The sequence below is a fragment of the Triturus cristatus genome, chromosome 8 (genome assembly GCF_964204655.1).
Source record: "Triturus cristatus chromosome 8, aTriCri1.1, whole genome shotgun sequence".
NCBI classification, from domain to species: Eukaryota; Metazoa; Chordata; class Amphibia; order Caudata; family Salamandridae; genus Triturus; species Triturus cristatus.
The window spans coordinates 92,959,362-93,103,540 of NC_140591.1; positions in this window are offsets into that span (position 1 = coordinate 92,959,362).

Sequence of the window (144,179 nt, forward strand, 5' to 3'; positions counted from 1 at the left end):
CAGTGCCTTCTTTGCATAGTCCAGGAAGTCCACCCAATTCTGTGTGCCCAGTTTGTGACTACCCCTGAACTTCTGTCTGTACTTTTCGGGTGTTAGTCCAAACTTTCTTATGAGCGCCAGTTTCATGGTGGGGTAGTGGGTCTGCTCATCCTCCTCGAGGGCCAATAAAGCATCCCTACCAGCTGGAGGCATGTACTTGTACAATCCCCCTCCCCAGTACTTCTCTGGAACCCCATGGGCTCTTAACGAGACCTCATAGGCCGCTAGCCACTTAGCGATATCGTCACCCGCCCCATAGCTAGCTACTAAGTCCTTTGGCAGGTAGGGTTTGGGTTCCCTGGTGATTTCTTGGTCTTTGCTGCCACCATTAGGAACAGTTTGTGCCCCGATTCTTAGGATCTGAAGATCTATCTCTTTCAGCCTAAATTCATGAGCCATCCTCTGTTCCTCCTGCTCCTTCTCATGAGCCATTCTCTGTTCCTCCTTCTCCTTCTCCAGCCTGGCTAAGTCCCATGTGAGCTGTCTTTTCTCCCTCCGGTCTGTTAACTCCACTTCAGACAAGCCACCACTAGAGGCACGGCTGCCCCCCCTGGAAAGTGTCCTGGGCCCCGCTGACAGGTTCCCCACCTCAGGTTGGTACAAACCAGCTCCCTCACTGTCTGGCTCTCTATCCCTGTCCTCTTCCTCAGCCTTGCTTTCCCTTCGTGCCTCCCCCCAAGCCCTTAAGCTGGTTTGGAGTGCACCCTTCTTCGCTCCTGGGGGACAATACACCCCCTCCCGCTGACAAAATTCCCTGAGTTGGGCCACAGTGTACGTTTCTAAATTTTCTAGTACAAACTCCATCTTGCCCACTCAGGTCAGAGGACAGTTATTTGCAGTAACAATGCAGGGGGGTACCTTTTATAATACCTCCTCCCACCACCAGAGTAAATTTTGAAAAAAACAAAAACCCACAATTAGGAAGGCCGCTTTGAGAAAACTCCCGGTGTAGGCCTATGGACTACCCACAGTTATTGTTGAGTATACGTAGGCACAGCTCTATCCCACCACTGAACACCAATTAGTTTGGAAATACCCACTCCCACACCGGAGGGGTGGTGGTGGACTTCCCGAACACACTGTGGTAGCTTGGCTCGAGTGGTCAGGAAACAGGCACCGTGCTAAGCATACGTTATACCCATACAATAACCATGCGTGCATCCGTTCCAAAAACGACTCTACACCGTAAAAATTATGAAAATATCTTTCTTTATCTTCTTTTTCTCTTAGTTGCTGATTAGAAAAATAATTACACAATCACAATATACAAACTTTTTAAATAGTGCAGGTCAACTAAATACTGGCTTAATGATTCAATAAATAGGGGTGATCATAAATATTAAAGACATAAATATAAGTGCAGTTAATACAGGCAATTAAATATTCTGAGGCAATAAATACTGTAAACCAATACATATTGTGCATCAATAAATACTGTGGACCAATAAATACAGTGAAGCAATAAATAGGTTAAATACAATAAATACAGTGCCCCCAATAAATAATTAAAAGCTGACAGTGACACTCATATAATCAGATCACATTTGGGATTACTATGGGCTGAATTGGCCCAGGCACAACTTGTGGTGAGGTAGATGGCTTGAGGGTGTCTACTCCCTGGCTTGGACAAGGCTGAGGCCTAAACTGAGGTAGATCAAGGGGGGATTCTAGAGATCTGGCTTTCCCACTCTACACAACCCCACTGAATTAGTCTCAGCTCACCCCTGGCACAGTCAGGCTGGTTCCAGCACCTCCCTAGCCCTCAGAGTAGTCTCTCAGGTCTCCACAGGGCCTTAGGCGCCCTCTACTCCACTTACTGCCCTTTTTCTGATGCTCCGACGCCGCTGGAGTCGGGTCGACGCCGTGAGGCGGTTCCGGTTCGATGTCGGCGGCCTCGGCGCAATGTCAGTTCTTAACGACGCCGGTAGGCGGTTCCGGTTCGATGTCGGCGGCCTCGGCTCGATCTCGACCTCCGATTCGATGACGTCGGGCAGTCTTGACTCGATGTCGACTTCGGGCGGCTCCGGTCCGATGGCGACCTCGGCTTCGATGACGTCGGCCGGCCTTGCCTCGATGTCGACTTCCGGCGGCTCCGGAGTGCGATCTCCACTCCCGACCTCCGGTGCTCCTCTCCTCAGGTTCCCGGCGACTCCGGAGTGCGACCTCCACTCCCGACCTCCGGCACGCTTCTCCTCAGGTTCCGGCGACTCCGGAGTGCGATCTCCACTCCCGACCTCCGGCACGCTTCACCTCGGTCTCCGACGACTCCGGAGGGCGGACTTCACTCCTCCGATGACGCCGCTCACTCGACCTCGGGTGACTTCCTCCTCGACCTCTGGTACTCTCTACGACCTCTGACGGCGCCCTCTCTCGACCTCTGGCGGCTCCGGGTACGACGTCTGCTTTTCCAGTCAGCGCCGCTTCTCCACCTCGGGCTCCAGGTCTCAGGCTACTCGACGTCGGACTCCTGGGAAACCAGTATTCAGGTCAGGATCTTGCTGTTCTTTGGTTCTAAGGCCTGTTCCTGCTGTCCAGGTCCTTAGGATGGTTTTTCTTGCTTCTTCCCACACAGGGCTCCAGGCTGGGCTCAGTCAGTAGGGACTAGTATCAAGGGTGGGTTTATGGACCCCACTCCAGGCACAAGTTTCCACCCCTGCTGCTTCACTCCTTCCTCCTTCTGGTTTCTGCTGCTCTCCCTTCACCAGTCAGGTGCCAACTGCCAGCTCCAACTGCCAACTCTCTGTCTTAGCTTCCCAACATTCTAAACCGCCTCCAACTGTCACAGAGTTCTGGAATGTTCTGGAAGGTGCTAGTAGGTTCCAGTGGATGCTGGTGATGTCACAGGTGGCCACCATTTTGTGCTCCAGGCCCTCAGACAGAAGTTTCAGGGGTAGATAAAATGGCTCCCTGAATCTGCATCAACACTAAAAAGTCTGGTGGTTCCCAAAAAGGAAAAATACCAACAGGGTTTGAGGCAAAAGTGGGACAAAATAAATAATGATGAGGAGGGACCACCCAAAGGGCTGACAGGTCTAACAAGTGGCCTCATTCTAAATTGCTTTCACGCTCTCAACAGTGTCTTCACACATACCAGTCTCCGTCGGCCACCTCACTGAACTCGTAACATACATTCGGGTTGCAAGATTCTTAGCCGTTTCCTTAGCAATCTCATCCGCAAATGCATTACCACGACCAACATCATCCGTAACCTTTCGATGCGCACTACATTTAATGATCGCCACCTGTTTAGGCAATGTAAGTGCATCCAAAAGATCGTTCACAAGCTGTCCGTGTTGAATCTTCGTACCATGCGATGTCATAAATCCTCTTTCTCTCCACAACCGACCAAAACTATGTGCAACACCAAACGCATACTGACTATCAGTAAACGCATTCACTCGCTTTCCCTTAGACAAAAAACACGCTCTTGTCATCGCAATCAACTCTGCCGCTTGCGCTGAATTCTGACTCAATCTTGCAGTTTCCACAACCGTACTCAACGTCACTACAGCATACGCAGTCGTCACATCACCATTCGGTAACTTAAAACATGAACCATCAACATACAAAGTGCCATCGGGGTCTATCAATGGAGTGTTTTTCAGGTCCACACGACCCTTCGTTTCTTCCTCAGTTCGTAAATAGCAATCATGTGGTGGTACATCATTTGATTCCATATTAGTCGGCAACAATGTCGCCGGATTCAGCACATTACAACGCTTGATCTGTATATGACTTGCCAAAAGTGTCAACTCCTACCCGGACAACCTTACACTCGTCAGATGTTGAGTTTTTGTACGATTCAGGAGAGTGTCAACTGCATGCCGAACCATCACTGTGAGCATATTATCCATGAACAGGCCTGTGGATTATCGAATAGACACCGCAGCTGCCGCTGTCGCTCTCAAGCAACTTGGCAACGCTCTAGCTACCGGGTCTAAGGTCGAGGAAAAATATGCACATGGACGATGCTTACCACCAAATTGTGGCGTCAAAACACTCAACGCACAACCTTCTCTCTCGTGCACGTATAGTGTAAACAGTTTACTGTAGTCAGGAGTACCTAACACAGGAGCCGAACACAACGCATCACGCAGTTCAGAAAAACTTTTCTGACATTCTTCCGTCCATGGCAAAGGAGTCGAAACATCCTTGCACGTGAGAGCTATCAATGGCTTCGCTAACAGTGAAAAGTTCGGAATCCACTGTCTGCAGTATGACGTGATACCTAGAAAGGCACGCACATCTCTCTGAGTTGTTGGCACAGTCATTCGAGCGATCGCTGCAATTCTTTCTGGGGTCATCCTTCTTCCCTCCTTTGACAATAAGTGACCTAGATAGGTTACTTCTTGACAACAATATTGTAGTTTAGAAGGTGACACTTTGTGATGTATGTCACATAGATGCTGTAACAGTGATACTGTAGCAGTTTTGCAAATCTGTTCAGTGTCAGCAGCTACCAACAGATCATCAACGTACTGAATCAAGGCCGCACCAGCCGGTAACACAAACGCATCAAGTTGACTCTTAAGAGCTTGGCTGTAGATCGATGGACTCTCACAGTAGCCCTGAGGTGCGCGTTTGAACCTGAAGCTGCGACCACCTAATGAGAAACCGAATAGATCTCTGCTTTCCTCAGCAATCGGAATGCTAAAGAAAGCATTCTTCAGATCGATTACCGAAAACCATGATGCAGAAGCTGGAATCAGAGTCAGCAAAGCTGTAATGTCAGGCACCACGGGAAACTGTGGAATAACAATCTTATTTACCTCCCTTAAATCAATAACAAAACGATACACAGGAGGCTTGGATGGATCAGTTCGTTTCAAAATAGGTAACACAGGACTATTACACACGTTAACTCGAGTTTCCTCAATGACATCTTTATCGATCAAATCGTAAATGATCGCTAATAGTGCTCGTTCTCCATCAAGAGAGATACGATACTGGGGAATGCGTGGCAGTCGCACGTTTGATTTCAATTGAACAACATAAGGTGGTATATCCAGCAGGCCCACATCATTGGGACCTGTCGCCCACAAAGACTCAGGAAGAGAACTCAATTCCGGTGGAGCTTATCAGTCGACAAATACATAGGAGAGATCACTCTCTGACCTAACGTAAGCTCCACTCCCGCAGGAGAACAGTACAAAGTCGCATATAACCGCTTCAACAAATCCAGGCCCAAAAGATTCTCACCACAACCAGTAGTCAAAATCAAAGGAGCCTCTAACCCACGAGACCCAATTGTAAGGGGCAAAGGGCTAGAAACTGGATTGCTAACAGGGGCGCCAGAGAATCCAACGGAAACATTCGTTAAGCCGGACAAAGGCGCGCCAGGGAGTTTCGAATGCATGATGGAACTTTTCGCTGCACCAGTGTCCAACAGAAAAGGCTCAACTACGCCCAATGTGGCAACTGCGACATAAGGCCCTCACTGATCAACCGGAACTGATACTACTCCCTTTCTTTGTCTATGGCTGTCCTAGTAATTACCGTCAGCATCAACATCATGCTCGACATATTAGTCGTCCACATGATACTGTGCAGATCTACCAGACGATAAATCGCGCCGATCAAAGCAATTTTGCGAGTCTGACGAAGTGGCAAAACGCTCATTCTGAGTCTGAGTAACACCGCGACCTCTACCAAGTGATGCTTGTTGAGGACCACTGCGACCTCCTCGAGCCGAAACACCATTGGTTCGGTCACGCAAAACTGGACAATTAAACTTCAGATGGCCCTCGCCCCTACAATATGCGCATTGATTATACCCCAACATAGATCGTGGTGTAGAGGAGTCAGTACGCGACTGCGATCTAGAAAACTGTGAGTGTAATCGATTAGGCTGTTGCGAGTCATTTTGATTCGAGCGCGGAGGATACGCTTGCTGCAATAAGACCTTAGTTTTAAGATCCTTCGTTTTCTTATCCGCGCGTTCGCTTTCTTCTTTCTCTCTATTTTCGCAGTATTGGGCCGTGGCTAATATTTGAGCAGTGGTAGAAATGGCCCACGAACTTTCAGAATTCTTCAATTTGTTGCTTAGTTCAGGCAACAAATTCGATACAAATTTATCGACAAACAATCGCTGACCTCCCTCAGAGCTCATATCCTGACCACTATGATCGATGAATGCCTCCTCGAATCTCGTAAAGAAATCGGAGACACTCTCGCCCTTCTTTTGTTTGCACGCAGACAATTTGTCCCAGTTAACTCTCATTGCTGGCATAAGTGTCTTCATAAGTGTAATTATCCTCTGGGGCAGATTCTCAATGATCTGTTCAGGTTTAGCCCCACCAACTTGCCGTCCGTCAGCCGCCGCAAGAGCAGTCCAATCACCGCCTAACTCAGCTGCGTGATTCTCTTGACGGATTTTCGCCCAAATCGGTTGAGGTACTACGTTACCAAACAACATGTCGATATCGGCAAGGTTCATAACAGTAGCATCCACTAATTGGGACAACTCCTGGTAATAACCTGCCGGATTTTTGCGGGGGTCAGGCAAAGTTTGCTTTACCTGCAAAACTTCCGATCGCTTCCACGGGAGGTGTATCCAAACTCTCTGAAAGTGTGGTAGAACAATAGGATTAGCAGCAGGACCACCTGGCATCCATACTGGGGGAACTTCCCGCATAGGATACTGACCAGGTTGTGCCATCTGCTCCACAGTTTCGTCCTTAAACAATGCTCGAGGTTGTACTGTAGATCGAAAAGATAACAGACGCTCTAAAGCACGTCGGACATTACCACCCACAATCATACCAGTCGAAAACTGATTCTGAAGCTCAGTGATCTCGGGCGGTACATTGTCTACCTCATCATTATCCCACTCTTCTCTCAAAGATTTACACATTTCCTCGTACACAAATCTTTGTGTGGGCTCATTAAACTGAGAAAACGTCTCAAAAACTATACGTGAAGTGTACTTCGCAGGATGCCTAATCCATTTACGCGCCATTTTCACTAACGACTCACGTTCTCTATCATCAGCAATTTGGCTGCGCCTCTGACAGACATCAGAAAGATCGGACCCGAGTATCGGTCCAAAAAGTGGAGAATAGAGATTAGCGACAGCATTAAATATACGACTACGAACAGAAGGGGAAGAAGAAGAAAGCACAGGAGCAACAACATTAGAAGTAAACGTAGAAACAGTAGCAGTAGTCGGGATAGCAGGAGTAGTAGTGACAATAGGCTGATGAGGTACAGGCAAAGGAGCAGTAGGAAGAAGAGTTGGTAGAGGAGGATGGACAATTTGCGGCACAAGGGGATTCGGAAGAACAGGAGGAACGACAGGCTGACCAGCAGCCGCCAGAACAACAGGTTGAGGAACAGGAGGAATCACAGGACCCACAGTATCTGGTGCATAAGGAGGTGGTGATTTCAATAGATAAGACAATAATGGATCCTCTACCGCTTCATCTCCCGTCTTATCAGAACTAGACGGTAAAACCGGGTAACATTTATCCACTGCCATATGATGCAGTCTAGCAAAAACTTCCTGCTCCTTTTCGTCTTTGTCTCGCTGATACTGTTCTGCATTTTGCATCACCGTAATAACACCGTCTCTCTTATTTTTCTTAATCTGTTTGATTTCTTTCTGCTTGGCCTCTTTACGCCATAACCGAAAGGAATCAAACATGGCCGGCCTAGCTTTCTTTTTAAACAATTTAGCTTCAAGGTTATCTAATATTGCAGTTTCGAAACTACCATGTGATGGCCAACTAAGAACACCATCATTTTTAGTGTAACAAATCCAATATTCATTATATATGATAGGACCTACTCCGTGGCAACTATAGAGCTCATAAATTGGAGTTCCAACTGGAGGTATCGGACATGAATCCTCCAATCGGGAATCCGTGCTGCAACATTTAAGGAAACCAAACAAAGTACTACGGCCAGGCATCGTGCACACTAACCGAGTTTACAAACTTCAAGGGCTATCGAATTACGATGTCCTCGCAAAAAATGCAAGACCCTCGGTTTTTGGCAATTGCAATTGTCAAATAAAACCCAACAACTAAGAACCAACAACTAAGAACCACAAATGCAATGGAACCATGCAAACAACAAAGTAACCGTCCCAAAAAGAAACTACAAAACCATGGACTCTGGGAGCGGCCCACAAATACTTAACTGAAAGAGCAATGGCGTCACCAGGAAGGCCCGTCTATCGTCTCACCGTACAAAGGACTACGCCAGGCGCCAAAACAGGTCGACAGTCAGGGCATCAGTCCGTCGCAGCCGTCAGGAGGCGGGAATCTTCGCGGGAAAAGTCTTCGGACCACTTATTTCGACAACTGGATCGATGAAGCGGGGTGCACCTTCCCTCAGAGATTTCACACGAAGTTCCTCACGATCGTCGGGCTTTGGACCGGTACCGCTGATGTCGCCCTACGTTGGGCGCCAACTGAAGGACTGGGCTATTCTAAGACCCAGCGGTGCCAGGGGACAACACCTGAAACCTTCGTGGGTTACCTGTTCCGGTGTACAAAACACAGAGACACGGGACACTTCCTGCGGCGTCAAAGATCAGTATTTATTTACTGCAGGGATACAGAAATCGCAAGAAGTACACAACGTGTAGGTTCTGAGAGACTGCTGCAAATTGTAAAAGTGGATCGCTCCTTTTATACACATTTTCGTCATTGAACAACATGGCGAACAAAAGGTTACAACTCAGTTCCCACAGTAAACTTCAAAAGGGTCGCATTCATGTTTTCAGAAGCCCGGAACATAATTACAGCAGCATTGCCGGTTCCCAACTGTAAAAGCACATTATCCCCACATTAAGCACATTCCATTCTGACTGTAAACGAATTAGGAGAAGGGACAGAAACAGATGCAAAGGAAAAACAAGGATGCACAACAGATTGGAAAAGAGTGTAGAGAGCAATATCGGAAACTTGATTGCAGGATCAAAGGACTCGTGCCTAATTCATGCACGACTGAAACAATAGACTAGCACGGCAAGATGAGCCTCAAACGGAGCCATCTGCCCTTGCAGTGTCAGCCCCCTTACCATAAAGACACCTTCAAAGGAACATGTGTCCTCCACGAAAGCCTGGGAATCCCAGGGTCACGAAGCGGACAGCGTCCGTTCGCTGACTACTTGAGGGCAAGAGACAAAATGGATGCCGTATCTAAAATGGAACCCAAGGGTTCAGATGGACACACCCAGGAATGAGACGAACCGTACATAGTAGCGTAGCGAAAACGCGTACACCCACTAAACTCGTCATTTGCGGTTCGTAGATACCAAACTCGTCCATATTCGAACAACCCAAAAAAACTGTCATTACGATTCTCACGGAACCTCAATTGGTCCACCTCAATGGTCATGCCTTTCACAGTAGCATCCCCTCTTTGCATGACATATTCATTGATTGGTCTGCCTGCTCAAACAGATGTTCAAGCATGTAATACATTGAGTTCCAATATGTTGGCTCCTCCTGGATGAATGCTCTAACTGGCACCCTATGCTCACTTTGAATGATCCTCAGCTGCTTTCGGGCTTTCAAAGAATGGCTGAAATGTGTGCAGATTCTTCTGCAGGTGGTCAGTAAGTTGCTGACTCTGTCTTCTTTTTTCAGAAAGTCTTTTACAATTATGTTAACGCAGTTTGCCAAACACAGGACCCTGAAATAGCCACCATCGTATATGGCCCTAACTATATTACTGCCATTGTCCGTGGCAACAAAACCAATGTTCAGCCCTCTTGGGCACAGCCATTCAAAGACTTTGCTGTCAAAGTCTTCCAAAATGTTTGCAGCAGAATGAGATTTCTCCATGGCGAACATGGCTACAGTTTCATGAGTCACAAATTCAAGAAAACCCACCCCTTTCACAAAAGAAAAAGGGAGGAGGTCCAGTGCTAGCATTTTGGCCAGCTTCACAATGTACAAACGTGCCGTTGAGTGGTTACGTTCGTACTGCCCCTCCGACCTAAACATGCTGAGAATGGTAGTCTGGATTTTTTTCTTTTCTGGTGCCACTGATGCAGGTGACTTATTGATGACAGATGTTGTTAGGCTCAAGGTACGTTTTTTCATTGCGGTAATCTCTTCCCTGAGACCCCTTGGTATCTTGCTGACTCATAATCTTGTGCCACTGAGAGGTTGCTAAGGATTTGGGCGGTACCACTGCTCTACTTGGGACAGGGCTACTTTGTGTACCAGAGAAAATGTCTCTCTCTTGTTCACCTTCCACTGCAATCGTATCTTCTTCTACTTCTCCTTCATACCCAGCAATGGGTGCAGTTTTATTTTTTTGGCCACTAAGGTGTGCCTTCCACTGGATCAAGTGATAGTTTGGCCTCCGGTACCATAGTTTGTACCAAGCTTACCCCGAATAACACCTTGTCCAAAAATAGAGCATATAGCAATGTTCACCTCCTTCAAGCTAACTGAAAAGAAGTTCCAAACTGGGGAGGTCAACTTTCTGGCGCTGCTGCTGGTGCCACTTGCAATTCCGGATGAACTGGTAGGTGGGGGTGATGTTTGACCCTCTGCAGTACCCACTACTGAGGTGGTACTTGTGGTGGATGTACTTGGCTGCCGGCAAAATATGGAAGCTGGAGGTGGTATTGGTGGTATGATCTGTTTTGGTGGTATCTGTGCCAAATCCCTTGCAGCAATTTGGGATGAGGTAATGTCGGTCTCCACTGGGGCAGGAGTAATGTCTATGATGACTGCATTGTCATCATCATCCTCCTCTTCTACATCTACCTTCATAACTCTAAGGGTTTCTGGAACCTTCCTTTTCCCTAGCCTTGACTCGTGGCGTGTCTCACTTTCAGACTAAGGTGGTGGGATCCAAGTGGCATCTAGATCATCAGAAGGGGGGCTTTCAGAAGACGTTGATGGACTAACCCTCCTTTTCCTTGCTGGGGATCAGGAAGGCAATGGATCTTCTGAAAGAATGGCTTGCTCTTCTTCTTCCGCTGCAGGAAGCTTGATCTCCTGAACTGCCCCTACTTCGGGAGGAACAACGACTATTGGGGGTGGTTGCGGCTGTTGTTGCCCACTTATCTCAGTTCCCTGCATTGATTGGGTACTACTTTGCGATAATGATAAGTTAATTTCAACATCACTGCTCGTCGGCATTGATGTGATTAGACTGGCTGCCTCTGCGACAGGCATGGGCTTGGGCCTAGGTTGGTGGTGTGGATCCACTGATGCGGGAGCGGTGCTCCCAGCGTGCTCCCCGGATACCGCTGCTACAGGCGCTATTTTTGGTTTCCCAAAAATCCTGGGTGACATACCAGTCTTGGTAAGTGGCAGTGCCTTCTTCTCTCTGGCAACTTTCTTGATACTGGACCTAGTACCTTTCTTTGGGGCCATCTTGAAGATGTAAGAAGCACGCGGTGAGACAAGTTGAAGAGATGTCTGTGGTTATACATCACATGACTTTGTGCACAGAAGGACTTCTGTCTGGCAGTAAAATGGGTGATGTTGCCTCCTCCTCTTTTTTGCACCTAAAAGCAAAGAAGCAAGAAGAACATCAGTGAAACGTGACATTCATAGTTGTGGTTCAATTACTACTAGTAGAAACAAACATATAATATATTTAACTTAGTGTGTGGTTGGTTACACTTGCTAGTGTTATTAATATTATTATATTTATTACCTCAGTATTAAAAAAACATAACAATACAGTGTAGCCATTTGTGAGACTTTGACAACAACAAGGGCTTTCATGGTTGGTGTACTGTAGTGTATAGTACACTCAGGAAGGATAGGAAAGAAGAAGAACAAAAATAGAAATGTAACGGACCCGGTTTAGCATTGTGCATCACATGGGATGCAGCATTAACCCCTTCAGTGCCCGCCCCTTTCCCCGCCCTGTGCCGGCCGTTTCATTAGCGGGCGGGGTTTGTGACAAGCTGGTCTCGTCATGGGCACAGCGCAACAGCGGCCCATGACGAGACCAGCTCGTCACGGGCATTGAAGAGGTTAAGGGAGCTACAGCTGACAATGGATGGAAGCAATAAGCCAAGCGGAACAAAGAAAAGAGATGCAGGCCTACGGCAAAAGCACACTAACTACCACCAAAAAACTGGCCACGAGCCACATGTTCATTCATGACAACCAAAAGCAGGAAGCTTGGAAAGCAATGAACTCAAGCAGGCCTATATGGACACAGACTTTAAAAAAATGGCCCCTGGCCACATGGGGAGGCTCAACCAAGGCAAATGCTGGCCCGCGCACTATTACAAAAACACGCACACACTGGCCAGACAAAGGAGGCATGCTAAACAACACAGCTTAAATACAATAATGCCAACAACAAAAATCCACAAGGCTAAAAAAGGTTTGCAAGTTACACAACGACCACACACATCCATCAGAGGCATTTTTTTAACACACATGAAAAAAGTGAAACCCCCCCAAAAAAACATTTTGCATTTCAATCCAATGCCATGACCTAAATGATGTTTAAATTAAATAGACACCACAGAAACAGTTGTTTTATGCACCCATGAGTAGATCTGGGCTTATTGGCAGAATCAACCAATTCAAATCAATAATTTTGCAAAAATGTATATTAGGAAAATGTAGTGAACTGTGCTACATTTGTTGCTGCATAAAAGAAAAAACAAAAAATTGCATGCAAAACAACAACCAGCAAAAAGGCACGGCCACCACAAAGAAGGCTTGCAGGCCTGTGGCAAAAGCACACTGGCTGCCTTCACAAAATGTCTGCCAGCCAGATGGCCAGGTAGGCTACAACAACAAGAAAGGGAAGACAGACAATGCAGGTCTATGGCAAAAGCACACTGGATGCCTTAACAAAATGGCTGCCAGCCACATGGCCAGGCAGGCCACAACAAGAAGCAATAAGCCAAGAGGAACAAAGGATAGAAAACATGCAGGTCTATGGCAAAAGCACTAACACCACCACAAAATGGCCACCGGCCATATGGTCACTCACAACAACAACAAGCAGGAGGCCTGGCAAACAATGAACTCAAGCAGGCCCATATGGATACAGACTTTACAAAATGGCCCCTGGCCACCCGGAGAGGCTCAGCCAAGGCAAATACTAGCCCACTATCACAAACACACTCACACACTGGCCAGAAAAAAGTCAGGAGGCATGTTAAACAACACAGCTTTAATGCAACAATCCCAAGAATAAAAATCTAAAGGGCAAAAAAAATGCCATCCATGCCGTAAATGATGTTTAAATTCAACAGACGCCACAGAAACAGTTGTTTCATGCACCCATGAGTACCTCTGGGCCTACTGACTGAAAGGCCTATTGGCATACTACTGGGCTAGTGAATTAAAAAAAATATTGCAAATTGAGTTGTAGTGAACTTTGCAACATGTTTCCTTTATAAAAGAAAACTAGAAGAAAAATTACATACAAAGGAACAACTAGGCCCCTACTGAAACTACAGGCCACCCACTAAAAAAGAAAACAGGAGAAGGACAAAGCACTGGGAGGAGCCTGCTGGAAAGGAACAAGAAGTTGGAGACTCTAGGGCACTTCCTTCCTCTTCAAAGAAAAGAACAAGCATTGGCATAGCCAATAGGTCTCGCCTTTGGGATATTATAATAGAGCAATCACTGCCAAAGTGGGTGTAACAAGTATTGACACAAGGACGGCAATCCAAATACAATGACAGCAAAAAAGTGTAACTTGGACTCAATTCACATAAGTTACTCTAATACAACTGGTGTAATACTGCATACTGCACTAAATAATGTCTGCAATAAATTGACTTTGCTGAGCCCAGCCAAATCGCCAAAAATTGATACACCAGAAAAATCATTGTAGCCTCTTTCCATGCTTTGCCATTCTGTGACCTACATTCAGCTGGAGAGGTGCCGTGAAACACGTGTCATATATAGTGCTCTGACGTATCTTCAGGTGGATAAGTGCTGTGAAACAGTGTTCCAGAAGTGCTCTGGGGTGTCTTCAGCTGAAGAAGTGCCATGAAACACATGTCCCAAGGGGGGTGGGAGGTCTCAGACATGTCTTCAGGTGGCGAAGTGCCGTGAAACAAGTGTCACAGAAGGGCCGTGGGTGTCTTCAGCTGCAGAAGTGCCATGAAACATGTGTCCCAGAAGTGCTCTAACATGTCTTCAGATAGAAAAGTGCCGTGAAAAACATTTTCCAGAGGTGCTCTGGGGTGAAACACGTGTTATAGAAGGGGTGCTCTGATGTCTCTTCAAGTATAGAAGTTCCGTGAAATATTGACACATTTTTAACAGCAGGCGTGCACCCACCGCTGAGGAGTGACGTGCTATGCCACAGGTGTCCCGAATCAGACAGAGTGTTGTGCAGGCTGTGGCTGGTTGTGGAAGAGCCGTGCTTGTCACTTGACCGGGCTGCCTGTCCTGACGGGCCCCCCCCAGCACCGTCGTCTCCGCGCACATCCTCGTCTGCCAGAGCCCTCCATCCCAGGGCTTGACTACACGGCATCCTCTCTGCTAAGCGCAAAGCCCGGCTTTAAAACCTAAATCTATATTCAAATCTGACTGAAGGTATGTTCTGGGATTTATGAAAGCCTCTTACAGAGGTACATTTACCAAACCGCGGGAAGCCCACTGCAATCTTACTTTAAACATCTAAAGGGATGAGGGCTTGTTTATTCAAGGCACGCTGGCCACTTCGAGCCGCTCTGTTATTGGTTGAGCGCTTGTTGCAAGTCCCCCGACCTCGAGCAAGGGGCTAAGACAAGAACAGCACGTGGCGAGGCCAGCAAACTTCCGCTTTTTACTGTGGCACATCAATCAAAAGCAAGAGGAGGTGGCACGCCAGATGGTGCTAAGCTAGAAAAAAACAAGCACAAGCTCGCGCGGCAGCAGGTGGAGAGAGGAGGGGGCTTGCGCGATTCACTCGCGGGAGTGAGCGGCTGGCGCCGCGGTAATTGATAACATATGGCACCAGCCGCTCGCTCCCGCAAGTGAATCTCTAGACGTGCACACGTTGCCATTGAAGGCAATGGAACGCGTGCATGTTTTTGGCCACAAAGCTGTGCCGCTGACTGAAGGTTTCTCCTACGCAGCGCGCATGTGCCTTGCATAGACAAAACCTGAAAAGGACTCCTTGCACAAAAAAGTACAGCCAAATGTCAATTTGAGGAGTTTTTTTTAATCCAAATCATCATTTCGAGAAGACTTTGATGCTGCTCGAGAGAGATTCTTCTCTAGATTGCAAATTCTGCATGTTCAGGATTGCATTCTTCACAAACGCTCTGCCGCAAGTCCGATGGCCTGCCGAATGACGTATTCGTGATGGCACACTCCCGCCAAACCTTGCGGCCGGCTACCAAATCTTATGGCGCTCGCGATCGGATGGGGAATCTTGTCGGCGAATGCAGGCATCCCGGTAAGTCGCTTCCACGCACATGAAATAACATTTCAATCGTGCAAACACAAAAAAAGCTCCGCTCCGTTGCGGAGCGCGGAATTTTCGGTAACTCTGCATTCTAAGCGGAAAGCAGAGTTGCCGCAAATCCGCAAACTCGGCAAGCGTAGCGGATTTTACGCCCAGGGTTATATAGAATACATATCTGTAATTCGCATTTGTTTGCAGCAGACACATAGACCCTCTGTGCTACTTTATTTACAGCCGAATTCAGATGGTCATGAAGCATCCTCGACTGTATCTTTAGATTTCCAGAGTGGCAACTGTTGCTTATAGTGCTGTTGTTGAAAAAGTCATTTGACCTCTGTTGTGATTTTGAGGGACATGTTTCATAAATACCAGTTTGCTGTGCATGTATCTCCCTAGCAAGACACACTTGTACTGGCGCCCTTCTATGGGAATTATTTTAATACATTTGTGGCATTTGTTAACGGGGGCATTCTTTTGCTGACTGTATGCTGTAGTGGTCTCTGCTTCACAAGATTTAGCTGCTGAGGCCAAGGGTACCTTGACAGACCATGAGCCTCATTAATCACCCAAGCTGCTAGAGCATCAACGTTATATTTGTTGATTCAATATGCTCTCTTTATGCCCTTCCATATTTAATTTATAATTTGTGATTTAAATTAGCTGTTCACATTGCAATATCCACATAATTCCACTGCACACCATGCCTCATAATTCCACTACATATAACTGAAATCGAACACCACGCAATTCCACAACAAACAATTCCAGTGCAACCCACATAACTCCCCTCCACATAATTGCAATCCGCACCATATAATTCAACACAATGCCACATAATTCCACTCCACTACATACCACTCCATGCTACACAATGCCTCTACATGAAAATCCACATCATTCCACTCCATGCCACATAATTACAAACCAAAAAAACAACTACACATAATTCAACTACGCTCCATGCCACAAAATTCCACTTCACATAATACAACTCTGGTACATAATTCCACTCCACTCCAAAACATATCATTATATTCCACACAACACAATTCAATCCCACATAATTTGACTAAACATAACTGCATTCCAACCTACATTTCACGCAACATATTTACACCGCACATAGATCCACTCAATTCCAAAACACATATTTACACTTCCAAAAAAAATTAAACCTCGCAACATGCCACATAATTCCATACCATTTAATCCTACTCCACACTATGATACATAATAACACTACAAACCATGCCACTTAATTACACACCACACCACACAATTCAATGCCACACAATTCTGCACCACACAACATAATTGCACTCCATATTATACCACTCAGCACCACATAATTACACTACAAACATTATACTTGACTTAGTACAACACAAATACACTCTATGCCACATACCATCATTTCACATAAATGCACTCCACACCATGACATGATTCCAATAAGCAAAAATTCACTGAATGCCACAAAGTTCCACACCACACAATTCAACTCCACACATTTCCAATAAACACCACATAATTCCACACCAAACCACATATTTTAAATACACAACACAATTCCACAACACACCACATACCTCCAATACACACCACACATGTCCACACCATGCCACAAAATTTAAAAGCACACCACATAAATCAACATCCAAACATGCCACTCCACAACCCACAACACCATTTTGCATAATTAACTCCAGAACACAAATTCTCACTCGACATAATTCCAATACACTTAATACAGTTTAATTACTATCCACATAATTCCACAGAACCCCCTGCCACACATTTCCACTACACAACTTCACACCACACCACACAATGCCAGAACAAACAATTCCAATCCAACACATATTTCCCTTACACTTCCACCAACCCTGTCATCTCTCCCCCACACACCCACTGCCCCTCTCATCTCTCCCTCAAACTCCCACTACCCCCTCTTCTCACAATACCACTGCCCTCTGCCATCCCTCCTACACATGTCCTGTCTTCTCTCTATACTGCCTGCTCACACATGCTACCTTCCTGTACCTCCTCGTGCTGTGTGGTCCACCTCTTCCCTTCCCCTCTGGGTGCTCCTTCCACTTGTTCCTCTATCTCTCTCTCTCTCTCTCTCTCTCTCTCTCTCTTATGCAGTTGACTTCAGATCTTCAAGCACAGTTTCTTTCCCCAGCGTTTTCCCCAGAATTTTCAATCTTTCCGGCCCTCAAATTGTCAATTGGATCTCAATTAGTATGGCTTCTAATGCTAATGCAAATCAGCGGCAGTTCTTGTAAATATACCCCAGGGTGTGGAAGAATGCGCCCTTCAACTTGGAAGAGCTGACACTTGGTGCAAGACGCCTGGAAATGATGGTCTCCCAGTGGAACTTTATGTCAAACTGTGGGAGCTGATCGGGCCGGACATGCTGGACCACTAAGAGAAACTAACGCAGCTCGATGCAGCAAGTAATTTTACTGCGACGCGCTGTGTTAGTTTCGAAGCACAGGGATGCGACATATTTACAACAGTATGTCGCATCTCTGTGCTTCCCTTGCGCTGGCGCTCAAACTACAGCCATGCGCCGGCGCAGGCACCATTGCACCATGGTGTGCAAGGATGCCTGCATCGTGTGGAGATTGTTTTTGTGCAGGAAGGGGCACCTTCCTGCACAAAAACAATCAATTGAGGTGATTTCTCTTCCAATGCGTAAACATTGAAAGAGGAAAAAACCGAGGAGAAATGAAAACATGTCTCCTCGTTGCACCTCGCTACGCATTCTGACGCATTTCCAGAGACACAATTTCTCGTAAATCTGGAAATGCATCAGTGGACCTGGTTGTTGTGTGGGAAAACCCACAGCAACACCCATGTCATGCCCCTAACACGCGTGAACAGGGGCGAAATTTACAAGCACAGGTTAAGTCACACAGGGTGACTTTATCTGTGGTTGTAAATATCACTCAGCAGGCCGCGCCACCCGTGCACCGGCGGCGCATGGGGTTTGTAAATCTGCCCCTCAATCTCCTTATTAGGGTTGCCTTTCGAATTTATACTGGCACCACCGGTATTTTGATATCCCAGACAGTAAAAAAATAAGCAAAATCACAGCACTTATTTGTGCATACTTGAAACAGCAAATATAAATAGCACTTATAAATGTGTTTTAGGGCTGCATTCATGATTCATGACTAATAATTAAAGAAAACAAAGGTAGAAAGGTCATGTTACAAATGAATACATACCATTTTATTTACAGCCCTCTTTAGTGTCAAGGGGAGGTCTTTGCAGACTCCTTAAACAAATGGCTGATATTTTTCTCCAAGAAAGGTGGCATCCCTACTCGCGATGCCTTTTCTAGAAATGCATTCTCCCACTGTGGCAGTAAAAATAACAACACAAAGAGGAGACGTGATGTCACACCCTGTCCAATAGGGCGCTGTTCGAAGCCTTCCTAGGAGCAGAGTTGACAACATAATGCCGAGGGCGGCCCTCTGTCGGCAGTCAGTGGAATTGCAGTCTATCGTCTGACGGAAATCTCGAATGAGGCCATGGGAAAGAAGATATGGTAAATACAACCTACCCATGATGCATTGCGCGGAAGACCAAGAGCCGCTTGAGCTAATGATTAATACATTGTGAGAAAGGTCTCGCTCGAAATGCATAAGAGACCTTCGTAAAATTGTGAAAGAAAGATATAGAATTGAAATTTAATGCCTGCGCATTTCCCCGTTAATTAGCTGCCTCTTTTTGGTGCTGATAAAAGAGATTAATACATTGTGAGAAAGGTCTCGCTCGAAATGCATAAGAGACCTTCGTAAAATTGTGAAAGAAAGATATAGAATTGAAATTTAATGCCTTAAAGGAATAGTGAGGTCCTAAAAACGGTGTGAAATGTATGTCTAGTCAACGTTATCTACGCTTACTAGTGTAGAAGCAACAGCTATTGTTTCACTATGAAACTATAGATGTGAAATATGATGGAGGAGAGAGGGAAGTGTGGGGGTTGTGGTAAGAAAACCCGCTGTAGAATTGTATGATCTAGTTTGTTAGCTTGTCGCCTACAAGTGACTATGTCACTGGTCGAAGTGCATTAAAAAACAGCATGAGATCTGTGATGCTGTATGCAATGGGGGTGGGTTATATTGGAAAAAAGAGAGGTTGCACCACGTGAAGTGCCGTTTAACAATAACACAGAAATGGCGCAGCTCTGGACATACATCCACATAATATAACACACAATGTGAATTAATTATAATTCTTTTTTATTTTTTTTAAATATAATTTTTTCTTTATGTTGATCTTTTTATGATTTCATGTTACCTTTCTCATTTATAAACAATTAAATATTTGTACAAATTCAATTCAGACATAATCTTTTTCAATACATAGATAAATTAACATTACAGTTTGTATTGCGCTAATTTGATCACAATATAATAAGGAATCAACAATTCTAACAGCATACTATGGGGCATATCATCAAGGGCTTTATCTCCGCTTTTCTGGCTTAAAAAGCCAGAAAAGCAGAGATAAAACTAACGCCCTATCAACAAGAGGGTGCTAACATGCGTATTCGCATGTTAGCACCCTTTCACACTACGCCTACCTTTGTATATCTAATGAGATTAAAAAAAGGTAGGCGTTCCTGACATACACTACATGTCAGGAGAGCAATAACGCGTCTTTGCGCTATCAGCAAGGATGCCTTTGCATTTTAGCAGATGTTAGATTTTGGAGAAAACTTCTGTTTTATCCAAAAACTAACGTCTGCCAAAATCCTGACTAAGCCACCCCTAACATTGGGGGTGGATTATGCTGATACGACCACAGGGTTGTATCAGCAAGGTTATCGCACTTTTGCAGGGAACATCGCTGGAAAACCAGCGATGTTCCCTGCAAAACAGCAATAACCTCGCTATCTCTGGATGCTTGATCAGCGTGTTGATGATAACGCGCTACCAGGGCGTTAAAAAGCAGAGATAGTCAGCGATAAGAAAATTATCGCTCAGCACGGCCAGCGATAAATATCGCTGGCCATTGCAGATATGGCCCATAGCCTCTCCTTGCTCCCACTCTCCTGGAGGACCCTTGCTTGGCGTCAGGGAGACCACCCAATGCTCCCAACTTACCTGAGACTCCTGTGAGGTCATGAGACCATCGTCCATCAGAGAGGCACTTGTCTTACTCAAGTCTCGCTCCCAAATCGTTTTAACAGCACATCAGGACACCTGCAAGAAAGACAAGAAAAAAATGGGTTAAGTACAAGACTCGAGGTTAGTGCACTATTTCAAAGTTTGTAAAAAGACATTGGACCACGAGACCATGGGCCATATCAGCAACAGCCAGCGATAATTATCGCTGGCCGGGCTGAGCGATAATTTTCTTATCGCTGGCTATCTCTGCTTTTTATCGCCCTGGTAGCACATTATCATCAACGCGCTGCTCCAGGGTGATAAAAATTCCAGAGATAGCGAGGTTATCGCCGTTTTGCAGGGAACATCGCTGGTTTTCCAGCGATGTTCCCTGCAAAAGGGCGATAACCTTGCTGATATGACCCTGTGGTGGTATCAGCATAATCCACCCCCAATGTTAGGAGTGGCTTAGTCAGGATTTTAGCAGACGTTAGTTTTTGGAGAAAACAGCAGTTTTCTCCAAAATCTAACGTCTGCTAACATGCAAGGGCATCCTTGCTGATAGCGCAAATACGCGTTATTGCTCTTCTGACATGTAGTGCATGTCAGGAACGCCCACTTTGCATCTCATTAGAGATACAAAGGTAGGCATAGTGTAAAAGGGTGCTAACATGCGATTACACATGTTAGCACCCTCTTGCTGATAGGGCATTGGTTTTATCTCCACTTTTCTGGCTTTTTAAGCCAGAAAAGCGAAGATAAAGCCCTTGATGATATGCCCCTACGAATCTGAAAGCATAGAGACTGGCGCATGGCGAATTCTTAGTGGGCGCATTTACCTGCATTGCTCCCAGCCTAGAAAGGCTATAGACTTGGTGCATAAAGGCACACTGGAGCGTGCATTGTTACAAAAAGACTTGTGCATAGAGACACATTATTGTGCACATTGAAATAGAATATGCTAGTGAAAACATAAAAACTTCGAAGTGTATGGAGCAGACTGCTTCTTACATGAAACTTGTGCTGATGTTTGTCATGAATCACTGAGAACTCTCCAAGGGAGACTCCGGAATATTTATACAAGGAATTGGTTATCACAATATGCTGTGCTGTAATAGAACAGACTACATGTAAGTGAACAAACTGATATATGTAATCAAATGTGTAATATGCACGCATGAATTTTAATATGTTTTAATAATACACTCATTGGGGCATATTATCAAGCGGCAGCGATAATTATCGCTGGCCGCTCTTAGCATGAGGATTTTTATCGCCGGCTATCGCTGGAAATTATTGCCATGCTGGCGCTGAATTAATACATAGCACAATGGCAATAATTATTCCAGCAATAGCGGTGTTTTCCATGGAACATCGCTGGTTTTCCATCGATTTTCCATGGAAACTGCGATATCCTTGCTGATAGGGCCTGTGGTCTTAGCCACACAATCCACCCCCCATGTTAGGTATGCCTTAGTCAGGAATATAACAGATGTTAAATTCCTGCGTTAAGACATACTTAACGCGATTTCAAATATCGCTCCCCCTCATTGATAATATCGCGAAGCTACCTTCGCGATATTATCCCATGTTGTTTTCACAGTCACGCCTCCTTTGCATCTCATTATCTATGCGAGGCGAGGCGTGTGAAAAACGGGTACTAAGTCAGGGACTCACGCGCTAGCGTGTGCTTGATGATAATGTGATAAAATTATCGCTGCTTTTCACCCGAAAACGGACGCTTAAGCGGCGCTAAATTTATCGTGGCCCCTTGATAATATGCCCCATTGTTTTTTATTTTCAGTGCAATCCATTAACACTGCTCAGAAGACATTGTCCAGGGGCTTAAAGAGCTGGTTAAAATGTCACTCAAGAAGATTTGTAGCAGATCCAGAAGACACAAGTCTCTTTTTTTCCTATTTTATCCTACCTCCCTTCCCTTCTGGGGCATCGCTTGATTTGAGGTGCCATTCCTTGATCAGGCACTGTCCCTGGAGTGAGTAGAGGTACAGCATTGTCTCCGTGGACAAGTACTCCAGGTGAGTGGTATGACACTTGAAAACTCACAATAAAATCATAGAAATGCTTGATGACATCTTTGCAACTTGGGACATCCCCCAGATGCTCAAATCCGATAATGACCCGCCCTTCAACAGCAAAGAGTTCAAAGAGTTTCTTGTACGATTTAACGTCAAACATCAACGGAGTACACCCCTCTGGCCCGAAGCCAATGGTGTAGTCGAAAGATTTATGGGCACCCTTAAGAGGTAATTCAGCGAGCGTCCATGGAAGGAATCGAGTTGAACCAAGCTATATGCCAGGCCCTCTGGGCCAATCGATCAACTCCTCACTCCACAATGGGTGAGAGCCCAGCTACTTTGTTGTTTGGGAGAGCCATCAGATTAAAACTACCTCAAGGGACAACAGATTGATCAGTAAATGGTGACAAAGTTTGTACCACTGACGCTACTCATAAGAGTAAAATGAAAGCATATGTTGATCAGCACCGCCATGCCCAGGAAACAGTCTTTGAAAAAAGAGACGGGTAAAGCAGAGATAGAAACGATAGTCAGACACCCCGTTCGCCCTTGATCCTTTACAGGTGGTTGTGTGCACACGACACAAGATGTCAGCACATCGTCCTGGGAAATTCATCACTCTGGAAGGTCATATTTTAAACACCTACCTCGACACTCATCAGCTCCTAAAACTACATCGGAGGTGACCATGTCTGCAAATATGGCTCTCGAGGCTGAGCCTGTGCCTCAGTTGCCTGATAGGGATGATCCTCGATCACCTCGGATCACCCGAGCCGGCAGACAAGTGTGAGCCCCTCACAGACTGATTGAGGAGACGTGATTTCAAATGATGCCTTCCACTTTTTATTCAACAAAGGGGGAGATGTAGCATATTGATGCTATATGAACTAGGACCCTTGTTGTTCTGGGCGGACTCTAAACAGGAACTATGTGATAGGGGGGGGAGGTGTTAGAGTGTGGTTCTGGAAGTATGACATAAGTGCAGTATGTGAAAGAATGTTGGAGTATAAATATATACTTAAACACAGCTCTCGTGTGTGGCGTAATCTATTTGCATACTCCAAGGCTGGGGAAGATGCTACAATGTTTTTCCCAAAATATCATTAAAAAAATACATACATATATAGGGACTCCCAATCAACACTCCTTCACCTGTTCCATAGTTGATGCTGATCATAAGGGGTGACTTGCTTTATATTCCACGACCCCGTGGAGTCTAGACATTCACCAAATCTATAGAAGTAAGAACTATATTGAACTGGATTGATGCCTCACAACTCAGCCCCTTACGGTGTAATATTACAATTGCACGTTTGTAACAGACCTATATATTTCTACCTGAGACCTTTGACATCACATGAGCAGAGTTTTGCTTCAAGAATTTGGATGCTGATGCCTTCAGATAAAAGAGGTTTTTCATACTTGAATCACCTTTTATGTGAGTGCTTTACCTCCACAGCACTGTTTTTTAAATGACCACACTTCATCAGCTTTGTAACAAGCTTTGACTCAGCTAGGCTGATATTCTTAGGGTGAATGCATCTTTCAGATCAACCATTCTCCATATACGGTCTTATGTGGTTTTATGATATATCTGGTGCCATTTTTACACTTCAATGTACTTTAGTCAACACTAAGGGGTCCATTACGATGTCGGGCGGTTCGCCACCGCCCGACCGGCGGAGGAGATCCGCCCGCCATCTTTTCCTGCCCGCCCTCATTACAATGGTGGGGGTGACAGCGGCGGACGCAAAGACCATCTGACGCATTTTCACAGGCAGGCAATTGGAACTCGGGCCTAATATGGTGGCGGTGTCTGGAAGACACCGCCATCCATTTTAGGATGGCTGGCAGAGAATGCCTTTCAATGGGGCGGGATTTGCTTTGGGGGCCCGTTGCGGGCCCCCGGGGGGGTTGGGAGCTCCACTTGGGGGGTACCTATGGTACTCCCCTACATTGTCATGCACAAGGTGGCAGGCACCGCGCGATGCCTGTCATGTTGTGCAGCACCTCCCGCCACAATGATAAATGTGCGGATGCAAAAGCCAGGGCGGCGGTCGCATCCTAATCTGCGGTGCAGGACCGCCGCACCCCTGGCGGCCGGTCCCAGCACCGCTAGGATGGCGGGCGCACTTTAATGGGGGCCTACATTTTGTGTTCTCCTGGCTTTTTAATGAAAATATCTAAGGTTTCTATCAGTTAGTTTATACCACAGAGTTACATGCTATGGAGAGCAGTCTTGTTTTTTGGTCAGGTATGACAATTTGCGTTGTGCATTAATTAATTAATGGCTCATGTCTATTTATAAATAAGTGCAGATATTTTTATTTTTCCTTTTCTGATTACTCATTGTTTCTGATTTTCAGTTACACCAATGAGTTGTGGAATATAATTGGAGGTCTAATTCCCCCTGAAGAAGGACAGCTATTTAAATATGGCCTTCGAGAAACTGCTAATTGTGTGCGGTGCGGCATGGCAGACGCAGATTTTCTACATGTGGCATGGGGGTGTGCGGGTGTGTTTGCCTTTTGGTCTGAAGTGACGAAACTGCTTACTGACATCATACTGGAACCGGTGCACTGCACCCCCGAACTCTGCCTGCTGGGGTATGTAAGACGCCTCAAGCCCTGTAACAGGCGCAAAGTTGCATTGTCTTCCCTGTTTGCGAAGAGGGCAGTGGCGCAATGTTGGGGTGTGAAAACCACTCCGACAAAGAAAAAATGGCTCCGTGATTTGCTGTACTGCAAAACTCAGCTACAGACATATGGGGAGGAGTTGCCTGAGACTTCTCGCCCCAAAGATTTCTGGGCCCCGCTCACTGCATACTTGATGGCTAGGCCAGATTTGTTATAAACCTGCACGAATAATGTTCATTTCCTGTGCATGGTCTCGCTGGTTCTAAGGTCAGTCCCGTTCACTGTCCTAAGTACTGCTCCACGGTAGGAGTTCTTTTGTGCCCCGAATACCCCCACTAATTGATATATTAGCAGTATTAATGGAGGGTCTTGTGTCAGGTCGCAATGCTATTATTTTGTATATGTGCAGCTGTTGAGCCAAATGTAATTCTTCAATGTGCTGGACCTCTATCTGTTCTGCCTGTGGGAAGTGTAAGATATCAAGCCGCCAGTCTTACCCTGTGAACCTCCTGAACCCCAGGCCCGGGGTAAAGTACGCGAGTGTCGATTGTCCTGGAGTTATCGTATAGCGCTTTCATAGCTCCTGCAGCCCTATAAGCTCGAACGCCTCACTAAGGACTCATGGCACGGAAGTGTGCCAGTGAGAGAGACCGCTTCCATCTCACGTCTCTGGAGCATAACATTTCAGTACAGGGTGCCTTCCTAGTGCCACTTAGAGAGCCTGCCAGACACTTTGGGGCATATCAGCAAGCCGAGGCGATAGAATTATCGCTGCTTTTGCGGATGTTTTCGGCCGAAAAGCGGCGCTAATTTTATCGCCTAATTAGCAAGCTCACGCTAACGCGTGAAAACTTGCGTTAGCGTAGGAATTCCTAATGCCCAGCTTTGCATCTCTAATGAGATGCAAAGTGGGCATTCCTGACCTGACATGACAGGAGAAATGTCGCTAAGCGACATTTCTCCTATCATCAAGCCCCAAGCTATGAAACATAGCGTCAGGAAAAGTAGCGATAACCCCTGTTATCGCTACTTTCCTTACGCCTGCTTCAGGACTGACTTAGCCATGATATCCTATGGAGGGTGGATATCATGGCTAAGTTTGTGAGTCCCTATCAGCAAGCTAACGCCACATTGCGTGAGATTATCGCTGGGTTTCCACGATAATCTCACGTTAGGCAGTTAGCGTGAGGATTTTTATTGCTTTTGAGATAAGCGTTGCTAATAGCACGCTATCTCAGCGATAAAAATCCACGCTAGCTGGCGATAATTATCCTAGCGCTAAGTGCGCTTAGCGATAATTATCGCCGGTTGTTGCTGATATGCCCCTTTGTCCCATCACAGACACTCCTTCAGCCTTTTCCGTGGGTAGTTGAGAGGGGTCTCTGTCTTCCTCATAAAGTGGGTCCTGTTATCCTCTTACATTTGCGCCGCCTTTCCGGAAAACCACGCAATGAGTTCCATCAAGGCAAGAAAGGTATACATACCCTCTCACGTCCATCCTGCCAGGGATGCCACAACAGCCTTTGAAGTGGCCGGACATTGCGGGGAGTAGGTGAGAAACTGTCCTGTGCCTGGGGGCAACACGCCCTCCTGGCTGGCACTGTTATTCCTTAACTTGCGACCACCCGGCCTCAACTTGCCAACACTGAAGTGTTAGGTGGTCTTCCTCAGTGGACCCCTCCCCCCGCTAATACACTGGCCCTTTACTTATTTATTTATTTATTTATGCCTATTTATATAGCACAGATATTACCCAGAGGTGTAGCATACTTTACATTAGAAATATTTTGTTAAATGCAAGTTACAGATGGTTTAAGATAGACAATACAGTTAGACGTAATTACAAAGGTTGAAAGTACCGTAAGGTAGATCATTACATAAAACAAAATGTGCAAAAGCCGTAAAACGTTGAGATAGCATACAGAGTGTACAAAGGATACATATGACCATAAAAAGCTTGAGGTTGTATACAGCCATAAAAAGGCAGAGATAGGATAGAGGTCTCTGGCAAGAGTTTTATTTACTGAGTTTCAGCTAAAATACCATTGGAAGTGAGAGGCTTTCAGGTCCGTTTTGAAAGTGGTCAACTAGGTAGTAAAAGGTTTTCCAGCATCCAGGATAAGAATTTTCAATTTTATTAAGGACACAGAATCGAGGATTATGCTTGTTTAAAGCTGAGACACCACCACATAAGCAACATCCACAATAGGCTTGCAATAAGATGATTTCAACATAGATTCTGATGACCAATCAGCTACTTTGAGAGTATCCTTTAAACGAGAAGCCAAAGCAAATGATTTTGAAGCCATTGCCCCTCTAGATGAGTGGACGTCAAACACAGAGGTATCACTACCAGCTTCACTCAGAAGACGCCACCAGACGCCAGCAGACAAAAAGACTTTTGCAAAGCAATCAACAATAGACCACACATATCCGAACAAAATTTAGTGGTACTCACCTCATACACTTACAGAAAATGCACCAGGCTAAGTTTAGAATTTTTCCGGGAAAGCCGGATAAGATACTGATCTTCAATTACATTTGGTCTGTCGTGAAATAGAAAAAGTAACACCCTAAGGAGGTAAAACTTTCCCCACCAGATTTAAAACTTTGTACGTCAGACCCACGCTTACATGAGATCAGGCACAAAAGCGTGGTCAATATGGCTGAGAGTTGCTTCCGAGAGAGATATTTGTTTTCTGGCCAAGAATCTAAAAATCACAGGACTATGTATACGTCCAATGAAACAGAATATTTAGACTGAAGAGGCTTTTCCATGTGAATACCTTTTAATTTACATATTATGGAATGTTCGCCAACGGGTTTACCATCGAGCAGCAAATGACCCAACAAAATAGCGAACCTAAAATTATTCACTGATTGATACGCCATTCCCGCAGAAGCCAAGGAGGATAAAAAATGTATGACCAAAGTACAATCAACTCCAACGGGATCTGCACGGCACCAATTACACCATTGTCTCCAAGTTGATGAGTATCATTTGTGCGTGCCTAATGACCAGTTTGACAGATGAAAGCATTAGCCTCTTGAGAAAGGCCCGGGAGACTCTTTCTTTCCTAGAAACCCTCCAAGCTACTAGAGAGAGATGATCCAACAGGATCAATGGATGTGGAAGGTCCCCTGGTTCCAGAAGGAGGTTCCAACGGGATGGAATCAGAATCGGACAGGCACAAGTCAGTGCCAAAATTACAAGAAACCACGATTGCGCTCCCCAAAGCAGAGTTACCAAGATCAACTCTGCCCCCTGTCGTCTCAACTGCACCAACACCCTGAGAATCATCATGAATGGGCAAAAGGTGTAACCCAGGAAGGGTCACCAATCCTGAAGAAATGCATTTGTGGCCTGGGCTTCCGGTTCCGGACGCTAACTGAAAAAATTCAGGAGCTGCTGGTTGAGGCAAGATGCAAAAAAGTCTAACAAATGAGGGCCCCACTGACTTTGAAGTGCATGGAATACTTTGGGCTGAAGTCTCTAATCCCTGAAAAATGACAAGACTGCCCATCTGTAAAACAATTGCTGTGGCCTGGGAGATATTCTGCCACCACAGATATCCGATGCCAGAGACAAAAGTGCCAAAAGTCCTTAGCTATCTCCGCATAAGACAGTATTTTGTCCCACCCAACTTGTTCATATAACCTACCGCCAAGATGTTGTCCATACGAAGAAGCATGCAACAATTGGACTTTTAAGGGGAGAGACCTCAAATCAAAAATGAACTCATTAGGAGTTCCAAACAATTGATGTGAATGTCCAGTGACTGCTTTGGACCAATGACCTCTCAGTGGATATTGGACCAAAACAGGCTCCCCAACCCGAACGGTTGGCATTGGACTATTATTATCTCTGAGGTTTACCCAGAAATCACCCTGCCATTCCAGTGCTCCACGTGATCTAACCAAGACATTTCCATCCTCGCCTCCTCTGAAAGAGGAATCTGCTCCGTGTAACTGAGTCCCTTTCAGATATGTTAAATTTTGTTTTCCTCTCAAGAGCCTGCAAATGAAGAGGACTGAGGAATATGGCCTGGATCAATGAAGCTAACAGACCCACAATGCGGGCTGTCGACCTCAAGGATACAGATTGTTTGTTCAGCGTTGACCTCAATTCTTTCTTGATGTTTCGGACTTTCTGGGGAGGCAGGATTAGTTGGGACCAAAGGGAATCTATCTGGAAACCCAAGAACTCCAGCTGCTGCAATTGAGTCAGAATCGACTTCTGTACGTTTATGACGAAGCCCAGATCTTGAAGGAGGAGATCATCCACTCAAAATGGGTTAGGGCCAATTGACGGTTCTGTGTCAGGATAATGATGTCGTTTACATATGTGATTAGACGAACCCCCGGGCTCTCAGGGACTCCACCCCAGGCTGCATTATCTTTGTGAAGCATCATGGGGCGGATGAGAGACATAAAGGGAGGACTTTGTATTTGTAACAACAGACTTGCCAGAATAACTGAAGAAAACATTCATGTGGTGAGAAAATTAGGGAGGTGTTTTTTAAATCTAACCAGAGCATCCAATCCCCTACCTGAAGAATATCCCTTAGGAGATGGATACCTTACATTTTGAAACGACAGTAAATGATCCAACCATTGAAATCCCCCAGATTCAATACTAAACGGGACCTGCCTCCTTTATGTTTTACTACAAATATACCACCAGGAAACCATCTGGGTGTGGGCATGACACCTCGATAGCATCTTTCTATTGAAAATCTTGAACCTCTGTGGAGATTAAATCTTGCTCTTGTTGGGAAAAATACATTGTGAGAAGTGTAGAGATCTGCCCAGGGACTTGTAAAACTCTAGCTTGTAGCTTTGAATGGCCTTGAGAGCCCAATAATTGTTTGTCACACTCTGCCAGTTGCGAAGAACTAACCCGGTTCTGCCCCCTAGTAACACCTCTGAAAATGGAAATATTCTCACCTGTGTAACCAGACTCTTGGAAAGAACCTTGCATCCCTCTGTAAATTCCCTTCTGGAAGCGGTTCTTGTTGGCGGGAAGGGTAAAAGGTAGGGTTGTAGAAGGAATCCTGATTTACCTCTTTACCTTGCTGATAGAATCCTCTTTGTGGGGCTTGCTGTAAGTCACCACAAACTACAATAGTTCAATCAAAAAGGGTTTCCAGACAACAGTCCTTGTGCTATGGGATCCAACTCAGATGACGCAAGCTCAGTGAGCTTCGGATCAAGTTTGAGGAGGATGGACTGGCGTTGTTCACTGACTATGGTGCAGTTAGCGTTTCCCAGCTGGCAAATGGCTCTTTGGGCCCTGCCGACTAAGACGTCCGGGTCACTGGGGGTCATGGACTCTTCAGCGTGGTCGGCTAATTCAAGGATTTTAGTGAGAGGACCTGATACGTCTAGAAGTTTATCTTGGCAGCTGCGCCAAGCTCAGTCAATACCTTTCTTTGGATTTTTAGAGTATTTTTTCAGGTATGCTACTAATGTAGGGTCTACTTCTGGGGTGTCTCAGACCTTGCCTGAAAGGTCCGGCCGGGGACACTCCGGTCGCAGCCAAGCTCTTTCTTCCTTGACAAACCCCTGTGAATATTTGAATGCACATAGTCCGCTACTTCTTGAAGTAGTAGCCACACAGTAGCTTGATCTCACTAGGTTCAAAGATAAGGACCTTCGGTTGCCGTACCATGCTAGTGTGGCATGTCTTTCATTTGCACTTGCGAGGAGCTAGGTCGTCCCCTTTATTTGAGCTCTGCAAAGAAGCAGAGGTTGTGTCATAGTGCCCTGGATCAGTAGACGAGGGGCTAGGTAAAGCGCTATAGTAGTAATCCTTTGCTAGCGGCTGCTCTAACTTCTCAAAATTTGCGGCATGGGGGCCATTAGGGGTTTTAGTGCTTGGCTTGGGAAGCCGACTGTCTACCCCTACTGTTCAATGGGGGGGCTGGAATCCAACCTTGCTGTGTAGTGTACTAAGTAAAGAAGTCCAAATGTAGGCAGAGTGGTAGGTTCCAAGATGTAATTTAATATATCAGTTCCAGGTAAGTAGAAAGATGGTTGATAGTAAATATGGTGGTAATCAGTAGTAGCCCCACCAGGAGCTGCCTCCGTGCTGCTCAGTCTCTCATCTTCAACTGACACTCTCACCAAGACCACACACCAACATTCCGTGACATCATCCTACACTCTACAGTCATTCAGGCTGAACAGACGGGAGAGTATTTGTGCAAAGAAAGAAGGGGAGAAATCATGCTACAGCATATCCTCTTTCTTTACATCAACAAAAGCAATGTACTGAAGAAAGGAACTTTAATGATGAACGCCAGGGAACAGCTTCAAGTAGTAAGTATTTATTAACACAAAGGATGACACACCATAACAGGAGTGCCCTGTGCGATTAACACACTGCTAATAAACTGTCATCGGCAACTGTCCACCAACTGTAATCATCGAACATCCAGCTGTCAACATTCCAGCTGGCGTAAGCAGTTTCGCGCACGGGAAGGGTAGCGCGCGATGGAGAGGGAAAGAAGGAATGAAACAGGCAAGGTTAACAAGTAGCGCAACACATCTCCTTTCCTTATGGATTAAAATACAGAAGAAGGGAAAAGAACAGGAAGATGAAATACGAGCAAGAGATGTAACTATTCGCAAACAAAGTCTTTGTATTTGCTGGGCTTTACCAAGCTACGACCAAATCTACTGGTGCTGACCACTTCTTCCAAAGTGTCTCTTTCCAACACAAGTTCCTGTCCGGATGCAGAGCTGCCTCTTGAACCAAAAGAGCTACCCATCCCACCAGCGGCGAGATCACTCATCTCATCGCCAAGTTCCGAAGCATCCTGATCTTCCACAGGTGTGGTATTGCTACTGGCACCAGGGGATACCTCTGAGGCACTAGTGCTGAGGTCTCGGAGTTCCCCAATGGATTCAATGAGATCACGTTCCTGATCATCCCTGGTGGTATGCTCAAAAGATGGTGACACTGTGCTATCTCCTTCTCCATCCGAATCGGATGATTCTTGTTGCAGCCAACCGTACCTGTCTATTGCACCCTCCTCGTCCTCTGCATCCTTGTTTTTCAATACACTGGTGTCCTTTCGGACATCCTCCGTTCTAGAACACACAGATAACGCAGAGGCATGCCATACTTTGCCATCACTGAGGAGCGCAGAGTTACAGAACATTTTTTTAACAATTAACGATGCTGAAAACCTATTTTGTCCTTTAACAATGTGTCCACTTCTTCTTACTCTCACACTACCACCCTGTTTGAGCTTGATTTCTTTGCAGTTATGCTTGCTGTCATATTTCGCTTTACTCTGATCTTTTGCCTCTTGGATTCTTTTCCTGACGGTTTCCACTGACCACTCAGATTTCCTCGCTTCCTTGAACCATCCAATATTGTCTTTTGAGATGGGCGTCCTGCCTCCCATAATCTCAAACGGGCTTACCAAAGTTTTTTCTCCTGGAGTGATCCTGTACCCCCAAATCATTTTGTTCACTTCCTTCCTCCAACATTTGCCATTGTTGTTGGCTAATTGGATAATGCCTTTTATCACCCTATTAAATCTTTCCACGGCCCCATTGCCGGCAGGGTGGTAAACAGAAGTAGTTTTGTGGGTAATACCATTCCTGACAACGAAATTCCTAAAAACCTCTGATGTGAACTGACTTCCGTTATCGCTTACAATAGTTTTTGGTATACCCTCTCTTGTGAATATACTGTCCATGAATATGACAATGTCTGAAGCCTCCACTCTCCTGCAAACTTTTATTTCAGGCCACTTTGAAAAATGATCTACTAAGACCATTATGTTCACTTGTTCTTCTTGCCATTGTACTGGACCCATTATATCGATTCCGACTCGCTCCCAAGGCATGTTCGGGCACTTCAACGGTTGCAAAGGAGGTCTGATAGTCGTTTGAGTCTTGTCTTGTCTGAATTCTCACATTGTATGCAGTTCTTGACAGCCCTCTCTATTTGGATGTCGCACCCAGGCCACCAATACCAATTCTTAATTCTCTGTTTCGTTTTGTTAATGCCTAGGTGACCCTCATGGCAAATGTTGACAATTCTTTCTCTTAACCCCTTCCATGCTGCGCAGATTCCGCCGCTGTGCTGACGGAATCTTGCGCGGGCGTGGTCATGACGGAACGGTTCCGTCATGAGCACAGCTCAACCGTGGCTCATGACGGAACCGTTCCGTCATGAGCACCGAAGGGGTTAAAGTGACAGGAGGTATCACTTTACCCTGTCTGAAAACAAGGTTGTTCTCCACAGATAACTCACTCCTCAATTCCCAGAAAGGCCTCAACTCATTTTTTAGATATTTCTTCTTAGGCCATCCATCCACAATGAGTTTACTAACTTCCTTTAGATTCTCATCCTTTTGACACTCTTTTTTCCAGTCCTCTTCTAGTATGCTAGGGAATTCTTTGTTGATACTAGCTACGCATAGTTCTTCTTCTTTCTCCCCTTTCTCCTCATTATGCAAAGGTAACCTGCTCAGGAAATCCGCAACAACATTCTTGGTCCCCGGCAAATACTGTACCTCATAATTGTAATCCAATAGTCTTATGGATAAACGTGCTAACCTAGGTGATGCATTATACAACCCTTTCACTGTAAGCACTTTCATCAGCGGTTTGTGGTCACACCGCAAAACAATCCCTTTCCCCCAAATGTATTGCCGAAAATGTTCCAGCCCCCACACACAAGCTAAGGCTTCCCGCTCGATAACTGAGTATCTCTCCTCTGTTGAAGTTAAAGAGCGGGATGCAAAAGCGATGGTGACCTCCTTACCTTTGCCTTCAATTTGTGTGAGGACTGCATTGATTCCCCTTCCGCTTGCATCCGTAGTTACTACACATTCAAGATCAGTGTCAAACCCTTTCAGGGGTGGTGCATCACAAATCTCTTTTTTTAGGATTTTAAAACAGTCCTGAGACCATTCAAATTTATTTTTATTTTTCAAAAAGGTCCTTATGCTATATGTTTTCGTAGAAAAATTCCTTACAAATTTGGAGTAATACTCCACCAGTCCTAAAAATTCTCTGAGTTCTTCCTTATTTTGTGGAACAGGAGCATCCTTGATAGCTTTGAGTAGTTCTTTCTTAGGTTTTATACCCTCTTGTGTAATTTCATGACCTAACTAGGTGACAGTTTTATTGCTGAACCTGCATTTCCTATATTCTGCTGTCATGCCATATTTTTCCAAGATTTTAATTACCTGCACCAACCTGTTGTCATGATCAAACTGATCTTTACCCATAATAAGAATGTCATCTTGGAAGATGAGTAACTTTTTGACCCCTTTGAACATTTCAGGCATTAGCCTTTGGAATAACGCCGCTGCCGACGCTAATCCAAAAGGTACTCTTTTGAACCTGAAGCAACCGAATGGCAAAACAAAGGTGGTGAGGTGTCTGGTTTCCGGATGCAAAGGTACCTGGTGATAAGCTGCGGCTAGGTCTATAGTCGAAAATACAGTCATATTCTTTGTAAGAGACAACATCTCATTCATTCTTGGAAGAGGATATTGGTCTATAAGTATGTTTTTATTGAGGTCACGCAAATCAATACACAGCCTCAATTTTCCATTGGATCTCCTTGCGACCACCAGAGGTGCGACCCATTCAGAAGACTCCGTAGGTTCGATTATGTCTGCTTCCAGTAGCTTACTAATTTCACTTCTCACCTCCTCCCTTAGCGTCACTGGAATGTGTCTAACCTTGTGCAAACATGGCACAGCATCCTCTTTAAGTTTTATCTTGTGTTGGAATCCCTTTAGTTTACCAATTTTCCCGTTAAAAACCTTTGGGAACCTGTTAACTAAGTTACTACCATGTAATACTTCTTGTTGCGTGACTAGCACAGGTTCAGCGCTGTTTGGGTTAAGTGTGATGCCTAGTTTTCCCTGGTCCTTCCAACAAAGCACCGAAGGGCCAGCGGCAGCGACATACAACTTGCTTGACATTTTTCTCTCCTTAAATGTAAAAGTAAGTTCCTTATAACCCATAAGCTCAATCGGTTCTCCCGTGAACGTTTTAAGTGTGATGTCTGGTTTTTCTAGATGTTTCCCTAACTTTGCTTTAAACTTTTCTCTCCATACATCACGGTTGATTATCGTGCAGGGTGAACCAGAGTCCACAACAATCTCAATACTTACACCTCCTATTTCCACTAAGCACATTGGTTTTTTCTTTTTGCATTTTCCATTTTCCTCACTTTCTGTTTCTTCCGTCACATTTAGTACACATAAGTTGTATTCCGAGTCATCCGAGGAGTTTCGCTCATCATCCTCCTCATCCTCAACAAATTTCACCTTTTCTTTACTTTTCCTTTTGCAAGCTTTTTGAAAATGACCAATGAGTCCGCATTGTGTACATTTGTTATTCCTGACTGGACATTTCCAGTCATTAGCCAAATGCTTATTGCTACCACATCGGTAACATTTTAATTGTTCATACGTTCTAACGTTCCCTTTAAATCTTTGTCCTTCCTTCACTTTGTTTTTGCATGCATTCTTGCTTCCACTTATTTTTGCCACAACGCTTGCTTCTTCTGCTTTGCACTTATTCTCATTGATCACTTCTTTTGCGCAACGTCCCGTCAATTGCGCCTTCTTAGCAATATCGATAACCTGTTGAAGGGGTTTCTCTCCTTTTGCCCATAATGCGTCTTGTATGTTGGAATTTGCCGCACACATTACTATTTGGTCCCTAATCAGGTCATCGTGCATGTTTTCGAATTTGCACGAAAGTGCCAAGTTCTTTAAAGCAGATACATAGTCATCTATGCTTTCCTCCTTACCCTGTTTCCTTCTGTAGAACTTGTACCTGTGTACTGCGACACAAACAGTCGGCTTATAATAACCATCTAGGTCCTCCATGGCCTCATCATACACATTTCTTTCTTCGCCTGCTCTCACTTTTTTAGTGATATTGTTATACACTTTAAGTACACCAGCACCTAAACAGTGTAACAATTTTTTTTCCCTTTCTTCCTGTTTGAGTGGTTCATCATCCTTATCAAAAGTAGAAATGTAATTACAAAAATATTCCTTCCACTCCACCCATTGCACCGGTGGTGCCCCTGTACCCTTCAAAAACGCTTCTGAAGGCTGTAAATTGTATATATTCCCTGAGGCCATTTATAAAACTGTTTTTTTTTCAGTATTTATGCTAATTCAAGTCAGTAGTTTGAGTACTTAAAGGTTCCCAAGTTCCACTTCAATCGTTTAATAGGCAATATTTCGTATAAATTTAGTTCATTTCTCACCAGCAATTATGTTATTATAGCCTGTTTTATTTCTTCAGATCTCGTGTGAAAATAGGCTCCCAATTAAGCTCCGGTGTTTATCGTTAACAGTGGCTTATTTATTTACCATTCTCTCATAATGGCTGCACACACGCTTCCTGTTGCATGAGAAAAGGATAAAGACTAGAGCGTCTAACCTCGCCTTTCAAGATGGCGTCGCTGCCTACATACGTCACTGTCGCTCACGCGCAACTGCGCACCACAACTTATGAGGAGAATTCGACGCGTTGAGTATTTCTTCCACAGCGAAAGGTCAGTTCTTCCTCATACAATTTCCATTTGTTTTAAATCACCTTTGAATGTTCCGGAAGGCGGCACGGCTAATACACAGTCAGGCAGGGTCACGAAAGTTTATATTATTTCCAAACTCTTCGCATCACCGGACAGTTAGTTAACCTTCGCCAGTAGTACTTTTTCCGCCACAGTTTTCTTTAGATTCCGCCGTTCCTTTTCTCAAAAATTTTATCTGAATAAAGTCAAACTTTAGACTCGTTTCCAAGCTTGAGTCAGTACCTCACAGTAGATCACGCTTTAATCTTCACTTTACTCGATCGGACATGCTCCCATAGATCAGCCTCCTTAACTTCCGTAGAAGAAGATGTATGGAAGAGATTAATTATTTATAAGTTCCGTTAATGCTTCTCACTCAACAAATAATTTCTCCATGTCGTGGGTTCTTCTGTGTGCCGTCCAAGCATCCTCGTCGCCAAAAATGTAAAGATGAACGCCAGGGAACAGCCTCAAGTAGCAAGTATCTATTAACACAAAGGACGACACACCATAACAGGAGTGCCCTGTGCGATTAACACACTGCTAATAAACTGTCATCGGCAACTGTCCACCAACTGTAATCATCGAACGTCCAGCTGTCAACATTCCAGCTGGCGTAAGCAGTCTCGCGCACGGGAAGGGTAGCGCGCGAGGGAGAGGGAAAGAAGGAATGAAACAGGCAAGGTTGACAAGTAGCGCAACAGGAACAAGAAATAGAAAAGGTCAAAGAAGAAGATTCAACAATTGAAAGAAAATAAAACAGGGTAAAATATAGCATGAGGTACTATCTTAAACGCAATAATACAGTGGCAAGAAAATGCAAAAATACAAAGGCAAGAAAATGCAATTCAATAATAAAACGGCATAAAAATGCAATAATACAATAACAAGAAATTGAAAATGCAATGCACTAATAAAACAGCATAAAAATGCAATATTAAAATAGCAAGAAGTTGTAATAATACGATGGCAAGCACACCATCCCCTTTTCTCTCAAAGGGAAGGAACAACCCACAACCCAAACATGTGCCATGAAATACGCACACCTGAAGGGACAAAACAGTCTCAGGCAAAACATGAAGTAAACCACAGGTAGAAACATAAAGCTGCGCTGAAATGCATAAAACACGTAAAACACTCGTACGCCTGACATCTCAGGCACCCCTACAATCCGTGAATCTCATCACCGGCAAACCAAAATAGAAGTAGACAAGGAAGAGCAAACAGCGAACCAGCTCTGGAAACATGACAGATTCAAAACACAGACGATAGAAAAGTACGTACGTGGTAGCATACCCACTAAGCAATGATACAAAAGTACACAGCACCAGCACACAAGAAAGGAAAAGCAGCCAGTAACTGGGATACACTCACCCACCAAAACAGCGTAAAATGTACTTGGATGAACTCACCCAAGAAACATAATAAAATGTACTGGGATACACTCACCCATGAAAACAGCAGAAGATATACTGGGATGCACTCACCCATGACAACAGCAGGAGGTGTACTTGGATACCGAAAACGGACGCAAAAGCGGCGATAATTTTATATCGCCTCGTGGCTGAAATGCCCCCAAATCCTTTTTAAAATTAAATACATTTTGTATCTTCTAACTTTTCTTCTAGTACTGCATAAGCACTTACTTGTATTTAACCCCAACCGACTTGTCCATCACGTTCTCTGTAAAATATGATAAGTGCTTATGCAGTACTAGAAGAAAAGTCAGAAGATACAAATTGTATTTAATTTTAAAAAGGATTTGTTAACTTATTTTTGTCACATCTGATTATCTGACAGAACAGAAAACAGAAAACTTCACTTCACCACTCAACACTTCTAGACTACATAACTGGACGCCATCACAAGACACCACGGACGCTAAGCAACAATTCTTCAGATCGCAGGTAGGACACTTTTATTTTTGAGAAAAGGACAACGTTTAAAAACTGTTAGTAGTGTAGTGCATCACTTGAAGAATTTAGAAATAGTGTTAATCTTAACTTGTTGCCTCGTAGGTCGACAACAAGAAGACGCCAGCATCCGGAATCCTGAATCCAGCTCTCCTCCCTAAACCTTTTCGTAGCCTTAGTGGAACATTATAAAACACAGGTTATAAGGTAAGGCGCAGGGAAGTTGGCTCATAGCTTCTCTGTGAACATCTATCAAGCACCCTACAGGTAGGAGTGCTAATCTGTACCTGACAGAAGGCTAAACCCACGTAAATTACTTCGCTCAGACGCTATGACTCAAAATCCCGAAGTGTCGTTACAGAACATAGCCGCAATGTTAACATCAACACAGGCAGATAATGCTGCGCTTAGAAGGGATGTTTCAGCCCTACAAACCGCTATGCAAGTTTCATCAGTTCCACAGTCTACTACGTGGAGTTTTTCTAACACTCAGAAACCAATTCTTAAGTCACCCACTTTTCAACCTAATATGCAAACACTGCATAGCAGCAGTTCTCCTTCTTCTTCTACCACACAGATTCAGGTGGTAACTCCTGTAACTGTCCCTCTAGCAGCACCAAAATGATTTTATGAGGACAGTAATAAATATACGATCTTTTTAAATCAGTGCCATTTGCATTTTATTGCCAAACCAACAGCCTTCCCTGATGATTCCTCCAAGATTGCCTTTATTCTCTCTTATTTAGGAGGGGATGCTGCACTATGGTCCGTTCCATTAGTGGGACGAGATGATCCAATACTATATGATTTGTGACGCTTTAAGAATACTATGAAGTAGCTGTTCGCTAAACATGTTTTTGTGCAATCCGCAGACCATGAACTACTTCATTTAAAACAAGGTTCTTCGGACGTGTTGCATTATATCTCTCAATTCAATAGATTAGTCATAGAAGCAGAATGACCTGAAGAGAAACGCGTTTCTTTGTTTTATAAAGGCCTTAGAGAAGAATTAAAAGACATGATAACCCAAATTCTAGATCCTCCAGAAGATATAGAGGAGTTCATAGATTTAGTTGTCAAGTTAAATCACAGATTATCAGAACAAAAAAGTCAGAAAGGATGGTCCGAACACAAATTATTTATGTTTAAAGAAAAAATCCATCCAAAGGCGGAGGTAGCTTCCAAAGTAGACATGGGAGAACCCATGCAAATTGGGGCTATTAGAGGTCCTCTTTCTAAGGAATAAAAGGATAAACGACGAAAGTTAAATCTATGCCTTTATTGTGGGAAGACCGGTCATTTCGTAAAAGAATGTCCCAATCGTCCTAATAAGCCTAAAGTTAAAACAAGCGATGCAGCACTAACTCAGCAGTCGGAAAACTAAAAGACTCGATAAAAGACGAGGTCAGTTTGTCGAGTATACATACTGGTTTGGCCTCTACAGCTCCGGAAGCTTTGTTCCAACAACTCAGCATTAGAATATTTTTACAATCTTTAGAAGATAAGGAGCGATCATGGTCTGTGGACGCTCTGATTGATTTAGGAGCCACAGGCAATTTTATTGACACATGTTTTTTACCCGACCTAGGTTTAAAACAGGTACCTAAATTAAAACCTGAAATAGTGAGAGCTGTAGACGGTAAAGAGTGGACTTCAGGACTAATTCAACATCACACAGAGACTCTAATCATGACCTGCTCCACACATCATCAAGAACATATTACCTTTGACATCATTGACGCACCACAATTTCGTTTTATTTGGGAAAACCCCTGGTTCGTACAACACAATCCAAAGATAGATTGGGTACAAAAGACCATTCAGCTTGATTCAGATAATTGTCGTTCAAATTCTCTTCACAAATCAAAATCTGAACATACCCTACAAGGTTATGATTTTCCTAAGGATTCTAAAAGTGTTTTATTATTAGAGGGGGTACCGACTGAATACTCAGATCTATTGGATGTTTTGATTAAAAAAAGGCCAATACCTTACTACAGCACAGAGATTTTGACTGTCGCATTGACCTAGTTCCTGGAGCAACCATGCCGTGTAGCAGAATATATACTGTCACGAAAAAAGAAAATTATCAGCAGCTGAGCAAAATTATGCTATAGCAGACAGAGAACCTTTGGCCATAAAGGCTGTATTTGAAGAATGGCAACACTATCTGTTACGGGCAAGACACCCAGTTACCATCTACACTGATCATCGAAATCTACAAACTTTGAAATCAATAAAAGCATTGTCTGCTCGTCAACTAAGGTGGACCCTTTTTTTTAATGACTACAATTTTGTCGTCACTTATTGTCCCGGAAAAGACAATAATAAGGCGGAAGCCTTATCACAAATAGGACTTTACGAGGAAACAAACTGTTTACAAGAAACATCACAAGTAAATCTGCCATCTTGATGTTTTCAAGTAGGCACTATTTATAAAGATGTAATAGAAGAGGTACAGAAAGAATTACAGAATAAAATCACACAGGAGTGGAAAGATCAATATAAGGGGTGGGCGGAATTTGCGTAATCGCGTTACGCAAATCTTTGCGAAAACATCACAAATCTCCGCAAACACGCGGAAATATCGCGAAGATGCGGAAGTGCTTGTCTCGCCTCTTCGCAATGTTTTTTGCATGATCGCATTGGAAATGTGTCGCCAACTTGCCCATGCGGTAGCTAATGGGTACGTCCATCTTGTTTTCACTTGTCCCGCCCACTCGCGATGCTATTTCCTGTTCCGGGTCGCGCAATACATGCTTGTGCCCGTTCGCGATAAGTATTTCCTGTTCGGGAACGAGTATTATGTGTTCGCGATGCTTTCTGCGTACTCGGGGGGAAAATATCGCACAAACTTGCCCATGAGGTCGCAATGGGCGCGGCCATCTTGTTTTTCACTCTATTGCTATAGTTCTGGGGCCTGCTTTTTAATCCTCCCTCTATCTTTTCAATCCTTTGTTTCTGGAATCCTTTTTTTGATCTTTTTTATTTATTATCTCTCTCTCTATTTTCCTGATTCTATATTTTTTGTTTTTGTCTACTTTATGTGTGCTTGTTAACTACTTTTTCTATTGCCTGCTTTTTTCATTTCTTTTACTTACTTTTTTAATTTTTACCTTTTCTTTTCCGCCCCCCGCCTATCCCAGAACCATGGCAAAGGGCCACAGCAGGGCTCATCGCAGCCAGAGCCACGACCACAAGGGGTGCAGGCACGGGCCTTATTTATGGAGGTGGAGTTGGCCGCACTGTTTTTTTTTGTGCAGTGCCACCTCCCCTTAACCCTGGCAACAAGCGGGAGCCTAGGTCCGGGTACGGGCTCTGGGAGCGTCGGCAGCGGTGGGGAAAGGTGCGCCGGGCAGTGTTTCGCTGCTCTGGTGTCCGGCGCAGCCAAAACCAGTTGACGCACCGGTGGTCTGATATCCTGGACCTGCAGCAGGACCTGCTGAACCTACTAGGAGTGGAGGTCCCGGGTCTTGGTGAGTAGCTATTTAATTATTACTACTTTGTGTCTGTTCTTCTGCTCTGTGTTATATATTGCGAATATATTTTTTTTCCGACCAGCTAGAATGCTGCTGCTTACATTACAGGTAAATTACGTTTAAAAGTCTTCTGTGATTGTTATGACACAGTTGCTCTGCGCTACTAATCTTACTTATTTGCAACTTTGCGTTTGGGCTCGTTTTGTGTGATTATGTAAGAGTTTATTTTAGAGAACTTAAGTTAGGTAATGCTAGAGTGACTCTAGTCCTTCCTTTGTCCTGTCACTAAGTGATAGGGGTGGATTGATACTTAGGTTTAGTTACTTATTATTAGTTTGTAATTTTTTAGTGGTCTGCGTGACGCCCCCTCTGTTACGTCACGTGCTGCTGAGTGCTGCTAGTACTTACCCCAGTCCTTAGTTGAACCTTTTGTAGTTTGTTCAGTGAGTGGTAATAGGCTTAGCACTAGCAGAACATCAGCATCAACCAACCAACAATTTGGTGTATGCAAAAATGTAGGCACGTGTCCTCCATTTAATGCATTTTTGAGGACTAAAAGAAGTGGAATTGCTTACTTAATGTACAACTGGCACACCTGGAATAGGTGGGCTAGGTCAGGTGGTACATACTACTTAGGCTTAGTTAGTATTCTGGAATCAGAATGGAACACTGGGTTAGTGTTGATAAATAATAACTAGTCGGTCCACGATTTCCCCGATACTACTTGCCGACCAGATTAGATAGGTCAATTTTATTGCAATGGTTGTTTACATAAATGTTTTTTTGACCGTCTTTTAAAAATATTTTATTTGTTTCACACCAATCATCAATGTTTGTCTCTTTCTTTCTTATATCTTTCATGATCAGCACCCAGGGGCAAGAAGACGGGGTCAGAGTCGGCGGGAGCAGTTCAACACCAAGGACAGGAAGACCAGGACGAGGGCTCTTCTGCTAGCCCCAGTAAGTCTTCCTGTTTTTAATATTAAGAATTCTTATTCACTAACCTTTACTGCACCGTATTTTTTCCGTACTATTGTATCCGTTTCCTAATGCTATTTTTTACCAACAATTATCCTTCAATCTAGACTATCTGTTTCTAAAGTCTTGTTATCTCTGCCTCCAACTGCCTCTGCTATGACTTTCTGTACTACTACTATTAGTCTGTCTATAGCTAAGCTTGCCCAGTTGGCCATTCTTTATTTAAAAGGTTTTAAATAAAACTCAGATTCACCAGTAGCTCTAGCCATTGAGTCCAGTCCTTTGGGTTGTCCTCTTGTACTCCTTTTAGTCTTCTTAATCTTGAGGCTTTATTAATCTTAAGGCTTTTCGACAATTCCCACCAACAAAATGCCCAACCAGATGTTACTATTTTGATAGGATAGGACATACTACTACTGTTGTACGGATTTTGCACATACAGAACTTTGTACAAGAAAATAGGATGTTGGTGATGGGAGGTTGGACCTTCCTCACACCTCAATCAGAACAGAACCCACCACAATCCCCTGCCTGACTAGTTATAGTAGTGTAGCATTACTTTTAGCTCTCTGAACCCCCCCCAAGATACCCAGGGCCTCATGTAGGTAGCGAAATACCGGTCGGTAACGGCCGAAATTCGGTAAATATGCCGTTACCGACCGGTATACAGACAAGTGAGATGTAGGAGTCCAAAAACCACTGTTCGGTAAAAATGAGGCGGTAAAAACCGATTCATAGTTACCGAATACATAATTAACGAATCGGTAAATATGAAGTGGTAAATATGAAGTGGTAAAAATCAAAATGACATGTAGGAGCACTCGGTAATTAAGAAATCCAAGAAAATCGGTAAATAAGAGTCGGTAATTAACACGGATTGAAAGCAGGTGGTAACCAACAACAGTGCAGCTGAGCAATCCCAAAATGCAACAGCGTGGACACCCTGGCTGCTATTGACGTCATTGCAAGGCGCCTACGTCTACAGGCAGCAGGACTGAGGGTTTGTCGACGGAAGGAACGCATCCACAGACAGCGCATCACACTATTCCAGCTGACTGATGCAGAGATACATGAGAGGCACAGGCTACACCCCGAAACCATCATGGACTCAATCAGGGACCCGCACCCACTCCTGGACCAGCCAATAAGAAGGGCGCACGCCATACCCCCACATGTGCAGGTGCTCTGCAGCCCACATCTGCTGGCATCCGGCATTTCTCAGGTGGTGACAGCTGCGGTGGGTGGTGTATCCCAGAGTTGCCTGTCCCGTTCCTTCAGGAATTTCTACCACCATTATATTGGCAGCATTGATGGGACACACATCCCACTCTGTCCACCAGCTGACACAGAGCACATCTACAGGATCAGGAAGTCCACCCACTCCATCAATGTGCATACCGAATGGAATGATGTTGTGAATGGTCCCGTGGGTGGCAGAACCAAAAGGTGCGCGTATGCTAATTACAACGAGGTCTGCAAGTTGTCGCACAGTGAGGCGGCTTCCAGACTGAGAGCTATTGCCCAAGCAAACATGTTGAAGGCCTAAGCCGTTATAGATATTAGCTCTAGCACTCTCACTTCTAGGATTCATACATGAGACAATAGGCACATGCAAGTACACGGCGCATGCAATGTACAAGCCCCGATTTTGGCGTGCGTCCTACGAGGTATCCCAGTGCCTGTGATTACACCTTCTTTCACTGTGCTTGCAAACGGTATTCATTTAATTATGATTAATGAAGTTTGCTGCGGGATGTGAGTGGTAATCCCGTACATAACTGTCTCGCATGCAGTTGTCTGCTGCTATACTGTTCTTTTTCCACCCCCGCATGGGCGCCGGGATGTTTCCTTCTGGCCTTCGATTCCAACCTTGAAGGCAGAGTCCAACAAGTTGAGCAGAATAGAGCGCCATTGTCCCACAAAGAGGTGCCTTTGACTTCCTCTCGTGAAATATTTGTCCTTCACGTTGCTACTTCGCGCACTGAGGAACAGGCGCCTCTGAATACTGACCTCCCCCTGCATTTCAGCTCTTTGATCCAAAGTATTATCAATGCCTCGTCCACGACCGGCCTGGCTTAATTTTTTTGAACATGTGGGGCTCGGGTCTCGTGACCTCTTTCCAAACCATTTGTGGTGTAATTCCGGCATTTGTTCATTCACTGTGCTCGAGCATCTTTGGAGGTGTTCCGCTGCTTCTGGCGCTGGTGGCAGGTGTGCTGCTTTTACTTTTCATACTACGGAATGGCTGCTCCTTCTGTGCCACACGAGCACCTGTCCCGTCTGCATCTTCTTCGTGATAGGATGCTTGACTACTATGGTACTTTGCCATTGGCGACTTTAAGCCTGGCATATGGATTATCCTTCAGGTATTCCTACTTCACCTGCGTGCAACCTGTATTTCACTGCCTGGATTGTCCCTTTGAATGGCCTCTGGATTTGTGCTTGACCAACATGGTGTCTCCGGTGCCGGATTTCGATCGACTGATGCGGCCCTTAGTGGCTCACGAGTTGTCCTGTTCTGGTGTCCGGATCATGGCGTGTGGAGCGGCGCATGGTATCCTGGGTAATTGGGACATCTCAGCGGCAGCCTACGACTTCTTGTCCATGAGCTATTTGGAGGAACATTCCGGGTGCCCTCTGATTGTGCTGGAGGCTCCGTTGGTTGGAGAACACGTATGTTCCTTTTCTTTACTCAATTGGATGGCTGAGACTTTTAGTGGCCCTGACAACGATTGCTTGTTGGAAGCCGTGGCCACATATGCTGCCTATACATTCATGGATTAACTGGATTGTCGTCCATTGCGCCTGTGCTACTGGACAGCACCCTGGCGCAACATTTATTTCTTTTATTTCTCGTGTTTCTCTTCCTGATGGTCTGCTTGAGTATTTTACAATACTTGCATTGTGTTTTTTGGAATTGTATGCTGCAATGAATTGGACTGTAGGACTTTGGCGCTGCATTGGTTACGCCCTGTTCTGCTCTGACGAAACTGAACTCTGCGCTCTCTCTTTTCTTGCCTATTACATATTGCTTCGCTGAAGGGGGCGTGTAGTGAGTTCTCCCTGAATACGTACATGCATCGTTCAGTTGGCATTACCACGTTGAATGTTATGTAGCCATATTTGTGTCTTTGCACACGACACTGCGTTTACATGTTCTTTCTTGAATAAACTGCTGACTCGAGACTTCCTTCAGACGAGTGCATTCTGTTGTTCCCATCCCAAGCTCTGCGCAGCGACCTTGGTCTGTACATGCTGTGACACACAGTCTGGAATGTTACACAATGCATGTTTTCCACTATCGGTTGTTCGACCCACGATTTAGCCATGGCACACGCGCAGCTGCACATACCTGACAGTTGGTGCTTTTCATAGCTCAGACATCATGTTAATTATTCAGACCGAAGACGAGCCTTCCTGCGAGGAGACTCCTGATGCTCCTGTGATGTGATTTCACTAAGCTGATCTTTGTGGTATGGGGTCCCCTATTCAAGCCTGAGAGACCTTCTGTAATGACATGATTGTGATATTGGCTACTTAGTTAAGGGAAGGTGGTAGTATCCTCGGTATTTTCCGATTCGCTAAATTCCACCTCGGTATTTACCGATTCGGTGGATACCACCTCGGTATTCACCGAATCGGTGGATACCACCTCGGTATTTACCGAATCGGTGAATTCCGATTCGTATTTATCGACTGTTACCGAATCGGTAACTGTTACCGAATTTTTACCTACATATAACTTACCGGTTCTAATTTACCGATTCGGTACGGCTCGGTATTTATGAACCGGTAAAATGTATTTACCTACATGAGGCCCCCAGTGAGTAGACAACCCAGAACATAACACTCCCGACCTCTCAGTCGTGGAAGCAATGCACATGCACACCCTTCCTTTCGCTCGCTCACTCGTGTAAGTCCATCCACACCAAATACCACCGAGTCTATGTAAGTTCAAAAGTTTTATTTGCAACTGACAAGCTCTGTACATTTTTCTATAATGCAGTACCAACAGCAAAATGCATATGATCAAAACTATAAACATTGTTACACTTAGTTACACTTACAACAACTACAAGTCCATAGAACGAAGAAAATAAAATGCAAAATCATGATAACTGAACAGTGGTGGAAGCACCACCATCCCCTTGGTAGGAATATAGTTCATATAAAATTATAAACGAAGATCTCTGAGCGAATTCTGGGGACTTCTCACCTTAGAAGAACCTAGTACTGGTTACATCATAAGCTCTGCAAAGCTCTGATTCGTAGAAGAGAATCTTCCGTCTGTTTTGAGAAAAATGGTGCGCGTTAGTATATTGCAAGTATTTCTCAGTCGTGCCAAAAAGTGTAGCATTTTTATGGATAAGCATTATGGACTAACACCAGAACTCCATAACAAAGTGGCTTGTTTTGTTTGACCTTGTACGCAGCGCTTAGACAGTAGCAGTATTAGCTCATGTGGGCTCAAAGGCGTCTTTATACAACAAGCTGCAAAATAACGTGTGCAAAAATAAAAGACACAAAGACAAAATGGTTGCATGGCTCGAGCTAACTAAGCAAAGACTATAATGACCCTAGGGACCATATAACTACTATTGTCTACTCTACTACTACCTGATTTGTACTAGTGATGTATGTTGTATATGTATGTATTACTGTTAACTCATTTTTTAATCTTGCTAGTGAAAAATAGGGGGAGGTGTATATGACACCTAAAAAATGTGTAATGTTTTTTCAAGGCGCACTATCAACCACCAGTGCCGGGGCAGGCGCCGAAGGCGACGCGGCTTGGGATGGAGGAGAAGATGCGGCAGTTGCAGGAGGAGCTGCAAGGGGTGAGCCAGCAGCAGTGGAGGGCGGTGGTAAGTTAGATTCCTAATCCTTACTTATTGACATTACACTCACTGCAAGGGTGTACTGTATACTGTGCAGTTGAGACTTACTAAGTAAGAATTTGTTGTGAACGGTTGAAGACACCCTTTACTTAGCATTAGTAAAAGCATTAGCGGTGGGAGTGTCGAGTAACCAATGGCCTCTTCTATCTGATTTTAACTCAGCTGTGAAAGTTTTATGGAGAAGACTTAAAGTCAGATCAGATGACCTTGATGGATGAGTTGAACGAAAAGGGAAAGAAGAGTGGAACGAAGAAGGACGTGTGAGATTTAATATTTATGACTGGCAGAGAAGGATACGTGGGATGCATGCGTGCATAGGTGGCTGATAGGAATCAGATGCATGGTTGGTTGAATGCCTGAAACTCCCACAAATGTTAAAGTCCAAGAAAGTGGGAGGATAGATACATACCACAAATGTTATGTACTGTGCTTGCTAGTGCTACCGTGCCACTATGTGTCAAATTAATTTGTCTTACTGCTTTGCTAAGAGTATATTTTACAATAGTCTTTTTTTTTCTTCTTGATATATAGTTACTCCTTCCAAGGGGAAACCTGACAGGAAAGAGTTGGCAGTCAAGGCCCGGCACCGGATGCTGGAGGCCATACAGCGTGAATACCGTCGGCTGGTGGTTCTGGAAGAGGAGGAGGAGGAGGTGGCAGCAGCCTCCTCCAATGCCCCGGCCCCAGCCACAGGCCCTCCAGTGTTATGGCACCACCGTCTGGCAGCTGCCTGCCGCCGCCCCTACTTTAACATCACTGCTGCCCCCCCGTGGATGCAACTGCCGCGTATTGAAGCGCCGAGTTGCCCGCCTAGAGGAGCAAGTACGTGTCCTCCAGAGTCAAGCCCACCGAGCATTAGACCCTGTTCATTGCCCCTTTTTTATTTATTCTTTTGGTGGGTGGGAATCGGGCGTTGGGTTTTCTCTTTTCTTTGGACAATTGGACATTATGTTGGACTTTTTCTTTATGGACATTAGTTGGGGTTAGGGAGAGGGGTGGGTCAGGTGTTGTCGGATTTTTTTACATAGTTCATTTTTGTTAGGGGATTAAATAATATATTTCTACTTTACATACAATGTTGTTAATGTTTTCTGGGGGGGGGGGTTACTGTTTTTCATCACACTGTTTCCTTGATGGTGCAGAGCCGGCCACAGCCAGTGTTTGATTTAAATAATTGGCTGACTTTGCAAGACACAAACAGATAGATGCGGCACCCCTCACTGAGTGACTTGTCCTACTAGTACTGTCAGTCTCTTCTACTCTATGCATTCTGCAACCGGACTCAAAGGGGTGTGTGAAATTGAATTAATAAAAACATGCCCATTATTAATTATGCCTCCCCAAACTTCTCTTACCTTTGCTTGATGTTTAACTTACATTAAGTGAACAGTGGTTCTGCCACCAATTAGCTTAAAAAAAGCATGCAACCTTTAATTTATTGTTATCCCTCTATTAAGATGAGACTAACGTTTAATGAGAAATATATACATATCCTGATTTTGTCCAAACCAGAAATAAAAAGAAAAGAGAAACTCATACAATCCTATATCAAAAATATATTTTGGTGACTTGGTATATGTCATGTGCAATGATTTCTTCATGTGAACATTTTAGACACATAGAGACAAATATGTACACACACAGAAAAGCCATACAATTCACTTAAATTTATTGACGTGAGGTGAACACAAAACAATATATTTACATATCACAACAAATTATATACATAACACATAAACATTTACTAAGAAAACACATTTGGACGTAATGTGAGGTGTCAAAAAAATGTATGTATCAACCCAACAGGTAATTTATCCTGTTATTTACAATTGGTTTGGGTGATCATTTTACACTCTGTTTAAAGCGTCGACGTTTTGACCCCTGGTTGTATGCGTGATATTTAAATCGTCTGTGTGGGGTCTTCTTCAGGACTAAACTGTAAATCTGTGTGTGGCCTGTTTGAAAAAAATGGAAGTATTTTAATATTTAAGAGGTTTAGACAATATATTAGAAGTGACGAGATTAAAAATCTCTGCTCACCTTAAAGAAGGTTCCACCCTGAATTCATAGGACGGCACTGCAGCTCGTACTCTATTGGATGGTGGACCTATCAAGAATAAAATTGCGCCTGTAAAGACCTTATGTTCAAGATACCAAATCAAAAACACAAACTCAAAGTCTCTCAATATGCCCTTAAAGGGACTGTACCTGATCATGACGTATCGTCTCTAGGTCAACCGTTCCTTTACTCGCATATGGGGATAGTGGTTGTAATTATTTTATAGCTTGTGTTCAAATCATGATGTATATATCCCAGTAAATCGGAAAATAACTCGCACAGTAAGCCTGTATTCCTACAAAATTCTGCTCGACATTAGGTGTGTCGGTCCAGTCAGCATTAATAGATCCGCAGCTACTCCTTTACGTACGCCATCAACCTTTTCACCACCGACACACCTAATGTCAAATAGAATTTTGATCTTTGAGCAGGTAGTGTTACATGATGTACTTAAATTATTCGACACTAAAAAGTATATTAAACATAACATCAGTAAAGAGGAAAGGGTGAGTTTGGAGACACTTAAGAACAATATGGACCTTGTAGTGAAGCCAGCTGACAAGGGGGGCTCCATTGTGGTCCAGGACAGAGAAGACTATGTCAAGGAGATTGCAACACAATTGCAAGTAGCTGAGAACTACTGTAAAATCAGGGGAGATCCCGCGGAGGAAGTATCCAAGTTAATACACATGCTCACCACCCAAGGATTGGAAGAAGGGTATCTCAGCCAACTTGAATTTAGTTACCTGAATCAGAAAGAGCCACGGTTCCCCACGATCTATACTCTCCCCAAAGTCCATAAAAACAGGTACAAGCCACCAGGGAGACCCATCGTGTCCGGGTGTGGCTCAGTTTTGGAGCCCCTATGCCGGTATGTGGACATCTTTTTACAGCCCTGGGTTTCCAAGACTAGATCATACATTCGAGATACGATGGAAGTCATCAATTGGATCGCATTTTGGAGTCCGGCGTGAGGAGAAGAGTCCGCTTATCGGCGGCTCGTTGTGTACACTCTCCAGAGTTGGAAACTAAGATTGCAAAGTAACGGATTATTCTCTGGAAACCGGCCTAGCAGTCCATATTAGGATTTCCCCTCACGCCACAGGAGTAGTGTGGCTTGGAATTATCGCCTCACTCTAAATTTCATTACAGTTAATCTGTTCAGCCGTGAACAAGTCGCATGTACAACTATACTGAGGCGACGAAACATGTGTTGGCTTGGGAACTGCTTACTAACTGAAAACTTCAAGAACAATTAAAAAGAAGGAAAGAAAAAAACAGAAAGAAACAGATTGACTTATTGTGCTTTATGTGTGATTAACTTCTGAAACTATCAGTTGAAATTTCAATGTGCTTGGGTATATAATTTATGATATTTTGTTGCTTTTGCCACAAAATCCAGGGAGGCAGGTGGTTCTCTCTAACCCTGAAGCACCGTCACTAATAAGGTAATTTTCAGAATACCTGGTGTAGTTACCTATAGGCGCCTTTATCCTATTACTTATACCACCGTATCTAGTGTAATTACGGCTCTCTATCAGCCACCATGAACGTACGAGAATGCAAGTGGATACATTTGCTTGACTCAGTGAATGGGGGATTGAGTGAACAAGAGGAGATTTCCAGACAGATATCCCTACTTACCATGACTTAGGCTTATTTTATGATGGGGATTCGTTAAATCACAGATGTGAGTGCACACAATTGGAAATTACCTAATATGCAATGTATAACATCTATATGTATATGTAATTTCCATTTTTGATAATTGGTTCCCGTGTATAAGCTAATAATACTTGTACGAATGTAAAGTATCTGCAACAATGAGTTCGGTAAAGGATCACTCTTCGTAATGCATAAGCATCTATATGTATTGACAATCCCTCATATATATGTAATTTTTACATTTGATAAATGGTTCAAACATTTTTATTTTAAACTACTATTACTTGTGCTGGTGTCAGATATCAGCACCAATATCAGTGTACTGGATTACTGTTCATAATGTACAAACATCTAAATGTAATGAGAATGTCCAACTGAATTATGAATAATTGAGTATACCGCCAAATTGTTAGTTTATATATAACATATATTGTATTATTATGTGTCCTAAATATGAACAACAAGTGGTTTACCAACCTAAGTACATTACAACTAACATGATTGACAATTGAGATATCATTGAATACTATAGTTACATTGCTGAATAGATTGAGGATGCAAAGGTTTGAGTAATGTAAACACTGATGCCAGTAATAGAGCAACATCAACCATAGAGTAATACCAGAGGTATCTCTCTAGCCACTGTTTTATCGTGCGAAATGAAATGGCGCACTTTACATATCATTATACGAAAGATGGAACCCTGTTCATAAGATAGGTCTCAATATCCTGAGCCTAGATACTGCTAAGGATGGGAATAGTTTGACATCGCAAAATATATATATGCGGATTGTCGTTCGGGCTTTATATTTATGAACGAAGGGGGGAATTACACCTCGCTCCCTTGTATTAACTGAGTAACGCTCTTTAGACCTACCCCCCACAAGATGGCAGTCGTGTCACGTATACAGCCTTCACACGAGGACGCCATCAACACGTTCACGCTGATGCCGGGTACTTTATTTAATGTGGAACAGTCGCCCGTGAGACGTGCTTCCTGGGTTCCATGTAGAGCGATGAAAAGTCCACAGGTAAGATGCTGATTTAGACAGCATTGTAACATTTTATCGAGTGGAGGATGAATTTGAATTCCTTTCACTTTCAAAATAATATAATGATATTTTCTTTATTGTTTGGCGTATTTAAAGGTGATTAATTAGCCTTGGATACTATTCTTGAAAGTGATATTGGAGGGGGAAGGCCCCTCCAGGGTTCCCTGTAAGAGAAGGGTGATTTATCTCTGGAACGTCGAGCGCGAGACGCCGGAGGTTAGTCTTTGTCATTTTATTGTATATTGTGATCGTTCTGCTAAAATTGGGTTTTTGGCAGAATTTAGAGCTTAATTCAGCCAACATTTTATTGTAGGAATACAGGCTTACTGTGCGAGTTATTTTCCGATTGACTGGGAAATATACGTCATGATTTGAACACAAGCTATAAAATAATTACAGCCACCATCCCCATATTCGAGTAAAGGCACGGTTGACCTCGAGAAGATACGTCATGATCAGGTACAGTCCTTTTAAGGGCATATTGAGAGACTTTGAGTTTGTGTTTTTGATTTGGTATCTTGAACATAAGGTCTTTACAGGCGCAATTTTATTCTTGATAGGTCCACCATCCAATAGAGTACGAGCTGCCGTGCCGCCCTATGAATTCAGGGTGGAACCTTCTTTAAGGTGAGCAGAGACTTTTAGTCTCGCCACTTCTAATATATTGTCCAATCCTCTTAAATATTAAAATACTTCCATTTTTTTCAAACAGGCCACACACAAAATTACAGTTTAGTCCTGAAGAAGACCCCACACAGACGATTTAAATATCGCACATACAACCAGGGGTCGAAACGTCGACGCTTTAAACAGAGTGTAAAATGATCACCCAAACCAATTGTAAATACCTGTTGAGTTGATACATACATTTTTTTGACACCTCACATTACGTCCAAATGTGCTTTCTTAGTAAATGTTGATGTGTTATGTATATAATTTGTTGTGATATGTAAACATATTGTTTTGTGTTCACCTCACGTCAACAAATTTAAGTGAATTGTATGGTTTTTCTGTGTGTGTACATATTTGTCAATATGTGTCTAAAATGTTTACAAGAAGAAATCATTGCAGATGACATATACCAAGTCACCAAAATATATTTTTGAGATAGGATTGTATGAGTTTCTCTTTTCTTTTTATTTCTGGTTTGGACAAAATCAGGATATGTATATATTTCTCATTAAATGTTAGTCTCTTCTTGATGGAGGGATAAAAATAAATTAAAGGTTGCATGCTTTTTGAAGCTAATTGGTGGCAGAACCACTGTTCCCTTAATGTATTAATCCCCAGGTTCTGCACATAACCGGGTTACCCCATTGTCCCATACTGATGTTTAACTTAGGCACAGCGATGGCTGCATGGTGATGATGGTTTTCTTTCCTAACATGCCATGGTTGTGGTGGTAGTAGTAGTAGTAGACACTGGCAGCAGCATTTGCAAAAAAAGAAAATGAGACAGTCAGTAGCCTGAGAGAGACTCTTTGAGTAGTAGAATGAAGTACAGTACAGAACCTACTGCCAAACAATAATATGCAAAAATACAACAAAACATAATAGTGGTGGAGATAGCCTAGTACACAGAGATATAAACTCTAGTTGTGTCGAGTCACTTGACTAGGCCTTTAGTACACTGGACACAAGCATAACTGTTAGTGCTGTGTAGGAGGATGACAACAAATCCATTAATCCAATCAATGCCGGCAATTAATGCTGATGTATTTGGTTCCTTTGGTAAAAAAATGACCTCACAAATATACTGCTCATGGGTGGGCAAGCAGAAGAAGATCCCCGCCCTGCCATGAAAATGAAGTACTGTTGCTTTTGCCACATCCGCCCCAGCAAGCGTGTGATAAATTATTGGTGTATATTTAATTTAGTCACACCTCAATAGGTCACACAGCCTGGGGGAAGAGGGTTAGGGTTTTTTTGAATGGTTGGGAAGGGGGGTTTGTGGAAAGGATTTGAGATAGGAAAACAGTACACATGGACAAACAACAAACGACAGAATCTTTGTAGACTACCATATCCATATCAATATGGTAAGGGAGAAAAAGGAAATTCATGCATGATGATGATAAGGGGACCCGGATTACATACTGTTTGTGTTCAGTTGTACCGGGCTTACTTTTACAGATAGCAAAGAAAATTTTAAAATCTCTGTAGATATGAATTCTAAACAGAGAGAAAACCTAATGATAATAATAACAACAAGAACACACTGTTGTACTGATTGTAGACAAAAAAATGAATCAAAATATTTAAAAGATGATGAAAGTTGATACTGTTACTGTGTTATCTTGGTCAAATGGGGAGTTGCATCTCGGCATTCCTCTTGGTCCTCCCTTCCATGGATGCTCCGTCCATCAATCTTAAGTGACTCCAATGCCTGCCTGGCAGATGTATATTCATTGGTAAGGTAAGTGTGCATTATTTTCCCAAGTATAGCACAGGGTAAGGCCCGGCCTGTAATTGTAGATGGAAAAACAAAAGGGATATTGAGAAACCAAGTTAAAAAAAATGCACAAGTTATGGTGTAGTGCAACAAGAACACTTTCCGAGGCGGCATTAATGCATCATCTCTACTCTAGTCTGTTTCCAGCATTAACCTACAACACCAACAGGACAGAGCAGGCCCACGGTGACGGCACCCTTTGCACATCCTCCATTTAGCGTACATTTTTTGAAAGAGTTGGACAAAACACATATCCAGCAACATAGCATTTTACAATTTAAGTGACTAAATCAATGCACTGCAGTCATACCACCGCTACATTCGACTCCACCGCTACACGGACATTTAGGTCTGCTGTGGTTGTTGTTTACTTGTTTACCTTTTATGCCACTCATGAAACGCTCTGACATATTCCATCAATAATCTCCGATCCTTGTACTGAGTGACTGTGAAGATACTATGTCACTGTGGTCATCATGATGGTCTGCAGTGTACCAAGTGAGTCCAGATTCCATATTAAAAAATGCAATGGACCGGCCTGCAGTAGAAGTACAATTTTGTTATTAAACAACAAGAGTGGAAATATTGACTTGAGTCACTGTTAGTGTGTAGAGTAAATACTAGTACACTTTGACTTCACTTCATGCACAACAAACAACAAAAACACAAACACCAATCACTCAGAGTCGGTGTCCAATGCATGCCATTCATTACCTGTTCTAGCTCATCTTAAGTGAAGGGGCCGTCTCTCTCGCCATCATCATCATGGTGTTGTCCTACTCAGTGTGCAGTGTACAGATTGAGTCCCCTTCCTATATTCAAAATGCAATGAATCAGCCTGCAGTAGAAGTACAAATTTGTTATTAAAATTACAAGAAGGGAAAAAGTGCCTTGAGTTACTTTTAGTGTGTAGATTATTACATATAGTTCACAATGAAGTAACTTAATGCACAACAAACAATAACAAAATCACTCAGTCAGCGTCCATTGCATGGCATCATTCACTACCTATTCCTTCTCATCTTCAGTTAATGGGCAGTCTTTTTCGGAGCAGAAAGGAGGATAGCTATAGTAGTCATCATCATGTTCCACTTCTTTTGGAGGGACTAGGAAAGATTTTCTTTTTTCTTCTATTTTGCATCATCCAATCATCATCTGTTTTCTTGAGGGCAATGGATTTAGGGATATTCAGGAGGCTGGAGGAGCAGGATTCAGAGGAGTGTACTTTGAAATGCAGACAGCTGAAACTCGTATATGGCAATAAAACGAGTAGAAGACGGTGGTGATGGATTTGTTGTGATTCGAAGTTTCTAATCAGAAAGACAGACACACAAATAAAAGAAAACAAGGGAGGAAGACAGTAAGAAGTGCAAGCCTAATTGTCAGGGAAGTATAGCTCATCCTCAAACTCTGGGGGTTCAACCAGAAGTAGGTAATCATCATCTAACACACCACTTCCGTCACCTGAGCCACTGTCCTCATCTTCCTCCCTTGATTCATGTATTGTGTAATTCGGTGGTATAAAGTGCCGATTCATTTTGATCATGGTTAACCTTTCTACGTTTTTGGGCGAGAGACTGGTCCTTCTCACTGTTACAATGGAACCAGCAGCACCGAAAACACGTTCAGAAGAGACACTTGCGACAGGGCAATCCAGATAGTTTATCGCCAGCCTGCTGAGCAGTGGCCATTGGCCCCTTTTCCCATAGCAATACCGCAATGGGTTTTGATCAATGTACACCTCAGTTGGGTTGTCCAGATAGGCCTGGACCATCCGCTCAATGTTCAGGGGTGCTAAACTTTTTTCGGGTTCTTTTCTCGTTGCATCAGCACTGGATTTACCAATGCCTTGCTGTAAATACCAATCGTTTAATGATTTTACTGGGCGAATGATCCAGTTCTTGCTGTTGTCGATAGTGTTGGTGGGTGTTCTGAGTAGGGGTGGGCGGAATTTGCGAAATTAACTTTCGCAAATTATCGCGAAAATGCTAAAAATCTCCGCAAACACGCCGGAAATATCGCGAAGACGCAGAAGTTTTTTTCCCGCCTGTTCGCGGTATTTTTTGCGTGATCGCGGGCCGCCAACTTACCCATGCGGTTGCTCAAGGGCGCGGCCATCCTGTTTTCACTTGTCCCGCCCTCTCGCGATGCTTACTTCCTGTTCCGGGTCGCGCAATGCATGTTCACGCCCGTTCGCGGTCGAAATTTCCTGTTCGCGACCGCTTTTACTTGATCGCGTTGCTTTTTGCTTGCTCGGGGAGAAAATATTGCGCGAACTTGCGCACGTGGTCGCAATGGGCGCGGCCATCTTGTTTTTCACTCTATTGCATGGTTCTGGGGCCTGATTTTCAATCCTCCCAAAATCCTTTCAATCCTTTGTTTATAGCCACCTTTTTTTGATCTTTATTACTTATTATTTCTCTAACTATTTTCCTGCTTCTATATGTTTGGTTTTTGTCTATTTTTTTTTTTTTTTTTAGCTACTTTTTCCTCTTTCTATTGCCTGCTATTTATTTCCTTTACTTCTTTATTTATTTTACCTTTTCTTTCCCGCCCCGTCCCCAGAACCATGTCCTAAGGTAGGGCTGTTCGCCGGCGCAGCCAGAGCCGCAACCGCCTTCCTTGCGGAAGGCGACGCCCACAAGGGGTGCAGGCACGGGCCTTATTTGGGGAGGAGGAGTTGGCTGCACTAATTTTCTTTGTGCAGCGCCACCTCCCCTCAACCCTGGCAGCAGGTGGCAGGCCTGGGTCTGGGTACGGCCTCCAGGAGCGTCGGCAGCGGTGGGGGAAGGTGCGCCGGCCGGACAGTGTCGCGCATCTCTGGAGTCCGGCGCACCCAGGCACAGCTGACGCACCGGTGGTCTGACATCCTGGACCGTGAGCAGGACCTGCTGGACCTGCTAGGAGTGGAGGTCCCGGGGCTTGGTGAGTACATATTTAATTACTACAACTTTGTGTCTGTTCTTCTGCTCTGTGTTATATATATTGCTAATATTTTTTTTCCTTCCAACTAGCTAGAATGTTGCTGCTTACAATACATTCCAGGTTAATAACGTTTAAAAGTCTTCTGTGATTATGGTGCTCTTCTGCGCTACTACTAATCTTACTTGTTTGCAGCTTTGCATTTGCGCTTGCTTAGCGTGATTCTTTACGAGTTTATTTTAGAGAAATTAAGTTACGTAATGCTACAGTGACTCTAAACCACTCCTTACTTTGTCCCGTCACTAATAGATAGGGGCGGATTTATGTTTAGGTACACTACTTTGTATGATCTTCTAATTTGTTAGTGGTATGCGTGATGCCCCCTCACTCAGTTACGTGACGTGCTGCTAGTACGGCAGTCTTTAGAACCTTTTCTAGTTTGTTCAATGAGTGGTGGTAGGCTTAGCAGTTACTTAGCAGTAGCAGATCAGCATCAATCAAACCAAAATTTGGTGTATACAAAAAATGTAGTCATGTTCATGTGTCCTCCATGATTTGACCATACGCATTGTTGAGGAATACAGTGGAAATGCATACTTAATGTACAATTGGCATGCCTGGAATAGGTGGGCTAGGTTGGGTGGTACGTTGTACTTAGGCTTAGTTGTAACTTAGTTTTCTGGAATCAGAATGGAAGACTGGATTACTGTTGATAAATAGTAACTTAAGTAGTCGAACTGCGAATCCCACGATATTACATGTTGACCAGATGAGATCGGTCAATGTAGTTATTGCAATTGTTGTTTACATAAGTGTTTTTTGACCGTTGTTGAAAAATATTGTATTTGTTTGACACCATCCATCAATGTTTGTCTCTTTCTTATATCTTTCCTGTTCATCAGCACCCAGGGGCAGACCGACAGGGACTGGGCAGTCGGCGGGACAGGAACAACACCACCAGGAGGACACCGCTGAGGGCTCGTCTGCTGGCCCCAGTAAGTCTTCTTGTTTTTAATAATATTTCTTATTCCATAACTTTTACTGCCCCATATTTTTCCTGACCTATTGAACTATTGTTGGTTTCCAAATGCTATTTTTTTACCACCAATTATCCTTCGATCTGTACGGTTTCAAAAATCTTATCCCTGCCTCCGCTATGATGACTCTGAGTACTACTGTAAGTTAGTCCACACCAAATACCACCAAGTCTATGTAAGTTCAAAATGTTTATTTCAATTTGAGAAGGTCTGTACACTGTTTTCTTAGCAGCACCAACTGGAAAATCAATGACATTAAAACAATATACATTGTTACACTTATACAGTTGGGAATTAAATCATGATAACTGAACAGTGGTGGAAGGCAGCACCACCATCCCATAGCAATTTAGTTTATATAAATTTATAAAAGAAGATGTGAGTGAAGGGACCCCTCACCTTAGAAGAACCTAGTACTGGTAGTTGTTGCATCATTCAGAAGCTCTGGTTCGTAGAAGGGAATCTTGCGTCTGTAATGCGAAAAAAGAAATGGTGTGCGTTCGTATATTGCAACTTGCAAGCATTTCTCAGCCGTGCCAAAAAGTGTAGCATCTATGGATAAGCAATATGGACTAACAGTAACAGTAGTACACCATTACTTCCTAAAAAAGTGTCTTGTTAATGTTTGTGGACCGCTTGTACGCAGCGCGTAGACTAGACAGTAGCAGTGTGAGGCAGGTCATGTGGGCTCAAAGGTGTCTTAAGAAGCTGCAAGGTAAAGGTAACGTCACATGTGCAAAAATAAAAGCCACAAAGGTAAAATGGTAGCATGGATAGGGCTAATTAAGCAAAGGCTACAATGATCATATATAACTATTAGTGTCTACTCTACTACTACCTGATTTGTACTAGTGATGTATGTTAGTATTAACTCATTTTTCAACCTTGCTACTGATCAATAGGGGGAGGTGTATATGACGCCTAATAAATGTGTAATGTTTTCTAGGCGCACTACCGACCACCATTGCCGGGGCCAGCGAAGGCGACGCGGAGGGCGAGGATGCGGCAGTTGCTGCAGATAGCAACGGAGCAGTAGGGGGAGTGGCAGCACCAGTGGCGGGCGGTGGTAAGTTAGATTCATAATCCTTAACTATTGTTGAACTTTACAGTACACTCACTGCAAGGCTGTACTGTATATATATGTATACTGTACAGTTGTGACTTAGGGCCCCATTCGGATGGTGGGCGTATTGCCCCCGCCGGGCCGGCTGGAATTCACTGCCGACACCGCAGGGGCAAACCTCCCGCCATCCCTGTAGAAAATATTCAGACCCCCCACATGTCGACCAGGCGGAAAAGGGTTCATCATGGCGGTGGTGTCTCTCTGAACACACCGCCAGCCATATAATCTGCATTTTGGAATGCCTTTGCGTGGCGGCATTGCCGTCCGCCACGGAAAGGCATGCAGACATTGCAGAGTATGCTTGGGGGCCCCCATGGAGGGTACCTACCTATGCTATGGCACAACATTTTAGCATTGCTTTCAGCAAAGCCAACCAGAATGTAAAAAAAAAACAGGATGCGCCCGCCACTGTGCCGGGCGCATCATCCTAATTAATTGTCCCCATGGGACCCCCACCCTTTTTAGCATGAGGATGGCGGGCGGACAAAGTCCGCCCGCTATCCGATGTCGTAAGTAAGTATGAGTTGTTGGGGACGTTTGAAGAGTGAACTAGAAGACTAGAATTCCCTTTATTTGGCATAGGACTAGGAGCCGGAGTATTGAGTAACCAATGGCCTCATCTATCTGATTTCAACTCCGCTTTGAAAGTTTTATAGAGAAGAGCACCTGGTGCACTGTTCAACTAAAAAGTGAAAGACGGGTGGAAGGAAGAAGGACGGGCGACATTTAAAATGTTATGTACCACTGTGCTTTATTTTATAGTGCTACTCTACCATGCCACTATGTGTATAAATAATTACCTTGTCCTACTGTTTTTCTAAGAGTATATTTTACAATTGTCTTGTTTTTTTCTTTTTGATACACAGCTACTCCGAAACTCAACCGGAAGGAGTTGGCCGCCAACGCACGGCGCCGGAAGCTGGAGGCAATCCAGCAGGAATACCGGCGGCTGGTGGTCCTAGCCGAGGAGGAGGAGGAGACTGCGGCAGCATTTGTTCAAGCCTCCTCCAGTGCCCCGGGCCCCAGCCACCGCCCTCCAGCGGTACGGCGCCACCGTCTGGCGGCTGCCTGCCGCCACCGTGCCATCTCCGGTGCCCCCCCCCACTGTGGCTGCAACTGCCGCGGCCTTAGACGCCGTGTCGCCCGTTTAGAGGACGAGATGCGCCAGATGCGTGTCCTCCTTCAGTCCCGCCCCACCACTTAGTCCCTGTCATCCTGTTCTGCCCCATTTTTAATTCTTGTTTGGGTGGGTGGGTGGGAACTTATTTGGGTGTTACGGACTTCTATGGACATTGGTTGGGGTTAGGGAGGGGGGTGGGTCAGCTTTTGTGGGTTTAGTTTATTTTTGTTAGGGTAAATTAAATATATTTTTCTATGTTACATGCAATGTTGTTAATGTTTTGTAGGTGGTTAACTGTTTTACATCACACTGTTTCCTTGCTGGTGCATGGCCGCCCATAGCCTGTGTTTGATTTCAATAATTTGCTGACTGTATAAGACACAAACAGATAGATGCGACACACCTCACTCATTGACAGGTCCTTCTAGTACTTTTAGTCTGTCCTCTAGTCTATGCATTCTTTGGAGTGGTGTGTGAAAATGAAATCATTGACAACATGTCCATTATTAATTCTGCCTCCCCCAAACTTCTCTCTTACCGGTGCTTGATGTTTATGTCCAACTGTGGCACATCACTGGCTGCATGGTGAAGATGGTTTCCTTTTTCATACATGCCATGATTGGGGTGGTGGTGGTGGTGGTAGTAGTATAGTAGTAGTAGTAGACACTGGCAGGGCGGCAGCATTTCCAAAAAAAGAAAAGGAGACAGTCAATCGCCTTTGAGAGACTGTTAGAGGAGTAGTTGAATGAAGTACAGTACAGAACTTACCGAGCAACAATAATATGCTCAAATATTTGACAAAAAAACTGATTGGTGGTTAGGAGGCTAGCCTACTAGACAGAGTTACAAACTATAGTTGTGTCGAGTCACTTGACTATGCCTACAGTCTAACAGTTAGTGCTGTGTATGAGGAATGACAACAAACAAATCCAATCAATGCCGGGAATTCATGCTGAGGTATATGTTCCTTTGTTAAATAAAATAACCTCTGAAATATCATACTCATGGGTGGCCAAGCAGAAGAAGATCATCGCTCTGCCTTGAAATTGAAGTAGTGTTGCTTTCACCACATCCGCCCCAGCAAGTGTGTGATTAAGTATTGGTGTACATTTAATTTAGTTACACCTCGACAATAAGTCACACAGCCCGGGGGAAGAGGGTTAGGGTTTGTTGAATGGATGGGAAGGGGGTTTTTGGGAAAGGTTTGGCATAGAAAAACAGTATGCATACATAGACAAACAAACGACAATCATTGAAGACTACCATATCAATATGTTAAGGGAGAAAAAGGCAATGCATGCATGATGATGAGAGACCCGGATTACATACACTTCTAGTTCTTGTTCTGTTGTTCCGGCCTTAATACTTTAACAGATAGCAAATAGAAATTTTAAATATTGGTAGGGAAGAATCGTAAACACAGAGCAAACCTAATGATGATTGATAATAACAACTCCAAGAACACACTGTTGTAAAGATTGTATACAAGATATTAATCAAATTATTTAAAAGAAGTTAAAAGTGGATACTGTTACTGTCTTATCCTGGTCAAAAATGTGGACTGGATTTTTGCATCTCGGCATTCCTCTTGCTCCTCTCGTCCATCAATCTTGGGTGTGTCGCCTCGCCACTCGCCACTGCCCGGCTGGAAAAAAAAAGGTGATTGATTGGTAAGGTAATTAATATGCATTGTAATGTTTTACAAAGTTTTGGGCAAGGCCCGGCCTGTAATTTTAGATGGGAAACCAAAGGGGATATTGAGAAAGAAGGTGAAAACAAATGCACAAGTGATGGTGTAGTGCAACAAGAACACTTTCCGAGGTGGCATGTATGCATATGCATCATCTCTACTCTAGTCTGTTTCCAGCATTGACCTTCAACAGTAACAGGAGAGAGCAGGGCCACAGTGCTTAGCATTAGCACATCCTACGTTAACACTTTAGAGTCCTTTTTTTTCTCTCAAAGAGTTGGACAAACGCAAAGCACATTATCCATTCCAAACATAGCATTTTACAGTTTAAGTTAGTAAAATCAATGCACTGCAGTCATCCCACCGCTACACTCTATTCAACTTCTACACAGACATTTGGGTCTGTTGTGGTTGTTGTTGACATGTTTACCTTTAGGCTTTTCCGTTTTATGCCACTCCTGAAACATCCTCCTGACTTCATCATCATCTCTGATACTTTTACTGACTGACTGAAGATCGGCCTGCAGTATAAGTATAATTTTTATGACACAACAAGAGTAGAAATATAAATATTACTGACTTGAGTCATTCTTTATTGTGTACAGAAAGATAGATTACTACTAGTACACTTTGACATCACTTTGTGCACAACAAACAAACAATGCAAACACAAAGACCAATAGCTCAGAGTCAGGTGTCCAATGCATGCCATTAATTGTCATCATTCATTACCTGTTCCTTCTCATCTTAAGTTAACGGGCCATCTCTTTCGGCATCATCATCATGGACGGTGCTGTTGTGTCACAGTCATTTGCATTGCGCAGATTGAGTGAGTCCCCTTCCTGTATTGAATTAAAAGCAATGTATCACCAAGATGCAGGAGAAGTACACATTTCTTATTTGCAAGAAGGGGAAAATTAGTGTGTTCTGTAGAAAGTTGATTAGTGGCAGTGCACAATTACATAAATTCATGCGCAACAAACACAACAAAATCTACATCATTCAGTCTGCGACTCTGCGTCCAATGCATGGCATCAATCATTACCTGTTCCATCTTATTTTCAGTTAATGGCCAGTCTCTCTCGGCTCTGAAAGGAGGATAGCTATAGTAGTCATCTGATTCATGGTCCACTTGTTTTGGAAGGACGAGGAAAGTTTGAATTTGTTGTTACCATCATCCAATCATCATTCATGAGGGAAATGGAATTGAGCAGGAGATTCAGTATGATCGAGCGGAGGAGCTGGATTCGGAGGACTCTACTGTCAAATGGCAGACACCTGAAACTTGTATATTAAATTAGAAGAGTAGAAGACGGTGATAATGGATTTGTTGCAATTCACAAGTTTATAACCGGAACGACAGACACATAAACAAAGGGGGAAAAAAGGGAGGAAGACAGTAAGTGCAAGCCTAATTGTCAGGGAAGTATAGCTCGTCCTCAAACTCTGGGGGTTCTTCCAGTAGTAGGTAATCATCTGACACAATACTTCCGTCACCTGAGCCGCTGTCCTCATCTTCCTCTGTTGATTCATGCATTGTGTAATTCGGTGGTATGAAGTGCTGATTCATTTTGATCATTGTTAACCTCTCCACATTTTTTGGAGATAGACTGGTCCTTCTCAATGTTACAATGGAACCAGCAGCACTGAAAACACGTTCGGAAGAGACACTTGTGACAGGGCAAGCCAGATAGCTTATCGCCAGCCTTCTGAGCTGTGGCCATTCAGACCTTTTCCTATACCAATACTGCACTGGGTTTTGATCAACGTACACCTCTGTTGGGTCGTCCAGATAGGCCTGGACCACCCGCTCAATGTTCAGGGTTGCTGCTGGTAAGCTTTTGTGCTGTTTTTTCTGTGCATCAGCACTGTGCTTACAATAGCCCAACTTTACATACCAATCTGATAATGATTGTACTCGGCCTAATCCAGTTATTGTTTCTGTAGTCGATAGTAATGGTGAGTGTTGTGATTGTGAGCCAACCGCACTGCCCTCAGCCGACGAAGTTGCACTTGATTCTGCATGGCCTGCTTCAGTATCAGTACTTGTTGTGGGTTGATGTGGCGGGCTTTTAATTAGCAGCCCTTCGTTTTCAAACTTAATGGCTGCTTCAGCTATACAACTTTTGTAGCGGGCAACATCATTGTCGGAAAAAGCAAGGAATGTCTTCACTAGTCCTAATTTTGCACGTGGATCCAGAATTGTGGCACAAATGTAATGTTCTTGCGACAAATTTTTATTTTGTATCCTTACATTTTCAGTTAAGCGCCTGGATAAGCTCTCCACCAAGTCATGGGCTTGCCTTCTGTCCTCTACACCTTTGTAGGATTCAGACACATTATTCAGCTCATGCTCTAGCATTTGCAACAATGGGATAGCTTGGCCCATTGTACAGTCCTCCTTGCTGACTTCACGTGTGAAGACCTCAAAAGGAGACAGCATCTCAGTCAGGCATTTAATTAGGGTCCATTGCTCCCTCTGAAGGGTCATGCCTTTAACACTAGCATCACTGCTTCTGTGCCAGACATATTCATGGAGTGACCTGTGCTGTTCGTACAGACGATCAAGCATGTAATACGTTGAGTTCCAACGTGTTGCCACCTCCTGGATGAGTGCCTTGACTGGCATCCTAAATTCACGTTGGGTGATCCTCAGCTGCTTCCGAGCTTTAAAAGAATGGCTGAAATGAGTGCATATTCTTCGGCAGATGGCCAGTGAATTGCTGACTATGGGTTCTTTTTTCAGAAAGTCTTGCACTATAATGTTTATGCAGTGCGCCAAACACGGAACCCTGAAATAGGAACCAAGTTCCATGGCCTTAAGTACATTACTGCCATTGTCTGTGGCAACAAAACCAATACGAAGCCCTCTGGGCCGCAGCCATTCCAAAACCTTGGTGCGAAACTCTTCTAAAATGTTTTCAGGGGGCGTGGCCAAGATGGCGGGGTGAGCGGACGCTTCCTCCCGTAGCTCCTCCGGCCCGGCCAAGCTTGAGCCCTTTTCTTATGCTTTTCTCCCCCCGCTGAGGCTCGGCGTGGGAGAGGAGCGTGGCGGAGCACCAGGGGCGCACGTTGTTGCCGTTTTGGTTCGGATCGCCTCGGGGGAAGCCCCCCAAAAGTCCGATCGAGTTCAAGGAGTGACGGAGGGCCTGAGAGGCGGAGCGCATTGGAGTGCTGTCCGGGCGCCTCGGCTGGGCCTGGTGCTGAAAGTTGCGATCTGGAGGGAATCTGGCCCGCCGCTCGACGGAGGTTGAAGGAGCCTTGCGGGAGGGGACCCGACGGTGCGGAAGGCTTAGGACGGGTGCCTTGGCACTCGGACTTGTGTCAGCGACACTTCGCACTGCGGGGCCCCTAACCCTTAGCCGAGGTACGGCGGACTCTCTGATGGGGTCGGACCACCTGGGCCCCTGTGTGTGACAGACTGAAGCCGGCGGTGGAACCTATTTGACTGTTGTGCGTTTTGGGGGCCCCGGTGGTGTCGTCGGGCCTGGTCGTTCTGCCCTGCTCCGCCCTGCCGCCATCTTGTCCCCGAGGGAGCAGTGGTGGTGGCCTTCGCCGGAGCCCTTGCTGCTGGATGTATGTGACCCCCGCTGCTGCCAGGCTGACTTTCTGGGGGATGTGCTGATGAGACCCCCCCCCACTGTGGCTCCCTTTGCTGTCTCGAATGGGCTCCCGCGGCTGACGGTGACCGGACTGGGCCGCCATTTTGTCACCCGTGACGCAGCGACTCCGCTTGTGGGGGGACACCCACGTCGAGCGCTTGCCGGTGGCTGGGCATCCCTGGGGCGACTGGACCTGTGCCCGACCGCGGTGCTGGCGATGTCTGGAAGAGGCGGCCCGAAGAAGGGGGACCGCACCCTGCTGGACATGCTTGGCAGGGCCCAGCAACTGCGGGACAGAACACAGCCCTCGCCGGGGTCCTCCCGGGCCCCGGCGGATGTGACTGGGGGGGAGCCACCCGTCACGAGGACCTTTATGGAGGAACTGTTTAGCTCCCTCAGGGAGGACTTCCAGACACTGAAGCGGGAGGTGGCCAGCGAGGTCCGAGAAGTGCGCAGGGAAGTGGAGGGCCTTGGCGAGCGCGTTGAAACGGTGGAGACGGAGGCCCAACACCGAGCGGAGGAGATAGTCCATCTTCAACAGGACGTTCTCCGCCTCCGGGAGCAGTGTGTGGAGCTCCAGGCCCACTCTGAGGACCTTGAGAACAGATCTCGGAGGAACAACATTCTAGTGCGTGGTGTGCCGACTGCGGAGGAGGGGTCCAATCTGGGGGGCTACTTGCGGGCCCTGTTCCGAGAGATCCTGGGGGAAGCTGCGGACTTCCCCATCAGCATTGATAGGGCGAATAGGGTCGGCCGGCAGCGCCAGTCATCGGCACCTCCACCGGACATTCTGGCCTTCCTGCCCGACTTCCCACTGAAGGAACGCATCATGGCTGAGGCCCGCAGGAAACAGCCCCTGACTTTCCGGGATCGGCCGGTGGCGCTTTACCAGGACCTCTCCGCCATCACGCTGCAGAAACGCAGGTCCTTTAGGATTGCCACTGACTTTTTGCGCGAACACGAGACGCCGTACTCTTGGGGTCATCCCTTCCGCCTGATTTTTCGGTGGAACGGGGTGCTACACCAGCTACGCTCCTTGCAAGACATTTGTGGTGTCCTGGGGCTCACGGCGGCGGAGGAGGAAGGAGCTACGCCGTCGTGGAGGTCTTCGGAGAGACGGAACGGGCGGAGGTCAACGAGGCGGCGCTCAGCGGCCAGCGTGGGGCGTCCTGACTCCCCTACCATCAGGGCGGACATGGCCGACGCTCTGAGGGCGGCGGCCGGGGACTCGGCCGGCTCCTCCAGCGTGGCCTTGACGGCCTAACACTCACTCCGGGGGGAGATGCCTTTAGCTTCTTTACATGCTTGGTACGGGGCGGGGGGGTCGGGGGAGCGGATGGAGGTGAGTGGCTGGACGTCCACTTCGTTCCTTTCTACGGACTTGCCCGTCTTGGGGCTTGACTGAGACAATGGGGTGTTTGAGTTTGCGTGTGGCTAGTTGCCAGGGTTGTGTTTTGGGTGGGTGTGGGGGTTGTTTTGGGGTTGGGGAGGTCCCGTCCGATGTTGTCCATGCCCACCTTGTTTTGGCTTGTCCTGCGCGGCTGCCCCGCGCGCCCCACCCGCTGATCCCCTGCCCATTGCACTGCGCTTCCGATCCCCGAGAGGAATGTCGGGCCTAAAGGTAGTGACCCTTAATGTTCAGGGTCTGAATAACCCCGTGAAGCGCAGAGCGATCCTATCTTTGCTGGAGGGGACGCAGGCGGACATTTGCCTTTTGCAGGAGACCCACTTATTGCCCCGGGATTGCCATAGGCTGCGCTCTGCTAAGTTCCCTACCCAGTTCTTTTCCTCGGCAGCGAACAAGACGGCGGGGGTAGCCATTCTTCTGGCGAGCTCCTTTCGGGGGGAGGTTTTGTATAAGTGTGCTGAACAGAAGGGGAGGCTTCTTGCGTATCGCATGCGCTTAGGAGGCATAGCGTTTACGGTCGGCTCCGTTTATAGCCCAAACGACCACCAAGAGCGCTTCCTAGATTCCGTGTTGGTGGATGTCACTGCTTCTCCCGACCGCCACGTTATTTTGGGGGGAGACCTTAATATTGTCTTCGATTCTGTGATGGACAGATCGGCGCAGCGCTTCCCGCAGACGGGGGAACTGTCCCAGGCTGTAAGGGCCCGGATTGCGGAAATGGACTTGCACGACCTTTGGCGCTCCATGCACCCCACGGATAGGGACTACTCTTACTTTTCGCACGCACACCGAACCTACTCGCGGCTGGACTACCTTCTGGTGAGTGGACCGCTGCGTGCCGCTGCCACGGCGGCGGACATCGGGGTCCTGACCCTGTCTGACCATTCCCCAGTCACCGGCGTTTTCCAGTGGCCGGCGGCCTCCCCCTCTCGGGGGGTGTGGCGCCTCTGGGATACCCTTTTACACAAAAAGTCGGTGGTGCAGCGCATTGGGGAGGTCATACAGGACTATCTCACTCACAATAGCAACACCGACACTTCGCAGGCGACACAGTGGGCGGCATTGAAGGCAGTCCTCCGGGGGGAATTTATCTCTATCTCCGCAGCTGAAAATAGAGAGCGGCAACGGAAGAGGGATGAGCTGACGGCTCAGGTCCGGGAGCTTGAGCAGGTCCACCGCCGTACGGGGGCGCCAAGGGTGTGGAGGCAGTTGAAGGCAGCGAGGAAGCTCCTGTCGGCACTGGATCTTGACAGGGCGGAGTATGCCGCCTTGCGCTTGAAACATGCCTACTACACTGGGGGGGGACAAATGTGGCAAGCTCCTAGCACACCGGCTCCGGGTCACGCAACAGCGTAGCGTTGTGAGAGAACTGGTGGGCACGGACGGGGGGGTCGTCTCTGGGGACGCGGAGGTAGCGGAATCTTTCCGCGGCTTCTACGAGGCGCTGTATGCTGAAGAGCCCTCCTCGCCACGGGATGCCGAAGGCTATTTGGAGTCGGTGACCCTTCCGGTGATGGATCCGGTTCAGGCGGACCACCTGGAGCGGGATATCCATGTTGAGGAAGTGATTTCCGCTATCGCGCGGCTGAAGCATGGTAAGGCCCCGGGCCCGGACGGGTACACGTCTCTGTTTTACAAGACTTTTTGCACGGCTGTGGCCCCTGTCCTTACTCGGCTATTTAATTCCTTTTCCGAGCCGGGAGCCATCCCACCGGATCTCCTGAGGGCGACGGTCGCGGTAATCCCGAAACCTGGGAAGGACCGGGCCCTCTGTGGTTCGTACCGACCCATCTCGCTTTTAAATGTCGACCTCAAGTTGTATACAGGGATTTTAGCGTCCAGGCTGGGTCCACACCTCCCCGGATTGGTGGAAGCGGACCAGGCTGGCTTTGTACCCGGCAGACAGACGGTTGACAACACCAAGCGGGTGACGCATGTTCTGGAGAAGGCCTCGCGGATCCGGGGGGAGCGGATGTTGCTGTCCATTGATGCGGAGAAGGCCTTCGACAGAGTTCACTGGCCGTATCTTGAGCTGGTCCTCAAGAAATTGGGAATCGGTGATAAGTTCCGCACCATGGTATTCAACTGTTATAAGCATCCTTCAGCGTCGGTGCGGGTCAACGGGTGTAGCTCCGGTGGATTTGCTATCGAACGCGGCACGCGGCAGGGCTGCCCCCTCTCGCCGCTCTTGTTTGCCCTCTACATGGAGCCGTTTGCTCAGAGGATTCGCAATAATCCGGATGCTATTGGGGTCCGGATGGGCCAGTATGTCCACACTGTCAGTCTCTACGCGGACGATGTCCTGTTGACCTTGGACGACCCTAGGAGGTCGCTGCCTGCTTGCCTCCGGGAACTGGACGCCTTTGCATGTGTGGCCGGCTTCAAAATGAATATGAGCAAGTCGATGGCGTTAGACGTGTCCCTGGCTGCGGATACCAGGAGGGACCTTCAGCAGCTCTTCCCCATGCAGTGGTCCTCGTCCACGGTGCCATACCTGGGGATTCTGCTGGCGCCCACATTACCGGAGATGGTTACGGCCAATTATGCCTCCCTCAGCAGGAAGATCAAGGAGGAGCTTGGTCGCTGGAGCAAGGGCCTACTGTCCTGGCTGGGGCGAATCGCGGCGGTTAAGATGACGGTGTTGCCCCAGATACTGTATCTTTTCCGGGCCCTACCTCTCCAGCCCCCGGTGGGCTGGATACGTCAAATGCAGGCTGACATCTCCCGCTTTGTCTGGCAGGGCCGCAGGCCCCGAATGAAGAGGGTCCTCTCCACGCTTGCTCCGGAGGCGGGGGGTCTCGGTATTCCGGACCTCCGTAAGTACTTTCAGGCGGCACAGCTGCGCTATCTGGTGGAGTGGAGCAGGTGGGAGTCCGACAAACACTGGCTCTTTCAAGACCAGGCAGTGGCGGGCCGCACCTTACAAGAGGTTCCATTCTTGCGCCGCGCGCATCGCCCCCCTAATCTTTACGCTTCCTTTGTTACGCGGGTCCCCCTGCGGGTGTGGGACGCAGTCTGTGAGGCTCGGGGCCTCACCACCTTCCCATCGCCGCTCACGCCCATAGTGGGCAACCCGGACTTCTCCCCAGGGATGGAGCCGGGGGTTTTTTCCCACTGGGTGCGGGCAGGCTGCAGGGCACTCTTCCAGATCTATGGCCCGGAGGGAGTGGTTCCTTTTCAGCAACTCCGCCAGGAGTTCGGCCTGACGGAGCTGGACAGATTGCGCTACATGCAGGTCCGGCACTGGGCCCTCCAGCCCCAGGTGCGTGCCACCGCCGCCCGTCAAATTACACCGTATGAGAGGTGGCTGGCTACTCGGACCTCCGACGCTAAGCTAATTACCGATCTGTACAAGTACCTACAACCCCCGCCGTTTCACTATTACAACCCGGGGAGGGAGCGCTGGCACAGGGAATTGGGTAGGACACTCAGCCACAAGGAATGGGACAAAATTGCGTATCGGGCGTGGCACTCTGCATACCACACGGGCCTTACGGAGACCTTTACTAAGGTGTCCACATATTGGTACTACACCCCGGAGAGACTGTATGAAATGCATAAGCACACTGACAAGGGGTGCTGGCGGGGCTGCGGGCAGGAAGGTACCCTCTCACACATTCTTTGGGATTGCCCCGTGCTGACCGCCTACAGGAAGGAAGTTTTGGACGAGGTGGATAAGCACTTTGGGATAGAGCTGCCGCGTTTCCCGGCGTATGTCCTGCTGGGCCTCCCCAATGACCTAATGTACCCACTGAAGTCCCGCAGGGGTAGGCAGATCGCGATTGCGCTGGGGTCTGCGGTTCAGAACATTCTTATCCACTGGCGCACCGCCACTGTCCCCTCCATCACAGGTTGGTTGCATAGGCTTTGGCATGTGCTGGGAATGGAGAAGCTGTCGCTTACGGTTGCGGGGGAGATAGACCAATTTGAAGGGCTGTGGCAACCCTTCCTAGCGCTGCTGTCCACTGAATTCCGGGAGCTCACCTGCCCGAGGTATCTTAGGCTTCTCAGGTTGACGCCGCCGGTGACCCCGGCGGACTAGTTCACATGTGAGACGGGGGCCTCCCGGGGGGGGGGCGGGGGGTGCGGGGCTTCTTGGTGAGGATTAATCTGGCGCGGGACCATAGGACGGGGGGGGTGGGATGTTGTTTTTTCGTTACTGGGGGGATGGGGATGCGGGGGGGGGGGATTGTGCTTTGTTGAGTTGCTGCTGGCTTTCATTGCTTAGATTTGGGGTGTCGGATATGCATGCGGGGACTCCACAGATTGCATCTCTAGCCTTTCATTTACTGTGTTTTTCCCCTGGCCTACCGAGTTATCCATCGCCAACCCTCTTGAGTTGCACCCTTTTTCTTGGATTGTATTCTATGTATCCTAACCTCCTATCCCCCTCCCCCATGGTTTGTTTTGTCTCAATAAAAACGTTTTAAACATAAAATGTTTTCAGCCGTATGAGATTTCTGCATGGCCAACATGGCTACAGTTGCATGTTTCCGAGTACCTTCAAAAATCGCAGCTGTGTCAACAACACCTCCTGCAGATAGTTGATCTCTAACCCCCACAAAAGAGATCCAGTGTGCAGTGATGCACATGTAATCTGTGGCTTGGCAACTGCTCAACATGTCTGTTGTCAGGTGGATATTGTGCACAGCACTCTGCTGCAAACCGTGACCAACCAATTCCAGCACGTCATGATGTAGTGCCGGAACAGCAATTCTTGCGAAATAGGACCGGCTGGGAACTTTCGATTTCGGGCAGATGGCAGACACAAATTCAAGGAAACCCACCCCTTCCACAAATGAAAAAGGAAGAAGGTCCACCGCTAACATTTTAGCCAGCTTCGCATTGTACAATTGTGCCGTTGGGTGGTTGCGTTGGAACTGCCCCTCCAACCTAAACATGCTCTCAATGGTAGGCTGGCTTACTTTCCTTAGTGGTGCTGTTTTCATTAACCCACTAAGGCTCAATGACACAGATTGTCTCATTGAGGTACTCGCCGGTCGCCTTGGTGTCTCACCCACACTCTGAGTATGGCTCTTACTGCGGTGCCACTCTGATGTTACTGAGGAGGATGTGGGCGTTACGACTGCAGTGACTGCACTACTGGAGACAGGGCTAGAAATGCCTCCCTGTTCTTCACCTCCCACCACAATATTATCGCTCCCTGATTCTGAATCCTGACCAACTTCAATGGGTTTAGTTTTTCTACTTTCTTTTAACTTAAGTAGGTGATCCTCCCACACGATAGTGTGGTGTATTTTTAGATGACTTGCTTGTCCTCCGGTACCATAGTTTGTACCAAGCTTACCACGCCGAACACCTTGCCAACAAATTGAGCATATAGCAACGTTCTCCTCCTTGGCGCTAACAGAAAAGAAGTCCCAAACTGGGGAGGAGAACTTTATGGCACTGCTGGATGTGCCACTTTCAACACCAGATGAACTTGAGGGGGTGCTTGAAAATATGTGACCCTGTCCACCTACACTGTGACTTTTACTACCACTTCCTACTGAGATGGTTGAGCTGGATGTAGGTCCCTGCCGGGCCTTGGAAAATATGGCAGCTGGAGGTAGTCGTGGTGTAACCTGTGTTGGTGAGATCCGTGCTACATCCCGCTCAGTAGCAGCCTTTCTGGATAGGGTGAGAATGTCGGTCTCCAATCCCTTTGGGGCGGGAGTAATGTGCGTGATGACTGGCTCGTCTTCATCAACATCATCACCCCCCTTTTCTAAATCTACCTCCATAACTCTAAGTTTTTCTGGGACCTTCCTTTTCAGAAGCATTGTCTTGTGGCGTATATCACTCTCAGACCGAGCTGGTGGGACCCAAGTGTCATCACGATCATCAGAAGCGGGGCTTGAAGAAGAAGATGATGGACTAAGCTTCCTTTTCCTTGCTGGTGGTCTGGAAGACAATAGATCTTCTGAAACAGTGGTTTGACTTTGCTCCACTTAGTCTGCAGGAAGCTCGATTTCCTGAAATGCCCCTACGTCAGGAGCAACAACTACTATGGTGGGCTGTTGCGGCAGCTGCTGCTGTTCTTGTTGCGGCTGCTGCTGTTCTTGTTGCGGCGGCTGCTGCTGTTCTTGTTGCGGCGGCTGCTGCTGTTCTTGTTGCGGCGGCTGCTGCTGTTCTTGTTGCGGTGGCTTGACACTGATCTGCTGAGTTTGCGCCTGCGTTGAACTTGATTGTGTACTACTTTGCGGTAATGACATTTCTTCAACATCGCTGCTCGTTAGTAGACTGGCTACCTCTGCGACACTAAAGCCCTTGGGCCTAGGTTGGTGGGGTTGGACCGCTGTGCTGCTCCCAGCTTGGTTCCCGGACAACGCTTTGGTGCCAAAAAAAACATTGGCCGGCACACCACCAGTCGTGGTTAATGGCACTTCCTTTTTCTGTTCCTTCTTCTCACCGGCAACTTTCTTGGTACTGGACCTGGTACCTTTCTTTGGGGCCATCTTCTTCAGATGTCAGGCAGGATGCAGATGCACAACAAGTTCTGGTCACACGTGGACGTGATGCGCAGCAGTACTTCTGTCTGGCTGGCAGTACAACGGGTAGTCGGGTGATGCCGATGACACCTCCTACTCTGTCTTTTGTGCACCTAAAAGCAAATAAGACAGGAGAAGAACATCAGTGAAATGTTGCATTTGTTGTTGTGGTTCAGTTACTTAGTACTGTACTAGTGCAAACAAAAGATAGCTCTAGTTAAAAAAAAAAGTCATAAATGGCTAGACTATGTTATACTACTAGTACTGTGTACAGCCACACACTACACTCTCAGGAAGGATAGGAAAGTTAATAATAAACAACAAAATAAAAATCTAATGGAAGTGGGGTGGACCATTGCATTATTTGAGCATCTCAGCATCCATGGAGCTGCTGCTGGCAAAGGGGGTGGATGGATGGAAGCAGTAAGCCAAAGAGCCAATAGGAAAACCATGCAGGCCTATGGCAAAAGCAGGACACTAATAACTCACAGTCCAAACACCCAAAAAGGCCACCACCCACATGGACACACACAAATCACAAAGAAGTCGGGGGCCTGGGAAACACCAGGAGCTGACAAAAGGCCTATAAAAGCCAGGTAAAGGATGCCTGCTAAAGCACACTGCTCTGCTTTTTAATGCAACAAAATGTAAATACGAACATTCACAGGCCCCAAAAAGCTCTGCAGGGTGCATGCATTGCACACCAACACACCAGTGACCAGACACATAAAAAAAAGCATGTCTTTAAGACAACCAACATCAGCAAGGCCACACCCAAAAAGCACACAGAAAACAGTAGATTAATAAAGCTGTGGCTACCTGCTCTGGTCCTAGTGGATGAAAGCAGGCCTGTTGGCGGACAAGGCCAGGCAAGCTTGCAGGCCTAGGCTTCAAAATGGCCACCAGCCACATGGCCAGGCCCAACAACATCAGCAAGGCCACCCCAAAAAAGCACACTTCCCCAACTCAATCCTATGCCATCCATGCCCTAAATGAAGTCGAAATTCAACAGAGCACACAGAAAACAGTAGATTAATAAAGCTGTGGCTACCTGCTCTGGTCCTAGTGGATGAAAGCAGGCCTGTTGGCGGACAAGGCCAGGCAAGCTTGCAGGCCTAGGCTTCAAAATGGCCACCAGCCACATGGCCAGGCCCAACAACATCAGCAAGGCCAGCCCCAAAAAGAACACTTCCCCAACTCAATCCTATGCCATCCATGCCCTAAATGAAGTCAAAATTCAACAGAGCACACAGAAAACAGTAGATTAATAAAGCTGTGGCTACCTGCTCTGGCCCTAGTGGATGAAAGCAGGCCTGTTGGCGGACAAGGCCAGGCAAGCTTGCAGGCCTAGGCTTCAAAATGGCCACCAGCCACATGGCCAGGCCCAACAACATCAGCAAGTCCACCCCCAAAAAGCACACTTCCCCAACTCAATCCTATGCCATCCATGCCCTAAATGAAGTCGAAATTCAACAGAGCACACAGAAAACAGTAGATTAATAAAGCTGTGGCTACCTGCTCTGGTCCTAGTGGATGAAAGCAGGCCTGTTGGCGGACAAGGCCAGGCAAGCTTGCAGGCCTAGGCTTCAAAATGGCCACCAGCCACATGGCCAGGCCCAACAACATCAGCAAGGCCACCCTCAAAAAGCACACTTCCCCAACTCAATCCAATGCCATCCATGCCCTAAATGAAGTCGAAATTCAACAGCGCACACAGAAAACAGTAGATTAATAAAGCTGTGGCTACCTGCTCTGGTCCTAGTGGATGAAAGCAGGCCTGTTGGCGGACAAGGCCAGGCAAGCTTGCAGGCCTAGGCTTCAAAATGGCCACCAGCCACATGGCCAGGCCCAACAACATCAGCAAGGCCACCCCCAAAAAGCACACTTCCCGAACTCAATCCTATGCCATCCATGCCCTAAATGAAGTCGAAATTCAACAGAGCACACAGAAAACAGTAGATTAATAAAGCTGTGGCTACCTGCTCTGGTCCTAGTGGATGAAAGTAGGCCTGTTGGCGGACAAGGCCAGGCAAGCTTGCAGGCCTAGGCTTCGAAATGGCCACCAGCCACATGACCAGGCCCAACAACATCAGCAAGGCCACCCCCAAAAAGCACACTTCCCCAACTCAATCCTATGCCATCCATGCCCTAAATGTGCTTGTTATTGAAATACATTAAAAAAACTACAAAAGGAACAGTTGCTTCATCATGCACACACCCATGAGGCCATGCCCATGGCTAGCTCGGGCCTACTACTACTACCCACAAAATGTAAAAAAAAAAAAGGAATGATGATAATAATTATCAAAAATAAATTGTAGTTACAACAACTGCAATGCCCACAATCAAACAGACAAAACAACCACTTACTTGTAAAATATCCTATTCCAAAAATCCTCAAATTCAATTGCAATGATGCAGCAGACAAAAAGAGTGATCTTTCCAGCTCCAAATCCAAAGGCAGAATGACCAGGTGATGGACAAAGCACTGGGAGGAGCCTGCTGGACAGGAACACGAAGTTGGAGATTCTGAGTCACTTCCTCCCTCTCTCCACCTTTTAAAAAAAGGACTCATTGTACAAAAAAGGACAGCCAAATGTCAATGTAAGGAGTTGTTTTCATCCAAATTCAGCATTTGCAGAAGGTTTCATGCTGCTAGAGCCGATATTCCTCTCCAAATTGAAAATTTTACATGTTCGAAATCGCGAGCTTCAAATTACTTCCGCCGCCGTGTCGAAAATGACATGATCGCGTTCTCTTTGTCCCTGTCGCGTTGGATATGACGTGCTCGGGGTCTCTTTCTCCTGTTCGCGTTCGATTAGACGAGCCCGCGTCCTCACCTTCTCGCTCGCGAAGTAGAATGACGTGTTCGAGATCTTAATCTTCTCATACTCGCGCGGTGCATGATCGTGAGAAGAAAGACGTGATCGCGCGATAAATGACGTGATCGCGCGACAAATGACGTTAATGCGGCCGCGAACTGTCGCGAGACAGCGCAAAATGGCTACCAACAATCCAACATCTCGTGGAGAACGCGACCGGGTCTGGAAAACTTGTCGGCGAACGCGGGGATTCAGGTAAGGCGATCGCGCGCACGCAAAAATGTATTTTTTACAGCGCGAGCAAGAAACAAATTATCGCTAAGCTGCGGAATGCGGAAATTTTGACATTTTTGCGCTTACCGCGGAACGCGAAAATGCCAAAATATCGCAATTTCCGCGAACGGAACGGAATTTTGGCCCAGGCCTAGTTCTGAACCAAACACACTGCCCTCAGGCTCCGAAGTTGAACTTGACGCTGGATACCCTGCTGCAGTACTTGTTGTGGGTTTATCTAGCGGGCTTTTAATTAGCAGCCGTTCATTTTCCAACTTACTCGCTGACTCAGCTATCCAAGTTTTGTACCGGGCAACATCCATTTCTGAAAAAATAATTAATGTCTGCAGTGCCCATTTTGTCCGTGGATCCAGAATTGTGGCACAAACACACTGCCCTCAGGCTCCGAAGTTGAACTTGACGCCGGATACCCTGCTGCAGTACTTGTTGTGGGTTTATCTAGCGGGCTTTTAATTAGCAGCCGTTCATTTTCCAACTTACTCGCTGACTCAGCTATCCAAGTTTTGTACCGGGCAACATCCATTTCTGAAAAAATAATTAATGTCTGCAGTGCCCATTTTGTCCGTGGATCCAGAATTGTGGCACAAATGTAATGTTTTTGTGACAAAATCTTATTTTGCACCCTTGTATTGTCAGCTAAGCGACGGGCTAAGCTCTCCACCAACTCATATGCTTCTTTTCTTTCCTCTACACCTTTGTATGCTTCAGACACCTCCTTCAGCTGATGCTCTAGCATTTGCAACAATGGGATAGCTTGGCCCACAGTACAGTCCTCCTTGCTGACTTCACATGTGAAGACCTCGAAAGGAAGAAGCATCTCAGTCAGGCATTTAACTAGGCACCATTGGTCCATCTGAAGGGTCATGCCTTTCACAGTAGCATCCCCTCTTCGCATGACATATTCATTGATTGGCCTGTACTGCTCAAACAGACAGTCAAGCATGTAATAAGTTGAGTTCCAACGTGTTGCCACCTCCTGGATGAGTGCTTTGACTGGCGTTCTAAAGTCACGTTGAATGATCCTCAGCTGCTTCCGAGCTTTAAAAGAATGGCTAAAATGAGTGCATATTCTTCAGCAGGTGGTCAGTAAGTTGCTGACTATGGCTTCTTTTTCAGACAGTCTTGAACTATAAAGTTAATGCAGTGCGCCAAACACGGAACCCTGAAATAGATGCCAAGCTTCATGGCCTTAAGTACATTACTGCCATTATCTGTGGAAACAAAACCAATCTTAAGCCCTCTTGGGCGCAGCCATTCAAAAACCTTGTTGTGAAACTCCTCCAATATGTTTACAGCAGTATGAGATTTCTCCATGGCGAACATGGATACAGTTGCATGTTTCCGAGTAGCTTTAAAAATCTCAGCTGTGTCAACAGCACCTACTTCAGATAGCTTATCTCTAACCCCCACAAAAGAGACCCAGTGTGCAGTGATGCACATGTAATCAGTGGCTTGGCAACTGGTCCACATGTCTGTTGTCAGGTGGATATTGTGAACAGCACTCTGCTGCAAAGCTTGTTCAACCAATTCCAGCACATCATGAGGTAGTGCTGGAACAGCAACTCTTGCGAAATAGGACCGTCTGGGAATCTTCCATTTAGGGCAGATGGTTGACACAAATTCAAGGAAACCCACCCTTTCCACAAATGAAAAAGGGAGAAGGTCCAGCGCTAACATTTTAGCCAGCTTTGCATTGTACAACCGTGCCGTTGGGTGGTTACGTTGGTACTGCCCCTCCAACCTAAGCATGCTGTCAATGGTATGCTGGATTATTTTCCTTTGTGGTGCAGTTGTTTTCTTTAACCTAGTTAGGCTCAACGACGTACTTTGTTTCATTGCAGTACTACTCGGTCGCCTTGGTGTCTCAGCCCGACTCTTACTCTTACTGCGGTGCCACTGAGATGTGGGCGGTACCACTACACTACTGGGGACAGGGCTAGAAATGTTTCCCTCTTGTTCACCTTCCACCGCGATAATATCTTTCCCTAATTCTTCATGCCCAACAACAATGGGTTGAGTTTTACTTTGTTCTAAGCGAAGTAGGTGAGCCTCCCACACGATAGTGTGGTGTATTTTGAGATGACTTGTTTGGCCTCCGGTACCATAGTTTGTACCAAGCTTACCCCGCCTAACTTTCTGGTGCTGCTGGATGTGCACCTTTCAATACCAGATGAACTGGAGGCTGTGCTTGGAATGTGACTCTGTGCAGCTACACTGTGACTTATACCACTACCTACTGAGGTGGTGGTTGAGCTGGATGTAGGTCCCTGCCTTTCCTTTGCAAATACAAATATGGAAGCTGGAGGTCGTGGTGGTGTTACTTGTGTTGGTGGTATCCGTGCTACATCCCTTGCAGCCATGTTGGATAGGGTAATAATGCTGTTCTCCATCTCCTTTGGGCCGGGAGTGATGTCTGCGATGACTGGCTCATCATCATCATCATCATCTCCCCCTCTTGTACATCTACCTCCATAACTCTAAGGCTTTCCGGAACCTTCCTTTTCACTAGCCTTGTCTTGTGGCGTCCATCACTCTCAGACTTTTCAAGTGGCATCTAGCTCATCAGAAGAGGGGCTTGAAGAAGAAGATGATGGACTAACCCTCCTTTTCCTTGCTGGGGGTCTGGAAGACAATGGATCTTCTGAAACAGTGGTTTGCTCCACTTTGTCTGCAGGAAGCTCGATTTCCTGAATTGTCCCTACTTCAGGAGGAACAACTACAATTGTGGGCTGTTGTTGTGTGTGTTTTTGTGGCTGCTGCTGTTCTTGTGGCGGCTGCTGTTCTTGCTGCTGTTTTCATGGCTGCTGCTGTTCTTGCGACTGCTGCTGTTCTTGCGGCTGCTGCTGTTCTTGGGGCTGCGCCTGCTACTGCACACTTATCTGCTGAGTTTCCGCCTGCGTTGATTGTGTACTACTTTGCGATAATGACATTTCAACATCGCTGCTCGTTAGTAGACTGACTACCTCTGCGACACCTATGGGCTTGGGCCTAGGTTGGTGGGGTTGGCCCGCTGGTGCGAAGGTGCTGCTCCCAGCTTGGTTCCCAGATAACGCTGCTGCAGGTGTAATTTTTTGGTCCCAAAAAACACAATGGCCGGCACACCAGTCGTGGTTAGTGCCACTTCCTTTTTCTGTTCTTTCTTCTTCTCACCGGCAACTTTCTTGGTACTGGAGGACCTGGTACCTTTCTTTGGGGCCATCTTCTTCTTTTAACCAATACCCTGAGCCGCCAATAATAAATCTTCCAATGGTAAGGACTCTCAGCGGTATTTTTTAAATTATCACCACATCACACTTTTGCACTACACCAGCTCCGCTGTAGTCAGGCGTCGCAGCACAACCGGGAGGCATTCGGCCACCCGGTTGGGGCCCCGATGATGAAGCATGACACCAACCAGGTTGGTGTGTGAGGGGTCTTTTAACCCACTTGGTGGGTTCCCAAACATTTGCTTCATTTGACCGTACCACACTACATTGGGCGTGTCCTCCTTTGACAAAGCTCATCTTCTTCAGATGTCAGGCAGGACGCAGGTGCACAAGTTGCAGAGATGTCTGTGGTCACATGTGGACGTGAGGTGGTGCGCAGCAGGACTTCTGTCTGGCAGTACAACGGATGATGTTGATACCTCCTCCTCTGTCTTTTTGTGCACCTAAAAGCAAATAAGCCAGGAGAAGAACATCAGTGAAATGTTGCATTTGTTGTTGTGGTTCAATTACTACTAGTACAAACAAACAAATAAAAGATATAGTGTAGCCATTTGTGAGACTTTGGCAACAAGGGCTATGGTATACTACTTACTGTGTACAGTGTACACACTACACTCTCAGGAAGGATAGGAAATAATAAGAACAACCAAAATTCAAATGTAATGGAAGGAAGCTGCTGCTGGCAAAGAGGATGGATAGAAGCAGTAAGGCAATAGGAAAACCATGCAGGCCTATATGGCAAGAGCAGCACACTAATAACTCCCACCAGAAAAGGCCACCAGCCTCATGCACACTCACAAATAAATCACAAGCAACAAGCAGGAGGCCTGGGAAACAATGAACTAACATTAGGCCAATAAAAGAAGCCAGGCAAAGGATGCATGCTAAACCACACTGCTTTGCCTTTTTAATGCAATAAAATGCAAAAATGAAAATACACAGGGCAAAACAAGGTCTGCGGGGTGCACACCAACACACCAGGCACATACAACAAACGCATTTCTTTAACACACACCCAAAAACAGAAATACCCCCCAAAAACACATTTTCCAACTCAATCCAATGCCATCCATGCCCTAAATGATGTTTAAATTCAACAGAACACACAGAAACACTTGTTTAATGCACCTGTGGCTACCTGCTCTGAGCCTACTGGATGAAAGCAGGCCCGTGGGCAGACAAGGCCACACAAGCTTGCAGGCCTAGGCTTCAAAATGGCCACCAGCTACATGGGCAGGCACACCCAACTACAAGAAACAGAAGACAGACAATGCAGGCCTATTGCAAAAAGCACACTGCCTGCCTTCAAAATGGCCACCAGCCTCATGGCCAGGCCCACAACAAGAAGCCTAGGCCACAAAGGAATACCATGTAGGCCTATATGGCAAAAGCAGCACACTAATAACTCCCACCAGAAAAGGCCATCAGCCACATGCACACTCACAAATCACAAGCAACAAGCAGGAGGCCTGGGAAACAACTGACAAAAGGCCTATAAAAGAAGCCAGGCAAAGGATGCATGCTAAACCACACTGCTTTGCCTTTTTAATGCAATAAAATGCAAAAACGAAAATCCACAGGGCAAAACGAGGTCTGCAGGGTGCACTGCACACCAACAGACCAGACACAAACAACAAAGGCATTTCTTTAACACAGACCAAAAAACAGAAATACCCCCAAAAAACACATTTTCCAACTCAATCCAATGCCATCCATGCCCTAAATGATGTTTAAATTCAACAGAACACACAGAAACACTTGTTTAATGCACCTGTGGCTACCTGCTCTGAGCCTACTGGATGAAAGCAGGCCCGTGGGCAGACAAGGCCACACAAGCTTGCAGGCCTAGGCTTCAAAATGGCCACCAGCCACATGGGCAGGCACACCCAACTACAAGAAACAGAAGACAGACAATTCAGGCCTATTGCAAAAAGCACACTGCCTGCCTTCAAAATGGCCGCCAGCCTCATGGCCAGGCCCACAACAAGAAGCCTAGGCCACAAAGGAATACCATGTAGGCCTATACGGCAAAAGCAGCACACTAATAACTCCCACCAGAAGAGGCCATAAGCCACATCAACACTCACAAATCACAAGCAACAAGCAGGAGGACTGGGAAACAACTGACAAAAGGCCTATAAAAGAAGCCAGGCAAAGGATGCATGCTAAACCACACTGCTTTTCCTTTTTAAATTTTAATGCAATAAAATGCAAAAACGAAAATCCACAGGGCAAAACAGGGTCTGCAGGGTGCACTGTACACCAACACACCAGACACACACAACAAAGGCATTTCTTTAACACACACCAAAAAACAGAAATACCCCCAAAAAACACATTTTCAAACTCAATCCAATGCCATCCATGCCCTGAATGATGTTTAAATTCAACAGAACACACAGAATTACTTGTTTAATGCACATGTGGGTACCTGCTCTGAGCCTACTGGATGAAAGCAGGCCCGTGGGCAGACAAGGCCACACAAGCTTGCAGACCTAGGCTTCAAAATGGCAACCAGCCACATGGCGAGGCCCACCCAACTACAAGAAACAGAAGACAGACGATGCAAACAGCACACTGCCTGCCTTCAAAATGTCCGCCAGCCTCATGGCCAGGCCCACAACAAGAAACCTAGGCCACAAAGGAATACCATGCAGGCCTATATGGCAAAAGCAGCACAATATTAACTCCCACCAGAAAAGGCCACCAGCCACATGGACACTCACAAATCACAAGCAAGAAGCAGGAGGCCTGGGAAACAGCTGACAAAAGGCCTATAAAAGAAGCCAGGCAAAGGATGCATGCTAAACCACACTGCTTTGCCTTTTTAAATTTTAATGCAATAAAATGCAAAAACGAAAATCCACAGGGCAAAACAGGGTCTGCAGGGTGCACTGTACACCAACACACCAGACACACACAACAAAGGCATTTCTTTAACACACACCCAAAAACAGAAATACCCCCCCCAAACACATTTTCCAACTCAATCCAATGCCCTCGATGCCCTAAATGATGTTTAAATTCAACAGAACACACAGAAACACTTGTTTAATGGACCTTTGGCTACCTGCTCTGAGCCTACTGGATGAAAGCAGGCCCGTGGGCAGACAAGGCCACACAAGCTTGCAGACCTAGGCTTCAAAATGGCAACCAGCCACATGGCGAGGCCCACCCAATTACAAGAAACAGAAGACAGACGATGCAAAAAGCACACTGCCTGCCTTCAAAATGTCCGCCAGCCTCATGGCCAGCCCCACAACAAGAAGCCTAGGCCACAAAGGAATACCACGCAGGCCTATATGGCAAAAGCAGCACACTAATAACTCCCACCAGAAAAGGCCATCAGCCACATGAACACTCACAAATCACAAGCAACAAGCAGGAGGCCTGGGAAACAGCTGACAAAAGGCCTATAAAAGAAGCCAGGCAAAGGATGCATGCTAAACCACACTGCTTTGCCTTTTAAATTTTAATGCAATAAAATGCAAAAACGAAAATCCAGAGGGCAAACAAGGTCTGCAGGGTGCACTGCACACCAACACACCAGACACACACAACAAAGGCATTTCTTTAACACACACCCAAAAACAGAAATACCCCCCAAAAAACACATTTTCCAACTCAATCCAATGCCATCCATGCCCTAATTGATGTTTAAATTCAACTGTATACACAGAAACACTTGTTTAATGCACCTGTGGCTACCTGCTCTGAGCCTACTGGATGAAAGCAGGCCTGTGGGCAGACAAGGCCACACAAGCTTGCAGGCCTAGGCTTCAAAATGGCCACCAGCCACATGGCCAGGCCCACCCAACTACAAGAAACAGAAGACAGACAATGCAGGCCTATTGCAAAAAGCACACTGCCTGCCTTCAAAAGGGCCGCTAGCCTCATGGCCAGGCCCACAACAAGAAGCCTAGGCCACAAAATAATACCATGCAGGCCTATATGGCAAAAGCAGCACACTAATAATTCCCACCAGAAAAGGCCACCAGCCACATGGACACTCACAAATCACAAGCAACAAGCAGGAGGCCTGGGAAACAACTGACAAAAGGCCTATAAAAGAAGCCAGGCAAAGGATGCATGCTAAACCACACTGCTTTGCCTTTTTAAATTTTAATGCAATAAAATGCAAAAACGAAAATCCACAGGGCAAAACAAGGTCTGCATGGTGCACTGCACACCAACACACCAGACACACACAACAAAGGCATTTCTTTAACACACACCCAGAAACAGAAATACACCCCCAAAAAACATATTTTCCAACTCAATCCAATTCCATCCATGCCCAAATTGATGTTTAAATTCAACAGAACACACAGAAACACTTGTTTAATGGACCTTTGGCTACCTGCTCTGAGCCTACTGGATGAAAGCAGGCCCGTGGGCAGACAAGGCCACACAAGCTTGCAGGCCTAGGCTTTAAAATGGCCACCAGCCACAAGGGCGGACCCACCCAACTACAAGAAACAGAAGACAGACAATGCAGGCCTATTGCAAAAAGCACACTGCCTGCCTTCAAAATGGCCACCAGCCTCATGGCCAGTCCCACAACAAGAAGCCTAGGCCACAAAGTAATACCATGCATGCCTATATGGCAAAAGCAGCACACTAATAACGCCCACCAGAAAAGGCCACCAGCCACATGGACACTCACAAATCACAAGCAACAAGCAGGAGGCCTGGGAAACAATGAACTGACAAAAGGCCTATAAAAGAAGCCAGGCAAAGGATGCATGCTAAACCACACTGCTTTGCCTTTTTAATGCAATAAAATGCGAAAACGAAAATCCACAGGGCAAAACAAGGTCTGCAGGGTGCACACTAACACACCAGGCACACACAACAAAGGCATTTCTTTAACACACACCCAAAAACAGAAATACGCCCCAAAAACACATTTTACAACTCAATCCAATGCCATCTGTGTTACATCTTGGCTTGCAGGCCATTGCATGAATGTGTTCAGTTACGTGTTGTGAGCTCGAGGGGATTCCGTGACGGGGTGAGGAATGCGTGATTCGAGTGTAGGGGCGGTTGGAAGCAGATTGTATGCAAGAAGGTACAGACCGATGGGGCGCTTGTACTGAATAAATACAAGAACTTGGATAAACTAATTCGCTCATCTGTTTTCTTTGGACAACATCATCTACAAAAGTGGCGACGAGGATGGGATGCTTGATCTACTGGTTTTAAACGTTTTTGTTTCAGATGCGGAAGCAACATGCACACCGCCAGCAATCCACGATGTCCAGCCATCAAAGTCACTTGTTTTAAATGCAGTAAAACGGGTCATTTTTCTAAGATGTGTAAAACGGGTGATCGTGAATTTTGGAAACAGTCCGTAAATACAGTTAATTACACTAATGATTCACCTTTAAGTGACAAGGACAGTGATATTGAAGTTATGGTTATTTGGGATTTGGAGGTAAATGAATTGTCAGACATGTATCCACCACCCAAATGTATGTTATCAATCAATCAAGTGGAGATTTCTATGTGGGCAGATTCATTTTCACCGTTCACCATCATAGACAAACATATGTGGTTATCTGTTGGCAAGAACGATCTACTACCACCTGATGTGGAACCTGTCGGATATGGGGGTAACAGACTCCCTGTCCTATGATATTTTGTTGGCAACATATTTTACAAGGGTAGGAACACGCAAGCTAAAATTTATGTGGTTGACAAAGGTAGAGCCTTGTTGGGGTGGAAAGAACAAAAGGGATTGGGAATGATTCTTGATCCCAATCACCCTAACCAGGTATTACTTACAGGTGATCCTCACATGTCAAGTTGGGGAGTAAAATATCCTGAGTAGTTTAAAGCCAAGCTAGGCTGTTTGAGCATCGCATCATACTAAAATCGGATGCTAAGCCTGTTGTCCACAAGGTTCGCAATGTTCCTTTGATATTAAGGCCACAATTAAAGTTAGAACTGGATAGATTATGTAAAGAGAAGATAATAGAACCTATTGAATCATCTGAATGGCTTAGTCCAGTGGTTTTGGCACGCAAACCCAATGGGAATTTGCGTATGTGTGTTGACTTAAGGGATTTAAATAAGAACATATGGATAGATCGTCATCCTCTCCCACGTATCAATGAAATGATAGCTTGTGTTAGGAATGCCAAATATTTTTCGACAATCGATTTGTCTAATGCATATCACCAGATAAAATTACACCCTACCTCGCGTCATCTCACATCTTTTATCACTCCCGAGGGAGCATTTCAATTTCTTAGAATGCCTTTTGGTTTGGCTTCTGCAGCAGCAGTTTTTCAAAGAATCATGTGTAGTATTCTCAAAGGTGTAAACAACATGCTAGTTTTTCAAGATGATGTGCTTGTATGGGGAAAAGATATGTCAACTCATGATGCAATTTTGGATGATGTCTTATGTATACTTCAACAGGCTGGTTTGACACTTTCAGCTGATAAATGTAAATTTGCCATGACTCCGATCGACTATTTAGGTCACACTTTGTCAGCTGATGGTGTCAAACCTAAGAAGAACCTCTTAGATGCGATTAATAATGCTCCGTCTCCTGTTGATAAAGAACAACTTCGCTCATTTTTGGGTTTAGTGGAGTATTATTCTAAATTTGTAAATAATTTCGCATCCAAAGTGCATTGTTTGAGGCTTCTAATGAAGAAAGGTGTAAACTTTGAATGGGGTTCAGATTGTCAACTGGCATTTGACAACCTTAAAAAAGACATCAGTCAAGCAGTAGCTCTTAAACCATATGATCCCCACAACAAATCCATCATTGTGGTAGATGCCAGTTCTTATGGGTTGGGTGCTGTTTTGATGCAGAAAGATGGTACTAATAAGTGGGTAGTTGCATTTGCTTCCCGCACTTTAAAAGGTGCGGAAGCAACTTACTCCGTAATTGAAAAAGAAGCCCTTGCGTGTTTTTGGGGCATAAACCATTTCAGAGCATATATTTGGGGTACTCAATTTGAATTAAGGACTGATCACAAACCCTTAATAGATATATGCACGACCAAAGGAGCAGGGAAGGCCACCCCCAGAATTGTGGTTGTACAAACTTCAAGAATATGATTTTCAAGTAGTATATTTACCTGGCCTTAAAATTTTTAATGCAGACTGCTTATCACGGTTACCTCTTCCAGTAGTTTCCGAGGAGGATTTTCCTTTTATGGACCTGGATGATGATTATTTGATAGCTTCGGTTGAGGAAGTGTGCAATGGTCCAATTAGTTTAGAGGAATGGCAACAGGCAACCTTAACAGACCCGGCATTACAACAAATTGTGTCATGTTTGGGTAAAAGTTATAACCATCAGATTTTGGACAATATGGAGTTACCTGATTACAAAATGGTTTGGTCGGAATTATTTGTTGAATCGTCAACGGGCATAGTAAGAAGAACTGATAAATTGGTGGTGCCTGAGAGTTTACGTCATAGATTGTTGGAACTTTTACATGAAGGACACCCTGGTATGTCCAGCATGAAAAAGAGGGCAAGATGTGATTTTTGGTGGCCTGGAATTGATAAGGAAATTGACAGATTTGTAAGGAACTGTGTAGCTTGCATGTGTAGTGACAAATCTCACATATCACAGGACACCACTATTGCACCTACTGTATTTCCGGATAAACCGTGGCAAAAGCTAGCAATGGACATTTGTGGTCCGTTCAGTACTGGCTGTATAACGGGTACATTTGCTCTGGTGTTGATAGATTATTATAGCAAATGGCCTGAAGTTGCTTTTGTTAGGGAAATCAAAGCATCTAATGTCATAGGTTTTTGTGAGGAAATTTTTCACAGAGAAGGTTATCCGGAAAGCATTACCACAGACAATGGTCCACAATTTTTAGCTAATGAATTTCAGGAATATATGAAAGTTCATGGAATTAAACATATTACTACTGCAGTGTACAACCCTAGGAGTAACGGGATGGTAGAGAGATTCAACCGGGTATTGAAGGAGTGTATACAGTTGGCTGGATGCATAGGGAAAGTGTGAGGGAAGTTCCTAAAGAAACTATAAGGCAAAGAGTTGAAGATTATCAATACAAATATGTTTTGAGACAAAATAGTAAATTTAAAGGGCAAATGCGATCAATCAGAGTAGGAGATTGGGTGAGAACTTCACTTGAGGGACTGCGCAGAACGGGAATGTCCAGATGGTCTAAACCCAAGGAGGTTTTGGAAACTAGAGGGAATTGTGTTAGGTTAAGTGATGGAAGATGGTGGAATCTCAGGAAGGTGACGTTATGTAATGAGCTTGAATCTAGAGTATGGACTAATGTGGAGGACAGTGTCCGTTCTCCAAAGCTGGGTATTCCCAATTTGGTTCCCACAAATGATAAGGTTGGGGATGAATCATCTGTTGCACATCAAGCCGGTCATAGGAGATTATCTGGACGAATCATTCATAAACCAGTGTGGCAAAAAGATTATATGTGTTCTTAACTATGTTGATGTCATGTTTTGTATTGAAAGCAATATGTTTTTAGTCTGAGCAGTTGGTCATTGCAACTTAGGTTATCAACATTATTTTAGCTTTATATTTTTTTATGAGGTTTTCCATTTTTGTCTTAGTTAGTTTTTGTTTAATATTGTAAATAGTTTTGCATTTTGTGTTTGTTTTGAAGGAAGGAGATGTATTACATCGTGGCTTGCAAGCCATTGAATGAATGTGTTCGGTTACGTGTTGTGAGCTCGAGGGGATTCCGTGACGGGGTGAGGAATGCATGATTCGAGTGTAGGGGCGGTTGGAAGCAGATTGTATGCAAGAAGGTACAGACCGATGGGGCGCTTGTACTGAACTAACTTCTTCTGCAATAAATACAAGAACTTGGATAAACTAATTCGCTCATCCGTTTTCTTTGGACAACATCATCTACAAAAATCCATGCCCTAAATGATGTTTGAAAAACACTTAACACACACCAAAGGAACAGTTGCTTCATCATGCACCCACCCATGACTAGCTCTGGGGATACTGGCTACCCACAACAATTTAAAACAAAAAAGAATGATAAGTACCAAAATTGTAGTTGCAGCAACTGCAGTGCCCCCAATCAAACAGACACAACACCAACTTACTTGTAAAATATCAAATTCAAAAGTCCTCAAATCCAATGATAATGATGCAGCAGACACAAAGAGTGATCCTTCCAGCTCAAAATCCAAAGGCAGAATGAACAGGACATGGACAAAGCACTGGGAGGAGCCTGCTTGACAGGAACAGGAAGTTGGAGACTCTATGGCACTTCCTCCCTCTCCCCCCCAATTTTTTTTTTTTTAAAAGGACTCCTTGCACAAAAAAGGACAGCCAAATGTCAATCTGAGGTGTTTTTTTTCATCCAAATCATCATTTACAGAAGGTTTTATGCTGCTAGAGATAATATTCTCCTCCAGATTTAAAATGTGGCATGTTCGCAATCACAAGCTTCACGACACTTCCGCAGGATGTCGCTGGCGCATACAAAATGATGTGTTTGCGATCTCATGCTCTCTTTTGCGCTGGAGATTGATGTGTTCGCAACCTCACGCTCTCTCTCACGGTGGAAGATGACGTGTTCGCAATCTCAGACTCTTGCAGTGTCTGATGGCGAGGCAAATTACGTGATCGCGAACTCTCGCAGGATAGCGCGACCGGCTATCAACATCTCGTGGAGCACGTGAACGGATCAGAAAATTTGTCGGCAAACGCGGGGATCCCGGTAAGGCGATCGCACGCGCGAGAACGCATTTTCAAAACGCAAACATGAAAAAAATCTGCGCAAAGCTGTGAATCGCGGAAATTTTGGCATTTTTTGCGCTCTTAGTGGAACGCGAAAATGTCAAAATATCGCAAATTCCACAAGCGGAACGGAATTTGATGCCCACCCTTAATCAATATACTCTTCTTCAGCGGCAAATAATATGTTGTTCATGAATGACCAAATGTTTGTTCCCACATCAAGTTTGCAAAATCAGGTTATACAATTAATTCACGATGCACCAATGTCAGCACACCCAGGAGTTACTAAAATCAGTTGATTAAAAGACGATTTTAGTGGTCTTCCGTGTTTAACGATGTGCAATCTTATGTACACACTTGTACAAATTGTATTCAAAACAAACCCTCACATCACGACCCCAGCGGGTTATTACTTCCATTGCCAATATCCCCACAACCATAGCATACCATATCACTTGATTTCATTGTAGAATTACCTTGTACTAAGGAAGGATTCACCACTATTCTTACGGTAGTCGATCAGTTTACATGAATGGCACATTTCATACCTTTACAAAAAATACCGTCAGCCACAGAATTAGCTCAAACATTCTCAAAAGAAATCAAAGTATTACATGGCATTCCGCCTGTCGTAATTTCTGACAGAGATCCCCAAATTATTTCTAACTTTTGGCAACAATTAGGTAAATCCTTGAATATGGAACTCCGTACTTCTTCTAGTTATCACACTCAAACTGATGGTTTACCGAGAGAATCAATCAAACCATAGAACAATATTTGCGTTGTACATTGTCACATTGTGAAGAAGAATGGTCAGATGTGTTATGGGTCTTAGAATTCGATTATAACAACATGGATCATTCATCCACAGACATGTCACCATTCTTTTGTGCAAATTCAAAATATATTCCTGGTCCAGATATTATTTCATCATTAACTCCATCAGTCTCCGACTATGTGAAGAATTTTGTTTTTATTCAGAATCAAGCTCAGTTTGACAGACAGACAGGCAAACCACTTTATTCGATTAATTAAAATCATAAAAGTACAATGCATAAAACGTGAATCAAAAATTATTATCTTAAATTCAAATGGGTGATAGAAAAAGATATAAAATATTAAGAAAAATCTATCATTCATCAATATTTTAAAATTATCAGATAAAAACAGTTCTATTAAAAAAATTCAAACAGCATTAATCATAAGGAATCTTTTTTTCCTGAGGCGGGCAGCAGCAACAAGGAAACTAGCAATATTATAAATGTTCCATACTTCATCTAACATTTGGAGATAGATTAGGGCTGGTCTAACTTGTAAGAAGCCCTTTTCTCTCAGTAGAGGGACTAAAAACCTCCTCCGTATGTCATTATAAAAATCACAGAACATAATAAAATGCATAGTATCCTGTGTTGAGAAGTTGTCACACTGACACGGGCCTATATCCTCTAATTTACACCACCCAGGAAGGTTTCCCAGCAAAAAATTAATTAATTTAAAACGGAACGTAGTCAGGAGCCAACGATGGTAAGATTTGGTCACAATTCTCAGGTAAGGCTCAATTAGTGGGGAGGAGATTATTAGATAATGGGCCTTGACCAAAGGTTTTTGTAACCCCAGTTCCTCCCGTTCCAACATCAATATATTTAAGAGATGTGTTTTCACCCATTTTATGTCTTCTTTTTTAATCCCTTCTGGGGCGTTATAGATATCAGGACGCCATAGTTTGTAAAACATACGCTTGACGTAAGTCAGCCGCAGGATACTGCTGGCTTTATCCAGGGCAACACAGTCCCATAAAATCTGGTGGTTCAGAGTTAACTAAGGGTTGAGCCAGGTTTTGATCCAACAGGATAAGGGAGCCAATCTCAGCGAGTCAGTCACATAACCCAACCCCAGTTCCTGGTGAATAGAAAAAGTTGGGTTCGTTTGGGGCACAGACAAGAGGGTGCGTAAAAGATTATTTTCAGCCAACTGCACCCCTGTCAATTGTTTGTAGCCCCAAATGGCAGAACCATATGTAGCAATAGCCAGGCATTTAGATCGATAAATAGCAAGAATTGCTATTTATCACTGACACGGGCCTATATCCTCTAATTTACACCACCCAGGAAGGTTTCCCAGCAAAAAATGAATTAATTTAAAACGGAACCTAGTCAGGAGCCAACAATGGTAAGATTTGGTCACAATTCTCAGGTAAGGCTCAATTAGTGGGGAGGAGATAATTAGATAATGGGCCTTGACCAAAGGTTTTTGTAACCCCAGTTCCTCCCGTTCCAACATCAATATATTTAAGAGATGTGTTTTCACCCATTTTATGTCTTCTTTTTTAATCCCTTCTGGGGCGTTATAGATATCAGGACGCCAGAGTTTGTAAAACATACGCTTGACGTAAGTCAGCCGCAGGATACTGCTGGCTTTATCCAGGGCAACACAGTCCCGTAAAATCTGGTGGTTCAGGGTTAACTCAGGGTTGAGCCAGGTTTTGATCCAACAGAATAAGGGAGCCAATCTCAGCGAGTCAGTCACATAACCCAACCCCAGTTCCTGGTGAATAGAAAAAGTTGGGTTCGATTGGGGCACAGACAAGAGGGTGCGTAAAAAACTTATTTTCAGCCAACTGCACCCCTGTCAATTGTTTGTAGCCCCAAATTGCAGAACCATATGTAGCAATAGCCAGGCATTTAGATCGATAAATAGCAAGAATTGCTATTTATCACTGACACGGGCCTATATCCTCTAATTAACACCACCCAGGAAGGTTTCCCAGCAAAAAATGAATTAATTTAAAACGGAACCTAGTCAGGTGCCAACAATGGTAAGATTTGGTCACAATTCTCAGGTAAGGCTCAATTAGTGTGGGAGGAGATTATTAGATAATGGGCCTTGACCAAAGGTTTTTGTAACCCCAGTTCCTCCTATTCCAACATCAATATATTTAAGAGATGTGTTTTCACCCATTTTATGTCTTCTTTTTTAATCCCTTCTGGGGCGTTATAGATATCAGGACGCCAGAGTTTGTAAAACATACGCTTGACGTAAGTCAGCCGCAGGATACTGCTGGCTTTATCCAGGGCAACACAGTCCCGTAAAATCTGGTGGTTCAGAGTTAACTCAGGGTTGAGCCAGGTTTTGATCCAACAGACTAAGGGAGCCAATCTCAGCGAGTCAGTCACATAACCCAACCCCAGTTCCTGTTGAATAGAAAAAGTTGGGTTCGATTGGGGCACAGACAGGAGGGTGCGTAAAAAATTATTTTCAGCCAACTGCACCCCTGTCAATTGTTTGTAGCCCCAAATGGCAGAACCATATGTAGCAATAGCCAGGCATATAGATCGATAAATAGCAAGAATTGCTTCAAAAGGCCTAGCTCCCAACTGCTTTGAGAGCCCCAATAGAGCTGAAGTCGATCTGACTACTGCATTTTTCTTTGCTTTATATTGGGGGACCCAAGAGCATCTGCCATGAAATAAGACCCCCAAATATGTAAAAGAGGTCACTTTGGACACCTCAGCTCCATTGCATAAGAAAGTTCTAGCTTTTCTATGTCTTTGGTCCATTATCATAACGTGTGATTTAGACATATTCACCACCAGATCCAAGGATTTCATGTGGGCCCCAAATGCACCCAAAAGTCTCTGAAGACCTATAGCAGTTCGAGATAACAACACTGCATCGTCCGCGTATAAAAGGACCGGGATAGTCTTATTCCTTAAATGAGGAATAGCTAGGCTGGCCTTGTCCAGGGTTTTATCTAGGGCATCGACATAAAGGGTAAAAAGTAAAGGTGCCAATATGCACCCCTGGCGGACTCCTCTGCCCGACTTAAATTGTCTAGTGCATTTGCCATCCTGAGTAACTCTGACAGCTGCTAAAAAATCCCGATGTAAATCTGCTAAACAATAGACCAGACACGGATCAATACCCATATCAAGTAAAATAGACCACAGCTTCGATCTGTTTACCAGATCAAATGCCGAGGTGAGGTCCATAAAAGCCATTTGCAGGGAGCCTTTTTTGGCTACAGTGTATTTACCTGCCAATAAATATAGATTAAGGCACTGATCCATGGTACCTCTGCCTTGTCTAAAACCATATTGAAGATTGGATAAAACCCCATTATCATTAACCCAATCAGTAACTTTAACCAAAATCACTTTGCCTAAAATTTTGACGGCAGAGTCAATCAATGATATGGGCCTGTAGCACCGTGGGTCCCCTCTCTGACCCTTTTTAAAAACTGGTATAATAGTAGACCGTGACCAGGATGCGAGAAACCCCTGCACAACTGAAGCATTAAATACATTTGATAGGATTTTGGCCCAAAATTTGGGTTCACCTTTATACAGGTCTGCAGGGACACAGTCAGGGCCCAGTGCCTTATTGGTAGATATCTCTAATATTGCCTTTTCGATGTCCGCCTCTTTAAAAACCAACAAAGGAAGTTCACCATGTGTATCTAAAACTGGAAAGAGATCCTGGGCCTCACTTGATCCATAACTAGTCTCAAAGTGCACTAGCCACTGCTCTTCTGAGATATTAGTTTCCAGGCTGTCATTCTCCAGGCCCATAAAAAAAGGGTGTATTAACAATAGCCCAGGATTTCGAGCTATCCTTTAAGACTTCTACGGACATTAAAGCGTTCCAGGCCTCTGATTTGATCTCACTTTTGTGGGTATATACCGTTGACATATAATGCTTCCTAAGAATAGCTATCTGCTCACTGTCTCTTGTGTTTTTTTTCAGGGCTTGTACTAGATTTCGATGGGCCCTGGAGCAGTTTGCATCAAACCACCTTTCACCTGAGTTAGGACTGAATTTCGTTGAGACAGTCAGGTCCATTGCTACCTGTCCACAAATACCTTCAAAAGCTCTAATAACCTCTGCTTTTGGTAGGGTATAATCTGTGCATTTTGCGATATCATTTTTAGCCTTCATACATAGATTAGCAAAGAACAATTCTGGAATTACCTTTGACCATTTGAGCCTCCTCCCCTGGTCAATTGTTGTCACCCGGTTAATTCCCGTGTTCCTGCCCAATAAACACAGAAGACCCAGGTTTTTTAACTGAAGAATTACAGGGTTATGATCGCTAAAAGGTGACACCCTTGCATTATAGAACACTACATTAACTAGCATAGAGGGAGACAAAAATATATAATCAATAATGGTATCCCTTCCCTTGGCCTTAAATGTCTGGACCCGCTCTGATAGATCATTAAAACGAGGTTCAAAGAGGTCAGCTCCTGCTCGGAGATCCTCCAGAGCCTCCCCCTCATGCGTGTGCTCAAAGTGCGGGGGCACCGAATAATCAGGGCTCATTTGATCATCGGCAAAACAATTCATATCACATGGATGAATATTCCAATCGCCCATAAGTATAATTTTGAAAAAAGTGGATTGCTTCGCCCTATAAACTTCTAAAAAACTTTTCAAAAAAGAGAAATGTTCATTCATAAAATCGCATTCCCCTGAATTATAAAAATTGATTAACAATATTTTATTCTGATTGGGGGTGCTTAGTTCTACTATCAAACAATTATGGGAGCTTACCTCCATCAATTGTGTGGAGCCTTTCAACTTTAAAGAGAATAGGAACACTAAACCCCCCTTGACTCTACCTGCCGTAGTTGGACGAGCAGGTGAACAAAATGTTTTAAACCCATCCAGCCAGAAGTTGCTCTCCCTCTCCCATGTTTCCTGGAGAGCAAGAAGGTCATATTTTTTTATAAAATCTATCCATCTGGGATCATCCCTTTTAGATCTGAGACCCACAATATTCCAGCTAACGATCTTACAATTTTGGGCGACTTCCGTGTCAGTGGGCTCGAGATTATGCCTGGATTCCAGAAAACAATCGTGATATGACTCTAGTCAGTCCTTCTCCTCTAACTGGGACAGTGGAGAGAATCTGTTTGATAAAGATATACCCACTTCTTCAAGACCTGTGTTCATAGAAAATGTTTGCGGGACTAATATGTCTCTAATACTAAGACTTTCTGGGCGGCCCTCCAAGTTATTAATTTCAACATGGCATTGAGGGGGTTGATAGTGCCTCTTCGAGTGTACCTCAGGGTGAGTTTTGACAGGTGCATTTAGTCGACTTGCTGGGGGATAAATAAAAGAAACCCAGTGGCAGAGCTCCAATACCCCCCTTCCCCTTCCCCAAATCCGAAGCATCCCAAAACAATCTGTCAGCTGCATATCTGTGGTTAAAGTTGACAATAATACAATCTCCGTCAACTTGTTTGGGACAATTGCCCACCCACCCCACCCTCCTGGCCATTTTAATACTTGAGGAGATCTCGGTATTTCCAGTGCAGTATTGATCACACCATTTTTGGGCTTTTAATAGCAGGGCCGGAGTGGACTCATTGTCATCAGCACCAAGCGGTGTTACCCTTACAAGGACCGCAACCGAAGGTGCTGGTTCTGGGGGGAGATTAAGACTACAACAATTGAGTTTTACAGGCCTCTCCTGTGAGAGTAGGGGCCCACTAGCAACCAAAGTCTGTGCATTAGCTGTCGTATCCACAAGAGACCCATTAGGACGGCTAGAATATCCCTTCCTCTCAAGGGGGCCCTGGTATGCCACGGGTCTCTCAAAAGGACCAAATTCTGACCTTTCCACTATTAGGGGATGTGGTTGACCATCCGTAATATCTACACCAGTACATAACCTAATCTCTGGTTGAGCTTTAGGAAGGATAGTTAAACTAGGAGTAACCTGTAGAGATTTCGAGGCTATTAAAAAGGAATCAATACGCTCACATTTTTTCAAAATCCCAGCAACACAAATATTCAAAGTATCTATAATGTCTTTGGCTATGCTAGTGAGAGCAAGCTCCAGCCGTGATGTAAAACTCTCCTCCACTATATTCCGGACGGATTGGTCAACATGTTCACTCACAGCATTCCCTTGAGTAGAGTTACTTTTTTCAAACCTCTGTCCCGTTTGCAAGTTTTTCTAATGGATCTCCTTTTCCCAGTGGGTCCCGGGGGCGGACCTTTTGGATCCTCTTCCAGGACAGGCAAAGGTTCATCAGTAACATCAACCGTGCCCCCTGTCTGGACAGCAACCCCAGTTAGAGGACCCTGCGCAACTAATGGTGTTGTTATCAATGCCAAGGGATCCAGGGGAACGGGAATATTTGTCACAGGGTCAGGTATAGCCTTCCGCTCGTCTGAGTCTTCCCTCGTGCCCAAACCCAGCTCTTTCTCTTCATTGGCGATTTCCTTGTTCAGGGCCCCCACCACCGAGGTTAAATAGGATATAATAGACGCTGACTTTCTAGGGATATTTGCTTTTAGCCCGCCCTGGTCTTGACTGCATAGTTGCTTCCGCTTACCCTTTACTGGCGTTGGTGGGGTGGCCCAGCCCGGCCTCTCTGGTAACTGACGGGCAAGGATGGGCCCGCCCTTGGCCCGGGCAGGGGCCGCGAGGATCTTTATGCGTCTTTTGGCGCATGATGAACACAGCTGTGGCAGCCCAAGGAGCAGTCTGGGAGCTGTAGTCTTCCCCAATACAAACATTGCCGGTGATACTGGTGTAGCGCGGGTATTTTTCTGTATGTGAAGTTTTTTAAGGGACTTTTTAACATTTGCACTAGTCGGATGTAGCAGCATCATGACAGTCCTGGAGCTAACATCTGCTAGAGATGCCATTTCTCTTTTAATACTGCAGCAAAGGGAGGTAAGTGTGCGAGTGTCCTAGAGCCCGTAATGATTCCTTATTTTGCCTGCTTTTAAACTGTAGGTCTCTAAGCAAACATAGGGGCTTATGAGCAACAGTTGGTGATAATTATCGCTAAGCACGCTTAGCGCGAGGATAATTATCGCCGGCTATCGCTGGATTTTATCGTGGAGATAGTATGCTATCAGCAACGCTTATCTCCAAAGTGATAAAAATCCAGGAGATAGCGTCCAAATGTGCGATTATCGCTGGAAATCCAGCGATAATCGCACAGCGCCAGGCGATACCTTGCTGATAGGGCACGGTGGACTTAGCCATAATATCCACCTCCCATTGGATATTATGGCAAAGTCAGATTTGAAGCAGGCGTAATGAAACCTGCGTTAAGCGCGGTCAGCGCTACTTTTATAATCGCTAAGCAGATAGCGATTTCCTTGATGATTGGAGTAATGTCGGTTAGTGACATTCTCCGCGTTAGTTTGGGAGGGTACGCCCACTTTGCATCTCATTGGCGATGCAAAGATGGGCGTTAGGGAAACCGGCGCTGAGACATTGGAACACGCGTTTGCGTGTCCATGCTGATAGTGCGATAAAATTATCGCCGCTTTTCGCCCGAAAAGGGACGCTAAAGCGGCAATAATTTTATCGCGGAGCCTCGATGATATGCCCCATAGTCAGGAAATCTGTGACCTAATAGCGGATCAGGAGCCAGTAGAGCTGTTTTTAGTTGAAACCTGGCTCCATGGACAGTCAGCGCCGGATATTCTGGAGACATTACCGGAGGGATATGCCATTTTGAGAATAGATAGACCTGAGCATAAAGCTTTGTGCATGTTATTTTCAGAACTGTGACTGTCCTAGTCGAGCTCAGACAGGGGATGTATGTCATTAAATCGCATACTAATACCACGCGTGCCATTACAACATGGGTATTACTACGCGATGTCAATGACTACGACATGCCATTACATCGCAATCTTTTACCACGACTATCCATTTACCACGCATGCCATTACAACGCAAAGGCATGCGTGGTAAAGCTACACTCGTGGTTAAAGTTTGCAAGGTAAAGTTTGCAAGGTAAGTGACAACCCTACCCTACACAACCCTCCCCCGACCCCCAGTCCTCTCCCTACAATAACACTACACTACCCTGCACGACCCCTCCAACACTACCCTAAAACACTACACTACACAAACACTACAACACTACCCTAAACCCTAAAATACTACACTACACAAACACTACAACACTACCCTAAACCCTAAAACACTACACTACACAAACACTAAAACACTACCCTAAACCCTAAAACACTACACAACTCAATCACTACAACACTACCCTAAACCCTAAAACACTACACTACACAAACACTACAACACTACCCTAAACCCTAAAACAATACACAAACACTACAACACTACCCTAAACCCTAAAACACTACACTACACAAACACTACAACACTACCCTAAACCCTAATGCACTACACTACACAAACACTACAACACTACCCTAAAACACTACACCACACTACACAAACACTACAACACTACACTAAACCCTAAAACACTGACACTACCCTAAAACACTACACTACACCACACAAACACCCTAAAACTACCCTAAAACGTAAAACACAACCCCACACAACACAAACATTACAACACTACTTTGACACTACTCTAAACTCTACAAAAGTAGCCCCCATCCCAAGCGCAAACCCCCTTACCTCTCTTTCCTCGTGGTTCCTCTCCAGCGTCACCGTCTCTGCTCCCGGTTCCTGCTTCCTGCTTCGAGGGACGGTGCACGTCTTTGTGAGGAAACAGACTCAGTTTCCGCACAACGACTTAGATAGCCATTACATTGCATGCGTTGTAAAAGTGCATGCGATGTAATGGTATGCGTAGTAAACGCTACGCGTTGTTACATTGCATACGTTGTAATGCATGCGATGTAATGGCATTGCGGGCAAACAGCCGCGTTGTAATGGCTGTTTCCCCAGACAGTTCTGCAAATAACATGCACATTCAAAACCTCATTTAGTCAAGCGCCACGCGCTCATTCATTTCAAACAAATTATTTAGCAAAATAAACATAACTTTTATTTGCAGGATGAGCTGGAGGGGTCAGCTAGAGGTGCGTCTTAGCGGCAGTGGCTCACCTTGTTTGAACTCGAAGGGCCCTTTACTCTGTAATCTGTGGTAGCTGCAACGGTCGTGCGGCTCAGGCCGGCTCTTCCGCTGGGGCTGGCAGGACAGAGAGCATGGTAGGCATGGGCAGCAGTGCAAAATGATCGATTCAAGGGGAGGGGACTTGCTTACTGTTCCTGGCCATTAGTAAAATCCTGCTGCTGGGTTCTTTTCTTCGACTCCAAGCACATAAGTAAAACCACACTACACTCTGGTGCGGCATGGTAGCTCCTGCGGTAGGCCCCAACCGGCAAATCACTATAACAAACAGAAGTTGCAGAGATCATTGACATGCACAATCTTTCATTATCTCCATAAACCTACCCCACCCCTAGCCAGATTTAGGTCGAGCCTGGGCAGCGCATGCGCTACTCGGCGAGCCATGCTGTATTCGGTTTATAGGTATATGGGCTATTAGGGACCTTGGACATGCCCACCAGTTTTGGTTGGTTAGTTGGCATGCTTTTTAAAATTCCTTTTCTCTGGTTGTTTAATATGTTCATCTATCTCGACTTTCGCTGCTTGGTTCCCTGCCAGCGCACATAACCAATTGATTCTTTTAGTTGGCCAGCTCTGGTCATTTCTTCACTCGTGAGCTCTATGCGCAAATTCAGCATCCATTCATGTAATTATCGGCAGGGAGAACATTTAGGCCCTTTTCTTGGCCATGGGATCCCGAAGGTGCTACTTAGCATATAGTTTGTCACCATTTAATGTTGATCTCTGTTAGGAGCCGGCGTTCCCGCGCGCACCGTTGCTGTCAAGTGCGCAACACGGAACCGCCCCGCTCCCACGTTCGGCCAAGAAAGGACACCGTCCGAGACAGCCCTGCTCACCCCCTTTGTAGCTTGACACGAACCGCCAGTCTTATCTCCAAGGCACAAGTGTTCAGTATCTACAACCACACCCAAAGCAATCCCAATGATGTCACCACAAATGAACTCCACACGAGTTTGTATAAAACGAGTATTCTTTATACAGAAAGATATACAAAATGACCACACGATGCAACTTCCACATATATACAATGGGTAATATTGTTCCCGGTGGGTTGGGCGGTTCTAATCCCCAACCACCGCTTCTAACCAACAGTTACGCTGACTTTTAACCATTCTCAACCGGTGAGGTACGTCGTATCACTAGAATCTTACACGTTGCAAATACAAGAAATACTGCACTACTTAACAGTGCCACAGTAAAACAATCAATGTGTAGCATCACAATCATGTACTGAGTCAACACAAGATAATGCAACTCAGTTCGCTACCAGCATGCCCTGTTCAAGAAAGAAATACAGCAATGCATCACACTGAAATTATGTACAGTGCGATAGGAAGACAATGCAATGCATATCGCCACCAGCGTGTCCTGTGCAAGTCTTTCTTTTTTGGCTCCCGCTATGAGGGACAAGGCCTGGCCCCTGATCACCGTTTTAAAGGCTTCCCAAAGCGTCTGCGGGGAATCGACTGTATGATCATTTTCCGTAAAGTAATCGTCGATGGATTTAATCAGGTCTTTACGTATTTTGGGGTTTTTAAGATGCCAGGGATTTATGGAGGCGATGCGCCCTACTTGTTTGTAGTCTAATACTATGTGAGCCCACAGGGAGGAATGGTCCGATATACCTCCAGCAAGGTGTCTGATCTCATGGATGTTAGCGACCTGGGAAGCGTGGGCAAGTATGTACTCCAGGCGGGAGATGCTATGATGCGCATTAGAGTAGAAGGTATGTTGTTTTTTGTCTGGGTTATAGGTTCTCCATATATCCACTAAACCCATTGCATCCAGAAAGTTAGGGTACAAAAGGTTCTTGACATGACTTTCGGGGTCATGTGCCTCCCCGAAGAAATCAGGTCTGACAATGGACCCCCCTTCCAGTGGCAAGAATTTCAAGAATATTAGTAGGGCAAAGCCATTCGACACCGAAAAATCACCCCACAGTGGCGGTAAGCGAATGGCGAGGTGGAGCGGTTCATGAGGACGCTCAACCGGGCTCTAAGCATCGCGGTAGAATAGGGTGAAGACGTGAAAAAGGCCAACATCAATTGCTGGATGCCTATAGACAGACCCCTCACAGCACCACGTGCTGTGCACCCTCTCACCTACTCTTCAGGTGAGCCCCGCGAGACAGTATACTGACCGATCTGGCCTGGAGGCCTCCCGAACGAAGTGATGTGGCAGTACAAGCATGAAGAGAAGTGACAAATCAGAAGGCAACGGTGAAAGTGGGAGATCATGTGGTGGTCAGAGACAGGCATCTGGTTGGAAATTTCGGACCCCATATGAGCCAGAGATGTGGACAGTAATTTGCGTTCAAAGGTGGATGATCTCTGTGAAGAGGAGTCAGCAAGTGGTCACTCGAAATGTGGCATGGTTCAAAAGAGCATACGAACAATGCACAGATCAGGAAGAAGTCGAGGACCCAGGAGAGGCTGGTGGCCACCTCCACAACAGTCCACTGGGATCACCAGTTCTGGACCAAGGCTGGAACGGATCCAGGGTAGGCACAGCTGTGCCGACCCCCAGAGACGCTCAACCAAGATGTCATGGCTACACCAACCCCGAGTACTCAGGCCGAAGCAGGAACCAGTTACAGCTCCTGGAGTCAGAAGTATGATCTTCGGCCAAACCAAAGGTTCATAGACTTTGGGGCAGATTTACAAGCCCCTTGCGTCACTTTTTCACCGCCGTTGCGTCATTTTTGTGACGCAGCGGCGGCGTAAAAGTTGCGGTCCATTTACAACGTGACGCATGTAGGGAGATGCGTCATGTTGTAAAGCTCTGCGTCACATTATACCTGCTCCAGGTATAATGTATGCAGGGTAGGCGCTCCCATGCAAAAAGCAACGTTGAACTGGCACAGTGAAATTTACAAGATTTCACTGCGTCACTCTACGCCTTCACTGCATCAAAATCCCTACGCCTGCTCAGACCAGGCGTAAGGATTGACGCAGGGCATTTTACATGGGACCTACCTATGTTTTCTGGCGCATTGCTCGAGTTGCGTCACTTTTGTGACAAACTCCAACAATGCGTCACTTTTCCTCCAACAGATGCGTCAGAATTTCTGACACATCTGTAATTCCTTGCGCCCTGGTGCACTGTATTGTAAATACAGCAAATCCATGGTGGCACAAGGACATTTGAAGGTGACGAAAGGAAACTGACGCATCTATGCAGATGCGTCAGTTCCTTGTAAATTTGCCCCTCTGTGTACCCATACCCCTGAAGGCAAGACAGATTATGGACATGTGCTAAAGAAGAGGAGGGATGTAGAGAGCCACCCGGGCTCTCCCCAACATTGTAGCAGTGCATGCCCTTCTCGGGGTGGGCGCATCCCGAGGTGTTAAATAAAGGACGGAAGACCGCTTAGGGTCTTCCGCCACAAAGCAGTAACAGTGTGTGGTGTCCCTTATTGAGCGCAGCACTAGGCCCCTGCATGACCAAGTCTGAGTCGCGCCACAGCTCCCTGGGCCATTGAAAAAAATGAACAAAAAGAATTATGCATTTCGAAATGAACAATCATCACTCCCACCACTTTTGTCGTCACATGTCAAGCTCATGCTTGCATGGCGAGAATGCCTTGTCCGTCCTCATGGACCATTCGTTCAGTCCCTAACCCCTTCCGCCCCTCAGAAAAACAAGGAATCAGACAGTTTGCAATCGTACTTTTTATTTTCCGCTGCCCAGTGTTATTTTTCATCCTCCTCTTTTTACTCACAAAAAGGTGGGAGGGCAACGCCCATTTTGACCATTGATGCCAGCCCCCTTGCCTGGCACACGGTGCATGGATGGGGGGTGTGGAGTTGCCCGTGGATGAGGGCACTGCAATGCAATGGGAGGGGCCTACCAGTGGGTGCCACGTGGGGATTGTATCGGGGACAATGAATACACAGGAGACAGGTGTACTGGTCTGGGCCGGAAGGTCCCGAGCGACCTCAGCCCTTTTATTTATAGTCTCTCTGGCCACGCCTGGCCAGAGAGTGATACATAGTGTGTGTGTGCTTCCTGGGGTCGTCAGCCCACGCAACAACTAGACCGCTACATCCCATTCCAACTTAGTTCTTTTCTTTTCCAGCCGGCCTGTGCACTCCATGCAAAGTCAGTGAGCTGGCTGTTTGGTCGTGGATTGGGACGCAGGTTGTATCTGTGTTGCACGGTGCTCCGTCCCCTGTTCGGACTACCGGTTCCAGGTTCACCGGTTATCCTTGGTGCCGCAGCTTCTTCTTCTTCTCTTGTGTGTTTTGAATCTTGTTGTGTTTCATCGGGGCAAGGTATGCCTGAGTCCTTCAGGGTCATATCTGAATTCGGCGCTTCTCTTGACGCCTGGCTTTCTTGTTCTCCCTTTGGCACTTCTTTGAACCAGGAAATGTTTCTGATTACAACTTCTCCGTTCCTCTCCACCGTTATTGCTGTGCCTCTGACTTCCTGTACCAGCCATGATCCAACTTCGTAGGGAGTTCGGAACTTTCCACCATTTCTTCTATTCCTTATTAAGACCCTGCAGCCCGGCCTCAGAGTCCGGCTCTTTGCTCTCCTTCGGTGGCTTGCTTTCTCATTGGTCCTGGTTCTGCGGTGCTGCGTCGCGGATGCGTCGTACGGCTCCGGCTCCCAGTTGTCAGACACTGGAAAACTGTCTCGCCGGGGTCCGGCTAGCATTAACGACCACGGTGTTCTTTGGGTGGTGCAGTGTGGTGTGCTGCGATATTCTCGCAGAAACTTTTGAAGCTCTACTTCTGGATCAGTTTGTTCCGCAACAGCTATGCGCAGGATTTTGTTAATAGTCCGCATAAATCGTTCAGCCTCGCCATTGGCTTGAGGCCACTGAGGGGTTATGCGGTGGTGTTTTATTCCAAGTCTGGACAGAAATTCCTTGAAGTCACTCCCTTGGTCCATTGTCTGTCTTGATTGATTGCGGTAATCCGAATAGTGCAAATACTTTTAGGAGAGCTGGGGCCAAATGACTAAATGCTGTGGATGGCAATATTTCCACGCAGGGGTATTTTGAATAGCTGTCCACTAGTACCGCGGTGACTCTCCCGTCTGGGAAGTTCCCGAAGTCTAAGTTCACCCTCACCCAGGGTGCAGGATCTTCTGTGATCACCGGGGCTGGCACTTTTGCGTTTCCAGTCAACTGACATGCCCGTCAGTTTTCTTACCGTTCTTTCCACAGCTTCTTCGAGCCCGGGGAACCATAGCTTCTCCCGCAATCGGGATTTCATCCTTCCGGTCCCTTGGTGCCCTTCGTGTGCTAGGACAGTTATTCGGTCTTGCAGGCTCTGCGGGATGACAATTTGGGACCCTCGTAGCAGGACTCCGTCTTCCTTTGTGCTCAGCTCATCCCGTACTCTCCACATTCTCCCCAGCCGTGTTCTTTCGGCCTCATTCCACCCTTGGCCGATGCTGAGAAAACCATCCCATGACCCTCTTGTTATCGCGTCCACTGTCCGTTTGAGGACCATGTCCGATTCCATATGTGACGTTACTTCCTCTCTTGACACTGCCTGCGGGCAGGCCCATTGCAATATCATGCTTACAAACTCTTCGGTTCTCCGCTCTTGTTTCATGTTCGACCCCTCCTGGTTCGTCGGGTGTCGTGATAGGAAATCAGGAGGATGTGGTGCAGTTCCTCGGAACAGTGGTAGGAGTGGTTGGTGGTCTGTCACCACTCGGAACGAGTGTCCGCTTATATATAAGTGAAAGTGGTTGCAGGCCCATTTGATTGCGAGTGCCTCTCGCTAAATTTGCGAATATCTCGCTTCAGTGGCTGTGAGCGCTTTGCTGGCAAACGCTAGGGGTGCCCAGGTGCCCGGCTCAGTTTCTTGTGTCAGCACCGCTCCAAGTCCCACGGGAATGGCATCCACTATCAGTTCTGTCTGCCGGTTGACGTCAAAGTATGCCATCGTTGTGCTGGCTAGCAACGCTGACTTGATCTTCTGAAAAGCTTGTTCTTATTTGCGCCCCCATTGCCACCCGGCATCCTTCTTTGTTAGCTGGCGTAGGGGTTCAGCTATCGTTGCTAAGTTTGGGATGAACCTCCCACAGTATGTTGCCATGCCCATGAAACTCCTCACCTCCGACGAGGTGCTCGGCGCTGGCGCCAGCTGGATGGCTTCTGACTTCTTCGAGTCAACTTTCACTCCCTCAGGACCAAACACATATCCAAAAAATTCGATGGAGCGCTGGAAAAATTGGCACTTTTCCTTATGCAGTGTCACCCCATGTTCAGCCAGCCGTTTGAGGGTTGCCTTTAGTCGGCGGTGGTGTTCTTCTAGTGTCACTGAGTGTATTAGGATATCGTCACTCACATTCATGACTCCTTGCAATTCCGTCAGCACTTCCTTTACCGCATTCTGGAATATTTCCGCAGCGGAAGATATTCCAAAGTTCAAACGCCTGTACCTTCGCAGTCCCAAGTGTGTCGAGAACGTGGTTATATACCTGCTGTCTTTGTCCAGTTTCAGTTGATGGTATCCAGCATTCAAGTCTAGCTTGGAAAACCATTGTGCACCGTTCAGATCAGCGAGGATATCATCGACCGTGGGCGTCAGGTGTCGCTCCCTCTTGATGGCTTGGTTCGGCATCCTCATGTCGATGCATATTCGTATTTTTCCCGGTTGGCGGGGCTTCTCTGCGATCACCATCGGGGACACCCATGGGGTCGGCCCCGACACCTTCTCTATGACTCCTTGTTGTTCGAGCTTCACCAGCTCTTGTTCTACCAGTGGCCTCAAATGGAAAGGTATCCTCCGGTGTCGTAGTGCTAATGGCGTTACTGCAGTGTCAATGTGTAATTTGATAGGAGGTCTTTTGTGTTGTCTTCACCGCGTTGGCTAACGTGACTAGCGAGAGGTCTTCGGCCGTGTGGCTTCCGAGTAAGATGTCGGCTTCCTTGTCTACCACGTGGAACGTCATGGTGACCTCATGGTCTTCCGATTGGACAGTTACTAGTATCTTCCCTCGTAGCGGGAGCGGAACCTGGCTCCCGTATGTGAGAATTTTCACCTTCGATGGTGTCAGCTGGGGTTTGGATGGGAGTGTCTGATAATGTTGGAAACCCATTACGTTGACGGATGCCCCCGTGTCTATTAGGGCAGTGACAGGTGTACCAGCTATCTCGACCTCACAGGTCGGCTGTGGGCGACGTTGTTTCTTTAGATCATTTACAAACGATACGAAATGGCACTCTTCTTCTTCCTCTGAGGACGAATCTTCCACATAGTGTCGGTGCATCGGCCGTGGGCTGTGTGTCTTAGCTTGAGCTGGTTCTTCAAGCGATAGTTGTTTCACCTGCTTGTAGGGTGCTTTCCTCCCTGCGAATCCTTTCGGCCATGCCCCTCCTCTGCACACGCTCGCAAAATGATTGGGGATGCCGCACTTGGTACACATCTTCCCTCGTGCTGGGCAGCTGTCTTGGGGGTGTTCCTCTTTTCCGCAGTACCCACATTGCGATCTTCGTGGCGTCCGAGTGGGCCACCGCCTGCTCTCTCTGTCTTGACAGTCACTGTCGGTTCCGCTGCAGTATGGAGGGCCGCTTCCATTGCAGATGCTCGGACATCCGACAGCTCGTGTGAGCGTGCCAAGATAAGGATGTCTTCCAGTGATATGCGCGGTTGGCGGAGGATCAGAGTCCTCAGGGTTTTGTTTTGGCAGCATCGTAGTCTGTTGCCGGCCCTGTGTTGGGCAGGTGCGCAAACAGTTTGTAGATTTCATCCCCCGCAAAGTGTAGTAAGAGCGATCGCTTGACTTTGTCATCAGTTCCCCTAGTGGCAATGAAATAGTTGTCGAGGCGGCTCAGCCACACCTTCCATCTTGGAGACGCCGTTGCGGGGTCAGTGATCTCACTGAATAGGGGCAACGCGTTCACTTGCGAGTGTGTTGGTATCGCTAGCGGAGCAGGAGCCACCGGTTGTTGGCCTGACCCTGCTGCTGCCTGGTCCACCATGTCGACGGCTTATGTGTAGCCCAGAATGCCCTGCCTGGGTTGTTTGCAGGTACCAATGCTTGATGCTTCCTGTGCTCGCGAGGCGGGCTGGTCTGTGCCTTCTCGCTCTGCCTGCCAATCCCCCAGCTGTGCGCACTCCTCCCTGTGCCGGGTGAGCCTCCCTGGGGTGTCAATAGTGTAGCTGGGTGCAGTTGCCAATACTGTAGCTGGGTGCAGTTGCCAATGCTTATTGGTGCAGACTCTCAGTACAGGACGCTAACAGGAGCCGGTGCAGGACCCACACATCCTAAACGCCCCTCGATGCCGGCGGGGGTCATTGCCGTCTCGAGGCTGCCAGAATAGCTTTGGAAACACTCTGCGCGCGTGCACAGAAGCGTGCGGGACCGCCCCTTGGCTTACCGGCATTCCGCCGTCATCACGAGGCAGACGCAGGCTCGAGCACACTGCCTCCTCCGAACACGCAACTTCCAGCATGCACGGAGACGTCCGCTGGATCCGGGCAGCCACCGCTTGACAGCAGGTCTGGACGCGGGTCTCCCAGGTTGACTTCGGACGGCACACGCGGTCCCAGAAGCGCTTCTTCCGCCGTGCGGGGAAATCGGTGAGGCAGGTAGCGGCCCACTCTCGTCACCAGTGTGGAGTGGCCCGTGGATGAGGGCACTGCAATGCAATGGGAGGGGCCTACCAGTGGGTGCCACGTGGGGATTGTATCGGGGACAATGAATACACAGGAGACAGGTGTACTGGTCTGGGCCGGAAGGGGGGGGGGGCACTTAGCAGCTGGCTCGCTGGGCTGGAGGTTCGGCCTCCCCCTAGAGTGGGCGGGGCTCCAGAGGAGACGTCACAGCTGTCTAATAAGGCAAAGTTCGAAGATAGACTGGGAGCAAGGTAGACAATGTTAACCTGAGCGTGCCCTCTGTAGGCAGTCAGTAGAATTGCAGTGTTTAGTCTGAAGGAAATCTCGAATGAGGACAAGTTATAGAAGAGATTGTAAATCAGGCATACCCATAATGCATCTGTGTAAGCATAGAACTGTCGCAGCAGCGAAAGACCGTTACCGATAATATTGGACGTTGATTTTGAAACTGCTTTGTAACATAAAAGCTGGTTCTCTTGGTTGTACTCAAGGACATATGAATAGGCCGCCCTTACTGTGCATCGCGCCACAGCTCCCTGGGCCATTGAAAACAACGAACAAAAGAATAATGCATTTCGAAATGAACAATCATTACTCCCACTGCTTTTGTCGTCACATGTCAAGCTCATGCTTGCAGGGCGAGGATGCCTTGTCCGTCCTCACGGGCCATTCGTTCAGCCCCTAACCCCTTCTGCCGAGGGGGCTTATTTACAAGGCCCTTGAGCCACTTTTGCATCATTTTTAACATGGCAAAAGTGGCACAAGGGGCTTGTACATCTGCCCCAAAGAATCAGACAGTTTTCAATGGTACATTTTATTTTCAGCTGCCCAGTGTAATCTCTTATCCTCCTCTTTTTACTCACAAAAAGGTGGGAGGGCAACCCCCATTTCGGTCATTAATTCCAGCCGCCCTTGTCTGGCACACGATGCATGGATGGGGGAGGGGGCACTTAGGAGCTGGCTCGCTGGGCTGGAGGTTCGGCCTCCCCTAGAGTGGGCGGGGCTCCAGAGGAGACGTCACAGCTGTCTAATAAGGCAAAGTTCGAAGATAGCCTGGGAGCAGGATTCTATGTCAGGACCGGAGGCTTTTGATTATGCTTTCTCATTTTCTTTACTGCCTCAACAGCAGCCAATGAAAAATAAACTCCACTTTAGTAAAACATTTTCCATGAGGCTTTGAACCACGCCTCCTCAAACAGCCAATGGCAACATATCAAAGTGAACAAAATAGGGGGGGCACTATCCTGGCGTCCTCTTTCTTTGCTGCTCCGCAGTCAAGATAAGTGCCTCTCTATTTAGTTCCACTTTGTCTATTCGTCTTGATGCTTAGAATTGCTTGATGTTTATTTGCAATGTTTTTGTTGCACTAGTGCTTAGTATAAGGACGTTTGCTCTGCTATTCGCCTGTGTGGTGCAGCGCGTTTGATGGTGCTTACTGTTCGGGTGCTCGGCGATAGGTTCCATACGCAGGCCCCTTCAGTCAGGGGTTCTCTTTCTGCTCTGAGTGCGTGTTGCGCTTTAGGTTTTCCCCCCTTGCTGGGTGCCTCATAAATCGCTGCCTTCAGCGTTGCTGGCGCTCACCCGTCCGCTTCACAGGTTCACGAAGGGATTTGCCCCCCCCCCCACAGGGAGCGAGATGCACGCCGGAGTCCGACCGGGCGGCCTGCATGCATCTCGGGAGCCCGCACACGCGCGCATCCAGCTCCCTTCATACAGCCGGACAGACGCCTTGCCCCAGGCTAGATCGGGGATTCATTAGGCAGCTGGCAGTTGGAGCGGATACCGGGCCCGATTTCAGCAATTAAGGCAGCGTTTGTCTAACGGAGCTCCAGAACATTAACCTCTGATATTCCAGCTTGCCTGGAAAATAATTTTTGGCTCCCCTACTCTGCACAGACAGGTGGGGGTTTCTTACCCTCCATTAGTCCTGTGCATTTTCAATTTTCTGTGGTATCTCTCTTGCTCCACTGCCCCGGCTTTGCTCCCATCTGATACCCCAACTTGTTGAGTTGTGGGCTTATAATTTGTGCTTCCCACTGGGGATTTTTGGATTGAATATTGATATATTCTGTTGAGTCATGTCAGACTGCGAGGTCTACGAAGAAGAGGTAGCTGCGTGTGATACACCTTATGGTGATGACTGCTATTATGAGGAGTCCATGGAGGACATTATAGATAAAAAATTGGATGTCAAGCTGGATAAGGTGCTCTCCTCCGCCTTACTACCTATCTCCCAGCGTTTGGAACTCTTGGTAGCTAATAATCCCACCCACCCTCTGGTGCGCCTTCCGCCCCGGCATCCCCCCTATTCCCGAACCTCCTAGTCTTCCATGGCCCCACGTGCAGGTATATTCTTCACATGATTGTCTACCTGGACGACATGCTGCTACGGGCTCAGGATCGCAATCTGCTCCTCACTCATCTAGAATGGACAAGTTCCCTGTTACCGGAGCTAGGGTTCATCATAAATATAAAAAAATCCATGGTCATTCCAAGCCAACAGATAGACTTCCTGGGTTTTCAGATAAACTCAGTATCCGCCCAATTGCTTCTCCCATTGACCAAACTCAGATCTATCAAACGGGAGATCAGGGACACCCTGTCCAAACAAATGATCTTGTTACGAACATTGGCAAAGATCATGGGCCTCCTGGCGTCCTCCATCCAGGCCATTTTTCCAGGCCCTCTACACTACCGGGCCTTACAACGTCTCAAGATTTATTACATACAGAAGAGGTTTTCTTACGACCACCTCATCCCCCTTTCTCCAGAAGCTCGAGAGGAACTTCTCTGGTGGCTGGAATTCATGGCGGCCTGGAACGGACGGGCGATTTTTGGTGCCTCCCCAGACGTCATTGTCGAGTCCGACGCCAGCCTATGGGGCTGGGGCGCTCAATGTAGAGACTGTGCCACAGGCGGACGTTGGTCAGCCGATGAGTTAAAGTTGCATATCAACTGCCTCGAGTTACTAGCAGGTTCTTTTGCCATAAAATCAGTATCTCCCCTGAAGAGCAATTGTTGCATCCTACTCCGGATGTGCAATGTGTCGGTAGTGAGGTGCATCAATCGCCTAGGAGGGACGAGGTCTCGTATGTTGGCCAACATTGTGAGGGAGTTCTGGCCCTTCTGCCTGGATCACAAGATCAATGTCATAGCGGAATACATGCCGGGCAAACTCAATCAGGTAGCGGATTGGAACTCCAGGTTCCTGAGGGATTACAGCGACTGGAGGCTTCACCCTTCCCTGTTTACAAAGATCATGTGTATGCGAGGTCCTTACAGGATAAACCTCTTTGCCTCTCGTCTCAATGCCCATCTCCCGCAATTCTTCAGCTGGAGACTGGACCCGTTGGCTATGGGAACAGATGCGTTCCTCCATCATTGGGGGTCTCAGAGGAACTATGCCTTTCCACCCTTTGCTCTTATTCCGAGAGTGGCGGCCCTGGTCCCTCGACAGGCGGCTTCAGTGGTGTTGGTGACATCATTGTGTAAGACTCAGTCCTGGTTTCCCACACTATTGGAGTTGTCAGTGGATTTACCCATTTGACTCCCAGTATTCCCGATGCTTCTCCAGGACCCAGTGGGAGCGCCCCACCCGCTGGTCCTGCAGAACCAATTGTCCCTCATGGAGTGGACGCTCTCAGGGGACATGAGAGCATTGACAGCCTTTCACCAGCGGCTGCCGACTTTATACAACAAGCTTGGGCTCCATCTACCCGCAAACGATATTCCGCTTCCTGGAAGCGATGGGTGGGTCGGTGCCTTCAACGGCAGGTGGATCCTGCAGGATCAGATTTAAAAGAAGTGTTGAATGTGCTGAATCTGGTCTTTCATACAGGTCAGTTAACAACTTCAGATCAGCGCTCTCGGCAGGTCATAATCCCGTGGATGGTAAGCCTGTGGGGATGCATCCCCTGGTGTGTAGGTTGCTCAAGGGTATTAGGGTGGCTAATCCTCCTCTTCCCCGGTATTCAACGTTGTGGGACGTCTCTAAGGTTCTAACCTTATTGGAATCTTGTCCGGACAATAAAGATTTGTCATTGAAACAGTTATCAGCCAAGCTAACCATATTGTTAGGCTTGATCTCATGTTGCCGAGCGTCTGATGTGTGTGCTTTGGATCTGGCAGAGAGAATGTACTCCCCGCAGGGTGTCTCTTTCATCATCTCGAGACGGACCAAAACTATGTCACGTTCGGTTGAGTATCCTGCTTTTCCACACAATGTTAAATTATGTGTTTTGCAATGTTTAAAGGATTATGAGGAACGCACTCTTGCGCATAGGTCTGAACCCTTGGGTCAATTATTGTTAGCGGTTCAAAAACCCTTTAGGCCGGTTTCAGCTGCCACCTTGGCTAGGTGGGTCAGATGGGTAATGTCAGAAGCAGGCATTGATATTTCTGTGTATGGTGCTCATTCCGCTAGAGGCGCCATGGCCTCTAAGGCATACATGTTAGGGTCTCGTTTAGAGGATATCTTGAAAGCTGCTGACTGGTCGTTCGATTCAATGTTTAAAATGTTTTACTACAAGCCTTTTTCTCATGTTTCCTCTGTTGTTATTGATGAGCTTTGAACCAGCATAATCAGAAGCCTCCGGTCCTGAAATAGAATATTAAGGGGCATATTAGCAAGTAAGGGCGATAATTATCACCAGTGCCAAGTAACGGGAGTTTTGTTATCGCCTCCTTTCCCTGATAATTATCGGCTTCTTACCGACGTATTATCAACACATCTGTGAGAGGCGATAGTGTCAGGGAAAGGGCGCGATAACTCCCGCTATGAGGCGATAGGTTTTCAGGCGATACCTTGCGATCGGCAGCGATTGGCGCACAGACATCAAAGAGATACTTGGCATTGCGATAATTATCGCCCTTACTTGCTAATATACCCCTACGTCTTTGATGTCTGTGGGTCTTCTGATGGGGATCTGGCTTTAGTCAGGTTTTTAGCAGGTGTTTAAAACCTGCGTACATCGGGGGTTAGCGCATATTATTGTATCGCGGGTCATCTTTGATAATACAGGGAAGTGCTGTTAGCGATTTTTACTGTGAAATTTAGGTAAGTAACGCCTACCTTACATGTCATTAATGATACATATCGCTGGCATGCAAGGCGATGACAAAAATGGCAGCTAACGCCGGAAAGCTTGCGCTAACACATGTTAGCGCAAGTTTGCTAATAGAGCTATAAAATTATCGCCGCTTTATCTGCAAAAAGTGCCGCTAAAGCGAAGTGCCGCCAAAGCGGCGATAATGCCCTTGATAATATGCCCCATAGATTCTATTAAGGACACGGAGGCGAGGATTATCCCACCCATTGGGACTGTTAAGATCAACTGTTATCTTGTATATATTTTTTCTATATTCATAAGTTGTTAATACCCACCCTGAGATATCAAACCTTGTGGGTTCCCTATTCTCAAACTTGCTTCTGTTTCAGGGAACAATTCTAAACAGATTTAAGTTGCTGATCCGGATGGATATGGCTCCCCTCGTTGTTGGAGGATGGCGGTTGTTCCCAGGATTCATGGACTATTTTCTCTGTTGAGAATTTGGACTCTGCTGTTTGTCTCTCCGTTGAGAGTTGGAACTTTTTCTTCATTCAGACGTTATAGACTGTTATTGCAAAGAAAGAGGAAGCCAGGATAGTGCCTCCCTATTTTGTTCAGTTTGATATGTTGCCATTGGCTGTTTGAGGGGGCGTGGTTCAAAGCCTCATGGGAAATGATGTTTTTACTAAAGTGTAGTTTATTTTTCATTGGCTGCTGTTGAGTCAGTAAAGAAATTGAGAAAGCATTATCGTCACCTCCGTGTCCTTAAAATAATCTAAAATTCATGTCGCAATAGCTGGAAAATTTTGTAATGACAATGTAAAGCCAGGCGTGGCCCTTTGTCGGCAGTCAGTAGAATTGCAGTCTTTAGTCTGAAGGAAATCTCAAATGAGGCCATGGTATAGAAGAGATGGTAAATCCGGCATACCCATAATGCATCTGTGTAAGCATAGAACTGTCACAGCAGCGAAAGAAGGTTATCGAAAATTATTGGACATTGATTTTGAAACTGTTCAGTAACATAGGAGCTGGTTCTTTTGGTTGTACTCAAGGACTTAGAATTAGGCCGCTCTAACTGTGTCACATAAAACCAATATATAGATGCGCTTACATTGCCTATGGTCCCATGGGCTCTACGTGACTGTTAGACCTGGCACCTTGGCGTGAGTTTCCCTTCCACTTTTTGATGGTGTGCCTCGATGTTTTGCTGGTGTTGTCCGCTCAGGGCACTGCGCCACGGCTAATCCGTGCCGCAGTGAAAGTGCTCCCTAGGTAAAGTGTACCTGTAATTGATGTTCATGATTGGTTTATTGGATTTACTGTCAGTCCCCAGTAAAGTGCACCAGGGGTGCCAGGGCTTGTGAATGCCAATGCTGCTGGTGGGCTTGCAGCGCTGGTTGCGCCACCCACAGAAAGCGGCCTTGTAAAATGTGTCTAGGGTCTGCCACCGCAGACCCTGCGTGCAGTCTGGGACTGTCGCGCGGACTGCGCAAGTGCCCCCACTTGCCAGTCCCTCAACCTTCCCTTACCTACATATTAGCCACCCCTCTGGTAGGCCCAAGGGCAGGGTGCATTGTAGGCATAAGGTAGGACATGCCCTGATGTGTGTGGCATGTCCTAGTAGTGAATTACAGCCCTTTTCGTTTTTCACTATTGAAGGCTACCTGCTCTCCATAGGCCAGAATGGGCTGCTGGAGTCACTACACGCTGTGACCCCAGTGGACTCAGAGAGCAGGGTCGAATGTCAAGTTTAGTATGCCTGAACTCAGAATAATAAAATACTTCTTGTAGTCAAGTTTATTTTAATATCCTGGGTTTGTAAATACTACTTTTAGAAAGTTAGTATTTACTGACCTGGCCATTTCAGTCCGCCTCTGCTGTGTGTGTGTGTTCTGCCTAGCAACAGTAAGGAGCAGGGTTGGGGAATCCCCAGAGACAGGTTGGCTGCCAGGTGGTGGGTAGAGAGATGACACCTGGATGGGTGGGAGGAGTACACCTTGACTCTTGAATAGACCTGTGCTCTGCCACCACAAAGCCGGCGCCGCCCCCTGTGGAGCGGCTGATGTCTCTGCCCTGCTGCTGAAAGGAAAGAGCAGAGTCACCATAACAAAGTGCTCCAGAACTGGACTGGGCCAGGCCTAGGCCCCCTGGCGCTAAAGAACAAAAGAATCACTGTATAAAAGTAGGAGCCTGGCTCCTAAGAAATTAGAATCCTGTTTTACCACAAAGAACCTCTGCCCGACTAGAAGGAGAAGAAGACGCTGGAGGAGCTGGCCTGCTGCTTGCCTTGCTGAGAAAGGAGAGGAAGAGACTTGCTGAAAAGACTTTGCTGCTTTGTGCTTTAAACATTCTCCAAGGGCTTGATCTGAGCTTGCCCCCTGAACAGAACCCCAGGACCAGTGGGTTCTTTGTGCCTTTGCTCGTCCTGAAACTCGAGCCGTGTGTGTATCCCGCTTGAGGAAGACTGCGCCCCTCATCGCCCCTCCTAGGGCTGTGACACTCGGGAGCCTGCCTGCCTTTGCCCCCCCTTGAGAGCCTCGCTCCGACCGGAGTCGCTCTCTACCCCGGGCTAGGCCGCCGGCACCTCTGCCACCGCCTGCTATTGGAGCGCGCTGAAGCGCTATCACCCCTCCCGCCGGAATTCTTGTCCGACGATCGTGATCCCCGCCGGGTCCCCAGCTGCACTGACCGTGCCCTGTGACCCCGCTTCGCGATCTCGCCCTGAGATCAGGCCGCGCCGCCCCCGCTGAGGAGACCCCCACACTGCCATGCTGAGGGTCGTGGGCCGCGCCTACCTGACTACACGCACCTGCTCAAGAGGATCCAGAGGTGCCCCATCACTGCTGAGTCGCACCCTACCGTGCCGACTCCCAAAAGCAACTACACTTTCTTAAGAATTCCAATATCGGGCTCGGGGCCCGCAACGCCTTATTTCCCCGTTCGCAGGAGCCGATCTCTGTAAGTACTGGAACCACAAGTAACATTTGCGAGAGACTACAAAGTATCCATTTGAAACTACGAACAGAGAACATTTGCCTGCTTTACAACCTGGTGGCATAGCGAAAACGTTATTGGTCTTGTGATAAGTCTGCTGAGATATATATACCTATTTTTACATAAAGAAGCATATTTTTCTACATATCCAAGTCTGGTGTCCGTTTCTGGGGGTATTGATGTATTTACTGTGTGTGCGATTGTAAGTGCTTAACCAACAACGCCTGAGGAATCGCCTTGGCTGCTCACGCCACGCACCTAGAGGGTGAGCAAGGGTCATTCACAAGGGGTTATCCTGCGCCCTGACATAGAGGAGAGGGTTCCTGCTTGACACAAGGACAACCTTGCGCCAACCAGAGACCCCCAAGTCTAACAGTGACGATGTAATCCCTCTGAGGACCTCTGTTGGCCGGCAGTGGCATTGCAGTTTTTAGTCTCCAATAAACTCCAGTAGTGACTTTGAAAACAAGCACTGGTAAATCCAGCTCACACATAATTCATTGCAAGCACCGAACGGCCAGCAGAGCAAAAAACACGTCATTAATCATTGGGCAGTCATTTTATGTTTATCCTGTAAATTATATCTATTTAATGACCATATTTAGTGTGAAAAATCTAAATATTAGACGTTGTTCACTTGCTAGTTTAATGCTGACTACACGCAGACAAAACAAGTGTGGTGTAATTAGTCAACGGTTTGATGTGAAACAGAAGCAGCTGGTAAACCTGGCAGAACAATCTGCTGCCATCCCGTCAGTTTTGGTACTTCCTGCTTAGATTAGAAGGCATCCATGGTCCTCTTTAAAAAAACATTTTTAGGTCTCGCTGAGTCAGCGCGCATGCGCTGTCGGAGAGACATTAGTAGGTGAGTTTTCAAAGTGCTGCTGGCTGGGGACAAGCTTGTGTTCACGCGAGCGTGCACGCGCAAACTGCCAGCCTTCAGTGCCATCTGTCTTTCCTCTTGCTTGCTCCCTGCCGCCGCACCTCCCCCCGCCTTCGCGCTTACAGTGTTGCACTCCTGCCCTGCAGCGCCCCCAACGCGCCTCAGTCCTCGACAGCACGCTGAGGTTCTGGACTTTTAAGAGTCCAGAGGTGTCAGGGAAACAACACCCGAAGACCCCTGAGTTCCTCCTGTCTCGGTGCACAAATAACAGAGACACGGGCTTCTCGATGGCGGCGTCAAAGACCAAGGTTTATTTACTGCAGGGATACAGAAATCATAGGAACCACACAGAGGCAGAATCTACGAAACTGTTCAAATTGCATTAAGTGGGTTGCTTCTTAAATACAAGAAAAATGTCTTGGGGCAACATTACAAGAATATTTCTCATGCCTAACCCGGTATCCCAAACAGACAATAAATAAATATCAAACAATGATTAGTTGTGGGTTTTCGGTATTCAATCAGGTCCTCTCGACAGTTTTTCATTCTCTACTTGATCCTCCCCATCATAAAAATCATAACCTCCCCATTGTAAAAGCCCAGAAAGAAAGGAGCAGAGCCAGGTGCAAAGGATTGAAATGTAGGATAAGAGGTGTTTATGGATCATAAACGGGCAGGGCAATCGTCTTCGGCCTTTCAGTCAGGACAACGGACACGAGAACCAGTATAGCAGGACTGGCCTCAGGCAAGGGAGGCAGCTTGATTCTGCCTAGTCATGTAGCGTCAGCCTTTCTCGGGGCTCGAGCTTACGTGTCCTTAACAAGGTGACTCTGCCGGGGTCATCGTCCGTTCATTGACTATGTGAGGGCAAGAAACAAGATGGATGCCGTAACTAAAATGGATGCCGTGACTTTTAGAGAGAATGCCCTAGTTTCCAGTGAATTCGTGCTAGTTGCGCAGCGAAAACACTGTCACGTATACAATGGATCGTTTGCGGTTCATTGGTACCAAAATCGTGTCAGTACTATGATACCGAATTTACGGGTTCGGATCGCTACAGAACCTCAGACCGTCCTTTTGCCCTTACATAGGCAACAACTCACTCTATGTCAGAGTCCAGTTCTATATTCATCAGGTCACTGATATGTTGTTGTAGCATTACTCTATCCTGTGGCGTATCTCTGAAAACAGGTGGTCTTCTTACGCATGATGAAACACAAACGCTACATAAGGCAGGGCCACACTGAATAATGAGACAGCACGAGAATAAAAATACTAACGTAACACCAATGACCATTAGAACCTTCCACCCCCATGCAGATAACAGGTTCCAGAACCATCCCATTAGTGACCAGTCACCTTCCTCTACGTGAATGGAGTCGGAGATTTTGTGTAACTTAGAGATGGCCTTGTATACTGTTGGCGCATTATCTGGGATAAAAACGCAGCAACTTGATTGGATAATTTTGCATACCCCACCTCGATCTGCAAGTAATACGTCAAGAACCATACGGTTCTGTAACGTCATGAGGCGATCCGCTTGAAGCTCATCTGTCAGGTTACTAAGGGCACCTGTAGTTTCAATAATGGTGGATTCAACTACTCGTGTTAGTTGACGCAGGTTTCTACTGTTGACCATAGGCCCCCAGAACGGGAGGAAACCTTTGAAAAAGTCTCCTGCTTCTTGGCCAGCAGTATCCTCTTTACTGAATACACCTCTCACAACTCTCGTTTTGTGATAATCCGGTGCAGCAGTGTATGTCGGAGGTAACAGTTGAGCGATATAACATGAGCCTGAGAAGTCAGCGGGCAGCCATGTATATGCTCTGTCTTGACAAACAAAATAGGTACCCTTAGCGGCTAAGAATGCAGGGGAAGATTGTGACGGGAACACGTATGTTTCAATGCAGTCACTCTTCCCCAGTCGAGCCTTCGGATTCCTCCCATTCCCTTGCAAACAGACCTGACCTTGGTGGGGTACGACCCAGATCGGAGTTGAGCTCTTACGTTTGTTCTCACCCAGAGTAATGCCATATTCTGTAATGTTCCACCCCATGTAAACTCGCAACTCATCCTTGGGAATGTACGGAGTATTAGTGACATCTCTCACCATATCAGTGATTCCTTTTACCAAGGCTCTATTAGCAGAGTTATACCGGGTGGAACGCGGAGGTCGTGGAGGGTAGGTCTCTAGAGCATAGGCGAACATGGTCTGAAATGCCCAGAATGATCCATTATAACTGAAAGGCAGAACCAAATAAGGGATGCCCTTGTCCATGGTATGTGGTATCAGGCCACATACCCAGCAGTTTGTTGTGTTAACCACTAGTTGATGTTGGTGCAAGAGCTGAATGAAAGTGTTATTTATAAACTCAGAGCGTCGAGCTTGCTCGTGAGCAGGAAAAGGGTGGAAAGAGTGAATAGTACCAATAGTTGGGGAAACAGAAATATGGGGAGATACTGTGGACGTAACAGGTGCAAAGATCAATTGAATACCAAAAATAATTCCGCCCACTAGAGTTATAAAAACAATCAGAAGTGTTAGGGCACATTGCATTAGGAAACATTTACTATACAATATGTCATATAATTTTGTCTTGTGCACATTTATGACTTTAACCCGTCGTAATTCAGGAAGCTCCATCTTCTACAACCGTTCGCAACGGATGGTTTGTACCTGTTAAAAAACTTATCTCTGTTTATCCTGGGAGTTCCCAAGACAAACAGAAGAAACCGACCTAATGTCTGATTCCCTGTAAATTAAAACAAGGCACACGTTACGACCCTACGGTAACCCAGATGGCAAGGTGAAAGAAACAAAAAATAAAAAAAATAAAAATTCTAGCAAACTTCCTGATTGACTGGAATGCAGTATGATCAAAACAGTTTTACAGTCTTTAACCAGAATGGCAATAACGCAATGTCATTAGTTCATAACATGAGAACGTAGATTATATCTGTACTTTCCGGGTCTTGTTTCGTCTTGAAATAGCTGGTCCACAGGTGCAGAAATGTTCAACTCCACAGGAGACAAGTGTTCACTTTGTGCAATACTTGGTTCAGGATTCAAAGGAGTGGTTTCTGCTGAGGTGCCAAAGTTCTGCGTTTCGGTTCGTGGATGGTCCGTTAGGTACTCTGCATCACTGAAAGGGATGTGCCTAGGAACAGGTTCTGTTTCGGACACACCAATTCCTCGTCTAACCCAGTTGTCATAGGGGAGTGGAAGAGGGACACGCTTTGTGTGGCTGGCGTGCACCCAATTCTTCCTTCCAGCTAGCCGTACTGCAGTTCTGGTTACGAGGAGGACCTGAAACGGGCCCACGAATCTTGGCTGAAGGTTTCGGGTGCGTTCAAAGTTCCGCACCACTACCTGGTCCCCGGGTTTCAACGTATGGCCTGGACTCTCCGGCAGTTTAGGCAAAGATTCGAATACCTGTTGATGAATAAGGCTCAGTTTAGCAGTCAAGTCATAAAGGTAATCAATCAACATTGGGTATTCTATTTGTTTAAATTCCTTTGGCCTAGGGACTCCCCAAACATTAGCAGGGCGGCCGAACACAATCTCATATGGGCTAAGCCCTACTCGAGAGTGTACAGTCGCTCTGGTGGACAGTAAAGCTAGAGGCAGTGCGTCTGGCCAAAAGAGACCAGTGGAAGCTTGAATTTTCGCAAGTTTCAGCTTCAAGGTGCCATTGTACCCTTCAACCAAACCTGCTGATTGTGGATGATTCGCACTGTGGAATTTTTGTACAATTCCTAGACCTGCACACTCACTCTTCATAACTTTCCCTACAAACTCACTTCCGTTGTCTGACCAAACAATCCGTGGCATACCATACCTATTGAAGTATTCTTTGAGGAGGATTTTGGCAGTGGACATGGCAGTGTTATCTTTTAGTGGGTATGCCTCAATCCATCTTGAAAAGGCACATACTACTACTAGGACATACTTAAGATTGTTACACCTGTCCATGTGGATATAGTCCAATTGAATCACTTCAAAGGGACAAGAAGGGGGAGTAAAATGACCAGTTGGGGTTGGGGTTCCCTTGCCAGGATTATGCATCAGGCATACCATGCAGTTTTTCACCACTCTTTCCGCACACTTAGTAATTCCATCGTTCTTCCATACTGGAGCTAACATTTTACAGATCCCTTTCGAACTGATGTGCGCCGCTCCATGCGCCATCGTGACTACTGCAAGTACATACGCATCGGGTAACATCCAACGTTGCTGCTCAGACAGATCGATCCAACATCCACTCGAATCTATTTTACCCGTTTTCTCCTTCCATTCATTCTTCTCATCTTCAGTTGCCTCATTTTGGATTGCTTTCACACTGTCAATTGTATTCTCACACATTCCTGATTCAGCAATCCATCTTGCAGACGTTGCAACATACATTCGGCCGTCTCTTTGGCGACCTCATCAGCAAACGCATTCCCTCGGCCAACATCATCCGTAATCTTTCGATGTGCACTGCACTTCACAATCGCAACTTCATTCGGTAGGGTCAGGGATTCTAATAGATCGCTGACTAACTGTCCATGTTGGATCTTAGTTCCATGGGACGTGAGAAAACCTCTTTCTTTCCAGAGACGCCCAAAACTATGTGCAACGCCGAAGGCGTACTGGCTGTCAGTAAACACATTCACTCTCTTTCCCTCAGCTAAAACACACGCTCTTGTCAATGCAATTAATTCTGCTGCTTGGGCAGAATTCTGACTCACTCTTGCAGCCTCAACAATCGTACTCAAAGTCGTAACTGCATACGCGGCCGTCACATCACCATTCTGGAGTTTAAAGCAGGACCCATCGACATATAACGTGCCGTCTGGGTCTGATAACGGAGTATCCTTTAAATCAATTCTACCTTTTGTCTCTTCTTCAGTTCTGAAACAACAATCATGGGGCTCTGAATCACTCGACTCCTGAGTAGTCGGCAACAGCGTTGCTGGATTCAATATGTTGCATCGCTTGATCTGAATATGACTTGCCAATAGTGTTAGCTCGTAGCCTGATAATCTAGCACTGGTGAGGTGCTGAGTTTTTGTTCGATTCATGAGTGTATCCACAGCATGTGGAACCATGACTACTAGCATGTTGTTCATGACTAATCTGGCAGACTGTCGAATAGACACTGCGGCTGCTGCCGTGGCTCTTAAACAACTTGGCAATGCTCTGGCTACCGGATCTAACGTGGATGAAAAATATGCACAAGGCCGCTGTTTGTCGCCAAATTGTTGCGTTTATACGCTCAATGCACAACCTTCTCTTTCGTGGACATATAGAGTAAACGGCTTACTGTAGTCAGGAGTTCCCAACACAGGAGCTGAACACAGCGCATTACGCAAGTCGGAGAAGCTCTGTTGACATTCATCAGACCATGGCAAAGGGCTTGGGACACCTTTTCCAGTCAGGGCTACCAATGGTTTTGCCATGAGAGAAAAATTTGGGATCCATTGCCTACAGTATGACGTAATACCCAAAAACGCACGCACTTCTCTTTGTGTGCTTGGTACAGTCATCTGCGAAATTGCTTTGATTCTCTCTGGGGTCAACCTTCTTCCCTCCTTTGACAAAAGATGACCTAAGTAGGTCACTTCTTGGCAACAATATTGTAGTTTAGAAGGTGACACCTTGTGATGTAGGTCTGACAAGTGACGCAATAAAGAAATAGTAGCTGCTTTGCAAGTTTCCTTGTCGTCAGCGGCTAATAAAAGATCGTCTACGTAGTGGATCAGAGCAACACCATGAGGAAGTACAAGAGCATCTAATTGACTCTTTAATGCTTGACTGTAAATTGAAGGGCTTTCACAATAACCTTGTGGAGCGCGTTTGAATCTGAAACTGCGTCCTCCTAAGGAGAAACCAAAAATGTCTCTACTTTCTTCCGCTATCGGAATGCTGAAAAATGCATTTTTCAAGTCGATCACCGTAAACCATGATGCCGATGCAGGAATCAACGTTAACAATGCGGTGATATCTGGTACCACTGGGAACTGTGGAATCACAATTTTATTTACCTCTCTGAGGTCAATCACAAATCTGTAGATTGGAGGTTTGGAAGGGTCAGTGCGTTTCAAAATCGGCAGGACAGGACTATTGCAGACGTTTCCTCTAGTTTCCTCAATCACGTCTTTCTGTATCAAGTCTTTCACAATCAGCAAGAGTGCTTGTTCACCTTCATTTGAAATCCGATACTGTGGGATTCGTGGAAATTTAACATTAGCTTTCAGACTTACCACGTAAGGGGGAATTTCCAAGAGGCCTACATCGTTTGGACCAGTCGCCCAAAGAGTATCAGGGAGAGAACGTAGCTCCGGTGGGAGCTTGTCCATCGACATGTACATCGGAGAGATTACTCTTTTTCCTAATGTGAGCTGTACTCCTGAAGGAGAACAGTACAGTGTCGCATGCAGGCGTTTCAACAGGTCTAAACCAAGGAGATTCTCATTACAACCAGTAGTTAGGATAAGGGGTGCTTCTAACTTGCATGGCCCAACAGAGATAGATAAAGGATTGGACACAGGATTGTGAACAGGGCCGCCTGACAAACCTACTGAAGTGTTCGTTAAGCCGGACAAAGGTGCGCCAGGGAGTTTCGCACGCATGATTGAACTTTTTGCCGCACCAGTATCCAACAGAAACGGTTCGACCACGCCTGAGGTAACTACTGTGACATAAGGTCCACTCTGATCAACTGGAACTGATACTACTCCCTCTCTCTGCCTGTGGATGTCCTATTGCTCGCTTCTATAAATCTCTTCATTATGATCGTAGTAATCTTCAACATGATACTGCGGAGATCTACCTGGCTGCGTAGGTTGTACATTTCGCTGGTCGAAATAATTCGATTGGCGATCAGCCTGTGGTGTCATTGTACCACGTCCTCTACCTCTAGGAGCTTGCATAAACCCAACATGACCTCTCTGAGCTGGGACACCACTAGTTTGTGGGTGTAGTACTGGACACTCATTCTTATAATGACCCTCCTTTTTACAATAGGCACACTGATTCCATGCTAACTGTTGTCGGGGTAAACTATAATTAAATCTCTGGGCCGTCCCTTGTTGGAATTGTGGCTGCTGTTGAAACTGGGGTCGCTGCTGTGAATCTGACTGATTTGAACGAGGCGGATATGCCTGTTGCAAAAGAACTTTGGTTTTTAAATCTTTCGTTTTCTTTTCTGATTTTTCCTTCTCTTCTTTCTCTCTATTCTCGTAATACTGTGCAGTTGCAAGTATCTGTGCTGTCGTCGACACTGCCCATGCACTTTCTGAATCCTTTAACTTGTTACTAAGCTCAGGTAGTAAATTAAACACGAACTTATCAACAAACAACCTCTGACCTCCCTCGGTACTCATATCTTGCCCACTGTGGTCTACGAAAGTCTCTTCAAATCTAGTGAAGAAGTCAGAGACGCTTTCGTCCTTCTTTTGCTTGCATGCTGATAGTTTATCCCAATTTACTCGCAACGCTGGCATCAGCGTTTTCATTAGAGTAATTATTCTGCCAGGTAAGTCAGCAATCAGAGGTTCGGGTTTAGCTCCGCCAACCTGCTGTGTGTCTGCCGCTACGATAGCTGGCCAATCACCTCCTAAGGCGACTGGGTGGTTCTCTTGCCGAATCTTGGCCCATATAGGCTGTGGCACTACATTACCAAATAGCATTTCAATGTCTGCCAAATTCATGATACACGCTTGGACTGTCTGCGTTAATTCTTTGTAATAACCAGCAGGATTCTTACGAGGATCTGGTAATGCTTGTTTTACTGCTAGTACTTCAGCCCGTTTCCAAGGAATGTGTATCCACACTCTCTGGAATTGTGCTGGAGCAGCTAAAATACCCTGAGCCGCATCAGCTTGAACTGCATCACGCCATATCGGTGGAACTTCCCTCATCGGATATTGACCTCGTCTTTTCCTAGTTATCGGTGTACCATCAGGGTCTCTTGTCGCCCGAAAAGGGGACTCATCCCTATAAGCTAAAATTAATTCTATCGCTCTCCCTACTTCTGAACCTATCACCATTCCTGCGGCGAATTTCTGCTGAATATTTATTAAATCAGAAGGGACGGAATCTAAGTCATCATCTTCCCATTCTTCACGCACAAGAGAACACATCACGTCAAAAACATAACGTTGAGTCGGTCATTCCATTGCATAAATGTGTCTAACACTCTTCGTGCATCATACTTCGCAGCTTTCGACATCCACTGAAGAGCTGTCGAATCTAACGTGTCTCGTTCCTCGGGACCAGGAAGCTGGCTACCTCTCTGTATAGAGTCAGAAACGGGGGTCCCAATTAAAGACCTGTAGAGAGGGGTTAATATATTAGTTACAGAGTCGGTTATTTTCCGACGAACGGAAAGCGGAGTCAGAATGACAGGGATCGGGGACAGGGCAGCTGAAGCAGATGAAGTAGTAAGGGTAGGAGTAGTAGGTAAAGCAGTTTGCGAAACGATAGGCAAAGGCGGAATAGGCGACCCAGGGAGAGGGGGCGCCGTAGGATCATTGATCACGGGAAAGACAGGAGCTGGATTCAAAGGAAGTGGAGCACCTATCCCATGCTGACCAGCAGCTGGCTGTACAACAGGTAGTAACTGTGGTACTGTAATACCCTGTGCATACGGTGGAGGTGAACTCAACAGATAAGATAACAGAGGATCCTTTTCAGGGTCCTCTATCGGCTTAGCAGGACAAGATGGCAAGGCAGGGTAGCATTTATCAATCGCCAAATTGTGTTTTCTATTCTCTATCTCTATTGCTTTTTCAGTCTCGTTGACATGTAGCTGCCTAGCAGACTCCATTAAGGTCTACCCTTTCTCTTTCTGTTCTTTTTTCGTTTTCCTAATTTCTCTCTGTTTGGCTTCTTTGCGCCATACGCGAAAAGAATCAAACATTGCCGGCCAGGCTTTTCTCTTAAACAACTTCGTTTCTAAATTATCTAGAATTTTTGTTTCGAAACTACCATGCGGTGGCCAACTAAGGACACCATCTTTCTTGGTATAACGGACCCATACTTCATTATACGTAATAGGACCCACACCATGTTTACAATAGAGTCCCAATCGGAGGAACCAAACACGAGTCCTCCAACCGGGAATCCCCGTTGCAACGTAATAAAGACAAGAAACAATTTTTACCCTTAATCATGACTACAAAGACAAATTCCAACCAAGATGCGCAGAGAACTTAGGCCTACCAAAACGAACCAATACCAAATACAAAGATTATCTTACCAAGAGCAACCAATGATAATCTACAAATCCAAAACAAACGTATCCAAATAACCAAACTGAGCACAACCCACTTAATACTTAACTGAAATGTGGAAGACGTCACCAAGGAGAACCCGTCTGCGTCTCGCCGTACTAAGGTCTGCACCTCGGGTCCAAGACAGGGCGACAGTCAAGGCAGCGGTCCTCTGTAGCCGTCTGGGAACGGGAACCCTCGTGGAAGAGATCGTCGGGCCACTTTTACGACATGCAGGGATCGATGAAGCGGGGTACCTCCCTTCGGAATCTTCACACGAAACTTCTCGAACTTTTCAGGCTTTGGACCGGTACCGGATGACGTCGCCCCACATTGGGCGCCAATTTGAGGTTCTGGACTTTTAAGAGTCCAGAGGTGTCAGGGAAACAACACCCGAAGACCCCTGAGTTCCTCCTGTCTCGGTGCACAAATAACAGAGACACGGGCTTCTCGATGGCGGCGTCAAAGACCAAGGTTTATTTACTGCAGGGATACAGAAATCATAGGAACCACACAGAGGCAGAATCTACGAGACTGTTCAAATTGCATTAAGTGGGTTGCTTCTTAAATACAAGAAAAATGTCTTGGGGCAACATTACAAGAATATTTCTCATGCCTAACCCGGTATCCCAAACAGACAATAAATAAATATCAAACAATGATTAGTTGTGGGTTTTCGGTATTCAATCAGGTCCTCTCGACAGTTTTTCATTCTCTACTTGATCCTCCCCATCATAAAAATCGTAACCTCCCCATTGTAAAAGCCCCGAAAGAAAGGAGCAGAGCCAGGTGCAAAGGATTGAAATGTAGGATAAGAGGTGTTTATGGATCATAAACGGGCAGGGCAATCGTCTTCGGCCTTTCAGCCAGGACAACGGACACGAGAACCAGTATAGCAGGACTGGCCTCAGGCAAGGGAGGCAGCTTGATTCTGCCTAGTCATGTAGCGTCAGCCTTTCTCGGGGCTCGAGCTTATGTGTCCTTAACAAGGTGACTCTGCCGGGGTCATCGTCCGTTCATTGACTATGTGAGGGCAAGAAACAAGATGGATGCCGTAACTAAAATGGATGCCGTGACTTTTAGAGAGAATGCCCTAGTTTCCAGTGAATTCGTGCTAGTTGCGCAGCGAAAACACTGTCACGTATACAATGGATCGTTTGCGGTTCATTGGTACCAAAATCGTGTCAGTACTATGATACCGAATTTACGGGTTCGGATCGCTACAGAACCTCAGCGCCCCTGTACTGCGAGCTGGGTACCGCTCTGCAAATATACATCTATCCTGCCATGCTGCACTGAGGTCACAGCTCCACCAGTGTACGTCTATCCCACCCTGCAGCGCCCCCAACGCGCCTCAATCCTCAAGAGCACGATTCTGTACTAAGAGCTGGGTACGGCTCTGTCAATGCACGTCTCCCCTGCCCTGCAGCAACAACAGTCAGTGCAGCACTGAGGTTCGCTCACCCACAGATCCGCCAATGTACATCACTACTGCCCTGCAGCTCTCCCAATGCGCCTCAATCCTCCACAGCACTCTCTTGTGCTGGGTACAGCTCCGTAAATGCACGTCTCTCTTGCCCTGCAGCACTGAGGTTCCCTCTCAGCTCCGTTAATGTACATCTAGTCCCGCCCTGCAGCGCCCCCAACGCGCCTCCATCCTCAAGAGCACGATTCTGTACTGAGAGCTGGGTACGGCTCTGTCAATGCACGTCTCCCCTGCCCTGCAGCAACAACAGTCAGTGCAGCACTGAGGTTCGTTCACCCACAGATCCGCCAATGTACATCACTACTGCCCTGCAGCTCTCCCAATGCGCCTCAATCCTCCACAGCACTCTCTTGTGCTGGGTACAGCTCCGTAAATGCACGTCTCTCTTGCCCTGCAGCACTGAGGTTCCCTCTCAGCTCCGTTAATGTACATCTAGTCCCGCCCTGCAGCGCCCCCAACGTGCCTCCATCCTCAAGAGCACGCTTCTGTACTGAGAGCTGGGTACGGCTCTGTCAATGCACGTCTCCCCTGCCCTGCAGCAACAACAGTCAGTGCAGCACTGAGGTTCGTTCACACACAGATCCGCCTATGTACATCACTACTGCCCTGCAGCTCTCCCAATGCGCCTCAATCCTCCACAGCACTCTCTTGTGCTGGGTACAGCTCCGTAAATGCACGTCTCTCTTGCCCTGCAGCACTGAGGTTCCCTCTCAGCTCCGTTAATGTACATCTATTCTGCCCTGCAGCGCCCCCAACGCGCCTCAGTCCTCGACAGCAAGCCCCTGTACTGCAAGCTGGGCACAGCTCACCCAATGCACATCTATCCTGCCATGCTGCACTGAGGTACCCTCACAGCTCCACCAGTGTACGTCTATCCTGCCCTACAGCAACAACAGTCACTGGAGCACTGAGGTTCACTCACAGCTCTGTCAATGCACCTGTATCCTGCCCTGCAGCACTGAGCTTTGCTCATAACTCTCCCCATGTGCCTCTACTATGAACTGCAACAAACATTGATATTCCAGCCCAGAGGCACGGTCACAGCTCTGCCGATGCACCTCTGTCTTTCCTCTTGCTTGCTCCCTGCCTCCGCCCCTCCCCCCGCCTTCGCGCTTACAGTGTTGCACTCCTGCCCTGCAGCGCCCCCAACGCGCCTCAGTCCTCGACAGCACGCCCCTGTACTGCGAGCTGGGTACAGTTCTGCAAATGTACATCTATCCTGCCATGCTGCACTGAGGTATCCTCACAGCTCCACCGGTGTACGTCTATCCTGCCGTCCAGCAAGTCAGTGCTTGGCAAATGTTTTTCTTTGTACAAAATAATCGTTTTTGCACAGGAAGTCACCAGCACGACTACCATTATTTTGGTTGGTGTTACACTTCCCAAACCACCTGGGTTAATAATATAAGAGGTGGTTACAGAAAAGCCGTATAAATGTTTTCTGCTATGTGCTGAAGAAGGGTGTGTGATCCCTACTCCAGAGTTTCCCTGCATGCCCTGCTTGTACTGTGCAGGGTGTAGTACTGACTACTTCTGTGGATTTCAACCGCTGTACACATGAGCATCAGATGGAGATAGCAAGCCAGGGGTTGCCATTTTGTAAGGACGGAGCGACAGCTTCATTCTGGAGTCAGGCGGATGCGTCACGTTGTAAAGCCCTGCGTCACATTATACCTGCGTCAGGTATAATGTATGCAGGGTGGGCGTTCCCATGCAGGAAGGCCTCGTAAAAGTGACTCAGTGAAATCTACAAGATTTCACTGCGCCACTTTTAGGACGCTACTGCGTCAAAACCTTACGCCTGCTTCAAGCAGGCGTAACTGGTGACGCAGTGTAGTGGGAATAGGCCTCAACACGCATTGCTGGAGTTGCGTCGTGCTTGCGACACGACTCCAGCAAATGCGTGACTTTTCCGCCAACAGATGCGTCAGAATTTCTGACGCATCTGTCAATCCTTGCGCCATAGTGCGCCGTATTGTAAAAACTGCGCATCTATGGTGGCGCAAGGGTTTCTAAGGGTGGCGCAGGGAAAGTGACGCATCTGTACAGATGCGTCACTTTCTTGTAAATCTGCCCCTGCTGAGTGTAGGTAAGTTACCAGACTATAAACCTAGAGAACTTTACCCCGGCTTCTCTCCTCTAGCCAATATTACATTAAACAAAGATTAGAAAACGTTTTAGCAGACAGAACCTCAAGAGAAATCTGTATTTTTAAAGCATGCCCTCCAGTTACGTATGGACACCAGCTAGTCTTGAACGTTTCCTTCACTGCACCCTGTTACTGAGCGCTGTAAGGGATAGGCTTGGAGCGCAATTCTTTGCACTGGGACAGGTCTGCTTCCAGTGGAAAGCAGCCTTCGGAGGTTTCCTAGGAACTGAATGTATCTTCTACCATTGAAGCTCGCATTCTTTCACTTTTTATCCACTGTAGACCTAAAATGTTATTTTCTTCCTGGTTAATCTAGAATGTATATTATTGGACCAATGGCTGCATTGCCAGTGTCCTATATTGAAACATTATATTGGAGGCGCACACACACACACACACTCTCACACTCTCACATGCACTCTCTCACACACACTCTCTCACACGCTTTCTCATCCACTTTCCTTGAACACACACTTTCTCGCACACGCACACTTTCTCGCACACTTTCTCGCACACACACTTTCTCGCATGCACACTTTCTCACACGCACACTTTCTCGCACTCACTCACACACACTCTCTCGCGCACACATATCTTTTCACACTCTCTCACACACACTTTTTCACACACACACACTTTTTCACACTCTCACTCTCACACACTTTTTCACACTCTCACACACACACTTTTTCACACTCTCACATACACACACTTTTTCACACACACACTCACTTTTTCACACTCTCACATACACACACTTTCTCACACACACACTTTCTCACACACACACACTTTTCACACTCTCTCACACACTCTTTCTCTCTTACACACAGTTTCTCACACACACACACAATTTCTCTCTCTCACACACATACACACATATAAAGTGAAGTAAGAGTCACATTGGACAACACTTTATGCAGAGGTTTTGTTTCATCTCGTGGACCAACTCTAATGCCTCCTACTTTAGTTTTAGGCTTGATCTAAAACAAGTCTTGAGGTGGATTGTGCATGTCCTGAATCTATATTTAACATAGTTGTTAAATCTTGCTGTTGCCTCAGGGCACACCCGTGTAAAATAAACAAGCAATGGCATAGCCAATAGGTCTCGACTTTTGGGACCTTATAAGTAATTAGCTATACAGCACAATATCCTGGGTGCAACAACATCACCTGTTGCATGGCTTAACACTTATAAGGTCCCAAAGGCGAGACCTATTGGCTATGCCAATGCTTGTTGTATTTAATCTCTGGTTGCATTTTGTTCCACTTCATTGTTTTGTCACTTCGATCTTCCATTTTGCATTTTCAAAATTTTCAGCACCTTTTGCACATTTCTTTAATTCCATAACTTTGGCTTTTCTGTTTCATTTCATGATAATTTATTTACTGTAGTTTTCACGCCTCACACCAATAGTTTTGCCCCCTGCTTACAGCCCCTTCCCTTCTGCTGTCATTTTCCTTCAAATTTTTTCTGATCCCACTTTAAGAACGGAGGGGCAGATTTACAAGAAACTGACACATCTCTGCGTTATAGCAGAGATGCGTAAGTTTACTTGCGTCACTCAAAAAAACCCTTGAGCCACCATGGATTTGTCGCATTTTACAATACGCCACACCATGGCGTAAGGATTGACGGGTGAGTCATGCATCTGTTGGCGTAAAGGTAACGCATTAAAACATTTTGTGCCATATTATCAAGAACGGCGATAACATTATCGCCGCTTTAGGGGCAGGAAACTGCCGCTAAAGCAGCGATAAGGGGCTTGATAATATGCCCTTGAGAATTCCAATAGAAGCCAGGTTTGATGTCCGTCACACCAGAACCTGGGCTTCTATTGGAATTTTCAAGGGCATATTATCAAGCCCCTTATCGCCATTCTTGATAATATGGCCCTTCTCCTCTAGGGTGGCGTAGCATTCAGACACATCTCCAGATTTACCATTTCTCATAAATCTGGAGATGTGTCTTGCTCCATGGGTGTTATGTGGGAACACCCACAGCAACACCCATGGAGCGCCCCTTCAGCGCAAAGTGAAGTGTGTGAAGGGGCCGTATTTACAAGGAGAGGAAAAGTCACACAGGGTGACTTTTCCTGTCCTTGTAAATATGGAGGAGCCCCCTGCGCCACCAGTACGTCATGAAAGTTACGTACTGGTGGCACAGGGGGCTTGTAAATCTGCCCCTTTATTTGCTTCAGTTTTTAATAACATCTTAGTAATTGAATGGCCTCTCTCTCTTCACCCTCTCTGATCCCTTTCTCTACCCTTAACCCCACTCCTCCATCCTTTGTTTCTCTCTTGAAGCCAACCCATGCCTGCTGAAATCAGCCTTGGTGAGCTGAAGAAAGTGATGAGTCGCACCAGGAATGGCCCTGGACTTTCAAAACTGGGTTCCAAGGTCCCCAACATACCGGGGAAATACCAGTATATTAAGTCAGGGTTTCATTGCCATCTGGAGGAAGTATTGTTCTCCCTCTCAGTTCTTGTTGGAAAGTAGGATCTGCTTTCATTGTCACCCCCACTTCTTGCTGGTGTCATGATGTTTTACCGACTGGTCAGACTGGGATCCTGCTAATCAGGCCTAGTCTCTGTGCTTTCCCCCTAAATTGTACATGGTGAGTACTTAGGTACACTCCAGATTGGCTACTGGTGTACCCTGATAAGTCCCCAGTATATGGGACTAAGGTACCCAGGGCATAGGCACAGCAGGGGTCTCCCATGGGGTGCAGCATATATTATGCCATCCATGAGGGAACACTCAAACTGCAACTACAGGCCTGCCATTGCAGCCTGTGTAAGCTGGTGCTAGCACCAATTACGAAAGACACAGGTTTCCTTATATCGAGGTCACTGCACTTAAAACCTACCAGTCACCCCTAAGGCATGCCTTTCAATCCTGGATGCAGGGTGATCGGTTCTAAATGTGAGGGTGCCCCTGCATGAGCAGGACACCCGTACAACCTTTGGAGTCCATTGTCCCGGGTTGTAAGTGCATCAGAAATTAAGCTACATGGAGTGGCCATGCGTCATTAAGTGATAATCATCTCTAAACTGGCTGTAACGAACCCTGTCGTGTTTGGTATCGAACATGTTAGACTCATACCTCCACACCTTAAAAGGTGTGGGATGTATGATTCCATGCACTGTAAAGCTCCTCCGGGAGGCCCTCAGTGCTCCCGGTACCAGTCTTCTAGTCCCGGACCACAAACTATGGCTGCTGCCGACCAAAGACATGATTCTGCCCCCCTGCGGCTGTGCCAAGCTTGAGCAGATGTAGGCAGGGCAATTGGTATCCTACAAAAGGGAGTTGTGACCCCCTACCAGACATAACTTAGGGGTTGATTAGGATGGCGGTCGGAAAAGCATTCCGACCGCCATGGTAGTGGAAATTAACCGCATGTACCGCTGTGCAAAACACGTAAAACTAATGTTGGCATAAGCGGCAGCCATTTTAGCTGCAGCGTCCATTTTGTTTGCTTCGTGATTCACTTGTCTCCTGCTGTTCGCTTTTTATTCTGCTTGTGTCATCAACTCTAGTTGACCTCTCCAGACATGGCTAAAGTGGCGAACATGCTGGGAAAGGGTTTTGTAGTTGCGAGTACAACACCTGGTTTTAGATGTTTTAGAAGTCAACTGTCGACCATTTACTGCTGTTGTAAACATTTTTGCTCCCCCTCCCAATTTGCTGACCACGTTCTCATTCATCTGTCCTTATTTGTCAATAGCTATTCCTGTGTTTAAACTTGTTGATTCCACATATGGCTGCATGCTTGCATTGCAACAAAGACTGTATAAAAAGCCAGATGTTTGTGTATTCATTGTACTACCTCCTGCAACGCTTGAAAGTGTTGCGTGGATGTGGTCCCACTTGTAGGAAACCGGGGTCTCCAGTCCCTATGGCCGTAACGTGACACGAGCGGCTGGGCACCCAAAGGCCTGTGTGTAAAGCAACCATACAACACGCACCTCTCATGGAACGGGTAACACACACAATAAGGGACGCCACACTGTAAAAGTTTATGCAAATAATTCAAGTTTATCCAAGTAGTTCACGATAAATGCAGTTCATGAGATATAAATGCAATTCAGGAGATATAAATGCAATCCATGAGATATAAATGCAATTCAGGAGATATAAATGCAATTCATGAGATATACATGCAATTCATGAGATATAAATGCAAGTCCTGAGATATGAATGCAAGCTTCACTTATACTAGCAGTGGATTCGCCCGCACCATATTCACCAGCATGTTTCTTGAAGGCTCTAGGCCACCCTCGTGTATCTTACTTCCCAGGGTAGGGTTTGGGGACCGTAGCGCCACTCCTGGGGCGTGCAGGGACCCAGGGCCGACCTCGTGGGCCCACCGCTACTTCGGTTACCTGTAGCGCCTCAGTGGCGATTCCCGCGCTTTACACGCTAAGCGGTGAATACCTCAGAACAGAGCCTTTTACAACAGAGCGCTACTCGTGATCAAATAGTAATGAATACTTCAGAACGGGGCATCTAGACCAGAGCGCTGCTCGTAGTTGATAACAAGGAATACTTCGGAACGGAGCATTTTACCCAGAGCGCTACTCGTAATCATTGGCAAGGAATACTTCAGAACGGAGCATTTCAAACAGAGCGCTACTCGTAACCATTGGCAAGGAATACTTCAGAACGGAGCATTTCAGACAGAGCGTTACTAGTCTTACGGAGCGAGTCTCTCGTACTCCGGTGCAGTTCGTAGGGCACCACGCTTCTTGACAGTCAATGGGGAGCAAGGGGTCAGCTCCCTCGGCGGGGTCTCTCAGTCGTGGTGACCAGGGGACTCCCACGGAGAGGGAACCCGGGCTCAGGGTGCGCTGTGGCTCCCAGCCTGTAGGGTGGCACCGGGGTCAGTCCCAAGCCTCTGGGCTTACCTTGCTCGACGTCGGGAGGCGTCCACACCGGCTCCGAAGTCCGCAGGTGATCCTGTTGCGACGGAGGGGCCGGTCACAGCCTCACACGCCTTCACCACAGCTGCGACGACAGCGACGGGGCCCCGGGCCTCTTCCCAGACCTCACGACGATGGGGGGCACTCCTCCGACCTCCGGGCCGCAGCGGTGAGCGCGTTTCAGCCTCCACACCATGGGGGGGGCTCAAATTAAGCAGTGGAGCTCCGCGCTTAACGGAGCACGCTGCCGGGGATTCCAGGCCAGGTCAGGGGGCGCAGGGGTCACAGCGCTAAGACCTGGTTGATCCTCAGCGATTCCACAATCAGCTTGGCATCTAGTTTCAATGTTCAGTCTGGACACGCAGTCTCAGCATTCATTTCCTGCAATCAGTTTCTCTAGGAAGTCTTGATGGCGCAGATGTATCTGGCGCCCTTAAGGGGTTCCGTTACAGGGGGGTAGGGAGTGAGTTGGCGACTAGGTCCTTCCTAGTCAGGCTGGGCAGAGGTTCCCTGGGTCCTCCTACTGCTGGGCAAGATCAGTGGGTTTCACAGGATCCCTCACTCACTTAAGAGGCAGCACCTAAATCCTGGCGGCGAGGGGTTTCATGTAGACGTTGAAGAGGGTGGGGCTGAGCGACGATCCTTGCGGGATGCCGCAGATGACTTCGGTGGCCTCGGAGCAGAACGGAGGGAGGCGTACTCTCTGTGTTCTGCCGGCGAGGTATGAGGTGATCCATTCCAGAGCCTTCCCTTGGATGCCGGTGTCGTTGAGGCGTTGGACTAGGGTGCGGTGGCAGACAGTGTCAAATGCTGCGGAGAGTTCCAGGAGGATGAGCGCCGCTGTTTCTCTGTTGTCGAGCAGGGCTCGGATGTCGTCGGTGGCTGCGATGAGGGCGGTCTCGGTGCTGTGGTTAGCTCTGAACCCGGACTGCGATGGGTCGAGGGATCCATTCGTCTCGAGGAAGACGGACAGTTGCTTGTTGACGACCTTCTCGATAACTTTGGCAAGGAAAGGAAGGAGCGAGATGGGGCAGAAGTTCTTGAGGTCGGTCGGGTCCGCTGTTGGTTTCTTCAGCAGGGCGCTGAGCTCGGCATGCTTCCAGCTCTCCGGGAAGGTGGCTGTGTCGAAGGAGGTGTTGATGATGTCTTGGAGGTGGGGTGCGATGGTGGAGTCTGCCTTGTTGAAGATATGGTGGGGACACGGGTCGGTCGGAGATCCGGAGTGGATGGTGTTCATCATGCGGGCCGTGTCATCGGTGGTCACCTCGGTCCATGTCTGGAGGGTGGCGGCGGGGTGTGCGGGTTCGACCGATGGGTGCGGGGGTGGAGCACCGAATCTGTTGTGGATGTCGGCAATCTTGCGGTGGAAGTACGAGGCGAGGGAGTCGCAGAGGTCCTGTGAAGGAGTGATGTCGTTGTTGCCGGTGCTGGGGTTGGAGAACTCCTTGACGATGTTGAAGAGCTCCTTGCTGTCATGGGCGTTGTTGTCCAGTCGTTTCTTCAGAGATTTCTTCTTGGTGGTGCAGATGAGCTGGTGATGTCTGTGGGTGGCGTGTTTGAGGGCGGTCATGTTGTCTGTGGTTTTGTCGAGGATGCGGCAGGCCTTCTTGGAGTCCTTGAGTTCCTCGGTGAACCAAGGGGGCCTTCTTGCTTCTGGGCCTGGTGAGTGGGTTCTTCAGTGGGGCGAGGTCGTCGGCACAGGAGGTCAGCCACTGCGTGAAGTTGCGGGCTGCTGCGTTGGGGTCTGTTGTCCTGACAGGTGGGCTCTGGCTGAGGGAGGTGGCGAGCTGGTCGGCGGTGATCTTGTCCAGTGAAGTCCGGTGGAATGGCTGAAGGTGATGTGCTTGCTGGATGAGAAGACGGGATCGAGCGTGTGGCTGGCGTAGTGGGTGGGGGTGTTGACCAGTTGCTTGAGTCCGAGGTTGGCGAGGTTGTCCAGCAGGGCGGTGGTGTTGCGGTCCTTGTTGTTCTCCAGGTGGAAGTTGAGGTCCCCGAGGAGGATGTAGTCGGTGGATGGGAGGGCATGTGGGCTGATGAAGTCCGTGATGTCTTCGCAGAATTGTGTGCGCGGTCCCGGGGGTCTGTAGATAAGAGGGCCTCTGAGGGTAGTCTTGGGGTCGGTGTGAATCTGGAAGTGCAGGTGCTCGGCGGCGTTGAGTGAGTCGATGGTGTCAGTCGAGATGCGAATGGTGCTTTTGTGTACGATAGCGATACCTCCTCCGGTCTGGTTGATGCGATCCCTCCTGATGATCTTGTAGTCGTCCGGGATGGCGATGGCGATGTCGGGGGCTGAGGAGGCGTTCATCCAAGTTTCCGTGAGGAAGGCGACGTCTGGAGATGCGGTGTCGAGGAGGTTCCAGAGTTCCACGGCGTGTCTGTGGATGGAGCGGGTGTTGATCAGGATGCACTTGAGGTGGTTGCTGTTGTCCGTCTTGGTGGGCGCGGTGCACATTCGGAGGCAGGAGAAGTTGCAGGATCGGCAGATGAAGGGTCCATGTGTGCGTCACGGGGATGCTCGGTAGCATCCGGGGGTTCGGCCGGTGTTGAGTGCGTTGAGTGTGGCGGCCTCGTAGGTCCTGCGGGGGGGGGCGGACATGGGGGCCAGGGGGTCTGGCGCTGGGCGCGGTCCAGGCGCGGACGGGCGCAGACGGGCTTACCTTTGGCGCACCTTCGGCACTCAATCGGTGCTCCCGCTGCGCGCGTCCGCTGCGCAGTCGCTCAGGGGGCGTCATAAGTAAGGAGCCGGGAGGGAGGGTCAGCTGGGAGGCGGGAGCGGGGTGGCCAATGGGCTGCGAGGGGAGGCGGGTCAGTGGGGTCAGCGGTGGGAGAGAACGAGGGAAGCTACCCAGGGGCAGCGGCGGCGGAGAGAGAGAGCGGAAAGAAGGGGGGCAGCGGCCGGCAGGGAGCAGGAGGCAGCACCTACCGGGAGGCGAAGGGCAGCGGCGGCGAAGCGGAATCGGCGTCAGCAGCAGTGGTCAGGCAGGCAGCAGGAAGCGGCCAGCAGCGGTAGAGCAGGGGTGAGGAGCGACCGGCTGTGGGGGCAGAGGGGGTCACACTGACCAGCCCACCGCGGTCTCCTTAAGTAAGGAGCCGGGAGGGAGGGTCAGCTGGGAGGCGGGAGCGGGGTGGCCAATGGGCTGCGAGGGGAGGCGGGTCAGTGGGGTCAGCGGTGGGAGAGAACGAGGGAAGCTACCCAGGGGCAGCGGCGGCGGAGAGAGAGAGCGGAAAGAAGGGGGGCAGCGGCCGGCAGGGAGCAGGAGGCAGCACCTACCGGGAGGCGAAGGGCAGCGGCGGCGAAGCGGAATCGGCGTCAGCAGCAGTGGTCAGGCAGGCAGCAGGAAGCGGCCAGCAGCGGCAGAGCAGGGGTGAGGAGCGACCGGCTGTGGGGGCAGAGGGGGTCACACTGACCAGCCCACCGCGGTCTCCTTAAGTAAGGAGCCGGGAGGGAGGGTCAGCTGGGAGGCGGGAGCGGGGTGGCCAATGGGCTGCGAGGGGAGGCGGGTCAGTGGGGTCAGCGGCGGGAAAGAACGAGGGAGGCTACCCAGGGGCAGCGGCGGCAGAGAGAGAGAGCGGAAAGAAGGGGGGCAGCGGCCGGCAGGGAGCAGGAGGCAGCACCTACCGGGAGGCGAAGGGCAGCGGCAGTGAAGCGGAATCGGCATCCACAGCAGTGGTCAGGCAGGCAGCAGGAAGCGGCCAGCAGCGGCAGAGCAGGGGTGAGGAGCAACCGGCTGTGGGGGCACAGGGGACCACTCTGCAGTAGCAGGGGTCTGTGGCAGCCATCTTGGGAGAAGGGAACACCTGCACCTTAACACTGGTTATTTATCTAACATGCAGTAAAAAACGAAAAAATTCAGGGAAAAAGGGCCAAGTCCAACACCGCTCATGAGTGATTAATAAACTTTGGTATTGTTCCGACTCCAGTGGCGATCTCTAATTTGTTGGTCTACGGACCCGTGGACTAGAGGGTGGCCCCTGCACAGGTGTGCTTACGCCTAAAGCACATTTCCACAGATGGCGCCCGACACGTGGGGTCCCATCAGAGACGCGGACGTCCGAAGGAGTGGTCTTGAAGGAGGACTGAAACTTTATTGAGGAGGTACCCTGCATGAGGAGACCCTTGTCTTTGCAGACCGACGTGACTTTTCTGGCAATATTGACCCTCCGGCTGATGACCGGTCTCGACTGGGGCTATCCTTTGGCGTATCTTTTGTAGTTACCATTAGGTCGACCAGAGATCGGCAGGTGTGAGTTGGTGTTGGAGACGTCGTTTGGTAAGGTCGTTGAAGTGACAACTTTGATTTGTTTTGGCCAAAAATCTGTTTTGTTTGTTTGATTCGTTCTTTGCAAAGAGTGAAGGCAGGTAATGAGGAGATTTTTCTCCGTTTGAAACGATCATACATATATTTGGAACATGCCTGTTCTCAGCACACTCCGTGGGTGGTGTTGCTGCTTGGGTGGTTCCAGAATCAATTTGGAAAGAAGTCAGCCGGCTCCCCCAGAAGGGACGCCTAACAGGGATATGTACATTAAATATGGTATTTCTTCCATAAATTATGGCACACTGTGGAACAAATACACGAAGAAAGGGTCTGACCTACAATGACCAGTAAATGGGTCATTTGATCTTAAAAAGATTCAACATGTAGAGCAGTGTTTATTTAAAAGGAAAAGTCGACAGGATATGTTTGATTGTGTGCATGTATGGGAGAAAGAAGTGCTAGAAAGAGCAAAAAGATCAGAAACTATAGCAGAAAAACAACAACAGAAAACGATATATCAAAAAGCGCTAGAATTAAAAAATGAAGAGTTGAAGAAAATAAAAGAAAACGAAGATAGGGAGCGTCGATTAGTGATAAACGGCCAGTGTCCTATTAGGCGCCCTGTTTATCCTATACTTAATAAACCTCAGGATGATTGCATCCTACTAGAACGACCTCCACCTCCTTATGTATTTCCTAGTGCCTCTGAGCATGAGGGTTCTGACGAGGAGCATTTGTCCTCCGAAGAAAAAGATGAGCAAAGTGGACGACAAACTCGCTCTGTCTTAACTACAGAAGTAAAAGAAACGTTAAAAACGACCGCCAGAAAGGAAGCTCGTCGTTTTCAGACTGCAACACTTCTTGTAACTATGGTTCAACAGTGGTCAGCGCTAGAGCAGTTTTATTTTGTAGAGAAATTCGCTTGGGAGGTAATATATGGTTGGCGGCATATTTCTAATGAAACAGAGCCAGATGATATAAATTCTGATTATAAACGATTAACAGAGGGGGCTTTCCCTTTTTCAGGCGTATCTAAAATGATTCAACGGTTGGTTAAAGTACGAGATGAGACCTTGCATTTATGAAAGGAACAACATTTAGCGAAAAAGGATAAAGTTGCAGAGCAGGTTCAGTCCCAGACAGAAGCAATAGAGGCTCCAGTAGACACTTTTTATCTATCTGCTAGCATTTGTTCTTCATTCGGCAGCCTTAGTTAAGCTCTTTTTACCTCTGTACTGTTCATGTCTCTTTTGATAGATTAGCAACATGTCATCAGGTTGTACCTTAGGTAGCAGGTATACTTCTTAGTAACGTTCTACATAGCTTTCGGTGGTTATTTTTTTCCCTCCGTAGACTGCAATGTTCTTTATTTAGAGAGCACTTTCTTTGACTGATGCTCATACGAATTTGTGATTCCCTTGGTTGTCAAGCACCCTCATCGCTGCAGGTATGCAGTAGATCTATTTTAGGATCTTAACATTTCTTGTTATAACTTGCAGTGAATGGCTACCTACCTCACTCTTTATCCTTGGGTACTTGGCTTCTACATTAATCTGCAGATTTTCTTTTCTTTTCCTTTTCATCACCGGGTGGAATTGTTCTACCTTTTATGGGGCAGATTTAAAAGGTCTGGCGCATCTCTGCAAATCAGCAGGGATACTCCAGAACACTTGCGACCCACAAAACCACCGGTGCGCCACCACTGGTGCGCCGCATTTACAATGCGGCGCGCAGTGGCGCTTGGAAGGGCAGATGCGTGTCACATCTCCCGGCGGAAATGCGGCCCATTGCTGGAGTCGCGTCACAAGCGTGACGCGGCTCCAGCAAGGCTTGGGGGTACCCTATGGCTAACATGCTGCGTCAAACCTTACGCCTGCTTCAAGCAGGCACAGGGTTTAAACGCACCATGGCCATAAAAGTGACTCAGTGAAATCTTGTAGATTTCACGTCACTTTTACGAGGCGGACCTGCGAGGGAACGCCCACCCTGCGCTGGAACACCCACATAAAACCTGATGCAGGTTTCATGTGGCGCAGGGGTTTACAACGTGACGCATCTCCCTAGATGCGTCACATTGTAAATACGGCGCAACATGGCGCATGATTCACGCCGCGGCTGCATCACCAAAGTGACGCATTGGCGGCGTAAATGTGTCGCAAGGGGCTTGTAAATCTGCCCCCAAATGTGCATTTTTTTTTGGGGGGGGGGTTTATCTGCACTTTTGTATTCTGACTTGTTTAGCCCCTTTTTCCTCCACAGCGCCTATTTGTATTGTTGAATAGAATGTTATCATTTATACCCTGTATCATTGTTCCCCACAGATTATGTATATATACATGAATGTAACATTATAAAGACCACGCATTATATATTGCTCATGATCAAAAGATGGAATTCTGACTACAAAGTGAATTGCATCAGCTGCGCCCTGACGAAGGAACTGTTGGAAAAAGTTCCACTCCGTAATGCGCGTCAGCACTGTTCTTTGTCTTGAAATTATTTTTGTATTTTGTATATGGCAATTGTTTTTTGTGTATGTTAGTGTGTTATGTACAATTTATGTCCTGCTCAGTTGGGTTATGCATGGTATGACTGATGTTCCTGTGATTTGTGGTGCTAAATAGTTTTTGTATATTTTCTGTATTGTTCTTGTTTTGGGGTCTTTCTGTTTTTGAATTCAGTACAGCTTATTTTTCTATATAAATGAATTTACATATAGTTAAAAAAAAACAAAATCTTTTGATACAATAATAATAAAAAAAACTTTATAAATAGTTGCTCTGTGGGACAATGTTACTGTTTCTCCTCTAGGATCTATGACCTATGTACTAATTAATGGTTAGGGAGAGGTTCCCGTTTTTGTTTCTGTTTTTGTTTCCAGTGGACACGGATACACCCGCTGTTAGTGAGTACGCTATGAAACCAATGCGTGAAGTAGCGCCACTGTATGTTCCTCCGAAGGGTCAGGGAACAGATGATGATAAAACTTCAGTTGATGCAAAAGGTTATTTTATATATAACTGGGTCTATACTCCTTGGAGTAGAGCAGATGTAATGGCTCTTAAAGCTACTTTGCCTGATCCTTTGGAAAAATCCCGCTGCCTTCTATGAGGAGGTGGAAGGAGCCATTAGCTCCTGCATTATGGCTTTAGCAGATATTGACATGTTCTTTGGGCTGATTTTGCCTCCTGATATGTGGAGAACGATATTTAAAGTAGACGATAATGTGGCATATGGTGATACTTGGAAACGTTTGGAAGAAATAGATGCGGAAAGGGAGCCTGTGCAGAAACCTCCGCAGGAGATATTAGATCTTCCGAAAGCTAGTGTAACTAAGTTGAAAACTCTTATACCCCCCAAGAAAATAGATTGGACTACGTTAGCATTTTGTAAACAGAAAAAGAATGAGTAAATCTCTGATTTCTTTACGAAGTTTGAGGAAACATTTCATGATTTTAGTGGTCAGTCACTGGCCGATGATACGGGTAAACATTTGTTTGTTGATAAATTTGTTGCTAATATGATGCCGTAAATAGCTAGTTGCTTAAAAGCTAGTGAGAGTTCGATCAATGTGCCTATTGTAAAGAGATTGGGCATTGGCGTTTGAGTGTCCTCGTTTGCAAGGTCAGCAGCATCAGCGGGGCCGCGGAAGTATGAGAAGACGCCCAGGGAATCTAGGAAACAGGGGAGGTATTGGAGTCCGTCCCAAGTTTGAGGCTGTTGAACAAGGACCAAATTACTCTAACACTTTTGATAAATGAAATCAATACTTTTGTTTAAATATATTTATTGGTCTTTTCTTATTTTTCCATTCCTTACATTGCATGACAATACAGAGATACCTGAAATATAATCCAAATCTGTATAAAACAACACAACAATAATACTGTGCATATCCATTTTGTGTTGCAGAAGAGTTTTTATAATATACATTGACGCATGTATGTGTTCCCAAAAGGCAGTTGCCCATAAATCATGGCGTGTAGCTTCCTGTCCATGCTATTACT